Genomic DNA, 142,016 nt, shown 5'->3' with positions numbered 1-142,016 from the left:
ATGACATTAACACAAATATTATGATGTGAGAGAAGAGAGAACAACTGAACTTTATTCCAGGTTAAACCTTTTGTCCCAAGTGATGCATCATGGGTCTGCTTGTTAATTTAAAGGAACAGTGTCGTTTTTATATGCAGGTAAAGTTGCATTACAGTAATAAGGAACATCATAACATAATATTTTTACAATAAATGTAATATTTTCTTTTGCAAAATACCCTAAATGTTAACCATAAATATAGACATTTTTACACAACTTTGCATAATCTTATTCTTCAATTTTTAATGAAAATAAAACAAAAATAGAATAATGGATCCAGACACATTTCGATAATGAGAATTCACTGTGATTTTTCGTTAAAATGCTATGAAATTGTGTTAAAATGCTAATAAAAATGTCTGTTCTTATAGTGTTCTTTAATGTCTTTGTAGAAAATCTTTAGTTACTATTAATAAAATATTGTTTTAAAAAAATAGGACCCGGACATGTTCACTACAGCTTCATGAGAATCACAGCTGATGAATACTTCACTACTGATGAGTAAGGAATGTTCCGAAGGTGGAAAAAGGCATTGTGATAAAATGGTTGATCTGTGCATTGATGGAGAGTGTAAGCCGTCTATTACTGTCTAATATTACACTAAGGCTCTTGACCTGAGTAGCGCAATTATGATGCAGATATGAAGAGGGTGAAAGTGTCCATCTTTGCCAGGGCTGATTTTGAACCAACCAGTAGTTCTGGCTATTTAAGTAAGCTAACATTTGTCATTATGCTTATGCATGATTGCATCATGAGGAGAGACTGTGGGCTTAAAACTATCATCAGTGTAGTCAGTGAAACTGACCATGTTGTCAGAGAATAGGCAAACCAAGTGGGAGGATGTAATAACTTCATACAAACAAACTGTCTCACTGTAGACTGTTAAGTATTTTTAATCTTTAACGGTTACACAGGTGACCACATCGGACTCTGCTATGCTTCTAACTCATGTAGAATCGCACTTCTTCTACTTTAGCTTAACGGTACCCAAACACTATAACTAATGTTGGAGCGCCATCTCCTGGGCAACTCCTAAATAATTCTGACACTAAAACCTAGGATATCACAGAGGAGATAGATGATGAATAGCAGAGGTCCAAGCACGGAGCCCTGAGGAACCCATTTTCTAACAAGAGCTCTAACTGCAACTTGCAGCTCACTACAAACGTAATGTAGGCTACTAGCCTACTGATGACTGCCATGGACTCCAGACTAAGCCGATGAGAGATGGTGTCTGCGCTATAGGTCCAGGAGCAGTCTTAACCAAGGTTATCGTAACCAAGGCAGTTTTGTGCTGTGCTTAGGGCAAAATCCAGACTGAAATGGCTCAAAGAGATCGATCCTTCAGGTGCTCCTGGATTCAGATGAAACTTTAGACACAGTAATACATAGCCTACTGGATTGGAGATGGGTCAAAGTCATCAGGATTCAGGCCAGGTGTCCTGGTGGCACAGAGAAGTATGGAAGTGCACTGTATAGTTGAATTAATAATCATCCGTTACTGCATCTTTGTTTCAGTGTTGGAATGAATGAATAGCTCCACCTCACGCTGACGTCCTGGTGTCTGCCTGGTGGAAATGCTGTAGTTGAATTAATAATCATCCGTTTTAATCAACTGGAGTCCCTCTTTGTTTCAGTGTTGGAATTAATAGCTCCACACCTCATCTACAATGACATAAGTGGGAGTTATGTTTGGAAAATGTTGCCCACAAATAATATAATTTCCCTCGGAACTTTACTCGCTAATCATACATTGTCAACAGGCCTACTTTCTGACAACATAGTTCACTTCATCCACAGAACGACCAAAATCCCGGGCTCATGATGGCTACCCCATCCCTGCTTTCCAGTTGTCCCTGCGCTTGTGCAACTCAACAAGGAGGGGCAATACTTCTGTTTCAACTTCACGGAAGTTAGCACGCTAGCTGTATGAACAACGTTGTGTCAAGGTAAGTGTTCATTATGTCGTGTACTTAATGTAATTATTTTTAATGAATGAAAATGGAGATGCCTATCATACATGAAAGCAGTCCTTTATTGATAAACAAATATACCGTACGTCAAACAAATGCCTCGCTGAATGTCGGATCCACAGTATCATTAGCGGCTATTAGAGGCTATCTGCTAGTCAAGTGAAAATAGTAACATTACGCTGAAGGTTTTCCATCTTCGATGCGATACATGTAGAACACTATTTTAGTCCGTTTCTGCCGCGTTATGTCGTTAAACAACATAGTTAAAGCCCATGTTATGTCACTCCAAATTATAACTAAACATTTGAGCTACCTAGCATTAACGTTAGCCAATTGATCCATTCCAATAGTCATTGTAGTGCTAGATGACTAACGTTAGAGAGGACTTAGCATGGTCATGGGCTAGAGGTCTGTCTATGTTGTTTGGTTTATTTTGCTATTGACAATTGCCAATTAATTAGCCGTTCAGAACATCACATGGAAAAAAACATTGCGACCTGTGTGTGTATATATATATATATATATATGATTGTGACCTTTAACTTAAACATCTCGTGATTAGTCAATCTCTTGATGGCAGCATCAATATCTTGCTGTGCTGCAGTAAATGATCGTCTAGCGTTAGAATTCTATAGACTTGAGCTGATCTAGCTTCTAATTGTAACATAAATTTTGAGAGCTAGAGATAGCTGGAACACTTGACAGATACACTTTATTTAGCATCGAAGTATGATCAGACAATATTGCCACTCTTTCGGGTTGTTTGCATCCTCCTCTATGCTGGCGGCGTTTACAACATAGACAAAGCCATCAGCTCTGACTTTGTTTTAGATTTTCTCATACTTTCTACGAGATTATTGTTGCTAAGGTACTTTCATTTGATGTAGCCTACTAATACACTTGATGTATTTGGCCTGTGTTCGTAATTACATCTACAGAAGTACACAATAAGTTATTATAGACATTCATCTAAGTGTTTAAATGTGTTTAGCAATAGGAATGGACTCACACAAAAACTATTGCATGTTTCCTGTTTTTCATATCAGCAAGTGCAGACTAACTGACAGAAAAACCACAGATACTTCTCCCTCCACCTCCACAATATGAGCGTCATTGTTCAGTACAGTTTTAAACAGTTACTCTGGTCTAAGTACGAAAATGTAATTAGGAAATTAGACCTAATCCAGAGAAAATTGATCTTTTTTGTTTTATCAAAGAATAGCCAATGTAACTTAACTTGCATGTCGAGACTCTTTCAAAAGCCAGACAGCGGTTACGAAATAGTCTCTTAAACCACCACACCGTTGCTTCTTAAATGACTGCGTAGAGTAATTTGCTGCTATTATATTGTTTTTCAGTATTCGTGCATAGCCATGAAGTATCTTAGAAGATATTCAACCCCATTGTTTGTTTTGTTTTTTTACATTATTGTTTCATGAGACATTTGATATAAATGTTTATATCAAAGTGTAGTGTTGCCTTCATAATTTTCTCCCCCCCCCCCCTTTTTGCTCAGGTCTGTGCATCAACTGGTTGTAGGCATCAACTGTTTCTCACTGAGGGAGGCACATTTTCTATGGCCCTTGTCTGTAATCAGCTTCCGGCATAAGCTTGCGGCAGCAGTGGTGCAGCTCGAACAGGAAGACGGGCAAAGACTGTAGACACTGAGGAAGTTACTGCTCCGTCACCTCCTCCGGTTCATCATGACTGAATTCTGGGTCTGCTTCAGCTGCTGTATTGCTGAACAACCTCAACCTGTGAGTTCGCATAGAAAAAATTGAATCTACTTTCTGCACATGATGACAAGGGGGGGGGGGGGGGGGATTAAGATCGTCTTGGTAGTGTATAGGTCTAATTGAGTGCCTGTCACTTTAAGACGTTTGAGGGAACCCTTGCAATTGTAACACAGTTGAAAGGCTGCTGATGTGTGGATGCAATTCATAACGTTTTCTACATAGTTAAAATAAAGGTTCGTACTTCTCCTTGGGACAAGCACTGTTGAATTTTGGAAAACACTTTTCCATTTACATCCGGATTTTGCAAACATTCAGTGTCAGAGTCAATAAAATGAGCCCTTTAACGAAATTGACAAGCAGCTGTAAGTAGGCTAAGCATGCTAAATTCGACATCCAAACAGTATTCTAACGTTAGCTTTGAGATACTGCTTGATTTCATAACTTAATTTAGTTTAGTATCTTCAATGTGGCCTACTATGTTGTGATAAGACCTTAGCAGAGTTCACTTCAATGCAGCAGTTTTGAACAAATTTGCGCAGCATGGTCACGATGCTAAGCAGATTTAATAGCAATTTAGCCAGACGTCTTCTATGCAATGCTTCTATGTGGCAACAACAATCGTGAATATTTTGTTAAATGCACATGCAGAGAAGTGACAGCGGGCTACGAGAGAGAGCGGGGTGGGGCAAGGAAAGGCTGCGTGCGTAAAAAGCGCAGCTCAATGGCAATGCAAGGATTTGACCTTATATTTAATTTAAATTCAATTAAATTAAACATAGAAAATTCATCTGTGGCGGCCGATTTTTATTTCGTGGCGCCCCGCCACAGATTAGTCAATGTAAGGGAAACACTGGTATGTGTGCTCACTGCATAGATACTCAAGATCGACAAAAGCAGTTCCTATGGGTGTTATGGCAGGCTTCCCAATACGTTTGTTTATATAGTGTAGGTCCATAGGTGAATTTCACTGCTCACGGGTTCCTAGTGGGTATGACAAATAAAGTAACTTATGATAACTTTACAGTCAGTCACACAGCCACTTTGAAGATAAACACAGTTTCATTATGAGTACAGTGGTTGATATCCAATAAAGATGTTGCTGTCAGTATGTCACTTAACTTTAACACAGGGGGTCTCAAACTGAAGTCTACTGGCCTGGTGATGCCTGTTTATTACACGTGACTGGCCTCTTCCAATAGTTAGCCTATAAGAAAACATACAACCTGTCATGACAAATCCTGGCTGGTTTTAAGACCATATTGTTATTTAGCCTGATGTTCCCTTGTTTAATAAAACTATAATAACATATTTGTTTTATGTGATTCCAGAAGAGAAGACGACGAATTGATCGATCAATGATTGGGGAGCCCACAAACTTTGTTCATACCACACATGTGGGATCTGGAGATATGAACATTGCGCCATCTGTGAGTAAGCCTTGTGTCTGAGCTAGCTGAATCATATTGTGTCTCTGAATCTTCTATGAGATTTCAGTATTATTGGCACCATGATATTTACATCAGTTTGATTTAAATTGATTATAGTGGTGGTGATATTAGTTTAGATGAAATTCACATAAGTAGGTAAAGTAAGCCTGCAAAGATGTCTGAAATCAAAATACACATTTACATTTGACATTGTAGTAGGCATTTGCTTGAGATGTGCCTTTCAGTGATTGTACTTTGGTTGCTAGGTTCAAACTAAAATAAAAAAAATTAAAAAAGCAGTCCTTCGTGTGGTCTGCGTGAGCGGTAGTCTGCAACAGTTGAATGATTTGTGGCAAATTATGCCAATGTGTCTGGTAATGATTCACATTCTGATTGGTCATATGATCATTATCTTACATGCCCACTAACAGTATTAGTGAAGCAAACTTTGAAAAGGATAGTCTATTCATCTGCTCCTTTTTTCTTCTACCAAATTAATTAATTGTTGGCCTAAATCTAGTCACTGTTTTATTTTAGCCAATTTAATTTAAGTAATAATATGTGTGTTCATCATGAGAGAACCCTTATTGATTACATGCCAGAGAAAATGAAAATGTTATAGCAGCAAAGATGGTAAAAGGTCATGTTCCGTGTTAACCAAACAGAGTTTTGGTATGATTTTCTTGTGGAAGGAATTCCGCTTTGCAGTATGAAATATAATTAAAATATAATTAACTTTTTGTTAATCTGTGTAATGAAATATCCATAAAATATTTTATTTGAATTTACATTTTTGTCATTATAATTTATCTGTCTTAGGTTGACTCTGTTCAAGCACAGATGAGGTCCAAAGGTGGATACGGAAACGGTGTATCGGATGGTGTCCAAATATAATCAAGTAAGTATGATTGACTATGTATGAATCGTACATGTGATTTGAATCTCCTTTTGGCACCTTTCTTCAAAATGGGGTTTGTTTGAACCTAAACTAGCTATTAAATGTAATAATGCTTAGCCATTCGACCAATTAGACAAACAGAATGCTTAAAATTCAGGAATTCAAAAATGCAGGAATTCGAGTCTAGTCTAGCAAGGCCACTACATAAAAAGTGTACTGGCAACAGTACAGTTGGCAGGCCTACTGACAGCTGACTGAGTGTAGTGATTGTAATATAATTATAATGTTTAATCATTACTTCATTTATTTTTGCTTTGAAGCTTAAATATCTCCTGTGTTATCTGTTTTCCCTAGGTTGAAATAAGGCGACAGAAACTACTGATCAACGAGGGGCCATTTTAAAAGCTGAAATGTACTCCGATCATATTGTAAAGCAGAAAATCCTCTGGTATTGATGAAGTTGTATATATTTTCATACTGAAAGCACTGCAATACATTCATAGCTATGCTGGTTGCACTGTAAAATAGATCCATTAGCTTGATGCTTGTTGAATTTATGTATGAGGTTTTTTATTTGTTTTTTCTTGCTGTCTTTTTTTTTCACTTTTTAGATTTATGTGTGGGTGCGTATTTATTTTTGGAGTCATCAAGCAATTGGTTTTCATATTGGTATTGATATTGGTATTGATATTGTGGCTGGGCCACTAAGCATATTGAGGCACATTTTCATGATGTTCTTTTTTAAAGTCATGTCATTAAAGAACAGTTTTATGATCATAGCCACTTGAATTTTATACAATTAAAAGAAAATTCAGGGTCTCAGATTTTACATCGAATTTTGCAAACGGTAGAACACACTGTTAAATATGATTCAGAAAAGTATTTTTGTACAAATCCTGTATTTTTCTCTTAATGTTTAAATAAAGTACTTTAAACAAAGGGTAATTTTGTTCATATTAAGTGGAGAAAAAAATAGACCAAAATCTTGTCTGGATAAACTTTTTGACGGACATGTTACTTGGCTTGTCATCTCGCTGATTATGAAACGGAAGAGGAAGTGAAATTGGTTTGTTTTCAACTTCGGGACAGCAGTATGCTGATAATCAGGAGATCCCTTCAATGTTAGCTAGGTCTATTAACTTCTTTTGACTGGACACATAAACCGCGTACTAACAGTACTTATACGAATCACGACTGTCAACAGCATGTCAAAAATATGTATAATACTATCTGTCATTTTCCTGTCAACTCAGGTGAGTTAGCAAACTTGCTAACGTTATGAGTTAAGCTAGCGTTAGCTAGCAAATCACGCAGTTTCTTTGTATGTTAATAGCTCTTTTAATGTCTCTGATGTCAGACGCTTTTGAACTTCCCATACCTGTGTGTGTATGTGTATTTATTTTTCACAAAGTTAATAACCGCTAAACGATCGCTTCGTACACCAAAATTAGCTTAACGTTAGCCAGCTAGCTATTCATTGGATAATGTCGGGGATTTCCGAAGAAAACTCAAAAGGTTACTGGTTCACGCTAACGTCACCTATGTGATAGTCTTTGTCAAAGTTATCACCTTCTACAGATAATGACTGAAGACCAAAGTATGAATGTGAAATTGTATTCTTGTTTTAGTGTTGTCATTTTCATACTGTTTTATGCTAGACGTACTCTCAAGAGGCTATTTTGCACATCTCGAATGAATCCATCGATAAAGAGTATTGTCTTGTTTACAATGCCGCCTGGACAAATCTCTCCAACTCTCTCAGAGATTCGGTAAGTCCACCGAATGTGGTTGCACACTAATATTTTTACGTTTCAAGCAGACTCCGTTAGTTTGTGTAATTGCATTCATGCCATAGAAAGGTTGGGGATATCATTTCTGAGCTTGGTCTTTTCTCCCTGTAGGTGAAGTACCAGGTGGTGAATCTGGTGTCCAGTTATCTTTGTAACTCCTCTGCTATAGTCACCGATGTGACGGGAAAGGCACTTGTGGTATTGAGGGGGCAATGTGATTTCAGTCAAAAGGCACTGGTAGCCCAAGAAAAGGGAGCTGCTGCTCTCATCATTGCCAGTAACAATACTATGGTACGTACTGAACAAAGTAGTGTAAAAAGACACATTGACATCACAATTACTTTTGATATTTGAACTATCATGCAATTACATTAGATGGGAATACAATATACATGTTTTTACACTTTTAGACTCCCCCATCAGCAAATGAATCAGAATATGGCAAGGTTCATATTCCACTGGTCCTCATGCGCTATCGAGACTTTGTTGATGCTCAGCAGGTAATACTGAATGTTCCTTCATGAAATATATCAATATAGGTGTTTTGGAAATCAACGTCAAAATGGAAATGGTCTACATGTCTGTGTTCCCTCAGGTGTTTGGCAAAGATATGACTGCAAGACTGTATGCCCCCCCTGTGCCAGTGTTTGATGTAAGCATTGTTGTGATGCTGATCATCGCAGTGTCTACAGTTGCGCTGGGAGGCTTCTGGAGTGGTGCAGCAGAAAAGTGAGTGATTTTATGCGTTTTGTTGTTAATTAACATGACTTGGATCCTGCATCGGACCGCAGTTTCCACAAAAAACGGGGGCAGCCGTGGCCTATTGGTTAGGGCTTCGGGCTTAGAACCGAAGGGTTGCTGGTTTGATCCCCGACCAGTAGGAAAAATGTGGGCGGGGGAAGTGGCTCTCCCATGCCCACATCCATTGCTGAAGTGCCGTGTGCTTCACTTCACTGTGTTTTCACCAATTCACGGATGGGATAAATGCAGAGACCAAATTCCTTGTATACACAAGTATACTTGGCCTATAAACCTGATTAACATTTACGGGGGCAGCTGTGGCCTACTGCTGGTTAGGGATTCGGGCTTGAAACCGAAGGGTTGCCGGTTCAATCCCCGACCAGTAGGCGGGGTATGTGAATGTGGTTGAGCACTGCTCTCCCATGCCCACATCCACGGCTGAAGTGCCCTTGAGCAAGGCACCTAACCCCTCACTGCTCCCCGAGCGCCGCTGTAGCAAGGTAGCTCACTGCCCTGGGTGAGTGTGTGCTTCACCTCACTGTGTGTTCACTGTGTTCACTAATTCATGGATGGGATAAATGCAGAGACCAATTTCCTTTTATATGCAAGTATACTTGGCCTAGAAACCTGATTTACATTACAAAATGTTACTTAATGTAAAAATCATTTGGAAAGACCATTTAAAGATGTGGCATCTAAAACATCCATGTTTGGCTACCGTAATTGAGTCTATGCGTGTAAAATGGTGTGCAATGTAAATGGTGAGTCAGAACATTGAATGGAACATTTTGCTTGTTCCTTATCAGGGACAAACAGAGTGAAGGGGCTTTTCCTGGGAGGACTGAAGAAACATCAAGTGGTGAACTGTCTTTGTACTCTCCGCTGAAAGTAGTCATCTTCGTTGCCCTCATGTGCACTATGCTGGTGCTCATGTACTTTTTCTACAGGTGGCTTGGTAAGTGCCCATCCAGCCAACTTTGGACAGTTACTGAAGCATTGCAATTGCTCAGCACATTCACAGTGTTGACCTGGTTCCTCTTTCAGTTTATGTTATCATCGCCATCTTCTGCCTGGCCTCAGCAACAGCTTTGTATAGCTGTCTGGATGCCCTGCTGAATAAGGTTGGGTGTGGAACATGCAGGTAAGATTAATTACAGTCTCAGTTTGCATGGGAAACTCTATGATGGCCTGAGAACCTTTTAGCTGGGAGAGCCATAAAGACTTCTACTATTTAAAGTTAGTCTATTATTCTACATTTGGCTAAAAGACTCAATTCCTTAATTATTTTTATGATCCTATTTTCCTTACGTAATGTGTCACCTGCAGCATACCTCTCCTGCATACCTGTAAATGATCTGAAAAAAAAGGGTTAAAGTCTAGCCAGGCTGCGCCCACCTATAATCTAATGAAGTAGTTAGTCTGGTATTACCAGGCTAGTTAACATCATCTAACACCAGGCAAACATAAGGGAAACGTGAACCTAGCGTTCAATCACAACAATGCTCAACATTAACAGACCCAGCTCTATCTATAAAGGCAAACTTGTGTGTCCGCTTGGCCTGATGGTAGTTCTGATCTTTCTGATCTCCCTCAGGAGCTCTAATGGTAGCCAACAAGTAAGTTAGGAAAGTAAGGAGATTGAACTTGTAGAGTTTGAACTTGACATGACAACTGCCACATTGTCCAATGAAAATGAAAACACAGTTGTAGTCATTGGCGTTTTATGTAGGATTGACAAAATAGTTTAATATTTGCCTATTTTAGCTGCTTATTTACCATGATGCAAAATCTCAGCTCAGATTTCTCTGTGGGACATGCAATCAACAAAAGAGCCATATTTGGCTTGCAAGCCATAGGTCCCTGGCTCTGTGGAAACCTAAAATTACCCAAGAATCAAAGTTAATGCCCTCACCTGTAAAGTGAAATTATGATTTGAGAGAGGATAGAGAGGATAGAGAGGATTTGACTAGAAGCAGTAAATGAAATACATTTTTCTACAACTGCAAAAATGTTCTGATGATTAATAGGACTTGCAGTTGTATTTCAGACAACATTCTTTTTGCCCTGTTGAATTGCTTGGAGTTCATTGTTAGTTCCATCTAATGTGTTAACAGCTGGCCTGACTCATTTGACATTGAAGGGAGCGCTCAAAAGGGTGTGTTCCAAAAACAGCCCTGTTGCAGTGCTGTGGCGTACAGTCACATGTCCCTGTGTTGCGTATGTCTAGTGATTCATTCTGAGGTTTGCTGGGCCTGACACACATTTTCTGACCTACTGTTGCCGTCTTTATTTTCCCTCAGCTTCTCCTGCCACAGTAAAGAGGTCTCTGTGAGATCCTTAGTGCTGGCGGCCCTGTGTGTCAGCGTGGCTGTGGTCTGGGGAGTGTACAGGAATGAGGACAGGTACTGTCTGGAGGCCCACTCTCATCAATGCATGCTGCTGTTCCAGCCACTCCACAGCAAGTGGGAGGCTAGGCTGTGTGGTCACAAAGTGGTCGGGAGTGTTTTTAGAGCGGGGAAAGTTAAGCTGTTGTTTTCTGCAAGAGATTCTTATACTGATATACATCTTGTCTGGGCTTATAAAACACTTACGTTAGGTCTGGGTCTGTCTGTCGTTGGCATGAAAATAGTGTAGTCATGCATCTACTTTCCAGGCTGGTATTGAATGAATCATTGTGGATTATAAAATGTAAATATGTTTTAGTGTCAGACCATTATCCAAACAGTAAATTAAGCTTTTTTTAAATGTACATTTAATAAATGTTTGCAAGTGATCTTATTAATCTTAAGAATTGTTAGTCAGTAATCTGGTGATGGACATGCTGTTTATTTTTGGACTCGGCAAAACAAGGTATTTCATCTTTTTAGATGGATTTGGATACTCCAAGATTTGTTGGGCATTGCCTTTTGTCTGAATTTCATGAAAACAATCACTCTCTCAAACTTCAAGGTAAAAACAGACTGATTATTTAATGTTTACTTCATTTCACAGTATGTTACTTCATTATGGATCTTTTAGATGGATCAGATATGGATGACTTGGAACATTTTACATAACAGTCTTTTCTAGAGAAATTGTTTTGCTTCCATAGGACGGTCTGCATCTCAGTTTCCTTCTCAAGTGATGTGCTTGAATTCGCCAACATTTGGTGAAGCCATATTGCAGTGGCTCTGCATTCTCCATAAAGCTGTGCTGTATTTAACATACCTATCGCATTCCAGCACAGTAATTTGGTGACTTTGGGGCTTTGTGTCTCAGCTCACATCACACATGCATGCTATCTTACCACAACACTAAGAGGACAAGCTGGCCAGATCACAAGACGAGTGTAAGACCGTGTTCAATCCCTACTACAGTGTTCTCTGCCTGTCTGTCTTCTCTACAGATATGCGTGATCTTGCTGAGCCTGCTGCTCCTCTATGATGTGTTCTTTGTCTTCATTACTCCCTTCCTCACAGCGGTGGGTCACTTCACACATCTGTTTGATTAGTCCCTGTTCATAAAATAGGGAGTGTTTTACCCATTTTACCATAAATCATAATACAGCACAAGCAGTTTCTCCCTTAGGCTTTAGACTATTTTGTGTTTTCTGTATTGTTATTTTATTATTCAGCACATATAATTAAGATTGTTGCATTATGTATTGCTGTCTACAGAATGGGGAAAGCATCATGGTCCAAGTTGCCCTGGGGCCAGAGTCTGCTGGGGAGAAGGTGAGAATGACCAGGACAGGAGGTCATTTTTATTGAAGGGAGTTTGCTGTAAGAGGGTTAGCATAGCAGGGAAACGCGTCATTAACATTGCCCACTTGATTTTCGTTGCTGCGCCTCTGTGGTTGTTTGTGTCAGGGACAGATTACTGACTGTGTATTTGGGCTTGGCTCTGGTTCTAGACTGATGGTAACATTGTGGAAGTACCAGCCGACCCCACACCCACCTATGAGAAAGTAAGACCCATCTTTCACCTCTTCATGGGGAAACGGGTACAAAGAACATGTTGTCCAGCTCTCGGAGAGAGTGGCCAGCTGTTTCATAGTTCTGCTATGAAGGGATTTATGTTTCACACAACACTCCTAGACAGTCCTAGAGAATAGCTGTCTGAAATATAAATCCCCTTGCTCATGTGACTGGAGCTTTTACCCATGTTTGGAGCATAGCTTTGAGTTAAAACCTAGGTTTATTTGAAGTAGAATTTCTGATTGAGTCAGTCAACTGATTCAGCATCAGTTGCATCCTAACACTGAAAAAAAATAGTATTTAATATCAATTTAGTTGTGCTTCTTTTAAAAAATACCTCCCTCACTTTGAAAGTGTTAGTTTGATGGAGTTTATATTACTATTATATTAATATTATTATCTATATACCTTTCATTACTAACAGATTAATGTTGGGTGGGAATCTGTATCTGTTTGTGTTTGTGTGTCTGTTGTGTCCTTGTTGTGACCTTGTAACTGTTGTTAGTTTCCATGTTGAGTGTTTCAGATTTCTTTTTGGTTCTGTTTTTATGGGATAACATCTCAATGCTTGCAATTATTTTATACAAAAGTATTTGCAAGTACACCTATAGCATGTAGTGTTTGGAAGCTAGCGGTTACTCTCACAATGAATTACTTTTGCAACTTAATATGTTACAGTATGTGTAGAAGAACATATTGTATCTCCTTTTTGAAGGAGGTTTGAAAAGCTGTTTAGATGTTGCCATTCTTTTTTCAAGATGTCTTCTCTGTTAGTCTGTAGATTGTAGTCCTCCAGTGCTTAGCTCCTTGTTGCCTTTCAGCTTCCGGTGGTCATGAGGGTCCCCAGGTTCTCTGCCTGGGCTCAGAACCTATGTGGCATGCAGTTCTCAATCCTGGGCTATGGAGACATCATTGTGCCAGGTGAAATCATTTCATCCAAAATGTTCTCTCTGGTTGATAAGTCATGGTAACAACAGTCTTACACATTAGCAATGTCAATGGTCTTGGTCTGTTTTTAATGAACAAGGAAATGTTTTTGTTGTTTAGGCTTGCTGATCGCCTACTGCCATAGGTTTGATGTCTGGACTGGCAGCTCCAGGAGAGTGTACTTCATTTGTTGCACAATAGGTACGTTTTGTTTCCAAATATGCTTTTTGTTGGAAAGATTTTGCAATAGTAGTATTTCTAGTGGAAAAATCTTTTCAGTTTCCAATTGTGGACACCAATGAGTACAGCCTCTGATTCTTGTCTTTAATTCAACAGCCTACTTCTTGGGCATGATCGTGACTTTCGCGGTTATGCTCCTGTCCAAGATGGGACAGCCAGCCTTGCTATACCTGGTGCCTTTCACCCTCATCACCAGTGCTGTGGTGGCGTGGAGCCGGAAAGAGATGCAGCAGTTTTGGGCAGGAACCACTTACCAGGTGGGTGTGCACATAGGCAACTCCAAGCCTAGCTCAGTATGCCTGACAGCAGAGCTATGCTTATTTGTCGACTAATCCTCACCCAGGCTTCGCACAGAGCAGGAGGAGCGGGTCAGATGTTGTCACATGTTGTTGGTCAGCGGTTCAGATTTCATTTCTGTTTAAAAAGAAAGAGAGGAAGGGAGCATGAGGAACTGTACAACAATGCACAAAAAGTGTATTCAGTAGATGGACAAACCCTCAGCTAATGGCTTTCTTTATGTTCTCGGGTGTCTACCGAAACAAAATTAGGTTAATTCTTAGGCGATCCTGATCTTACCTGTTGTTACGGTTGTAAGGTGGCACTCGGAGTGTAAATGGAAAACATAAAAGTTCATGTAATCATCTAATCATGTAATTCATGAAAACCTGTGGAAAGGGAATTACATGATTGTTTAAAATGTAAAATAAAGAGGAGTGTGAATCCATCCAATCAGCAGTTAGGAAGCAAGGAATATTTTCACAGTGAGACAGTTCTATGCTTATGCTTCGTGTCCTTGGGAATTAGGGGGTAAATATTACATTTGCTGAACAAAGTGAGAGACTTTTGAAAGAAACCTTACACGTTTAAGTTTAGTTTAAATGTACAACATTTATATTTCTTCTTCACCAAAAAAAGTGATAATAAATGACTACTTGATGTTCCATTAGGTGTTGGACTCTACCAGGGAGCCTTTATCGCAAGGTCTGTCTGACTGTATGAGACGTTTTCCTCTGCTTGCTTCCTGCCGTTTGTTGTGAAGTTGTGGTGTGTTTTTTCCCCTCCTCTGCTACCCTCTCAAGCCTCCATGTCCATTCACTGCCACTAAAAGGCCACTGGATGTCGCCAGAACTCTGGGGAATGTGCTGAGCTCTGTACTCAACAGTGCCGATGCTCAGCATCTTCCATGTCCAAACAGTTGCTTGGATTAAATATTTGGCCATTGCAGACCCATCCTGCTTCCCTCTCTACTGAGCATTCTACATCATATGCTCTGCATTCGCTGGGGTTGTTGGGGTTGTCCAGTTTTCACCGTCCTTTCCTAACCATCCAGTGTCCACAGACTAACAAATCATGTCGTTGTCATGGTCACTTTTCATTTCCAGTGATTGGAAACACAGTATTGTGTTTGCATGCTGTTTATTTCTCTATAGCAACCATTTTCTTGATAATTTCACTGCAGTTTATTTCATGTACAAAGTTTCATCATTGAAATGTGCTGTTAACCCATCCATCTCTTGATATGAGAGTCAGTAGTTTGTACATATTATACGCATGTCTGTGTACTCAATATTGATGTATTTTATATCTTATGAAGTATCTTCTCTAGAGGTACTATACACTATCTATTATAGATTTCTGAACATTTCAAATAATACTGGGTTACTCATATGAAAAAATAATTAAATCAGGGAGTTAAAGTTATGAGAGTAAGTACCGTATTTTCCGGACTATAAGTCGCTCCTGAGTATAAGTCGCATTAGTCAAAAAATGTGTCATGAACAGGAAAAAAACATATATAAGTCGCACCGGACTATAAGTCGCATTTATTTAGAAATGTATTTCACAAAATCCAAAACCAAAAACAGAGACTATGTAACTGGATTATTGAGGCCAAAAAGATTAATGTTAATGAAGACGAAGGAGTGAAGGCAGCCAAGAGGAGGGCAGGAAGGTCATTGCAAAGCAAAAGATTCACTGAAAGAAAATACCATGTGGTACCAAAATGTATCTAAAATGTGGAGAATACAATGCAATCAAGCATTTTGGGCGATGTGGAGTCACAGGCTGGCAGCAGATTAAATGCTCACAAGAGAGAAAAAGATGCAGTTTTAGACGTGACTGAAGCAAGCCAGGCGATAGGCCTATAGGCCCGACGGTAATTGTAAAGCAATTTACAAAAGATTCACTGAACAAAAATGCTGATATGATACATGAAAATTTTGCTAAAAATGTGGACAATGCAATCAAGCATTTTGGGCGATGTGGAGTCACAAGCTGGCAACAGATTAAATGCTCACGATAGAGAAAAAGACGGTTTTAAAAGGACGCGACCGAAGCTGAGGCAAGCCAGGCAATAGGCATATAGGCCCGGCGGTAATTGTAAAGCAATTTACAAAAGATTCACTGAACAAAAATGCTTATATGGTACATGAAAATTTTGCTAAAAATGTGGAGAATGCAATGCAATCAAGCATTTTGGACGATGTGGAGAGACAAGCTGGCAGCAGATTAAATGCTCGAGAGAGAAAAATGCGGTTTTAAAAGGACGTGCAGACCGAAGCTGCAGCAAGCAGGTGATATTTAGAAATTTATTTCACAAAATCCAAGACTAAGAACAGACAGACTATGTAACTGAACACATTGAGGCCAAAAATATTGAGAAATCTACAGGGAATCTTGAAGACGAAGGAGTGAATAGTGGCAAGAGGCAAGCCGAAGGCTGGTGACAAGTGCCCGACGCTATTGTAAAGCAATTTACAAAAGATTCACTGAACAAAAATGCTGATGTGGTACATGAAATTTTAGCTAAAAATGTGGAGAATGCAATCAAGCATTTTGGACGATATAGCGTATTGACACAAGCTGGCAGCAGAACAAATGCTCGCCGAGAGAGCGAGAGAAAAAAAGATGCGCATTTAAAACCAGGGCCTAAATTTCAGCGCGGGATTGCACATCAATTATTACTAAGTATTGAGCATACTAATAAAAGTCCCGCAACGCTAGCCATCATAATGCGAGAAATTCCCACACATTTTACAGCGCTGTCTGACGTTAATCTAATAGGCTAATGGAGCGGCCTGAAAGCGGACCAACTCTGACTTCAATTGAACCCCATGCAGAGACACACACACGCGCGCGCAGGACCACTTTGGGGGTGCCTCTCTCTCTTTGCTCTCTCTCTCTCTCAGCAGGATTTGTCACCGCTAAAGTCAAATTATTATAGCCTATTACGTGCTTCTACATCAACCGCTATCGACAGGAAAGGAAAACAAACGTTTAGCGATCAGGAACCGCAAACACAGAAGCATGACAGCCTATAATATAACGCGAGAGAACATGGATGTGTTCTCCATTTGAGGAACGTTATAATCGATTGCGGACGTGAACAGACAGCTACAGACACAGAGCGCATAGTAAGCCTACTTTCACTTTCTGTGCGTATTCACGTGAAAGATAATTAGTAGCAAAACAGCGATCAAATATTACATGGCAGTGAGTTTTGTTTTCAAATGTTTTCATGCATGTCCAGATAACGGGTGAGTAATGTTTAGGGGACAGACTATCGTGAATCCTGAATTTATGGCTGGGCAAAGCACAGCACCTTTATTTGGACCATGGCTTGTAGCCTATTCGAGTCAGCTATAGGCCTTCATTTCTTGCGTTTTACTGTGAGACATGGGCCTATACTTTTCGTTTGGAGCAGCATACCGGTAGGCTATCAATGGCATTGGGTCACTATTAAGTTTCATATGAAAGAGTGTCGGGATGTCCATCTGCTTATTGCGAGATAAGGCATCCGCTTTCATTCATTCATGGAACGTGTGCTGTGTTGCAAGGGAAACCTTATTCCGTATAGCCAAAGAGGTCTAAGATAGCCTAAATTTAGTTATTTTTTAAATTATGCATGATTTACTTTTTTATAAAATTCGTAGGCTGATGCCTGGCAGCAACAATTGTGTTTAAATGTAGGTTAACCTGGGGCTGCGTGCTGGTAGCTTGAGAGCAATGTGTTGGAGACTCATGGTGTAGGACAATGACTTTGTTGGCAACAATATTAAACCAACCAACAATATAAATTATTAAGAAGAGCTATTTTATGAGTTAAATTGAAACAAAATTATACTGGCTTTTATTTGTCCGAATCTGAGGCCCAGCTATAAATAGAATCCCGGCAGTAATTTGAGGATTTAAGTAGCCTATGCACGTGTTTCACGACTTGTGCATTTGAGAGTGCCCTCTTAAGGCTGTAGACGATAATGTTTCATGTAGGGTTCATGTCAGTTAATATAAATTAACATTTAAAAACATGTTCAATTATATAATTTTTTTCATATATAAGTCGCACCTGACTATAAGTCGCAGGACCAGCCAAACTATGAAAAAAAGTGCGACTTATAGTCCGGAAAATACGGTAATGTGAAATTGTCTGTCATGTCAGATCTAAAATTAAGCTTTCTAACCTAGAGTGTATTCCTGGTGTCTTCCTCACAGATGGAGAACCTGGATATGCCAGTGGGGAAAGAAAATGCTGATTGTAACCCATAAGCCACTATGTTTGGATTAGTAGATTTCCATTTTTGTATACATGACGCCACCTTTAACACAAAGGGACTTTGGTAATGGCACACATTTCATAATGATCAATCATGGTTTTATTAGATTTTAAATTGACATTTATAGATTGGTGATTACTTCTTGATGTGCTTAATTGTTCTTGTGATGCTGTAAAATCTTTTTTGAATATCAAAGGCTACTGCTGACATTTTTGCCTCAGTGACAGACAAAAGTGACTGGACAAAGCACTTTAATTGTTTGAGATGTTTATTATCAAGTAACAGACAACTTGTATAAAAAGGTTTTGTATCATACATTTTTCAGAGCTTTGGTGTACATTTTGGTGATTGGAATTTGTTGAGGGAGGGGCCTTATTGCTGCCTTAAATTGACCTTTAAAGTGTAATTCCAGCGAAAATTGACCCAGGGGTGTTTTTCTGCATTAAAACGCATCAAATAAGCCGTGGAGACAGTATTTTTCATTGATCAACCACTACAGAGCCTGCTCCGGTATATGCTATAGCCCCAAATTGCAAACAGTGGATTAGCTAAGGGCCAGAGGTGGGACAAAGTCACTGTTTGGCAAGTCACAAGTAAGTCTCAAGTCTTAACGCTGAAGTCCAAGTCAAGTCCCAAGTCAAGACAAAGATGTCCCAAGCAAGTCCAAGTCAAGTATTACCAAGGCCAAGTCGAGTCCAAGTCCAAGTCCTTATTTTTTCGAGTCCTAAACAAGTCACTATCTTATTACTGCATATTAATGTCATCAATCATGCTTTCTATATATCATTCTTATCAATATATCATAGTTGACATATTGAAGTGTTTTAAAACACTTATAAGTATGAGCATGAAACTTTCATGTGCGCAAATGAAAGTTTCGCGTTAGCACATGAAACTAAACTTTTAGATTTTTTTTTGCTCACATCCTTAGGGGCTCCGTATATAAGCACAAGCCCAAAGACAAACAAAGTAAGCTATCCTTTGTTCTCTTACTGAGGAAAAGTAAGAGTGAATACAGGATTTTTCACTATGTAATAGCCTGCTATGTCCCGACTTTCATGCTAATGAAGCAACTTTAAAGGAACACACCGACTTTTTGGGACTTTAGCTCATTCACCGTGTTTCCCAGAGTTCGATAAGTCGAACGTGCGATATGTATGTGGTATGGAATATGTATATGATATGTATGTGGTGTGGAATTGGGTTAGCCTATTCACCGTCTCCCCTAGAGTTAGATAAGTGAGCAAAAGCATTTTTGTCTCCTTACATGCATTGTCTTATAGCTTAGTGAATGGAATCTCTCGTTGCATTGTTAGTAAAAGTGAGCCAATAAAAAATCCCTAATTACTTGTGGCCTGGTATTCACAACGAGTAGGCTACAACTGCCAATGCAGATTAAGAAGACAAGACGATTTAGGCAGATATATTGACTTGAGACTACAGTATATTGGGGCGAAGCACTGCTACTTGGGTGCAGAGATATCACGCAACACATAGCCTACCTTGTCTCACTCGCCACAGCACAGACAATCTCTAGGCTACTCTTTAAAAACAGCCCCTACAAGGTGCTTGGCGATTATGACCTTGACGATCGAAACTATCTCAGCAACAGAGACATGAAACATGCCCCAACTTGTCCCTAACAAGTCAAGAACTAGGCCTACAGTGCATTCTCCTCCAAGATGCCTGGAGCATTGTACTCAATGTCCCCAAATATGTTGCTGACTGCACTGCATTCTTAGCCATTCTATGTTACACACCCCATAGCTGTTTTGTCATTCAAAATGTTAGAATGGCTTAGAATGCAGTGCAGCCAGCAACACATGTTATGTAGGCTATGTAGAGTATTGGTCTTCACAACTGAACGTAAATGCCCCCGCCCCTTTTTTACAATATAAAAATGTCTAGTCATTTGTTATACCAATAGGCCTACTATAATAACAGTGCCACATGGGGATTTGAAGAAAGAGGACCGATGCAGGCTATTTTTTTAGACCATTAATTAAAAAGTATATCATCATGGTCATGCGATCATTGAGGGCGAAGAGTGTCCAGCGCTCCACGCTCAACTTGTTTACCATTATGAGTGCACCATCCGTGTAGCCTACTTGCGGCGCACTTTGTTGTCAAAATTATCAGTGTGAATGCACTCATGTGAATGAATACACAGTGCTAGTGACGACCTAGTGACCATCCAAAGGATTTACATCTTATTATTGTGTATACAAAATATTACATTAAAAAGGAAAAATGGTTGTGCTTTTGATTTTTGAATATTTTTAAAAACAGTATAGTTCTCTACTTCAACTCAATTAGGATTTTGACTTTCACTTGTATTGGAGTAGCCTAATATTTGACAAGGTGTATCTGTACCAGAGCCATATAAAGGTAGAGTTGCGACAACTCCATTGACGCTGTTCCTTTTTTTTCCAACAATGGCAGCTATAGGAAGCCTCAAATAGTTCCCAGAAGTTAACAATTAATAATAGCAGCAGTGCAGTTACAGCAGTATAGACTGTTTGTAGCCAACATTTCAGACTCAGATTTACATTCCTTTGCCTCATCCGAATAATAATAATAATAACAGTAATAGTAGTAAAGTAATAGTAGGCTATCAATAGCCTAATTATAATAATAAACGATTTATGTATCGACTATGACTTTTCTGCTGCTCAGTCTTTATCAGTTCCTCATCAAATAAATTAAAAGAGGCTAAAAGGCCAATAAATGTGCCACACGTAATAGCCGAATATAATATATAGTCTAGTCGTGATTTCATGAACCCAGAAATGTTGAGTACCCTAAAGTTTTATTGCAGAAATGTCATCTAGTGGGTGCAATTCAACTTGGTTATATAATAACTATATCCAGCATGCACACGTACACAAATGCACAATAACTATATACAAGAACTATATACAACATGCAACGCGCAGACTGTGGCTGAGAGGAGACACACTGTATGGCACAGCCCTGATGTCTTGCTGCTGGAGACATCACTGGGACGCTCTCACTCACGCTCACAACCCCCCTCTGAAATCCATAGAACCAGGCAGCCCTGGGGTAACGTTAAGAGTATTTAGTCTGCACCTTCAGCTGGTACTGTATATGGAGCCAAATTAACACCAGCATGTAATTCAACACCAAGAACTTTGTATTGCAATTCAGCAAGGTAAATTAAATAGAACTCATGATTTCATTTTGTTATGTCTTTGCCTTTTTCCTGTTATTCTTGATTAAGATAAACTGCTTCCCCAAAACAATTCCTCCATAACTGTGTATTTAATCGTTTGATATGTGGATAACTTTCAGTGGACTAAACAAAAGGTAAAGATTTTGTTATCACAAGGCTAGCTGGTTCGTTATATGGCGAAGCATATAGCCAACTTTGTTTGCAGCAGTGAAGCTGAGTTTGTTGTTAACATTGTTTGTAACTGTCAGGGAATTTAATCCCAACATACAAGAACCACAACACGTAGTATGGCTTTGCCCACAAACTCTGGTACCAAGAGGAGCCTGCTAATGTAAGGAAGAATTCCTCACACCATCAGTCTCTGACTCTGCAGCCCAAAAGCTGTGTCTTTTATTGTACAGATGCACACAGAAATTAGGAAGCAAGACATAGCGACTTCATTGTGACATACTCTTCTCACCCACACACACACCCAGACAGGGTGCAGTTCCTGTCTGTCTGGGTGCACACTTAAGTTGTATACTCTGTTCTTAGAAATCAGCACAACAACATATAACTTGAACTCTCTATTCTTAGAGCTCAGCACAACAATATTTCTGCTTACACAAATGGTTATACAATGATACTAATAATCACACGCCACACGCACACCTGAAGTTTATTATAGAAGACTAAAAGAACACTTACCAACTGTCCCCCTACCAGCTCCTCTCAAAGTCCGTATAAGGCATTACCTTCCGGCAATAGACGTCATGCTCTGTGTGAGATCTTAGTCTTCTGTGAGATTAACAGTCTTCTGTAATAAACTCCGGGTTCGTTATCTACGTTGTTAGTGATTCATTTTATGTGTAGGGACCTTGAGCAAGCTACTGACGAGGTTTGATGCTGTTTTGAACAATATTACTGGTTAAAAAAATGCTATTTGGGAAGCGTTTTGCTCATGGCCCTTAGCTAATCCACTGTTTCTCCCCTATTTGGGGCTATAGTGAATACCGGAGCAGGCTCTGTAGTGGTTGATCAACGAAAAATACTGTCTCCACGGTTTATTTGATGTGTTTTAATGCAGAAAAACACCCTTGGGTCATTTTTTTTGCTGGAATTACACTTTAAGTCTGTTTTGATGTTATTTTTTGTAAGCAACTTACACACATTAAAAAGTGTTGCTGATGTTTTCATGATGCAGTTTACTATTGACTATCAACACTCTTGTCAACTGGAATGCAAGAAGATGCACATGACATGACATATTATTCACAATGCAACCCCAATGGGACTAGATGGATATGGTGTCACAATACAGTCTACTTCTCAGAACATATGTGGACCTTTTCCAGTTGGTTGGTGATGAAAAAACAGAGCTAGGGTTTGCCTTCAAGCTTGAGGGGTAAGAACCCCCCTCAAAACAGAGCTAGGGTTTGCCCCCCCCCCCCCCCCTTTTCATATTTTTATTCAGAATCAGATTTATGAGAATCGAATGCGCTCGTTTCATGGATTTTGGATATTTGCATTTTGCAATTTTTTAAGCATGGACTGAAACCTATGAAAATAAGGACTGATAATATGTAATGGCTTGAACTTAACTGAGATATGTGGACTATACAAACACAGGGGATTTCCACTCATTGGAATCTTATTTAGCATGTTTGCTCAAACAGCAACACACTGCTTAGTTAGTCCCATTGTTATTAAAGAACTGTGACTATCCAAATCCAACACTAAAACGATCAGCTAAATATTTTAAATGGGGGTTTAAAATGCTCTGCTCTGCAATGCTCTGCATGGACATGTCATTTTATTTTACATGACCAGATGCATTCTTATTTTGCAAAGAGTGCCTTCTTATGATGTTCCCATCTGACCTTACTATTGCCATAACCAAAATAGACCTACAGTATAGAGAACAGAGGTGGGAAGTAACAAAGTACAAATGTACTGTCCTTAAGTAGCATTTTCAGGTATCTGTACTTGAGTATTTATTTTAAATAACTTTTTACTTTACTCTACATTTTCACAGAAATATCTGTACTTTCTACTCCTAAGATTTTTTACAACTGGCTCGCTGCTTGTGTTACTGCATTTGAGGCGAGTTATCAGTTATGTGTATTTAAGGTCATTGTGTGCTTTCCCAACATCAAGGCTAATTTCAAACTTAATGGAAGGGACATCAATAGTGATTCAAAAAGGGGGTTGACTGCAACTGTAGGGGTGCCACCTAAGGGACAGCACCAAAACAATGGTTACATGATAATGGAAAACTTCTTTGTTGGATTCAGTACTTTATCAGAATGTACAGACAAACAGAATGTTTGTTTCTCTGCAAATTCATCCTTGGATTGGTAGTAGGCAACAAGTTTGCTTGAATTTTTGTTATGAAATTTCATAGGGACAGTGAAATAGTTTTAAGGAATTACATATATTAAATTAAAATATCACCGTAGGCTAGTCTGCTTCTTTTTACAGAAACAACTGGTAAAATAGTCCTTCAGAAAGACTAGTATACTTTTTTCTTTTATACTTCAAGTAGCCTACATTTCAGAGGATGCACTAGTTACTTTCTTTTACTTGAGTAAAGAAGTTGAATCACTACTTGTACTTTTACTAGAGTCTTTTTTACAGAAGTATCTACTTCTATTTGAGTGGACAGTGTGTACCTTTACCATCTCTGATAGAGAACATCTCTCACTGCTCAAACTTTAAGGGATATGAAAGTGCAGAATGTGAACTAGATTTCCACCTCTTTCACAGCCCTTTTCCTCAGTAAAAACATCAAAGTAACTCCATTAAAAGTGGTCCTGCATGAAAAAGTCACACTTCAAGCAGCCGAGTGTTGGTGTAACAACACAGGTATTAATCACACGGCATACCATCAACATGAATTTGCCAAAACTAGTTACCTGATAAAAGCCTGAATTGTTGCTTTAAACATTACCAGCAGGTGAAGTTATAAAATGAAAACATGACTTGTCTTATGACTACATGAATGTCTTATATGACATTATTAGATTATTAAAACGGAAGCATCAGTGTAGCAGCATGTTACTGTTAGTTGCAGGAGGTGGAGCTAGTTTACTTTGTAAAAGGTTGTATATAGGATACAGGGAAGTCTGAAGGGTCGTTAGACAATTGATGAGGAGAGGAAAGAAGAAAAAATAATGTGTTGATACACAAATCTGTTTTCATATTCTGGAGACCAGAAAAATCAGAGGAGAGTGCAACTGAGAATTTGTTTGAGGTCAGTTTTTAGTTTTTGTACTTTTTCTCTAATCTTTGTGATTTTAGAGGTGAGATATTGTGTTATTTGAATATTAAGGCAGGAGTAAAAACTACTGATGTTGGTGACATGTGGCAATCGCCTACTGTCTCGTGCCACTTGCCTACAGTACCATGACACTGTCCCGTGTCACTTGCCAACTATTCCCATAACCCATGGCAAGTGGTGCTGGACAGTATGCAACAACAGTAGATAGGCTATAGCACAAGTTTTGCTTCCACTGCTACTTAATAATGAAACATAACTGGTGGAGCTATAAACCAAAAAGGTTATAACCTGTTGGTATAATCTTTATCAATGAACATCTCAAATAAATGCAGTGCAATACACAGAATATTATCCTCTGAAAATGTGGTATAGTGGAAGGGCCAGTGAGGATAGGAGCAGGCTTCACTCAATTTGTCTATTTCTAAACTTTAAGAGTGCTGGCCTGGATAGTTATACATACAAGAAAAATAGGAGAGAGGCCGCACTATGCATACATACTCTTTTATTTGCACATACGCGTTTCGGCGTGTGCCTTCTTCAGTGCCTGAAGAAGGCACACGCCGAAACGCGTATGTGCAAATAAAAGAGTATGTATGCATAGTATAGTGGAAGGGCCCATAGCCTACAAACCATTAAGTTGCTGGTGTTGGCACATGTAGAAATGTGCATGGGCTGCTTAATCATCATGTCTGTCAGTGTCACCACCCACATTTAGACCTGCATTTTCACTGCAATGTCCAGTGAGTTTAGTTGTCATAAGTAGGCCACTAAAGCTATTTAATAGTCATATAGGTATAGGACGAGCCGAAGTAGCCTATCTAAAACAGACCAATAGCCTAGAACTGTCTGATGGCATGTTGCTCTATTGCGAGAAATATACCAACACACCACCATGGTGGACCCTTGTCAGCATTGTAGAAGCCTATTGGTGTAGGCCTACCTCAACTACTTGCAGACATTTGATTGAATGACCCCTGAAATATATCCTCCTGCTAAATTACAATTAAAGACATCAGCAAATTGTGGATAAGGCTGTTTACATTTGCACACATATAGGCAACCACTCCACCAACTAACTTCCATATCTGCATCAAAGAGTAGAAGCTTTTATGTTATAAGGTCAACCTCAGAGGGTACTGATAAACTTTGTACAGAAGAATACTTCAGAGCTACTGCTTCTCAATGTCTTGGATTGTAGCCTCGTACAAGTCACATGCAAGACTATGCCCAATCATAAAATGGCCCTGCGTGATACTGTCTCATGTCTGTGGCGGTGATGTGTCTGAGTTTTTTCGTTGTTGCTCCTCCTGCCTCACGTGACTAACCTGCGGGCTGACTCAGCTGACTCGTCACGCAGCGTCAGTTCGGAGTCGCACAATTATGAAAAAGCAACCTTCCGCTGGAGCTGGAGCGGAGGCAGATTTCTCCAACGTCAACTGGGCTTTCCTTTCAAGGCTAACTGATAACACCGTCAATAGATGGCTAAAAACCACGAAACAGCTCTTCCTGAGTCTGAACGGTGAAGAGAATGGTACGACTTGATATTTCATACTTTTCTACCCGTCCTTGTAATGCTGGGGGATTCACACAGATTTGGAGCAGCAGGCTAGCTCTTTCAGTCAGACGAGTTAGTGGAATGTCTCTTGAGCAAGTCGTTGCATGCCGACTGTCAAGCCTGGGACCGATGACAATAGCTAGTAGTGCGTCCGATAAAATTAAGTTCTCTAACCGGCAAGTTACACTCTGTCGGGCTGCTAACTAGGGTTTAGCCCCATTATCCCTACCAGTTTATCAGTGAGATGTGCAAATAATATTTAAGGGATGGGTATGTGCAATTTGCGTTACTTGCCCACTCGTGCATGCATGCTCTCACTGACCAACGTTCTCTGGTGAGCTAGCTACTTAGCTAATGTTGTTAGCTAAAGGAAAGTAAGGCTAGCCACCCAGCTCATCTGAGTTCGAAAGTAATGTTGAGTTATCATATTTGCTGTTTAACAACCCAGTGTTTGATATGGTTTCTTGGCTATTTTGTTCATATGCTAGATGGTAAATGGTCTAGGCTCTCAAGCTTTTTGCTAACAAACAACTAATTTGTAAACAGCAGTTAGAATTGTCAGACTGGCTATTCATCTTGACATAAACCAGATGTCTTGCTTAACTTTATATCTTTAATCGGTTTGTCCTTGGGATCAAAATGTAATTATAGACATGAGGATATCAGAAGGTTTAGCATTTGTATGATGACCCACGTGAAAAGGGGTAATTTGTTATTCGTATTATGACTGGTTAACGTTAATGTTTAACGTTAACATTACCGAGCTGTCCTAGCTAGAATAGATTAAATTTGCTAGTTGCATGACTCTTAGTTATGTTGGTTGTCTGTCAGAAGACGCTGAGTAATTACCATAAGTTTCATCACATGCTCTTACATGATCTGTCAGTGAGCGCGCAACCCATGGAAGGACAGGTGTGCTGTCAGCGTGGCTTGCTCAGGACAGTCACTTTGCACCACTCTGGCTCGCGCCAGTAGCTCAACACAATTTGGCGTCACCAACTTTCTCAGCAGCATGACTCCTGGGTGATTGATCTGACAGATTACGCGTTTGTTTCAGGGTTCAGGTTAGAAATGGTTTATCTTACTCCGGTTTATCTTACTGTATTTTGTGTCATATCACAAATGTTTGGTTTGTAACTCTGGAAATACTCTAGCTATGGAAATGTGGCATAATGTTAATGGAAATCCCTAGTAGTTGAAATCCTTACCAGAAATCCATACAAGGATATCCAACCTCATTGTTGAATTCTGGTGAAATGGCATGTCCCTTGCAGATAACAGAGTGTAGGAAAACCCAGCTTTTCTGAACATGTCATTATGACTTTGTCCCCTTTTGCAGGACAAAGATATGGTTAGTGCAGTCTATGTTAATGAAGCAACAGTATGCTTTTATCCAAAATGACTTGCAAAAATGAGGAATAACATTCAAATTACAGCAGTGGAAAGCGTGAAGATGCTACGGTTCTATTATTAACAATTATCTATTATGATTAACATGATTCTTACAGATAGATCATACACATGTAAGGTAATCAAGACCAGGTTTATTGCTTTATTTCTAAAAACAGAAAAGTCTTATGTCTGACAGACTCGTCTTCGGAGGGTTGGGGGGCGGTGTTGTGTCTTGAATCAGTTGACATGATGATACACTCTGAATGACTTCATCTACATCCCATCTTTGCATTTACAATACACGTACAATAGCAGCAGTGCATATAAAATTGGCATTGAAATCTGCCAAACAACTTCTTTGTTTGCCTGATGCCTGTGGACCTTCTCTGTGGCGTGACTGCTGGCAGGCATGTGGAGAGGTCTTTTCCCTCACACTGTAGCCTCTAAGACCATCACATGTTTCAGCTTACTCCTGCTGCTTTCCTTCTCAGCAGTGGTTCTGGAAGGGCGGGGACCTCCGCCCCAACCATGGGTTTAGCAGTCACAGGATGGACATAAAGTGGTAAAAGGTTAAGCATAAATCAAGATTAATAGTATATAAAAATCTTGTAACCCTCCATGTTTGCTACATGCAGCTTTTGAGCACTGCAAAGCAATTACCATACCACACATAGGCCTTGTAACACATTAAGCCTTACCACTGAAGGATTATTTCTATGATCAGGTCTTGTTAGCTCTGCCCTCTTCCTGAGGTTTTGATTGTGAGACAATATTAAGGCAGTTGCCTTGATGCCATGCAGGCCATTTTCTCATGGCTGACTGCCAGTTGTGTAGAGCGACGCCCAGAAACTCTTTCTTTTAATCTGGCCTGGGGATGGGGGTGGGGGGCATAACAGTAGATGCTCGATAATGCAATGTAGAAGGTCAGGGGGTGAATATCAAATAGCTCAGAATAGATCAGCTGGGAGTCCAGCGCAACATCAATATCTTCTGTAAGAAAAGGGAGACCAGAGTGGATCTCACACCTGGGATGAGTTGGGCTTAACATAATCTGGACCTGTGCTGTGAATTGCTGTGTGTGTGCGTGCGTGCGTGTGTGTGTATGTGTGTGTTTTTATGAATGACATGCGGCATCCTCTCAGTTCTCATGCTTGTGGTGGTGCGTTTCCATAAAAAGCCTTGGTGTAGGGATGCGGCACTAACAGCAGCATCCTCCTCATCAGAGCAGCGCCTGAAGGACTCGCGGATCCCGTGTGGATGTAGGGCACAGTGCACAGCTGATGTAACACTAGTTGGGCAGTTTGTACTCCTATAGCTCAGTGTGAGCAGGCAGCTCAAGCCTCCCTTTCCACCTTATGTGGTCTCTCTGTTTGTGTGTGCGCACGCGTGCCTGTGCATGTGTGTGTGTGTGTTTAGCCTTTGTGTTCATTTTCATGACAAAGCTACAATTACCCATGGAAGCAAGGCCCTCTGTTTGAAAAGGGGAAAAAAACATAAACGTTGCAAGTATTTGTTAGAGAGAAAGAGTTTTTTTTTTTTTTTGCAGTGGAGAGTTTTAGACGTCATATGGCGTCTAGTCCTAAAGAAGCAGCGTGGAAGTTTTGTGTTTGCACTCTGCTTTATTTATAGATAAAGGGCAAGTTTAAGACCTGTAGTCACATGCTGTTGAAAACTGGTTTGTCAAGTGTGATTTCTCTAGCCTTCTTTCACAGAAAGTTGTGTGCTCTCCAGTTCACAGAATCCATTTTTATGAGCCCTTCTGGGAAAGCAGTAATTGTTGGGTTAACATGTGTTGTCAAGTTGGCATTCTTGAATAGAATGATATTTAAAAAGGGAACAAAGTTCAAAAGATTTTAAATGTTTTTTCCCTTAGATAGTGTAAGATATTGTCCCCCTACTGGTGCATTTCATCTGTAAAGGGCAGTCTAGTGTTAATATACCCCTGCTGGCTTCTGTGTTAGTTTTAGATAATTATACACCTTTGTGCTCAGATAATGCAAGTCTGGTTAACAGACTGCACAGTTAGGTGTATGTGTGCCTGTGTGTCTGAGCGTGTGTGTGTCTGTGAATGTGAGTGAAGTGACGGGATAGATCGATCTTATCTTGAGACAATTGCTCAAGTAAGGGCACTAGAAAGTGAGGAAGGTTAACTGTTACTGCAGGCCATTCCTCCTCCACTACAGTGTGGGAAAAAGGCTTGAGGCGGTGCCACAGTCCACCGGTGTGGGAATGAGGAGGAGCAAAGGCCCACTCAGGGGAGCCGTGTGGTCGCTGCTCCAGCGCGGCCTGCAGGCTGCAGCTCAGGGACCTTAGCCTAGCATTAGCAGCCCAATTAAGTAGTTACCGTCCTATTTAGGGACAGCTATGACATGCTACACACTAGGGGTGTAACAGTACACAAAAATCACAATTTGGTACATACCTCTTGTGTTGAAGTCACGGTTCGGTTAATTTTTGGTACAGTAAGCCTGTAAGTACTGCTAGCCAGTTGTGTAGTCTAGTTAGCTGTAGTGGGTATACTGTGATGTAGTCTAGTTAGTTGTAGTGGGTATACTGTGATGTAGTCTAGTTAGCTGTAGTGGGTATACTTTGATGTAGTCTAGTTAGCTGTAGTGGGTATACTGTGATGTAGTCTAGTTAGCTGTAGTGGGTGTACTGTGATCAACTCCAAATGTTAATACGTATCCTTGCCTATTTTAGTTACCCTGGGAATCCAGAGTTCTCGCGGGAGCACAATTTCAATGTGCTTAGCGAGTCACTCTGGCAATGAGTAATGATGCACGTTACTTTTGTCCCTTGTATCGCGGGGAACCAATCACATCGGTGTATCTGATATAGGCGGGCCAGAGGCGAGCTAAACAGATGACAGTCGTAGTGTTATCCAATTGCGTCGAAGTCCGGAATCAGTCAGTAAACATTGGTCGTATACAGTCAATTGCGTGTAGTGAGATTGTCAAATGCATGCTTGGTGCCGCCCCTCGAGTTGTGCCATTACATTATTCATGGCCAGACCCTTAATCTTTCGGATTTGGCTCTGGAATCTCCAGGCTAATTTGAAGTGGGTATACTGAGCTTATGATGCTTTTAAGTGGGTATACTGCGTAGTTCTAGCCTGGCGCCAAAACCTCATCTCATTGAGATGCGCTCTGGGAACTACATGTACATTTTCTCGTATTTGAAATGTGGTTTACGAATGCCCAGAGCCGTATATTGGGCGCTACGGATGTCTATCAAATGCGTCTGTACGTAGCTCATAACCACTTCGGTGTGTCGTCATGGTCTTGCTGTCCCCCCTCCGCTCTGTGATTGGTTCCTTCGTTGAGGTGAAAACAAAGTCCATGGAATCCAGGCTGCGTAGCAGCGTTAATAAAATCGTGTATAATCAGTCAGCATGGGAAAACCCAGGCTAGCGTAGTTCTGCGTATCACTTAGACTACACCACTGCTGCTAGCCTATCATTCACTGACAATATTGGTGATACTGAACACATATTAGCAGGAATAGTGTTTTGAAAAGGTGTCAAATGTTTTTTTGCCATTCATGAACTAAACTGACATATGGTCCGCCACTTAATATGTTTGGAAACTCCAATTTGAAACCTATTGAACCTAACATCCTGTAACTAAGCGGTTCGGTGCAAATACGTACCTTTAAACCCCTAACACAGACAAATCGGTCTGGTTTTGAGCAGAGGCCTTTCCTTCGATACACACTGTAATCTCAAGATGGTTCTCGTAAAATCTGGCATGAATGGTGCCACTCATTAGCTGAAACCAGTGGAAGTGTTGAAGTGAATATGCCTATTGGTAAGGTATGCTTTCATCATTCAACTCATTGCTATGGATTCCTTAAAAGTGCCTCTTAAGCTAATCAGGATGGTGTTTAAAATGTGCAAAAACTTTATGGCAAATGTTACTGTGGTTCTTGTTGGCATGGCCCCTCCAAGTAAGCCTCTTTTGCATATTGTTAAGCCTTGTATGTGGGGAAGCCACTTATGAAATAATTTCCAGCGAGGGACTGCATCCTGCTGTTGTTGGGCTACTGTTTCACTGATGATCAGTCTGAGATTAACTTAAGCTTTTGTTATGTTTTTGGACTGTGTCTGTAGATTTTTTCCCCTGTACACCGTTAGAACACTATATGCACTTGTCCTCATACTTACTTAAATAACGTCTAATATGAGTGAGGAACGCTTCCAAATAGTAGCGCCAAGGTAGTCTTACAGAAACATGTGGCTAGGTCAGATTTGCTCTCGAGAGCACTCCCACTTCAGTGTCAGCCATGCAAACGGGCAATCAGGGAGGCCACCTCCTTGGATGTGGGAGCCAGCCTAATGTGTCTGCATGCTTCTCCAGGTGCTGTGGTGTCCATGGCATAGATCACCAGGCCCTCAGTTCCAGCCCCTCGCTCCTCTCCAATAATCTGCCTTGGCGCAGAGACATTCATCAAGCCCCAAACCTCCACTTCTCCTCACCCTTACAAATTAACCAGGGCGGAGATGTAGCCGGACGGAACCCTCTGTCTTATTGTTCAGCCTTTAACCTGGAAAAGCTCTTTTTTTTGTGTGGAAGATTCCGATACATGGTTTTAGACTTTGACACCTGGAGCAAACCGGTCGCATGAAAACAAAAGAGTGATTAAGGGATTTGGACAGCTTGGGTGGTGTGGGCGATGCTGGAAGAACTGTGGTTATGTTCCTGTACCGAGCTTTGAAGCAGCGAGACGAAGAAGATGACTTTGAGGTACATCTGTCAGAGCTCCTGGCTCAATTTTCAATAGGCCGACGCAAATGCAATTGGCTAATTAGTATAGATATTCCTCACATGGTGTCAGCGTTTCTTCACCAGGCGGTGTGTTGAGACTTTGACATTGTTGCTGTGTGCTTGAGTGTATGTTGTGGCTCAGATGTCTTTGGGGCCCCTGAATTATTTTTGTCAAAAAAACAGAAGGTAGTGGAGCTCGAAATTTTAATTAAAAATTCTTAGGAGTTTAAATCCCTCCGGCTGTATGCAACTTCTTGCCGGAAGCAGTGCGTGGAGTGATTGAGTTTGTGCCTATGAATGGCCTCCGCTGGACTAGGGGTACAAAGGATTTTCCCTGATTACATTTATTTGTTTATTAAGTAGTGTACTGATCCTGTAGGATTTTCAATAAAGCCTGGATTAGCGGGGCACTTATAACCTCTTTGCCATTTTGGTTGATTTGAGATGCGCTTCAACAGTGCTGCTGCAGGAGAACTTCAGAGGGCTTTGGAATGGCTGCTGCATGCCTCTGGTTTTTATGAAATGGAAATGCTGTTCATGAACAACTGGAAGAAAAAAATGATGTTTGATTCATCTATTTAATAATATCAATTATTTTACCCACATTCGCTCTCCTGTCATTTTCCTTACTGTCCTTTGCATCTTTGTGTTTACATTAACTTGTAATCTTCCTGTTTTGCCTTTGTCTAAGCTGTGATCTTTTGGTTCTGTGCAGTCCCAGAAATCCTGGATAGAAAGAACTTTCACCAAGAGGGAATGTGTATATATACTACCAGTGTCGAAAGACCCCCACAGGTATAGTATGGTTGCTTGCTCCTTATGTTCAAAGACAATGCCACTGAAATGTAAATTGTGTGTCTAATGCCCAATATAAAGCACAGAAAAAATGGTATCAAGAATCTTAGTCTGTCCAAAACTCTTGTGTAACAGTCACATTGCTGACTTTCAACCTCTGCAGTTTTGCCAAACCTTGGAATGTCACACTTTCATGTGGAAAGTCTATAGAAGGATTCTATTTGGAGCTTGAGCTTAGAATCATCATTCTTTATCATTCGTTGTCTGAACAGATCAAATTCTTTGCTGTCTATCCAAACCAATAAGTTGACTATTCCTCTCTAGTCCATTGAATTCTTCAAGTACTCAAGGCAATAAGTCAGTCAGAACATTCCAGGACCTGGAGCCTGACATTTTGTTACTGAGTGATTTGATGAACTGCTAAACTAACAGAAGTGGGGTCAAAAGAGTATTATACATAACACACTCCAGTGTGTGCGATGTATACTACTCTTTTGACTTTTCAATAGTTATACTGCACACCATCAGCACCTGGAGCAAGAAGAGCTGTGCACAGGGATTTTGACCTTTAACAGAAGTGGGACTTTGTATAAACCCTTGTTGTTAACATGAAGCAGAAATCAGTAACACGTTACCAGTAGTGTAGATTTGTTTTACACACAAGCACTATATGTGTATTGCAAATATTGATATGTGTTGTTTTTCTTTATTTGTCTAGATGTCTTCCAGGATGTCAGGTCTGCCAGCAGCTAGTGCGGTAAGTGTCTGGCGTTTCCTTCATTCAGTGTGATTTTCATTATCTCTAACTACAAACCACTACAAAAAGCGCTGTTCAGTAGTTTGCCAAAGATGACTTTTATCCATCATTTTAGACAACACCATCTGTAAATGTTTTTTTAATGCATTTTTAAATGTGTAGAATGTCTTGCTAGCACATGACCAGATTGGCTGTAACTGTAGCAGCGTTATCAGCTGAGTTTGGCCTCAGATCTCCAGTTTTAGGCAGGGCTGGTATACAAAACTGTGCACCACCCCTCTGCAGGAAGCAATTAGTTCCTGGGCTTCGAAGGCCAGGATGTAATTGTGTTCCCTACTGTTATTCAAAGCATGAAATTTGGATGGGGTTCAGCCTTTACTGGCATATACTGTATGTAGGAGGGTGTGAGGTGGAAAATCTCATGTGGCCGAAGGGTTTACGGGAACAAAGGATTCACCCTCCCCCGCCACTGATCTAGTATCAGGCCTCTGGGTTACTGGGGTCCATGACACCCAACACCACTCTAAAACAGCAGAGAAATATAAGCAAAAGTTAGACATGAAATATGCTATGTAGACTTGTATGGTTACTCAACCTTTTGTGAATGTGTTATGACTTGTTTTAATGGCAATTACATGTTGTTATCACAACAGTGCCATTAGTTCCAGTCATTATGGAAATAAAATGTCATGTAGGACTCCTGCCATTACTGCACATGTTAAGCAGAGTTTTGTGGGGCCTCGTGTCCACAGGTGCTGCTGTGGGCGGCTGGTCAGGCAGCATGCGGGCTTCACCGCCAGCCTGGCCATGAAATACTCGGATGTGAAATTGGGTGAGAATGAGATGCCCGAGCTGGAGGAGTGGTCTATGGAGAAGCACACCGAGGAGAACCCCACCGATGCCTACGGCATCATCAACTTCCAGGGAGGATCCCACTCCTACAGAGCCAAGGTGGGCCATCCCGAGCTCAGTCGGACTGGCTCTGGGTCATCTTTAAATCACAGAGTGTTGCTTAAGCACTTTAACCCTTAGAACCTTAAGCTGTTTTTAGGGCATTTTCACTACCTTTATTCATAAGGATTTATTCTGGTCATTGTAAGTGCCACACACATATATTATATATAATTTTTTTCAGGAGAGTTTAGGCTATCATTTCATGTATTAATACTAGCATTGATTTTATTTTGATTTTTAAAGAATTAAAATATAAAAAGTGTATTATAAAAATTCTTATATTTCGACATGTATCTCACCACAGCAAGCTCACAGCTCTACATGCATTTCATGTGTGTGTAGGGCAGACTGTCCTGAATCGGGCAATATAATTGCCATGTTGGAGGGATACTCTGGGGCTGAGCAATTTACAGAAATATTTGCTGTGTGATTTACGGAAATAAATGCCATTTTTTATTTAGTGATGAAAAATTACCTTTCTGCGCTCCATATCTGTGACACGAACTGATCTGACCTGACTTGACCCGAGGTTGCGTGTTAGCCTGCGTGCCTGTGTGTATGCAGTCATAATAATTCTCAACTCTTTACTGCATTGCCATGAACAAAGTAAAGGCAAAAAAGGTGTTTATTTGTTGAACAAATTGGGATGCAATGTGAGCCTTGAATTGGATGCCATGCAGGAATTTGCTAGGATCTCAAAACCGGAATATGAACATGCTTTGCCATAGAGAAACACATGATAGCATTGGATTATAAACATGCTTTGCCACAAGAACAGACAAAAACGTGGGGTAAGTCCAGCTATATGAAGTTATTATTTTGCTGTCACTTCGTCTGTTTTATAACCCAGAAGGATGTACTTGGTATCAAATGATAGCTCTGAGTCTCCTCTTTCATCTGACATGCGTGGCATATCTATGCGATCACGGGTCCGCGAGTAATTCAAACGAGAGTAATGAGTGTGCAGCGTTGGTTTGTGTACATGACGTTATTATTTTGCAGTCACTTCGTCTGGTTTTATAAGCCAGAAGGGTCGATAAACATGGTACCAATGGATAGCCCTGTGCTCCCTCTTTCATCTGATATGCTTGCCATATCGATGCGATCACGGGTTCGCGAGTAATTCAAACTAGAGTAATGTGTGTGCAGGTGAATGCAGAGAAGTATAGACTGTAAATATGATGCAATTTGATTTAATTTCATGATTTTTTTAAATTTTCATACTTGATCGTACAAACAAGTGTGTAGTCTCGTTGGAAAGCCCCACTTCTGCTCTGTCGTGCAATAAAGGTTTCATCTCGCTGCGATGAACCGTTCCGGAGCAATGTAACAGAGAAGAAAGGGTGTGTTTTTTGACGCACTTTGCGTCAATCGGGTTCTAAGGGTTAAGTAACTTGAGGACGTGACTCACTTGTGTCCTCTCTCCGCAGTACTGTCGACTATCCTACGATTCGACGCCGGAGAGTGTCCTTCGCCTAATGCTAAAAGAATGGCAGATGGAGCTTCCCAAAATCCTCATATCTGTCCATGGAGGCGTCCAAAACTTCGACCTGCATCCACGCATCAAGCAGGTGGTGGGGAAGGGCCTGATCAAAGCTGCTGTCACCACCGGAGCATGGATCCTCACTGGTGGAGTCAACACAGGCAAGACCCTCATAGCACCGCCCCGTTACCCCTCCACTCCAACAATAAACACCAGAGACCAACAACACAAGCATGATTACACACAACATTTGTCAGGAAGTTGATTAGAAAAACATTGAAAACTCAGGATGAAACTTTGGATGCCAGCTTATCTAGGGTGGTGTTTGCCAAAGAGCCACTAATGGAAGACTAAGAAACAAGGAGTTAATGATACACTTTTGGAGATGTCTCTGTGGGCCAATTATCTAACGTGATATTTACTGGGATTGGTAATGATGGGGTCAAGGGCCAGACAGGCCTAATGCTGTAGAGCAGCACTATTTTAAGAGGCTGCTAGTTTAAAAAGGCATCTGTCTTCCTGTTTAGCTGACAGTGACTGAACACACCTCTGTTTTGACTTTCTGTGGGATTTGGGAGTAAGTAACACGTCAGGTGGAACTCTTGGCAGACTCAACTTTGCTGACCTGAGCTGCTGTTTTGTTTTTTATGTTGTAATTTGCAGGTGTGGCCAAACATGTTGGGGACGCCCTGAAAGAGCACTCTTCGAGATCCTCACGGAAAATTTGCACTATTGGGATTGCCCCCTGGGGGGTTATAGAGAATAGGAACGACCTCATTGGAAGAGATGTGAGTCCAGTCTCTCTCTAATGCCCTCTGGGATGTCATCCTTACTCAACACAACACAACACAACACCACACAACACAAATGTCTCCTTTGATTTAACAATATACATAATAACATCTTGTGTAGATTATGAAGGTTTTTTGCCTTAGGATATATGTGTCTCTTTCAGTGTTAAATATTGATTGTTGGCAAACATGTCTGATTGATGGTGGGCCAAGTTGTTTGGAGAACAGGTCGTCCAAGTATTCAGGCCTCTGGATTGTTTAGCCTCCTTAAAGCTATAGAGGAAACTGTTTCTATGTAAATAGTGGCATGTGAAAAGGGATAGAAAGTCACTTAGGGGAAAACATGGGAGAAAGATAGAAAAGATAACAAATAAACAAGAGCGTGATAACCAAATGACAGCGCATGCCCTCTCACTGTGCAGGTGGTCGCCCCATACCAAACCCTGCTGAACCCCCTGAGCAAGCTGAATGTGCTCAACAGCCTCCACTCGCATTTCATCCTAGTGGATGATGGGACAGTGGGGAAATACGGGGCGGAGGTCAACCTGCGGCGAGAGCTGGAGAAGCACATTAACCTGCAGAGGATCCATGCCAGTAAGGGCTCCCTTCAGCCTCATGCCCATCCACTGCTGGGGCTACTGGAGTACAGTAGTCCAAACTCTTTAGAGAAATGGCACATGAAATGTGTAAAAGCATGTTTGTGTGGGTCCTCCCTGTATCTGACTTGTCCACTTGATGCCCAGTTAAAAACACATTTTAAATCAAGACTTTTAACTTTCAAGATAAGGCATGTGCTGTGACTACATAGTCTTAATATAGCTTACTCTTAGGACTACTGCTGCTGTGAAATTGCCTCTATGGCCACGGCTGATCACTGTTATCACTCCAAGTTAAGTGCAGCTTAAATTGTTATTTTGCTGTTTAAGGACTTGTGACCTTAAAACAGTAATTTGCCAGAGCATGCAAATGACACAAACATTGCTTGTTCTCTATCTATGATGTTTAACCTAGAATTATGAGTCATTTTGCAGAACTAAATATATTTGTGAGAATTGCTTGGAAATACATTTCTTAGTGCAGTGAAAAGGTAATGGTTTAACGAATACAGGACCACATAATCAGAATGAATCATTTGGAATTGATGAATGTGATGGGCCTCTTCAGTAACATCACTGACATCAACTATCAGATGTGTTTTACTGTGTATTTTGTTTATGTTAAATCCGTCAATGTAAACAAACGTGTGTGTGTATGTGTGTGTGGACAGGGATCGGTCAGGGTGTCCCATTGGTGGCTCTGATCTTTGAGGGGGGCCCCAATGTGATCCTGACGGTGCTGGAGTACCTGCAGGAGAGCCCCCCAGTGCCCGTGGTGGTGTGTGAGGGTACCGGCCGGGCCGCTGACATCCTGGCCTACGTGCACAAACAGACCGAAGAAGGAGGGTGAGTGAAGGAAACCGGCACACTACAGTGTAGCCAGCCGTCTCACTCTCAATGGAGGATTAGTAATATAGTGCTCAACAGGGCGTTTTTTTGGTTAAGGTTTTTAAGAGTATGAACAGCTTGTGATGAGGAGTATTGATGATTGCCTTTCAGGGGACTCCCAGACGGTGTTGAGGCCGACATCATTGCTACAATCAAGAAGACATTCAACTTCAGCCACAGTGATGCCATCCACCTTTTCCAGACGTTAATGGAATGCATGAAGAACAAAGAATTGGTAAATAACACCAATCTACACCAAGCGCCATATTTAAGCCATTTTGTAACACATCATTTGTTTTGACCATAGTTTTGCTGTCCTAATAAGTATTTTTTCCCCCCCATCTTCCCTTTTGGCAATATAAAAGATAACAGTCTTTCATGTAGGAGCAGAGGAGCACCAAGATATAGATGTTGCCATACTCAAAGCCTTCTTAAAAGGTAGGTGAAAACAATCTGCCGCTGAAATCTTTCTTTCCTATTGCACAAATAAAGCCTTAATGATGCTTTGTACCCTGTTATCTAATGGTGCACATGAATCTAAAGGTTTTTCATGGTCCCATGTCATGCCTGTTGATAAATGAAACCCGTGATCCGTGAGTCTGTGTCCTCGTGCGTCTAATCGCACACAGATGTCAGCACGGCGGGATTGGGGTTCACTGCCCCTGTTTACATTCTGGACGGTTTCGCTCCCTAAATTAATATAGATGTGTTTTGGGAACGGTCTCCCCCCGTTGCCAAGTGGATGTGCAGGCAGGGTGATGATGGGTGGGGGGAGCGTCCGGTCCCGCTCTGTCACACGCTCTTCCTGTGGGCCCTCAACTCTGTGGCAGCAGGGCATGTGGCCAAGCCCGCATTGGGTTTCGCTGCGCAGGGACCTCGGCCGCTGGAGCAGGCCGACTATCATCCACACAGACGAACAGCGGGAGAGCCCTTCCCTGTGGGCAACGTTTTCCCCCCTGCATTCCACACAAGGGGACCCACTGGCAGGGAAACTCCTTAAGTTTCTGTTGTTGGACTCTTATCTTACAAAGCGTTTTTTTTTTTCCTCACTTTTTTACTTTAGTTCTTTTTCTTTTTTCTTTTTTCTTTCCCCTGTCGTTATTACTGCAGTGCCTGGGCCTTTGTACCTTTTGAGAGAAAACATTGCTAGGTTATTCACCTGTGTTGAGTAAACATTTCTTTGTGCCGGTCTGGTCCCTCGTATGTGCTTTTGATGTAGTCATAGTCAGGATATAGGATAGACAATACTGTTGGTATGCCTTACTGTCCCACCTATAACCTACTTAACATGTTTGCCAATAAGCAAATTATGCCAAAACAAAAAACAAGTTTGGTTAGTCTGTCAATTTAAAGCTCTCTAGAGGGTGTGCTTGAGAGTTTAAATATTTCTGTCAGTGCTCTATTATTGTTGGTGAACCAGTAAGGCATCCCTTTCTTGGCCCCTTAAGACAACACAGCAGGCTGAGAGCTTTTGCCCACTTTTGTTAACCCCACAGGGCTAGTTTTTAATTTTTAACTTTCCCAACTTTTCCACATCATTATGCTGTCATCCTATACACCTTTATAGATTTGCTTGTATGTGTTGTGAAAAATAGTGCTGCCCTATTTTTGTCCTGGTGCTTAATTGTAAACTGGCAGCAGAAAAAAAGTCTAGGGGAATAGCACTTTTGTTCTGGTGTCTGAAGGAATGAAGGAATTCTACAATGAAAGCGTTCAATTAAGTATACATGTTTTAAGTAATCACTCTTCTGCCAGTTAATGCAGATACAGCAAACATGTACAATGCTTATACATTTAATTGGGGAAAAAAACACATATCCTTATATAATGGATAATCCTTAATTGTAGTCCATTAAATATGAGCAGATTGCTAGAGAAGGGAGGGAACGTAGCCCTGGACTAAAAGGTGCATGTATAAAATCAACTTTAAGGCTGTAGTACCAGATTAATCTTACTATCTATCTAATTGTAGTTCATCACTTGTTCATTAATGATACAGTTTAATCAAGTCGGCTTCCTTTGTTTCTGCAGGCACAAGTGCTTCTGCCTTTGACCAACTCGTCCTAACCCTGGCCTGGGACCGAGTGGACATAGCTAAGGATCATGTGTTGCTGTATGGACAGCAGTTACTGGTATGTGTTTTTCAGGCACCTTACCTATTTTTGGCAGCAAAAAAAGTTTGCTCAAGGAATATTTTTTCTTTTATGAATGCGCCATCTTATCCTTATTTATGACTGTTCATAACTGAAAGGCTATCTTGAAAGTAGTTCTATTAGTTGTGATATCTTACTGAATATAGCAGTAACATAAAGTCAAAGTAGTTGTGCTAAATGAGAAGTTCATTGGATTAGATAAAAATCTAATGTTCATGTTTTAGGTTGGGTCTTTGGAACAAGCCATGTTAGATGCCCTTGTAATGGATCGTGTGGACTTTGTCAAGCTGCTTATTGAGAATGGGGTCAGCATGCATCGATTCCTAACTATCAATCGTCTGGAGGAACTTTACAACACGGTAAATCAGTGTGATTTATATGTTTTTGATTAAATGGACAGAGGCCACCAGATTAAGGCAACATTTTTGTACTTTATTCAGAGTAAGAATTTTCTTGGCTTCAACCCCATTGATTAATGTTCTGTCTTTTCTCCATTTAGAAACAATCACCAACAAATCCAACTCTCTTTCATCTTGTCAGAGATGTCAAACAGGTGTGACATACCCTATTTGTAATTCATTAAACCATGAGTGTTAAATCTTTGTGCGTTCCTCCTAACCTTTTTATCCCTCTGTAAAGGGTAACTTGCCACCAAACTACAAAATAACACTAATTGATGTGGGCCTCGTCATTGAGTACCTCATGGGTGGAACTTACAGATGCAACTATACAAGAAAACGCTTTAGAATAATCTACAACAACCTTCATGGAAACAATCGGGTAAATATCTGTGGTTTTTCCACAACTAACCAAAATTATCCACATAACGTTCCACATTGTTTTATGATTGTTATTAATAGTGCTAAGAACGGAAAATGAATAAAAAGCAGTACGGATGTGGAAACAGATTTTGTTTTTAGCGCTAAATCAGGTCATCTTTAGTTTAGCGCCATCACCAAAGTATGTGGAAAATATCCAGTGGAGGGTTGAAATGGGAAGTACTGGAACAAGCTTAGAAATGCCCAAAGCAACAGATATTTGTCAGACATAAGACATTATTTGGTATCTCTATAGTGTTTCCATTTTACTGGAATGTCAGATGTTTATACTTTTCTAAAGCTTACTTTGAAACAAGAGCACTGACATCTTCTGACTTTATTTGTTGTCAGCGGTCTGGTCGCCATACACCCAGTGGCTCCAACCTCCGCAAGAGCCACGAGTCCTTCAGCATTCAGGCAGACAAGAAAGAGAAGACCAGGCACAATCACTTCATCAAGACTGCTCAGCCTTACAAGCCCAAGGTGAGTTCCATGTGTCTGCCTCCATCATGGATTCCTAATCTTCCTCTAACACCTATCTTCTCTGGTCTTTGTGGACTTGCCAGACTTGTTCTCTTGCTTCTGCTACCAGTTCTGCATTTTTCAACTTCTTGGAGTTTTGATGATTTAATTATCTTGTATCGCTGTATTTTCTAGCTGGAATCCACGACTGAGCAGGCCAAGAAGAAGAGCAAAGAGGACATCGTGGACATTGACGATCCCGAGACTCGGCGTTTCCCCTACCCCTTCAACGAGCTGCTAGTGTGGGCCGTGCTGATGAAGCGGCAGAAGATGGCCCTCTTCTTCTGGCAGCATGGCGAGGAGTCCATGGCCAAGGCCCTGGTGGCATGCAAGCTGTGCCGCTCCATGGGCTACGAAGCCAAGCGCAGTGATGTGGTGGACGACACTTCAGACGAACTGAAGGATTACTCCAAGTGAGTGGTCTTCCCAGTGAGAGAGAAAGTTAATTATCTGATTGGATCTTTTATGGAATTTAAGAGACAGGGATTTGGAGTTGTCTTTCCTGGTTATGATTCTCAAAGTGAAATAAGTGGGAGAGTAATTATTTTTTTTCAATGTGGGGTGTTTTTGCGTTTGAGCCATGTTTTTGAATTGATTGCTTTTGTCCTTGCAGTGAATTTGCCCAACTGGCTGTGGACCTGCTGGAGGAGTCCTTCCGTCAGGATGAGACCATGGCCATGAAGCTGCTGACCTACGAGCTGAAGAACTGGAGCAACTCCACCTGCCTGAAGCTGGCCGTGTCCTCGCACCTGCGGCCCTTTGTTGCCCACACCTGCACCCAGATGCTGCTATCCGACATGTGGATGGGTCGTCTCAACATGCGCAAAAACTCCTGGTATAAGGTGCCTATTCCAGCCATATTGGTCTTCTCCTTAACCAATAGCTTGATGTGGATAGTGTGTCTTTCCGTAAGTATGTCAAATGTAACTACATTGCATGTTTTAGGTCATTTTGAGCATTTTGGTCCCCCCTGCCATCCTTCTGTTGGAGTACAAGACAAAAGCAGAGATGTCGCACATCCCACAGTCTCAGGATGCCCATCAGATGGAGGACAGTGACCACAACCTACAGAATCCAGTGGAAGACATCCAAATGGTATAGATCACCCACCCAATAGGAACAAGTTTGGGCTTTTGTAATGACAAACAGTTGTAGTATAACTACATATAATACTACATTGCGTAGGCATTAAAGTAAATGTTTGTTTCCAGGATGTTTTCAAAGAAGTTCGAATGAGCGACAATGTTGAGGTCAATAATGAGCCCGAGGTCCATGTGCGTTCCAGGAGGTTACCCATCACCAGGAAATTCTATGCATTCTACCACGCTCCCATTGTGAAATTCTGGTTCAACACGGTACGTATGCCCGAACGCCCTGCCCCACGACAGCCTGAGAATAGCGAGCATCATGGAAAAGCAGCAGGCTCTCTGTGATTGCAGCAGGGCCATTGTGTGCCCCAGGCCGATTTCCAGCACTGTCTCAGGCTGCTTGTTTACCTTGTCTCGCTTGATGGAGTGTTGTTCACCTCCCCCTTAGAGCTGTAGAGAGCTGATCGTATCAGTGAAACACTCTGCCACATAATACTGCTGCTCCATGGCACTGGGGGACTTCAACTAAAGGTCCCTTGGTCAGTTTTAAAGCCAAAGAGTCCCACGTCTGGCTGCACACTTTAGTGATAAATGACCACCACGGACAATTAATTAACTCAGATTTCCGCCACTTAGCAGTTAACCTCAAATAATCCTGAAGTATTTCAGTGTAAAGGCTTGGCTTTACACGGCTGGCTTTGTGTGCTCTGGCTGCAGGAGGTGTGTGTGTGTTTGTGTGTGTGTGTGTGCGCATGCTTATTAGTTTATTCTATTGCTTTCTTTTGAAGTAGGTCAGTCTTGCCGATTATCTCCATTTACCAGGGAAAGCCAATTCATTAATAACTAATGTAAATTGATTTCTGCATGATGTGTTATTTGATATTTACATTTGAATCTTCAATTTGTTAACCAAAGGCGAGTCATTAATGAGGATGTTTGTTTGATGGGCCTAAGGATATTCATTTGAATAAAATGTCTTGATTGTGGTCTCCCATAGGAGTGAGCCAAGAAAAGTAATTTGCTCAGCCTGTAGGTGCTTCTATTGCTCTAGACCTCCTGCTGTGAAATGATTAAACAGGAGAATTCTGAAGACATCACAGTTGGATAAGATGTACAAGAAGTTCCACTGATGCATCTGTCTTATCTACTGTGTTCTCTTTTTCTGTATCAGTTAGCTTACTTGGGCTTTCTGATGCTCTACTCGTACGTTGTACTGGTCAGAATGCCAGCGTTCCCTTCACCACAGGAGTGGGTGGTCATCCTCTACATATTCACGTATGCCATTGAGAAACTACGTGAGGTACTTGACCCTTGTACAACTTGCATGACCATGAATGAAGCAGTGCAGTTTGTTATAGTGTGATGTGTTGCTCTTCTGAGGCCCTCACTCAGTGTTTGTTTTCTTTCTGTTTTGTCTCCACGCAGATGTTTATGTCTGAGGCTGGGAAGATAGGTCAAAAGATCAAAGTCTGGTTCAGTGACTATTTTAACATATCAGACTTTGCTGCAATCGTGTCTTTTTTTGTGGGATTCGGTTTGAGATTTGGAGAAGATGATGTCTTTATTGCTGGAAGAACTATGTATTGCTTGAATATTATATTTTGGTACGTGCGTCTCCTTGATATCCTGGCCGTGAACCAGCAAGCTGGACCATATGTTATGATGATTGGCAAAATGGTACGTCGCTTTTATAATGTTTTATTTTTCTGGCTTTGTATATAACATGTGTATAAGCTGTTGCATTTACATTTAACAACATAGAACACATGTATAACAGTTTTACATGCTATAACCACAATTAATACTAGAGGCTAAAGCAGAATTGCTAAACTGGCACTAACCATTGGCTTTTGCTGCACTGGCAGGTGGCCAACATGTTTTACATTGTGGTGATCATGGCGATAGTGCTTTTGAGCTTCGGCGTCCCCAGAAAAGCCATCCTGTACCCGAACGAGACTGCCTCATGGACACTGGCCAAAGATGTGGTCTTTCAGCCATACTGGATGATGTATGGTGAAGTGTATGCATATGAAATCAACGGTAAGGAGGACTATGATGGTAAGGTAATTTTTTATTACAGACCTTTCAGGCACAGCATTGGACGCTGATTCGCACCAACACATGGGAATCATACCTCCACAATGGCCTAATCAAAGAGCCTCTTCACCCCCCACTGTCCCACCGCACTGGTCATAGCCCAGTGGGGACACCAGGTTGTCTGCCACCTACTGTAGATGCACATTTCCCCACCCAGCTGAGGCATTCTCTGGAGTAAAATGTACCTCTAAGTCACGTAAGCAGTATGCATGAAAATTCCTCTCTTGGATAAAGGGCTGGAGAACATTAAAAATCAATGGATTTCACCTGAAGATAAGTCTGTGTGAGGTTTTCATGATGGTTGCCTGTAGCTCTGAGATTTAGTGACCCCCTTCCCTCCATTCATTTATATGTTTTGCAGCTAGCTGGTTCAAATTCATACATTCAACCAATGTACAGTATGAGCACAGCACAAATGAGCAATGAAGGCACACTGGCGCCATTTTATGTTGTGATTTCCCCTTAGCATAGATCAATTTGACTTGTGAAGTGTATCACACATGTGTCCTTTTGAAAATGGAGTATCCAATTTCAACCATCTGTCCTTGTCGCATAATAACATAGAGGACTGTTGTCCTGGCTACTGGTGTGCAGTTGAAAACTGGACATGTACAGGGATGAAGGCTCTCATTTCATTGTCTGTATTGATTGTAAATAAACCTCTTACAAAAACTAGACTACAATGGCAGAATAGCCTTTAAATTAATGGAGAGGATGGAGCAAATCTCAGAGCTGTCACCAGGACCTAGGGCCAACAACAGACCAAGGTACACAGACTTATTTCATGGGTCTAAACACAAAGCTGCACATTCTACAAACTTCTCTGAGCCTTTAAGGTATTTTGACAGATTTTCTGCACCAAACCATGTCAGCAGTCGTGCACACCAAATCTATTATTCTCACCAAAGTAAAATATAATTGAACATTGTTTTGATGCACAAATGTGGTCATGTCGAAAAGTCACATTTTCAGTGAGATCAGTTTTCAGTGAGTGGATAGTTAGCATTTTATTGATGTAATGCTAAATGCAACATGAGTTTGAATGGGTCTGTCCCAAATGATACTTGTGAGGGCAATTTATCTTTTCAAAAAGCATCGGATGCACTGCATACGTTTGTACATTTAGCTTTACAAATAGCATGCACCATTCGGCACCTAGCGGCCACATTTCTGCCTCATCTGACGTTCTTCATGTTCCTTTGCAGTGTGTGCGGAGAATGCGGATTCCTATTATGCCAGTCTCTGTAGAAGTGGAGTCTGGCTGACACCATTCCTGCAAGCGGTCTACCTCTTTGTTCAGTACATTCTCATGGTCAATCTCCTCATAGCCTTCTTCAAGTAAGCCAATCATTACAGTGCATGAAAATGCACTGTTCTGTTATCCGAAGTCTTCTTCTTCTTCTTCTTCTTCTTCTTCTTCTTCCCACCAAATTTCTGCATCTAATTCAGCTTTAACCATTTAACGTAGAAACTTCATTCAAACTTTGTAACGTAGGTCTTGAAAAGGACACGTGGGGAATGTATTTTTCACTTTTGTAAACTTTATACTTTTTGAGATATTAATAAAAAACTAGAAATGCAATTCCAAGGAATTACCAGTGCATGAAAATGCTAAAGTTGTGATGTAAAATATCATGTATAGTTAAAACAGATAATACAGAGATGGTTACTACGGTGATGCTAGGATAGACATGGTGGTTGCATAGCTTAATAAAAGTTGATAGTTTAAAAGTAGACTGTTTAAAAGCTGAATGTAGATAGTTTAAAAGTTGTTGATAGACAGTAGATAGTTTAAAAGTTGTTGATAGACAGCTAGTTTAATAGATAGTGTAATGATAGTTTAAAAGTAGACCGTTTAAAAGTTGAAGGTAAATAGTTTAAAAGTTGTTGACAGACTGGAAGTTGAATGAATGTTGATATTCAAATAGTTTAATGGCTGTGTATAGGTAGATATTTGACGATAACTGAAAGTTGGAATGGCTTTAATGTTTACTAGCAGTTATGCTAAGATTTTTAATTCTGCTAACCATGCTACTTAACTAATGTTTTATAGCAGTGCTAGCAATGCTAACATGCTAACCATGCTACTTAGCTAACTTAACTAACATTTTCTAGCAGTTTTGCTAAACATGCTAACTATGTTAGCAATGCTAACATGTTAACTATGTTAACCATGTGACTTAGCTAACCAAGCTTATCATTTTAGTAGTTATGCTAACTATGTTAATTAGCATGATAACAATGTTAGCATGCTAACTATGTTAACCATGTTACTTAACTAACTTAGCTAATCATTTTTAGCAGTTATGCTAACTATGTTAACTAGCATGTTAACTATGCTAACCATGTTACTTAGCTAACCTAGCTAATCATTTTTAGCAGTTTTGCTAAAAATGCTAACTAGCATGTTAGCATGCTAACTATGCTAACCATGTTATTTAGTTAACTTAGCTAATCGTTTTTAGCAGTTTTGCTAAAAATGCTAACTAGCATGTTAACATGCTAGCATGCTAACTATGCTAACCATATTACTTAGCTAACTTAGCTAATTATTTTTAGCAGTTATGCTAACTATGCTAACTAGCATGCTAACTATGCTAACCATGTTACTTAGCTAACTTAGCTAATCATTTTTAGCAGTTTTGCTAAAAATGCTAACTAGCATGCTAACATGTTAGCATGCTAACTATGTTAACCATGCTAACTAGCTACAGTGGGTAGGAGTCATAGTTGATGACAAGGAACAGTTACAATGGCTGAACAGTTAATCATTTTTATTAGTTATGTTAATTAACATGCTAACATGCTAATTATGCTAACCATATGAATTAGGTAAGTTCGCTAATAATTTTTAGCAGTTATGCTAACTAGCATGTTAACATTTTAGCATGCTAACTATGCTAACCATGTTACTTAGCTAACTTAGCTAATCATTTTTAGCAGTTTTGCTAAAAATGCTAACTAGCATGTTAACATGCTAGCATGCTAACTATGCTAACCAGGTTACTTAGCTAACTTAGCTAATCGTTTTTAGCAGTTTTGCTTAAAATGCTAACTAGCTAGCAGTTTTGCTTAAAATGCTAACTAGCATGTTAGCATGCTAACTATGCTAACCATGTTACTTAGCTAACTAGCTACAGTGGGTAGGAGTCATAGTTGATGACGAGTAACAGTTACAATGGCTGAACAGTTAAAAAGTTCAGTAGTTTAAAGGGTTAAAATGTTTAACAGTGAAATATTGTAGTGAAGACTTTTATTTTGAAACAGTTTTTGGCAGAAGAAGCAGTTGAACAGGATGTGTAGTCTTAATAGGGCCAGTTTGTATGCTTAAAGCCTGAGACTGGCAGTTGAAACCGGTGGCCGAACACCTGCCACAGGATTCTATTTGCTGTGATGTCATAAAGGGCAATGTTAAGTCAATGGGGAAATTTTGATAGTTTTTAATTAATAGTTACAAAGTTGAAAAATACAAAGCCCACATGTCCTAATTAAGACCTACGCGTCAATGTTTGAATGAAGTTTCTATGTTAAACGGTTGAAGCTGCATTAACTGCGTTAGAAGAAGAGGAATAATAAGGACTAGAAAAGCATTTCCTGAAGGAAATACAGTGCATGAAAATGCAAAAATATGATTCGTTCATATGGTTAAATTATTTGCTTGGTAGATAAGGTTTAATATAGTTGGAATGTCTGAACAGTTAAATAGGTTGATAATTGAAATGGTTAAATTATTTAGGCAGATAGTTGACGATAACTAACAGTTAGAATGGCTCCAATGTTTGCTAGCAGTTATGTGAACTATGTTAACAAAGATAATAATGTAAACCAAGTTACTATGCTAACTAGCATGCTAACAATGTTAAAATGTTAACTATGCTAACCATATGACTTAGCTAACCTACTTAATCATTTTATTAGTTATGCTAACTATGCTAACTAGCATGCTAACATGTTAATTATGTTAACCATGTTACTTAGCTAACTTCGCTAATCATTTTTAACAGTTATGTTAACTAGCATGCTAACTTGCTAGCATGCTAACTATGGTCACCATGTGACTTAGCTAACTTCGCTAATCATTTTTAGCAGTTATGCTAACTATGCTAATTAACATGTTAACTATGCTAACCATGTGACAGCTAACTGCACTAATCATTTTTAACAGTTATGCTAACTATGTTAACTAACATGTTAGCATGCTAATTATGCTAACCATGTGACTTAGCTAACGTTGCTAATCATTTTTAGCAGTTATGCTAACTATGCTAACTAGCATGCTAACTATGCTAACCATGCTACTTAGCTAACTAAGCTAATCATTTTTAACAGTTTTGCTAAAAATGCTAACTAGCATGCTAACATGCTAGCATGCTAACTATGTTAACCATGTTACTTAGCTAACTTCGCTAACTAGCTACAGTGGGTAGGAGTCATAGTTGATGACAAGTAACAGTTACAATGGCTGAACAGTTAAAAAGTTCAGTAGTTTAAAGGCTTAAATTGTTTAGCAGTGAAATATTGTAGTGAGGACTTTTATTTTGAAACAGTTTTTGGCAGAGGAAGCAGTTGAACAGGATGTGTAGTCTTAATAGGGCCAGTTTGTATGCTTAAAGCCTGAGAATGGCAGTTGAGATCCAGGTGGCCCGAACACCTGCCATAGGATTCTAATTGCTTAGCGGCTCTATTGTGATGTCATCAGCCCATGTTAAGTCTATGGGGAAATTTTGAACAGTTTTTAATTAATAGTTTAAAAAGTTACAAAGTTACAAAGTTGAAAAATACAAAGCCCACATGTCATAAGTAAGACCTACGCAACGCAGTTTGAATGAAGTTTCTACGTTAAACGGTTGAAGCTGCATTAACTGCGTTAGAAGAATAATAATAAGAAGAAGCCTAGGAAGAACAGTACAGTGCATTTTCATGCACTGTAATAAGAAGAAATCGGATAACAGTAGATTGCATTTTCATGCACTCTAATAAGTTGCCTAGGAAGAACAGTACAGTGCATTTTCATGCACTGTAACAAGCTTATTTTCCCCCATAGACTTTGTATTAGCACTATGACATCACAATGGACTAATTAACTTGATTTGCACCTGTATCAACTTCCAGCTGCTCACTACTAGTATCAACTGCTTTCTGCTTATCTAGGCCAACTCTCTCTGTGTCTCTCTATTCTACAAGGATATAAGGCACATTCCATCAAACTTTCTATCCATTCATCCTCTTCAAACCATTCACTCATCCACCCATTAAACTATACATCAACATCCATTAAACAATATGCCTATCAACATCCATTCAACTTTCTGTCTATCAACATCCATTACACTATCTACATTCAACTTTTAAACTATATACTCTGTCTCAGGCTTTAAGCATACAATCTGGCTCTCTTAAGACTACTATTTCCTCTGCCCACAACTGTTTCAAAATACATGTCCTCACTACAATAATTCACTATTAAATAATTTAACTATTTAAACTACTCAACTATTTAACTGTTCAGCCATTTCAACTGTCAGTTGTTATCAACTATGACTCCTGCCAACTGTTTCCTAATAAAAGTTTGTTCTGCATTTTATGTTAATATACAGTATGTTTATATTTTCATGCACTGGTAATTTCCTCGAAATTACATTTTCTAGTTAACTCTCATCTCCCACACACTATCTGACAGTTCTCAATTATTGCCGTTGTGGTGTTCTATGCATTGTGTCCCTTGTCTTTCTAAAAGGCTGTGAATTTGATAATATATTTTTGTAATGGGCAGGAAGTCAATGACAGGCTCTAGTTTAGATGATGAAACACTGTAAATCCTTGTAATCCTGGTGGAACAGGTGATCCTGTGCAGAACTCAGGCCTGTTTAATCAATCCCCTCTCTCTTCACAGCAATGTGTACATGCAAGTCAAATCCATGTCCAACCTGGTGTGGAAGTATCAGCGGTATCACTTCATCATGGTGTACCACGAGAGGCCGGTCCTGCCCCCTCCCCTCATCTCCCTCAGTCACCTGGCCTCTCTCCTCGCCTACATCTGCAGGAAGAGGAAGAAGGACAGTTCCTCATATGGCCCGAGTACGACAAGGCTCTTTGATTGTGTGTGTGTGTGCGTGAGAGAGATGTGTGATGTCTTTTTTTAAAATATATATATTTAAATAAATAAACTTGTTGGTATGGATACTAAGAATGATCTACAGCACAGTAAACATAGAACTGAATGAGTGAGCAAGGCCACTCATGTACTCAAGGGGGAGGCATGCTAAGACATAATTAATTAATAATTAATACATGTTCAGGAATGGGTGTTTGAGACAAATGGACAGAATTCCAGCAGGATGTGAAACAGTCTGACAGATGAGACGTGGCTTATCATAAGTCATACCAGAGGCTGAGTTGACATGATGATGTGGTCAGCCGTGGGTCAGTGAGCATCGTTGTCTCTGTCCCTTTCTCCTATAGAGCTGTTTCTCACCGAGGAAGACCAAAAGAAACTGCACGACTTTGAGGAGCAGTGTGTTGAAACGTACTTCCATGAGAAGGATGACCAGTTTCACACGGGCAGTGATGAGAGGATCAGAGTGACCTCAGACAGGTGAGTCATTTTACAGTATGATTAACACAAATGTGTTTTTATTATAACAAATATTTTATTTTGGCATTTGTAAGTGTATTTTCTAAATGATGATTTTTACTCGTTAGTTTTCTGTAGTATTTTTACATGACTTCTCTGCATGTTCACACAGCATATTCAGAGTGACAAGCTGTTGTACATAGTGGTATTCATTGAGTTTTATTTGAATGAAATCTCCACAGGGTTGAAAGCATGTTTATTCAGATGAAGGAAGTTGGCAACAAGGTGAACTTCATCAAGCGCTCACTGCACACACTGGATTCCCAGATTGGGCACCTGCAGGATCTCTCGGCCCTGACAGTGGACACGCTGAAGGCTCTGACTGCACAGCACGCCTCTGAGGCCAGCAAGGTGCACAACCAGATCACGCGTGAGCTGAGCATCACCAAGAACCTGGCGTCCAGTGTGGGCGACGGCGGGACTGGACTGCCGCACAAGTCGTCGGCACTGGCCCGCCGGAGCGCCGCCTACTTCCCGCCCGCCTCGGCGTGTGGCAACATTGCGGAGTCGCTGTTTGGCAGCAGCACTTACGAGGTGGGCCCCCGGCGGCCGGGGCCAGAGTTGGCTCAGGCCCTCAGCCCGGAGCGGCGGTCGGGCACAGCACTCATCCTCCCGGAGGCTGGACCCTCGGGCAGTGCCTTATCCCACAGTGCTGCCGCCACCGCCATGACCCCGCCGGAACTGCGTCTGCGGGGTCACCCTTTCCTGGAGCGGAGGCCTGGCCGCCCTCCGCTGGACGACACCCCGAGCAGCCTTCCGGGGGCCCCGCCTCCGGCCGCCCAGTTCTTCGTGAGCACCCCCTCCCAGCCCACGGCCACCTCCACATTCCGCAGGCTCTCCCAGGTCACCCCGCCAGAGCAGGATCCCCTGCCCGAGAGCTCCACTGTGGAGTTTGGGGCCTTCGTCGGTAAGTCTGATCCTCATAGTAGTAGTGATGAGGAGCTGGAGGAGGAGGAAGACGCCTGCTCTGCTTATCCCACTGTTCTCATAGTCTCAAAGACGTCTGACATCGCTCGCCCCGTTTCCTTGCCCGCTTGTGCTAAGAGGGACCGCCCCGTTTCCATGCCCGCTTGCGCTAAGAGTGATGGCTATGTCAATCAGGCCTTCAGTGATGATGAGGATGCCATAGAGGTTAGTATTGACCCAGGTAGTCAGGGTAGCACCAGTGAAGCGGCCCAGTCACAATCGCCCTCGGATCCCCCAAGCCCGGCAAACGACTCATCCCAGGGAGAGAGCAGCCATGCTGATTGTGAGCCGGCCCCTGCTGCTGGGAGGTCAGCCGAGGAGAAGGCCCCTGCCAAGCCCCCAAAGCATAGGCACAATGGTAAAGGAGTGCTGCACAGACTGAGACTCGCAGCCAGAGGCCGAGGTTTGAATTCCAGCTTCAGTTATTGGAAGAGGGTGCTTGGTTGCTGGCCTGCTTGGGCGTTTGTGTCGGGGTTTGCTCGTTTCTTCAGCTCTTGAAGTCCCTAACTCTAAGGACTCATCATCTTCTCGTCCTTGCATGGGCTGTTTTCTTTTGGGCTCCTTTTGGAATGATAGGTCTGCTCTTTTTATGACTTTATACTGTGATGGGTTATTTACTAAAACAAATAGATTTTTTTCCCAACCATATTTCTGTGTTATGCCACATCTGTTGTGTTAATTGATGTAGATTCATCTTCCTTAATCTAGAAAACCATCTATGCCTACATATAAAGGAAAATTGGCAAGTGGGTCAGAACAAATTCAGTAAACTAAAGAAATGTGGAGACCTTAACAAAATTAAGTGGTATTTTTTACCACTGAACTCCAGAATTACAAGACAGCCTTGTCAGCAGATAGGCATTGGTCAAACATTACAGATATATAAAAAATACAAAAACATTACAGATGTGGCAGACAGAATTGATATTAAAAGCCTCAAGGCCCACAAGTGTATTTAAAAGTCCTTCAAGACAAGTGGCCAAGGAAGTGTTGAGTACTGTGCCTAACAGCAACTAACTGGTTGCTCTGTTGTTGGATGTACCTGGTGGATGGAAGTGGGTGAATATTCATTTGGTCTACTTGCTTATGAGTTTCTATTTGACCACCTGCTGGTCAGATATGGGAATATATCTGAACATCTGCAATTATGTGGTGTACTTAAGACTTATGCGGTGGTGCTTGGACTTATGTGGAGTGCTTATTCATATTTATTTAATAATAACTTTAACCTAAACCTTTACCATTTCCTTTTCAAACCTTAATCTTAACTGCAGTATGAAGTCTTTTTTTTTTTATTGCCTACGGTTGGTCAAATAGTCACTCATATTAGTCACTCATGATGACATCTTTGGAAATCACACAAACATGACAATATTCTGATGATAACATTCTTAGAGTATTGAGATATATTTACAGTTTTAATAGTTTAGGATTTCTGATTGCATTTTGCTTTACAGATGCACCTAGAATGGACCTTGTTAGTCAACAAACATACTGTTAACCTACATATACGTAGTGACCTTTTAAAATAAATAATAATTCAGTTGTGCCTGACATATACTATATAATGATCTCAGAAGTGAAATACACCCAGAAATGATACATAAACACAGACAGTTGGATTTATGTAATCCAGATTTGCCAATCAGAACTCCTGTTCAGATAAGCAGTTTTATGCTGAACTGAGTGGTGTATTGCTGTTTGTGTGGTAATGTTCCCTAGAGTGTGAACAGACTGAATTCACTGTAAAGCTCAACAGTGCTAGCTGCTCGCCGCTCTTGACCAGCTTGGTGACTGTTCTTCTCTCTCTGATCTGGTGAAGGCCATAAGGACGACGTGGATCTGCAGCACTCTTTCCCCAGAGACGACGCTGCTGGCAGCCGACAGCCCAGTCCATCCAAGAAGTCCAAGGGAATGGTCAGTCTCCTCTGCCTCTGTCCTGCTGCACGATGGTGCAAACACACAGAACGGCCCATTGTGGTCCAAGTCATTCTGCAGTTCAGTCAGGTTGCCAAGCAACTTGGTGCTTTCTAAACATAAACCAGCAAAATGTGTATTTTAATATCCAGACCATTTCCCACAAGGAGAAATTATTTACCAAAAATTGTAAATGGATGACCGGGTGTTTTAATGTATGATTTTGTGTACGTCACTTGTTCCTTTTTTTAATCCATGTTTTGTATCTGACCTATTTGTATGCACAATGCCGTGGCATAACCACAACTCACCGGTTTGCTTTGCTAGACTCCATTGTGCTTGTTTTGTGCATTTGATCCTAGGGTCATGCTGAAGGTCAGATGAGGACCGTGAACTCGTACGCTGGCTTCACAGAGTTTGACAGGAACCCTTCGTTTCTGCATCCGGAGTCAAGTAAGCGCTTTGAAACGATGCTATGATGCTGGCACAGGCAGATCCACTGGCACCCTCTTAGACACATAGACCATCAGGTAGTTCATGTTCATTGCACCCACCTAACAAAGCTGTGTGTGTGTGTGTGTGTGTGTGTGTGTGTGTGTGTGTGTGTGTGTGTGTGTGTGTGTGTGTGTGTGTGTGTGTGTGTGTGTGTGTGTGTGTGTGTGTGTGTGTGTGTGTGTGTGTGTGTGTGTGTGTGTGTGTGTGTGTGTGTGTGTGTGTGTGTGTGTGTGTGTGTGTGTGTGTGTGTGTGTGTGTGTGTGTGTGTGTCCCCAGCTCTCAGCAAACGGGAACACAGTCGAGTGTCTGCAGAGGACATCCTTGTTCATAAGGACCCACGCGCTGCTCTGCTGCTGGTCAGTCTGTTCACACAACACACCAGCACTCTGAATCCTGCCTTGAGCTCATTTGCATACCGTTCTCCAGCGTAACTTGCAGTGGAATTTGACTCCTCCACCGTGTGGGTCTGATTGGCAGGTCTTGCTAATTGAGTGGGTGGTAAATAGGTGTTGAAATTCACAGCGATTATTGCCCCTCGGCTTTGTGATGTTTTTGGAGCGCTGCCATCGGCATGGTTATTTAACCTCACTGTTTGATCACAATCACTTCTGTCATTACAGGAGCGCGTACAAGGCAAATCGGCCCAGGCCAGCAGTCTGTAAGTAATCGATTCCTCTGCTTCATCAAAGACCACGGCAGTGTGTTAATAATTGCCAGGCCAGGGTCAGCGAGTTGGGTCTTTATTGCTAGTGGGCTCCTTGTGGGTATACGGCCGTCAGCCTTGCCCTGCCACGGTCTCCTCGCTGCAGGTTTACACCTGGCACGACATCAGGGGTCACATTCTCTACCCCATGGCCTCCTTCCCGCCACTCGCTCCAATCAGAGCGGTCCCACAGAGTGTGGCCCAGGCCCTCGGCCAATCCCGGATTAGAGTTGCCATGGAGAAGGAAAACAATCGCCCATTCAGCTGAAAGCTATTAAGGCTTTTAGTTGGAAGTGGTCCTTTCAGCATGGGGATCTTATGAGTCTCCTGTTCTATGCCGGGCTAAAAACTTTTTCTAGAGTCAGCAGTGACTACAAAGGGATTATTGAGACTTTTGCGATTATCTGAGAAGTAGTTCTCCGTGAAAAAAGCATGATTGTTCAAGAATGTTTCTAAGAGGCCACTCTGTCTACTCCATCTAGTCTGTTACAGAGAGTACAGATCTCGTCTGATTGGATAGAAGTCAGACGTAACGTTTGCATAGACTTGCATGTGATTGATAATGAAGTATGGTGAAAAAATGTTGCACATTCTTCAGAAAAAAATACCATCATATTTTGTTTCCTTTACAGAAGCCCACCAGATGAAGCCCTCAATGGTATGAACCATCTCATCTCGCTAAATTCCATCTCCCCTGTCATGACCCTTGGCACGCACCACATGTACATTTACATTTAGTCATTTAGCAGATGCTTTTAACCAAAGCGACTTACAAAATGAGGAATAACATTCAAGATACATTACAAAGGAGACCTGGGGTAACCATGAATGCTACTACTGCCAGAGAATGAGTGTGCAGAAGTTGTGTGTATGAGTTAAACGGTAGTTAAAGGTGGTAGTGGTAGAAGGAGAGGAAGGTAAAGGAAGCAGAAGGAGGGAAGAAGGGAAGTGCATGCTATATGCATGTTAGCTGTGTTGAGTTGTTAGACGTGTTAGAAGAAGAGGTCCTCTTGGAAGAGTTGGGCTTTCAAGAGCTTGACGATAAAGAGGGACACCCATGCTCTGTTGGTAAGTCATTCCACCAATGGGAAAGGAAAATAGTCAGGATTGCCGAGTGTGTGGTGGTGATAGTGCCAAACAACATTCCTTGGTGGAACGCAGCGCCCAAGGGGTAACATCAGATTTGATGAAAGCATGACTCACACCAGACACACACACACACACACACACACACACACACACACACACACACACACACACACACACACACACACACACATGAACATCATGCACACCCAGGGCCTAGGGCTGCCCTCAGCGTTTCCATTCAGCAACAGTTCTGGGATTATCTTTGGTAAACCATGCCTAAGAAGTCTTGCTATCTTTCCCTAAGTAGATGGTGCTGTTTTTGTTTGTTTTATTTTGTTTTGTCCTGAATCTGCAATTCCCTTCTTGAGATGATTGTGGGAGACCACTGAAATGTAGATTCCTGCCTGCAGCACTGCTGGGCCTTGAGCATCCAAACAAACACTTCCCCCGATTTAGTTTTGTTAGCACACATCCAGATAGCCATCTCCAGATTGTGTGTCCCGGGGGCTGATTCTCTCACGGTGCTGCAGGCAGGACAGGAATGTCCACCTGTCCATCTGACCTGATCCCTGACACGAGGGACCCATGGGGATCTGTGGGGATGACCGTAGGGTCCGCCATTCAGCCAACGTAACCTCCATTTTCACCTGTTCATTTCAGCTGCAGCATGCTTGTACACAACCAGACACACACACCTGGGACCCAGGAAAGACTGTGAGTCTGTCTCTCTATGGTCCCTCTTTACTCCTCCTGCTCTGCCACCTGCTGGCTGAAGAATGCGCAGTGGTTGAAAGAAAAATGTTGTTCTTCTTTGGGCTAGTTCAAAAAATGTTCTACAAAAGATGGCCTGTTTAAAGTAGTGTGAGACTTTTGGATGTAGAGGCTGGCTACTAAAACTAATGCTTCAGCTGATCAGTTGAATGTGCTATGAAAGCTGTTAAAAGGCATCATAGCCTGTGAGCTATAACATGCCATAATAATGGCCATAGAGTGACTAACCATAGTAGCAACTGAATGACTACTTTATTCATTCTTTATTATTTCATTTTTTTCTTTTTCATTTTATTGTTTTAAATTCTTCTCTTTTCTATCTAACTTTGTTCATAAAGCAAATGTGTGTCTCCAGGTGAATTATATGGATGAAATGGCAATAATAACTTGACCTTGTTTGTACCTTTAGCTATCGGGTCTCCGTTCAAGCCCATGGAAAGTTACCAGTACTCAGGTGAGAGTGCAGCAGTGGTCTTTATGTGCTGTAATTTTGTAATGCTTTACATGAAGTTCTCTACAACTAGTTCTTACTGCATTCCACTAAATGCCAGCAATATGAGCACGCTGTAGGTCTTCTGCACGCTATTGGATGTTACACACCCAAGCTTTAGGAGTTGACTGCGTCGTTAGGCATTCATACTAGTAGTTCTCATTTAATTCTTAAAGGAGATGCATATGGCTTTGTTCTCATGTTAACTAACTCAATAGATGTCCATGTAAGGAGACTTAATGTAAAGCATTACTGTTTCATGGTAACCACGCATTGGAATGGTAGCTGAGTGTTGGCTCCCTCTTCTCCTCTCTGTGCTGAGTGTAATAAACCCGTTGGTTGGTCTGTCCCCCCCTGTATTAGCTGTGGAGCGTAATAACCTGATGCGGTTGTCCCAGAGCATCCCGTTCACCCCTGTGCCCCCTAGAGGTAAGGCTGTGCCACTCCACCCCCCTCTCCAGCCAGCCCCCCTCCCTTCTCTCAAGCTTCACTCCTTCACTCTAGAGCTGAGCTACTTTAGCTGTGTTACCTCAGAGGCAGAAGTGCTGTAGGTTCTAGGTGTGTCAGGAGTCACTGTTAGATTCAGTCATCAGTGTCCTGTCCTTTAACTGACCAACATGAAAATTATGTGGAAAATAATAATATACTATCCTAGGTGCTTATTTTGGGATTTCAACTTGAATATGTCATGCTGTTTAGGGGATGATTGTAGTTATGTGTAACTTACTGACAATTTAGAGCCGTGAGTCATTTAATTTACTGTCAAAACAGCCATTCGATTTGAAGTACTTTTTTGGGGAAAAGTCTAATGGCATTTCATTTCATGACTAAACTGACTAAATACCCTGTAGTGTATTATCATCCATTAAGCATGCCATACCATTAAAGCTTTTAAAAAAGTGCTAGTGTTATCACTTGTTTTTTGACACCTCTCTCTCTGTCCCCCTCAGGGGAGCCCGTGACTGTGTACCGGCTGGAAGAGAGCTCCCCCCACACCATCAACAACAGCATGTCCTCCTGGGCCCAGCGCGGCCTCTGTGCCAAAATCGAGTTCCTCAGCAAGGAGGAGATGGGTGGCGGCCTGCGCCGTGCCCTCAAGGTCCTCTGCACCTGGTCCGAGTACGACATCCTCAAGCCGGGCCACCTCTACATCGTCAAGTCCTTCCTGCCCGAAGTGGTCAACACCTGGCAGAGCATCTACAAGGAGGAGACCGTGCTTCACCTTTGTCTCAGGGTGAGGAGCTGGCGCTGAAGTCGGGTCTGCCATGTCCAATCAGCCGCTGGCTGCACTGGGTGTGATTTTGTGTGTGTGTGCAGGCCAGGTCTTGGCTGCTGAGATGTTTTCAAATACACAGGCCATCCAGTGGAGCCAAGTGGCTTGGTCCAAAGCACCATCAAATGACTGCAGCATTGTTTGGGTTACCAAAGTTACCAAATTGTAACATTGGTGAAAATAGTTTGGCAGTTTCCTTTCGTGGTAGCTGTGATTTTGTGGGGGTGTTCACTTTCCTCACAAGTGACTGGCTTTTAATAGGCTGCCACTCTCTGCCCTCAATCTCTCAGCGTTTTGGCTGTGAAATGTCTGGTGGCCCTATTGCTTCCCCCTCAGGCCAGCCACTGCATTCCTCTCTAGATTTAGCCTGAGCGTGATGACGGAAAGGAACCTTTTCTTTTCCACACAAACATCCGCGTAGTTTTTGAGTGACTAAGTGTGTGTGTATGTGTGTGTGTGTTTGTGTGTGTGGAGGTTGGAGATGGCAGGAAGTGGTTTGGGTCCTTCCTGAGAGCAGAGTCCCTGCCGTGGGTGTGGGTGGGAGGTGCTGCTGCAGACAGGCCCATCCTGTGCCACCACACGCGGGCAGGCTCCTCTTATCGGGCTGGGTCTGGAGCCGAGCCGTGACCGCTGCCCTTAACCTCAAACTGAGCCCACACAGCTGGGGATCTCTGTGGTCAGCAGTGGTCTGTGTGGCTATTCAAAAGACTTGCGTTTTTCTGTAGTGTGGTGTTTAGCATGTGGAATTAACGTCCACAGCATCTGTAGTTGAAGGTACAGTCATACAGCACAGTTCAGAATAACCAGTATAGATCTGAGGGCACTGAATGAAACCAGCTTTGTTAGCACCAAGAACATGTAGAAGCCTCGTCTCTGTAGCTGTCCACTAAGCTGTCCCTACAAACCAAGATGGACTACAGTATCACACAGAAAGAGAGAGTGAGAAGAGATTTGCTGCAAAGCTAAACTGGAATGATGAAATGAAGCCTTACAAAAACAAAGATTCATGTTTCTCTTTCTCTTCATTTCCAGGAAATTCAGCAGCAGAGGGCTGCACAGAAACTAACCTTTGCCTTTAACCAGTTGAGGCCGAAGTCGATCCCTTACTCTCCCAGGTAAAAAGCCTCTGAAACCAATCTAATGTCTGGTGGTTTGCCGACTAGGCCGTTGACTTGCTGCATATATGAACACATTTTACTGCCTCTCACATTACGTCATGTGGTGACTGACTTGGTTTCTGGCTGAGCAGCACTTCATGGAAACTATATGTTTGGTAGCAGCAGCTGGAAATGGCATTTGGTACCAGTAAAATCCAAAAGCATTTTTAGTGACTAGCCTATGTATCCTCATAACTACATGCCCAATACCACTGTAAATGTCACGGTGGAGCCTTGTGTGTCATATCTTTACATGTGGTTACATTCGGCTGATTACCATCATTATCCAAATGATACATGAAATAGCTGGTCAGTTCCACTGTGTCCATTTAGGGCTGATTCACCTCTGTCCATCTACCCATCCAGATTTCTGGAGGTGTTCCTTCTCTACTGTCACTCTGCTGGTCAGTGGTTTGCCATTGAGGAGTGCATCACCGGAGAGTTCCGCAAGTTCAACAACAACAATGGCGACGAGATCGTCCCCACCAACCTGCTGGAGGAGACCATGCTGGCCTTCAGCCACTGGTCGTACGAGTACACCAGAGGAGAGCTCTTAGTTCTGGACCTGCAAGGTGTGTGGGTGTGGGTGTGGGTGTGGGTGTGTGTTTTGAAGATCTTTTATTATTCTAGGTCTATTTATTTTTCTGCATAGACCAGAAAGGAATAAGAATAACCAAGTACGTTGCTGGTCTTAATGGTCATCTCATTTCCTACCTCTTGTGCCTCTGTAGGGGTTGGGGAGATTCTGACTGATCCCTCTGTGATAAAGAGTGGGGAAAAGGGGTGAGTTACTATTCAGCTGTCCTCAACTACAGTTAAGCCCAGTTGGTTTTTAATACCCACCCATGCCAAAGGTTGATTTATAGTGAATCTTGATTAAACCAAAGATTTTCCTCTCGATGGAAATGACCGCAGCGTGTGACAGGCATTACTGTCTTTTATCATGATTGTCTAAAGCGCAGTCTAAAGCCTATAATCATCATGACGCAAAGTTTATTCCTATCATAGACTCGAGTTTTTCGCCATGCCCGTCCCTTTTTATGAGCAACGCGGGATGTGGCAACTAACGACCCAAGGAGGGGTCTGGCGCATTGTCTAAAAATTGCTATTGTACACTACCTAAAACGCATTACGCCACTGACTAAGAGAACCTTGGTCAGAAATCCATGGCGAGTTGTTTATATGTTCTTTTAAAAGCACATTATCAATAGTGATATGGGCAGGTGCACAACACACCAAGCTTCTCTCATCCACGAATGCACACAGTGCACATTCATGCAAAACATTTCAAATTACAGGATTACAATGGGAAACATAATTAGAGTAAAGATATTACAGAATACATCTCACGATGAGTAGTTATTCACCATCATTTGCAAATTGGTAATGACGGATAAAAGTGATTAGGCGAAAGGCGAGAGGCAAATATGATGCACAGCTGAAGATGTGTCACAAGATGTGAGCAGCAACTCCTCTGCAGGATAAATGTCCTTAGGTTTTTTATTCAGTCATTCGTCCGTCGGTACAATCATTCATGTCCACCGGTAATTATCAGAAAATAAGTCCCTTCAGGTCGAAGCAAAACCCCTCCGCTGCGCGTCGGGGTTCTGTTCTCCCTGTCGGGACTTATTTTCTGATAATTACTGGCGGACAATACACGATCAGTTACGTAAAGCATGGTTTAGTTTAGTGAAATAACTGTTCCATACGGTCTCACGTGCAAGCAGATTCTTTCAAATGCGCCACTGACTATCAAAATACCGATGCGCTGTTTGAAGTTGCGCTGCTTGCTGTTTAAGGGAATGACAGATGTCATTCTCATTGGTTTAAATGATGTTACGCCCAAACCACACCCATGACTGATTAAGAACCATAGGAACACCTTGTTGCGCCATCCGTCCGACATTTGATAACAATATCACTCAAATCGATAATGTCATGCAAACACATGACAGTGCAATTCCCTTTCAGAAGAAAAACTTTTGTTGAAATCCAGATAAAGTATAAAATTTGGCATGGGTATAATACTTAATGTATATAATACTATAATGTATTCTTGCAAAGTGCAGTGTTATTAATTATTTTTAGATAAATATACAGAGATAAATAATAATTGTCACTCTACCTGTGTTTTCAGATCGCATAACATGATCTTTGGACCCGCAAACCTGGGGGATGACGCAATAAGGAACTTCCGTGCTAAACATCACTGTAACTCCTGCTGTCGCAAACTCAAGCTTCCTGGTATGAGATAAGCACCTTTTGTTATGTGTGGGTGGGTGTGTTTGCAGATTAATATTAGATAGGGGTAGTTTCTTCTTCTCCCTTTTTCACGTACGTTATCACAACGCCTTTATTATCATGGATAATAAAGTCTATTCCAGACATGGAAGTCTCAGGAAATTTGATCATTTTTGGGGCAGTCAGTATCATGGAATTTTGTTGTAGCAGTTTAAAATGTACTTGCCAAAATACATTAATATGAAAATCTCTGTGGTGGACTGTAAATTTAAAAGGAATCATTCATATCCTTGTTCCCCATACCAATGGCAGACCTGAAGCGAAATGAGTATACACCAGACAAGGTGACTCTGTCCCAAGACCCCCCGCCCGATGACTCCTCCCTACCCGGAAGCAGCACCAAAGAGCAGCAACATTCCATGCGCCTCATGCTTTGAGAAGGGAGCAGGAAGGAGGAATATTTGCCTTTGGCTCACGTCAGCCTGGTTAACTGGAAGCTTGTCTCTGTCCCTGCCAAGGTAGACGCATGCAGGCACGGCGTGCCCTCCCTCACCTCACTTCACCTCACCTCCTCATTTGCTTTTGTTATTGATTATTGTGGTCAATTATCATGCTCGAGAAGAAAGGCCAGAAGAACTATGGTGTAGAGGAAGTTACAGTGGCCCTCTTCTCTGGTGAAATGTCCCTCTATGATCAAATGAAATATTCCACCAGATTTTAATATGTTGGGGCATGGGAAGATGATTTTTATGAATTTATTTTTAAAAGGATATATGTTAAATATGAGTATGCAGAAGTGACAATTAAACTGGTACAATCTTATTGTTTTGAGGGGAATAGTATTTATTATGAATAATGCAAAGTTGCCTTGTACAAATTGAAAGCGATTTTAAGTGCATTGTATTTTTTGGGCTGTGTTTCAAGTAGGTTTTGAAGGGAAACCTGCTCTAATTTAAACTGCAAGATCTTTTGAGCAGAATGTCATAAACTCGTTTTTATAAATGTAAGATATGTGTAGAAATATGTATTATGGCATTTGTGGTTCACACTTACTGAAAATATATACAGATTTGAAAAATCTTGTAAAATATGGGCAGATTGCAATGCAACTTTTACAGTTCAATATATGTCATTTTAATGTGTCAAATGCTGATACTGCGTCAACAAAAATGATTATAGAGGAATTTTTAATGTTATAATGGTTATGGTTATGGTTATGGATTTAGCAGACGCCTTTGTCCAAAGCGAAATATAATTATAAAGGTACTATTGTCATCTTTTGTCATTCAAGTAATGTATGATCATTTTAACCTAGTGTATCTTATAGATACAGATATTTGGCACGAACTTCACAGAATAAAATGGGGAATATTTTATGCAGGGGTATTGTGAAAAGCAAGAGTATATTGCCGTAAAACATTTTGTACTGTATATCATTTCAACTAATAAAAAAGAAAACAAAACGGCATATCTCTGTGTCTGTGTTCTATTTTGAGTTCACGCTTAGTTAGGCTTCATGGAATATACTCAGCAAACAAGTTGCTTTCCTACCAGTGAGGTGATGAATCATGAAATATGAAATAAAAGTGGCTGAATTGTTTTCTAACAACGTGGATCACATAATCTCCGTTGGCTGATGTTGATGTAGGGAAAAACTTTTGGTGCAAACTGTAGGTTGGACAAACTGGTTTGACGTGTATCCTTGAGACTGATAACTAGGCAGTGACATTGCTAAATACCTACTGATACCAAACCACCAGAAGCTCTGAGCACAGTCTTCAGCATGACGGTGAAGGTGCACATTGAATATTGGTAAGCTCTCTTGGAATGATTATATGCTATACATTGATGTCTGTGTCTATTAATAGAATTATAAGGATTGTTGACTAAGCCTAATCCAGATATCACTTAAAGTCACTTATACCACTGCCTATGTACACATTTATCAGATGGCTTTAACATGAGCAAGAAAAAGATAGATAGATACTTTATTGATCCCCAAGGGGAAATTCAAGAATGACCTCAATCTACTGTAAATTGTTCATGTGTTTTAAAAAAAGTGTTTTAATTGTTTTCACAGCAATGGATGAGGGTACGCCTCCCGCTATCGGGACTTGGCCTTTGAGATAAAGCAGGCTGTGCCCGATGCGGTTGTGACTGGGAGGACTGGACGCCCGTGTAAGCTCAACTTAAACCTCAGATGGTTTGCTCTGTCATCTAGACCTTAGTCTTTCCTTCATGGAAAAAGACATGCTGAACTCATTCACCTCAAATAGTCATCTTTATACTTATAAGCTTATAAGGTTTTCCTCTGCTTAAATAGAAAGAATAGGCAGCCAACATCAGACGTAGATAATTTTCGGCCTTTGTGCTGTCAGGAATTTATATGACATGTTTATGTGCCACACAAGTAGCTTAATTGTTCCTTCAACTCCTTTATTTGCACAGCCAGCTTTGAAGTCACTTTAAATGGCAAACTCATCTACTCTAAACTGCAGACTCATGGATTTCCAGATACAAAAGAGGCAAGTACTGGGCAAGTGGAAGGTAAACGGTCATAAGTATTACTGTACATTGTGAATTGTTGATAAAACTCATTTTGACACTTGACATAGGTTGTAATGGCCATCCAGAAGGGTAGCAGTGGTAAGGAAGTCGCCATGGTACAAAAGAAGGATAAAAGCTGTGTGGTTCAGTAGCATCAGGACAGCTGGATCAGGATTTGCATCAGGAAATGATTTCTGTTTATGATTGGGCTCCTGAAAACGCAAGGGGAGTCTATGATGTTTGCTCAGAGTCATTTCCAAGGATGTGAACCGGTCTTTTTTTAAATATCAGGTTTAATTGCATTTAATTTGATCAAATTTAAGATAGAAATGTTTATATTCACATAATCTTGTTAATTGAAGAGGGCATATTTTGTACTATCTGTTTACACTTGGCCACCAAGGCATTTGTCATCATTACAATGTAAGCATTTATTTCAATGCTCATCACAACCAGCAAAATATGCCTGTAATACATATTCTCCACTGCTAAAGCATGCATTTCATGTTTTTATAGAAATAAAGTTTATTTCTCTATCTCCAATGTCTTGTTCCTCTGATTCTGTCTGACACTTAACATTTGTCAGGAGCGACATCTAGAGGTTACAACAGTTATTAAGTTATTCTTAAGTGCCCCTCTTGAACGATAAGCTTACAGCTTGAATTGAACGATTGTAACATGGTTAAATGATCAGATTGATAAAAATGACTGAATTTTTCTTCTTCTTTCAAATAATAAATAAATACATAAATAAAATGATGTCAAGACAATTTATTTATATAGCACATTTTACGCAACAGGGTTGACCCAAAGTGCTTTAGAAATGATTACAATGTTATTTACAAATTATCAAATGATTACATAAAAATGCCAAAATACCAAATAATAATACAATAGGCTACAGAATACAAAATGCCTACATAATAAATAAAATAAAATGTACGTAAAATAATAATGACGCAGTGGTAATAATAATTTTAAAAAATTATGTAATTAGGAGGTGCTATAATATGTAATATCATAATTATCCATATATTTGTTAATTATGAGGCATTACTTGTAGGGCATTATTACCAACCGTAAGCTTTTAAAATGGCCTTTCCTTTTTTGTGCTTTGGTAGACTGAAAACAGGTAGAACTTTTTAGAATCTCTGAAAATAAACATGATGTCATAAATGTATTGTCAGTGATGAATGCATGAACAATGAATCAATATTCAGAGTAATAGTCATTAAATGGAAATGCGTGGGAAAAGGTTAGTAGTTTTGATTAACTAGTTCTAATGATTTTGCCTTATAGTACTATTCACATTTTTTTTTTTTTTTTGTAATGTGTAAGATGTGTTTGATACAGTTTATGTGTTTATGTATTATTGGCCTATGTTAAGACATAAAGATCCTAAAGATCACAAGTAGAATCACTGGTAAGAAGAGGTTGCTAGGACACAGTTGTCAGGGAGCCTTCTATCTCTTTTGTACACTCTCAAACACAAGCAATTTCCCTAAACAGCACAACTCTAAGGGATTGGAGAATGTGTTGCTCTTGAGAGCAGGTTTCGCTGCAAACGTCAGTTTGGTAGAGGTTTGAAGCAGAGTGGAGCTCAGGCTGAATCATCTCTTACAACAGACAGAAACAAATCTTTAGGCCATGGTCATTGTTGGTCAACTGTTGTGGTTGCTGCATTTCTTTCCATACCGATTATTGTCAAATGTAGAAGGTTTTTTTTTTTCTGGAGGACTGTTTGACCCTTATCCATCATGAGTTTGAAAGCAAGAGTGATGCGTGTCCGTGAGATTGCATGGGCTCAGGAGGAGTGTCCATTCTTTGAGCCAGTGGATATCGCATCTGAGGGAAATGGCTTGTGTGCTCCTGGCCTCTTCAAATCAAGAAAGGTGAGGCCTGTTGCCAGAATCAAGAAAAGTTCCATGTCTCTGACTCAGAGCTCACCTAAGGAGTTCTTTTTGACACTGCTGGAAAGAACTGCGATAGAGGAGCTATGTTATAAGGTGAATAGAACCCTTAATGAGGACCTTACAATCTACTGTCAGAATACAGAGAGGTTGGCAGAAGTTCATTACTTTGACTTTGTCATGTGGATTGCCATTGGCCTCAGAATTGGGCTTCACACTGAAGCTTGCCTGGGTCGCCCTGTTCGGATCACGCCGTCCATAGAGAACTGGTTGGAGAAGTTGAGCGGTTCTTTCCAGAACACCCTACTGTGTTTATGCAGACGCGGTGAGGAGGAGCACTGGGAGATTCTCCACACGCTCAGAGAGCACGTCTCACGTCGCTTCCAAGAAACATACACACCTGGCCAACAGCTGCTGGTGAAGAAGTTCAGCCTTTTGGTGGACGGTCAGGTTTGCCCCCTGAATGTGGCCGTGCTCTTTGAGCTCTCCACTGGCTATATGTGCAACTTCTACCTGTACTCCATGCCGCTGCTCCAGAGAGGCTCTCGGGCATCAGTATTGGAGCAAGTGCTTCACCATCTCCTCAAACCATACGTCAACAAGGGCTACCATGTGCAACTGGACAGTTCAGCCTTCATGAAGGGCAAGCTAACCCAGATATTCTCTGGCCTGGGAATAAATCTCAAGTTTGTGAACTTTGGCCTGAATGAGCCTGTGTCTGAGAACGAGTGCCCTCCATTGGTGGAGCAGTACTCAAATCTGCTGCAGTCTCATCTCCAGGGCTGGGTTGGCCCTGCGGTGCTAAGCAACTCGGGTGTCACAGACATGCTCTTCCAGGGCTTCTGGCTGACCGTGCATCTCACTGCCATCAACTCCTTTGTTATGCACTCAATGCCAGTGATGAAAACTGAGGGATGCATGAATTTGAGTGAGTTTGTTAAAGTCGTTGCCTCACAACTGCCCATGGAATACTTTCTAGCAACTCCAGGGACATCAGAAGCACGCAACTCAACAGACTGGTGTTGTAACTCAAATGCAAGGTTTGTGATAACCATCACAAATGTGGTGTAATGTAGACCTTGGTGCCAACTGAGAGTGTGTGTTCAGTGCCTGGTTATCACCTTCCACAGACCATATGAAAGCATGCCATAAGAGAAAGGTTACTCATTGAGCTGTACTTAGAGGCTGGAATTCTTATTGCAAAACTAGATGGAATTTCTCCATAATTTCATATTATCATCAAGAAATACATATTTGATCATTCCCACTTTGCCACAAATCCACCATTATCCCTTGACTGCAAGTATTTCATTTGCTCTCTGTACAATCCGTCAATATTCCATTTGTGTTCACTGAGTTCAATGCTCTAAATCCCGTGTCTGTGTCAGAACTTGGTCTTCTGACAGCGGCCGCTGCCTGATCTCTCCAGAGGAGCTCAGCTCCACCAGCAGCGGTGTCTCTGGGGCCCGACGGCAGCCGGGCCTGTGCGGCCTGGTCAACTCGGGCAACTCCTGCTACATGAACGCTGTGCTGCAGTGCCTCTGCAGCACCGTGCCTCTGGTGGAACACCTCCTCAGCGAGCAGACCAAGGAGGACATATCCAGGTGAGGAACATCTGCCAATCTGCAGTAGTACATTTGAGAACATACATACACTTAAGTGCACAAGTGAACGATATCAACACAACACTGATGGAAATAGTATGAATTGCCCTTACATGCTTAATTTCTGAAATGTGTGTTGTTATCTGACTGTACTCAGGAGGTCCTGTGAGGTGGCAGGGGCCTTTGTTACTTGTCTGGAGACAATGTGGTCAGGACAAAAGGACACTTGGTGCCCTTCCAAAGTGAGAGGGAAAATGTGTGGCCAGCACTCTCTATTTAGCAACAACTCTCAGCAAGATGCCCAGGAGTTTCTTCTCTTCCTCTTCAACGCCCTCCATGACGACCTCGTCAAGGTGAGCAGCCTCAGTCCTGTACTCAATAACGTTGTCTTTGAAATCCAAGAAAGTCACATTAAGTCACAGCCATGAGTTCTCTCTAACTTGTAGAATGGAGGCAAACTAAAGAGAGTGTCCAGCACTAAACAGGGCAAGAAGACCCCTAACCTTGCCACTGACTCGTCCATCATCACAAACCTCTTTGAAGGCCAGCTCACCTACAACACACTCTGTATGCACTGTGACCATCAGACGCACAGCAACCAGATCTTCACCATCCTGTCCCTGCCCATCCCACCCGACAACTACAAGTGTCCACTGCAGGTCAGGCTTGCTGCTGTATATTGCTTACTGACAATGACCACTTGGTGAGAGCCAACCACTGGACTGTTACTGGACCATGACAATATTCTTTTGAGTCTTGGATACACACACACTCATACACACACACACACACACACACATGTCTGTGTTATATGTATATTCTAATATTTTGAGATACTCAAATATATATGTGCTATTTGATATTTGAGATTACAACAAAAAATGGCTTGAAATGTTTCACTTTATATCTAATGAATCTAGAATATATGAAAGATCCACTTTTTGAACTAAATTAGGGGGTAAAAATGAACTTGAACTGTTGGATATCTGAAATATTTCCCTTCTCATTTTGTCTTCCCCCTAACTCATTGGTATGGTACTAACAATGACCTAGTGTGCCCATAGAACTGGATGAGTGTGATGAGTGAGCAAGGCCTCTCATGTGCCCACACATGGCATGGGTGATTTTTATAGTTTGGGGAAAAGTGTTTTGAACTCCCATGGGAAATGTTCGTATGTATTTTGGGGCATATTGGTCCACTGGTGACTCACAGCTTGGTCTCCTCAGGACTGCCTGGCTCTGTTCTTCCAGCAGAGCACTCTGACCAAAGGAGACCAGATGTGGTGCTCCCAGTGTGGGATGAGGCGCGACGCGGCTGTCCTCACCACGCTGTCTCAACCTCCAGAGGTTCTCATACTTCATCTGAAACGGTACACATTACTTTAGGATAACATTATAAAGCATTAGGATTTCTAAACTGTAGATATAATGAACTTATTCAAGCCTGTCAACTATCCAGGAAGTTATCTTAAGTATACTCCAAGCACTTCAAAAGCAACACTTCAGACCTCTTTTTTTAGGCTACTTTGTATGAAAGAGTAAGCTTACTTGTATATATTCACAACCATTAATTTGTGTATTTCAGGTTTGATTGTCAGGGACAAACCAAGAGGAAGCTTAGAACAAATGTAATTTTCCCTTTGACAAATTTGGATCTTTCTCCTTATCTAAGCAATTCATCATCTCAACACAATAATTATTCACTATATGGTGTGGTGGTGAGTATTGTGAAGCATTTTTATTTGCATACACGACTATACAGTTGACAGCTGGTAGTTCTACACAAACAGCCCTTTAACAGACAGCCAGTGATTTCAAGTTTCAGACTCTTGCATTACTCAGACTTTGTTTTTAACCAGGTAGCCAAACCAGTCTTGTAGTCTATAACAGACCCCTATTTGTTTACGTCTTTCTCACCCTGCCATTCCACAGAACCACACCGGCGACTTGGACATGGGCCACTACACCGCATGCTGCCGCAGCAGCGTGACCAGGAGATGGCACGTGTTTGATGATGCCAATGTGGAGAGCCTCCCAGATGTTGTTGTTCAGTCCCCAGACGCGTACATCCTTCTCTACTCACGAGAACAATATAGTAGACCCCGTATTCCAGCGGCGCGCCTTCACACACGTTAGCAACTAACAATGGCAATATCAAATGGAAATGTAATAGGTTTACAGTTAGAGAACTCAAACTTTATAAAAATGTAAGTCCTGCTATGTCAAGATGGATTGTTATATTTGGTCATGTAAAGAGCATATTTGAAATAAACGAAATACATTTGAACATAAAATGTGTTAGATGCATCATAACGGTTCATGGCCTGACTTGTGTTTTAATGAGTGGGAGAACATTTCCTGCCTTCTAAGTGAAATGGTGACAGTGTTCAGTGGGATACGTCTGAACGCCTCCTCTCTCCTTCCTGAATGCTGAGGTCATGGGCAAAATTATGGAGGGTAGCAACACCCACCAACACCAAAGGAGACAGGAAAGTCACTCCGCTTCCTCTTCAGATACAAATTTCCCTCACGGGATCAAAAGAGTATATATACTTATACATTAATTAAGTCTGATAGCTGTAAGGGTCATTTCCTCATCAGAAACAGTGTACACTGCATCCAAATTCTGATTGTCACTAAATTTCAGTAGCATATGTTATATCCATGTTGCATGTTGTATAGCCATGGCTATATCCATGTTGTTGTTAGCCTGATAATCCTACAAAAATACATTTTCAAAGGTGCTTTAGAGTTCAGCTCAGAGGGTTTCTACTTTGGCTGAGGGTTTAGTCTAAAAATCTATCAGACCTATGTCAAGCACTCCCCCTACTGGCAAAAAACAGTAACGCAATCATTTGTGTTTCACCTCCTTTATTTAAACAATTTGATTAGTAGATACATAATATTTAAATGTTTGAGGTTAATATATGTCAATGGTTATGGTAAAAAGTCAACCAGATTATTCAAGAAACAAAATGAAATCCATACATAAAACATAAATTTGATTCATGCCAGACTTCATGCTAAAAGTTATGTGGGATTCATATCATTTTACTTCAACTTTTATCAATCACCAAACAGATTCTATTTAGAGAATTTGTGCTTCCTGCTCACAGAACTGGCCACTGAGGGAGACTTGAGGCTCCACAGAACGCTAATCTTCATCTCAGGACGTGTCCACTACCGCTGGGTTAACCCACTGAAACTACTGAGCTGAGAGTGTTTAAGGCTGAATGACCGGGAGGCCTGGAGTCCATCTGAATTTCCTGTCCCAAAGGATCATTTGTGTGGGAAGACTGGGCCTGCTGGAGTCCAGCTGGATTAGGGGACCCAGCACACCGAATGAACACACGCAGTACACAAGCTTCTGCAAACCAGGCTCATTCTAGAGTGTTGCTTCTTCAATTGGCAGTTGGTTTGATGCCTGCCTCTGACTGGAACTGTGCAGTTTATGCAGGAGAAACTGAGGTTAGAGCTCCTGTGAAATACAGCCGCTCCCACACACAAGGAGCATGGTCTGTGCCATTTGAAAAAAGCATTGTAGTACTTCCACAATATGAAAACTCTCCTCTCTAATTAGTGAAACCAATATTTGTTTCAATGTTTTTACTGTGACGTTAGAACAAGATAAATTGCTTCCTATGCTTACTGTTTTATATGCAAAAGATTTATACAAGTTGACCACTGTGGCAGTTAGTACTTCACTGCATTTACTAAAGCACAAAAAAGCAACCGTTCCTTTGCCCAAATGCTATGACGCAAACCATCAGATTTTTTAAGTGAACGCTCCAGATTTAGATCCTCAGGAAAGGGTGTGAGCACTGGGGGCGTACTCATGACTGTGGAACACACACTTCCAAACTCTGGCTGAGTTCCCCTGGGTGTTACACTGGTCTGAAATGGACATAGGGCACACAGGTGGCTCTGGGGTCATGACCTTATCAGTGTGCTCTGAGTTAACCCTGGTGTCATGTGTCCTCATGGTAGAAGTGTGGCACAGCGTCAGCTGGAAGGACATGAGAAACCCCTCTATGACTGAGCAGCAGCTGTTTATATGTTTAAATCTTCCTCTGGGTGAGCGAAATCATTTTGCTACAAGATTATTCTTATATAATTGTGTTTCACATTACAGGTTCTAGAAAGAAAGAAAAGTGCATCTAAACAACCTTGTATGATGGCAGTGTTTAAAAAAGGATGCGTCATGGAATGGTACAACAGATCAAAAAAAACAAAAAAAACAATTGTACCTAAATTTGTGATTGATTCTAATGCCTCTGTGAGGCTGCCCTTATGACACAAAGCGTGATGGGACAGAGTTCTGACTTGGCTTTAAAAGCAAACAGCTAGGCTTTGAGAGGCTGCATCTTCTCTAACAGATTTGGTCACTTTATAAATAAATAAACACTTCTTGGTTATATGTACATGTTAAATGTGCAAGGTTTGCAACCAGTATGTACATAGGTAATTCTACTGTTTTTAAATGGTGGTATATTCACAGAATAGGGAAGCTTAAAGAAAGCAAATGCAAAAAAAGGTCATCACATACTCAAACAGAATCAAGTTAGAGCGCTGTATGTTTCAGGAGCAGTCAAAGACCCGTGCCACACTGTTAGCTTTAGCTTGCGCAGGCAGACTAAGCGCTATGAAGACTGGTCTTAAGACCCGCCGGGGTCCTCTCCATCTCGCTCCTCCACCACCTCCCAGTCCCACTACCGTTACTGTGTTTTAAAGAGATAAATGCTCAATATCTACGTAGGTGATCCTCTATGAACTGCGACGCAGGGGAGAGGTTGAGGCACCTCCATCTGGCCGACGTCCCTCCAGTCTCTTCCAGGCCGGCCACACACCCCCAAGCAGGGCGACTCCTCTGGCTAAGACGCCCGCCACTCCTCAACAGGAGCAGTGCTCCCAACATGCATTAAAATCAGCCGTCCTTCCCTTCTATGCCCACGTGCCGAAACTCTCCTTCAGCCCAGCACAGCTCACAGGGAGGAGTAGAAGAGGATGTAGGCGGCCGAGGACCTGATGGAGGAGGTGGACATCTCCGACACCTCGTGGTCGTCGAACTTGCACCAGCGCTGTTTGGGGTTGTTCCTGCAGTAGGCCGTGTAGTGGCCGCCGTCCAGCCCACCATAGTGGTTCTGGGTGAGGAGAGGGACAGGGGGGGGGGGGGGGCATGGAAAAACAGAGGTCAGTTAGGGGGAGGAGCCAGTGTCAGGAGACAGTCATGAGGAACAGGAGAAACTGTGAAAGAGAAAGTGTACTTCTTGTTGTTGCGGTTCCTGTCTATTTAGATGCATTTACATAGATTCTAGATTCAACAGGTTCTAGAAAGTGTCATCAATCAATAAAAATGTTGCAGAATTATTTACATTTAACTACATAATTGTTCTAAATTTGCTAAACAAGTTAACTAATGGACAAATGTTTAAAGGATCTCAAAGGTTTAGGTTAGGTTCTGTAAACTGAATTGTGAATTTGTGAACTGAATTGGATGACTTGTTGAAAGACTCACAGACACGCCAAACAGGTTGTATCCCTTCTGGCTGGGCTTGGGGCCGATGACGTACTGCGCAAGGTCCAGGCTCTCGAGGGGAAAGTCCACCGTGGTCTGCAGCTTCTGCTTCCATCTGCCCTCATATGAGAACCTGACGCACACACAAAACACTCATCAATGGGACTCAACAAACTGATTGCTGCCTTAGTCCACAGAAAGACAGAACCCTGGTACCTCTGATGCCTAAACGTTACATTAAGATGCTAAGTTTCATGTGGCAGGTTTCTACTATTGGCTCTCCTGTCAGTCTCCTGCTTTTTTAAACGGTGAAATATGTGGTACTTATTGGTATCCATGTAAGTTAAATCTGAAGTAGATTGATATTACTCAGCAATATAGAAGTGGTGCATAACCGATGTGGACATTCACTGTTTTGCAAAAATGTGATGTTGGTCCCAAATTACCACCATATACAAACATCTAAGATAAGCTTTGGCACAGTGTGGATGACTCAGCCACTTACAGTTAAAAGTACCAATACTAGTACGCTGTCTGTCATCAATATCACAATTTGTTGATAGCCATTATCTACTGTCAACTATCAACTAGTTCAGTTCAAATGAACTGCAGTCAGTGCATTTCTCATAAGTACATTGTTTCACAGAAAACTGCTGTATGATGGTTTCTGCTCCATGTGGACACATTTTGGAATGTCTCAGTGTGCTTCCTGGCAGACTCCTTGCACTTTTCCCATCTGCTAGTCAATTTCACAATCCTGCTGTTAAAACTGTATCTCCTGAATAATAACTTGACGTTGGCAGGGTGAACTGCAGTCAAAAACAAATCCAATGCTCAATGCTTTACAGTGGCTGGATGAGTGCTCATCCCACTACCACCCTCTACGTTTGATCACACCAAATTAGCAAGTTGATTCCTCATCTGGAAACTTTTCTTTTCTTTTCTATTGGTCCGCGGTTCGATGATACAATTCAGTTGTGCCACAAATGATCAGGCGAGTGACAGAAGCACCAAGCATATTTTGACCTTTGCGGTTACGGCTCTGTGGAGCAGCAGTTTCCTCTTTGCAGAATGGCGCCAGTCCATGGCCCGTAGTTTGGGAAACGCTGCTATAGACTGCACTGGCATTCAATGTTTGACTAATACTCGGTTTGGAATATAGAGATTATATGACTGGACATTTCTGGACCATCAGATCTTACCTTTTCAAGTGCACCAGGAGGATGGGTGGAACCTTCCAGATCTCCAACTTCTTAGTAGAATCTCTATGGGCTTTACAGTGTCTGCAGAACACTTTGTTTGCGTCAGTCAGCCTCTCCTCCTTGGAGAACAGCTTCAGGCAATCCTTTAACATGTGAAGAAACCAAACTGAGGAAGCAGCATGCTATACACACCCCAGAGACATTGAGTGCATTCCTACATGCATGGACTGGATGTCCACAGGTGAACTGTGTGCTGTGTGCGGCTCCTTGGCTTACCTGCAGAGAGCACTTGTTGGAGGAGGCCAGGGGCAGGGAGAGGTACATGAAGGCCTCAAAGGTGCGGGACTTGCGGTGGCAGGTCAGGCACTGGACGGTGGACTTGAACTGGCCCTGGAAGAGCGACACGATGATGGAGGAGTTGAGAAGCTTGTGCTTGCTCCAGGCCAGCTCGGCTGCCTTGATATCGTCCAGGTGGTCGTTGGCCTCCTCCTTGTAGCGCTTGCGGTTGTCTGCCTGAGTGAGTGGGACACAAAACCTCTGTGAGTGTTTGAAAAGAAACAGTGGCAACCTAACTGTTAACTGTGTGGCCATTTGTTTTACTCTGCAATGGAACACCATTTCTATTTTGATCACACACAAGCTGACCAATGATTAATTCTTGCAAGTGATTATCATCTCCCAACTGCTCCATCAACAGTCCATTCCGTTTACATTTTAACCATCTCAGTCTCATTCCGTGTTCATGCAGCGTTCCAAAAGTCCAAACCCAGGGTCACTACAAGGGCCAACATCTTGACCACTTCAGTGCACGTTTCTATTCTACGCAGAGGAAAGGTTCATGGACAGGTGATGGAAATGCATACATTTCACATGACCAGGAAGTAGGCTGCCATGAGATGAAGCACAGACCACAGGACGTTCAGACACCAGACACCACTGTCCACCTGACATAGGGAGGCACACTGTACAGTGCAGTGGATGGACAGAGAGAGAGAAAGAGAACAAGAAAAAGAAAGAAAGAGAGGGAGAGATAGATCGAGGAGGGCACATCAAGCGCACACAAGGTGGGATGCATCAGGCATCACCAGAGCATTGTGAATGCCTATGCCAAGCCCATGTTCACTGTGCTCCACGTGATTCACGATGCTTTAGCAATGGCCCACACGTTCATGTACAGCAGGCTAACACCAGTATCAGAGGCAGTCTCTGAATGCTTCACAGCTCTGTGCTAAATACATGGAATGGTGAGAGAGGATAAAAGAAAAACAGTCTCCCAAATCATGACTTAAGACAAGGCTGCTTCTTCACTCTTTTCTTTTTCTGTCTTTCTGACTGTCTCTAAAGCCAATACAGTACATCTCAAGCATGGGGGTTTGGGATGAGACAGGTTTAGGATTCACGAGTGGCAGGCCTCAGGCGTGGACAGCGACTCGGACGGATGTGATATGGTCTGGACACAGCAAACGCAACACACTTGAGAGGGGGGACAGGAGCAATGGACAGGAGCAATGGACAGGGCTACTTACTCTCTACGTTTGCCATCAAAACAAAAGAAAATACAATAAGAAAATACAATAAGAAAAGAGACACCGATGACACAAACAGTCAGTTCATGACCATTCAAAAGCAGCAAAACATGAACTACAGGTTCAGGGCTGTAGATAAGTACATTAGATGTGGTTATGAAGGAGCATGTTTTGGCTGTGTTGAATTCTAAAAGACTCACTTTGAAAGCAGCACACTGGCAGTAGTGTAAAAGGCCATGATGGTAAGACTGGGGGTGCTCTCCATGGTTAGAGAAGTACACGTTTACACATTTACAGGTTCAGCCATGATTATTTGTACAGTGTACATGTACATTTATAATATGTGTAGTAGTATCTCCTCAAGGCTACTGGCACAATCCACACTCCACAAACATAGAGAAATATTCTCATTCTACCATGATCTTGAAATGTGCACAATGAAGATCTGTGAAGCTAGAATAAAGCTAGTGCAAAGTGCAGTGGGTGTGTCTGAGTGTGGTGTGTGTGTAGATGAAGGGTCTGTCCCTACTCTGTTGAGGTCCTCGTGGAGGCCGTCCATGAGGAAGAGCAGCAGCTCCTGGGAGTCCTGCTGCTCGTAGCCAGAGAACTGCTCGTTGATCTTGCCAATGGTGACCTTGAAGTCGCGTGGAGTGATGCACTTGTACTGGCCAGACCAGAGAGCCTTCATGATCACGCCAAACTCCTCCGCTACCTCGCCCTTGTGACCCAGGATGTTGGCTCTGTGGCAAGCAGGAACAAAGAAGTAAGAGAATCAAATCTTTGATATTAAAGAAACAGTGCAAGCTTTAGCTAGACTGTTAACTTATGCTTAGCTATATTTGTCACTAAACCCCAGTTCCCATCCTAAATGGTTAACAACGGAACATTAGAAACATTTAATTAACTATGCAACCCTATGAACCATCTCAATATGCCCTCAGAAATGTGTCAAACATTTTCACCAAAGAAGAGACGAAAGCTTTTACCGGTTAATGTCATCCTGATAGCGGTTCTTGTTGAAGTAGTCAGCCATGATGGGTGTGTTACACAGACACTGTAGGATTGAGTTCATGTAGCAGGTGTTCCCCAGGTTCCTCAGACCGGTCAGGGCTGGTCCCAGACCTCCAAATGTGGGGTTCAGACTACGGATCTTGGCTGCTGACGGTCTGGAATTTTCAACCTTCGCATATGTGCTAGCAGTTATAGGCCTAGATGTCAAAACCAAAAATTTAACTTTACATTCTGAGAGTAACTGTAGTTTGCACACAGTTGCATATATATGAAATGGATGCACATCTTTCTAAACGAACCACATACAGTACATTTAGGGATTTACTATTTTTCTACCAGTCAACAAGAGTCATTAAAAATGTGTAGGGAATGTAACTTGCGCGCGCCGCACGCACACACACACATGCACACACACACACACGGCACATACTTGGTCTCTCTGTTGATGGTGGGCGTTGGGGTGGGCTTCTTCTGGCCTTCCTCCTGCAGGTCCTGGGTGATGTCGGGGGACGAGTAGGAGCGCTTGAGTTTGGACTGCTCGCGGTCCCGCTCCACCTCGGGGGGCTTGGCCGGCTTCTGCTTCGGCGTGGTCGGGGGCGTCTGGGGCACGCTCACCTCCGGGGGGTACAAGTGCACCCGGTTGGTCGGGGAGTGGTAATACCGGTACGTACCCGTCACTGTGTCCAGAAACTAGACCAGCCAGGAAAGGAAAACCAATGAGGCAAATAGTGTGTTTAACAAACCCAAACAAAAGCATACACAAACCGAAGACATACTGTAGACAAAAACAACACAGTAAGTAATGGTGTTGTGTGGCCCTCTTACCTTCATCCACCCAACTGGCAGGCCTGGAACAGTGCGTCCCATCTCCTCACTGCGTGCTCTGGTTAAGGGCTCCCGCTGTGGCATGGAAAGAAATAGATTTCACAGCAGCCACAATAACAACATACAACACCAACAACATCCTTCACAATTTCACAAATCCAAAGTTAAATCTTTTAACTGGGACTGCAAGGTCGACAGACCCGATGTGCTCTACTAGAGCATTCACAAGAGTTGTCCATTTCTGTTCATCATAAAACCATCATCCCATCAAAGACGGGTTCAATCACACTTTACATTTTGTAATGGACGTTCAACCACATCAGAGACCCTGACATTTCCATGCACATCCCTGAGAGGGCCATCTGCAGGCTCCCTTGAACAGTGGAGGCTGCCATTACAAAAGAAGCATGCCATGCTGAACAACCTGGTAAGGAGCTGATATACCTTTGGCTTGTCAAAGCCCTCGGCTGTGCTACCGTTTAAAATCCTTGCCTTACGGCTGCCGTTCGCAAGTGCACTACTATGCTGCAGTGGTGCCTGAGTTGAGACAGGAAAGAACTGATATCATTTGTCGTCTTTTTGGCCGTTACTTGTAGGATGGGGTTATGCATGGATAATGTGAGGTCAGTGAAGATGGTCGTATGCAATTTGACACTGTGGACTTGCTGGGGAAGTGGGTAGTTGATGTGAGTAGTTTGTGCTATAGGAATGACTCATGAATTTAATGAGTGTGGATCATTTTAGAGTCTTGAGATAATTCTGACTTGAATGAACATACTGTTTCCAGTTGAAGGTCCTAATATGTGCATTTCATCATATGATTTCAAAGTAAATTTCAATGCCATTTTTCAAGTTAAATTTAAAAATGCTTATCTGCTTTATCTTTAATACTACGGTATGCCATAATCTAGCAATTGACCTTTACTAAACCACACAAAATAAGGTGTGGCTTAAAATAAACCCTTTCTAGACTTCATTAGTCAGCTAACTACAAAGGTTTTTCTTTATGTACAGTATAACAACATTTGTAAGGCATTACTTAATTACCTGTGACATCAGCACTAATCTACTGTATGTACATGGCGGTGAGAGCTGTGAGTGTGTTGTGTGAGGAGACCAACCTTGATCTCACTGACCACGTTGTTGGGCATGGGCGAGTCCAGCGAGACACTTTTCGGCTGCCCTTCTCCCTTCTGTGTTCTCTGCCCTCGTCTGAACCTCTCCTGTCCCACCTGATCGTCCTCCTCGGCTCTCTGCCGCTCCAGCCGGCCGCGCTCCTGTCGGCCCTTCTCCTCCTCCTCCTCTTCCTCGGGTGTCTTCCTCTCCCCTTCCTCCTGCTCCTGCCTCCTCCGCCGCTCCTCCTCCTCCTCGCGTGCCGCCTCCTCCTCCTCCTGGGCTCTCCTGCGCTGCTCAAGCTCCCAGCGGGCCTTGTCCTTCACACCCGCCGCCTCGGCGTGGATCTGGATGCGCTCCTCCTCCGACAGCTGGCCGCCGGACTCGAAGGCCGGCTTCACTGAGCGGTCCGGCACAAACGGGCCATTCTGAGGCAGCTGAGAGTCCTTAGTCGGGGGTTCGTTGTTGGGTTTTGAGCCATCCGAGATTCTGACAGAGGGCTTTTTACTGCGATCAACCTGTGGCAATGGTCAAGATGAAAGATAAATAAATAAAAACACAGAGTTGTGCACAGGGTGATGGTGGGTTACAGACTGAGCACAGACCCTGTCTTTTTTTCAGGAGCATACATTTCTTAGTACACATATCTGGTAAGTGGTAAAGGTGTAGTAGTACAGCTCTGTAAGATTAAGTGGCCTTATAATTATATATAATATAATTAAAGTGGCCATAATATAATAAAAAAAACAGCATTCTAAACACACTTTTAACAGTGGAGAAGTCAGTAAGCCTTTTGTTCATTTGTCACTCAATGAAACACAGCTCAGACCTGGTAGAACAGGTAACCATACACCTTACAGTAAGTTGCTACCTGAGGGGTCGGTTTAACCGTTACGCCAGTCTGAGGCAGGGGAACTTTCTTGGTCGTCTCGGTCACTGTAGGAACAGGTCCGTCGGGGACAGCGGGAGCCACGGTTGAGGGCTCTGGCGCTGCTGGCTCCAGTGGGAGGGCCTCGTCCGCCGCTCTCCCGTTCACCTGCACCGGCTGCTGGGGCTCGGGGACCGCCGGGGGCTTGGGCTCCTCCAGCGAGGGGTAGCTGAAGTTCACTGTGGACACAGGCATGACTCATGTGAGGCAGACTGGTGAAGGCCAGATTAGATATCATCAGATTCTACAACGCGCAGGGCTCGTCTGCCTCGCTCAAACAATCACGCCAAAACACAACGAGAGGGTTCTCAGTTTGGCAGGATGTCCAGGGTTGCAAGCCAACTGTGGACATGGGGAAGGGGGTGAAATCAGTGGGGATATAATGCATGAACACAGTGTAAAAACATTTGTGTGTTTCAGAGAGCTTTCATGTTGCCATTACGACCATAGTTTCTCATCCAAGACTGCTTAATTTCTTTAGGGATGAATAACGTAGTATCTATTTCCAGGTTGATCGGTCTGTTTCTATTCAATAACATTCACGTATACTGATCTGGAAATATTCTAAACTCATTATAGCTTGGGAAGTCTGCCCATGTCTCTTTCAGCTATAGCCTGCACTCTTACAATGCCTCTGATGACTTTAATGATCTAATGGCAGAAATCAGCCGCAACAAAACCAATCAATAGATTTAATCTCTATTAGCTTTATGGAACAGCAAGCTAACTGGCTAACAGCAAAATACACTGACTCACACTAACCAAAACAGCACAGAAAAACTGAGCACTACTGTGCTTCTGTAATATTTTTGACAACGGGCGGTTTCAATGGGGATGCTTCTTACCTGGGTCCAAGAAACTACAGTGGATAGCCTGAACAGCTAGTGAGAACGACTAAGTGTTTATCAGTCCTTCACATGACCTTATGTACCAACAAAATCAATCTGAGGAAGCAATAAAAACCAGCACTTAGTTGCACTTACGTTGTGGGATGGCACTGGAGGCCTGCTGTCTTGGGGGCTTGACTTTAGCATTGGTGGTGTACATGGGGTAGAAGAACAGCCAGTTCTCATAGCCTCCCTCCAACACCATGGGCTCACTGCGGAGGATGGTGGTGCTGTCCCACTGTGGAGCACAGACATGACCGTTGGACTATGACCACATACACTTTTCCTGTGTTCCCAAGACCCTCAAACACTATAGCCTCTACAAGGGCACTGGGCTGCGGTGCTTAATTATATAGTGTGTATAAATATTGTTGTTAGAGAACAAGAACATATGCTCTGTACACAGAGTGGTGCTATAGGTATAGGATACAGAAGAGTTTCACCTTGTAAAGGGCATCTTTCAAACTCTGCAGTGTGGTCCCCAGCTTGAGGTCTGCTGCAGAGCTGAACCAGTCTAGCAGAACCACATAATCCACAAAACCTCTACGCTTCCACAACTCTTTTGAGGCCTCTGGAAGCTTCACCTCGATCTGGTTTACAGTTATCCTACAAACAGTAAGCATTTCATGATGGTGAGAAAAGCAAATGTAACCACATCCATCTACATGTACGTGGACATTTTGACAGGTCTTGTTTAGCAACTTTCCAAATGGCAAGCACTATGCAAATTATCACATGCAAATGCATCCAAATAAGGGCATTCTTGGGAACAGAACTGTTGATCCAGGTAATTTGCATTGGTGCAAACATTTGCATATTTGCATATTGGTGGTGCCAAATAATTACGACATTGGTGCTGCCAAATAACTCAGCTGAGCAGTAGGCTGGGCCGGCCTTGGCCATCATGGCACGGCTGTACTGATGCAAGCATGAGGAGCTCTTACCCTGGGGAGATGGCCTCCTCTGGGACACTGATGCACTTCTGTGCCGGCACTTGAATTTGCGACTCTTCAAAGTCCCTGAGGCTTCTCGCATCCATAACGATGACACTGAGGCTGTGGTCCATCATCATGTGGAAGAGTTTCTCCGCTGTGATCCCTCCCACTGGCACAGCAGCTGAAGAGAAGAGCGGTCCCAAGAAACATTTCACTGAACATATATCATGTCAACATGATGAGACACATTTATATGGCACAAGTGCACATTTAGTCACTTTGTTGATGTTTGGGTTATAGCCATTTTCTCTAATTAAACCTGGCTTTTACAAAATCTGACCAACTAATACTATATATATATACACAGCTTTTGAAAACATCATTGTTTCCTTCAGTCACACAAAGTTTATGCTATGTCATCCACCCTGGTCAATCACTCTACATGTATTTAAGCACTCTGTATTCACATTCAACACCAACACAGACACATGCATACATCTCTTGACACTAACCTTTTGATGGTACAATTTTTGAGTCATTCTGTTCTCCTTTCACCTGCATTGGAAAATTAAGGCATTTGTATTACCTCAGTTTTATTAGTCAGCCATCCATTCCTGAGCTAGCCATAGTCAATTGGAAGACAACAGCTGAATGCTGAAGCAGACAACAACATACATAGTAAGTTCCAGTTACTTCAGTATTGGCTCAATAATCACTGCATGTGCAAATAGGTAAATGAAATATAAGATGTATTACCTCTGAACTTCTCCTATCAAACTACAAAGGACCACTGGGTCCATGCTATAGCCATATTTTCCCACAGAATAGCAAATAGAAAGAAGTCTGCACTGTTGTAATTACATGTATCTGATAATAAATGTGATTGACTTGGAAGTACCTTCTTATTGTCTTTGCGGGAGTCAGTTGTCCCTTTTGATAAAGATCGTCCCTCGTCCTTTTCTTGCTTTTCCTCTTTGCGTCGTTTCTCTTCTTGTTTCTCCCTCTCCTCAAGTTTTTTACGTACTTCAACTTCTTCATACCTGATAACAGGTTGACAAAGCAAAGTATTTCAATAAACATTACATGAATTAGGGTTGCGCCAATGCCATTGATGACTGACAGTCATCACGATAATAAGACCAGCATCGTGACCCCCTTGTCCATTCCGACCATAGGGTGCACCCTGCAACATACACACTATAATTCCTGTGTCTTTGCTTTAATGTATTACTTATTTGTAGGGATTTCCCTGAGGATCAAGTTAAGCCGTAGCACAGATATATATGCATTTTAAGTAGCTCCCGCCTCAATGTAATCATCCATGACGATATTTCACTTTATACCGAATCATATGCCATTCTGTAGACATTGCCAAACCCTAGCATGAGTCTTTGGAGAATGTAAAAACTTTCAATATCAAAGAAGTAACTGACCGGAGTTTTAGACTCTCTGATAACTTCTCTGCTTCCTCTATGGCTTTTTTGAAGCTGGATGGCCCAAGCATTGACAAGTAATAATCCTTAAGAGAAAGGCAAATAGAAAAAAAGTTGAAGCTTGGATATTGATGTTATATATAAATATTTCACCACTGCATTACATAATAAAAAAAAGTACTGATGACCTCAGCCTTAAAGTATGCTGTACCTGCTGCTGTTTGAAGTCGGGTCTCTTCTTAATGACATCATAAACTGTCAGGTATCTCATGTACAGAACATAGGCCTTTTCTTCATCTCTGTCAAGGCGACACTCCTCGGCAGCTTTGAACATCTTACAGGCACTCTGAACATAGCTAAAACAAAATGCATATTTTAACTCCCACTACTTTGCTTAATGTCATTTGGTATCACAGACTTGTCATATGCAAAAATGATTGAAACAATGCTATTCTACACATGGACATAATACTGCAGGCCTACACATCATGATATTTTTACAGTGGGGTAGCCTACATGTGTAAAACGTTAGAAAGCTCTGAGTCCACATAAGTTGACTAGGTCTTACTGTCTTGTGCTGGCTTTCTCCGGCTTAAATTCTGCTTTCTTGTTCAATTCACCCAGAGACGTTGACAGGTAGAGCTCTTTCGCCCCTGTTGAAACAGCTGGCATCTTGGCGGATAAATTGAGATTAACATTCACCTAGAAGTCGATGTGCTCACATGCTCGTCATCAATGTCATGCCTACAAAAGAGGATATCAAAATATAGTTGGTTGGTACATCCATTCTCTCAATTTCAAAGATAAGAAGAACCTGACATCTAAGTTTGACACATTGTTGTTTCAGCCAACAGGTCAGCCCATAACATGCTAAAGGAATAACAAACATGTTGACAAATCAACATAGCAAAAAACAAACACATAACGTTACAATCTACATCTCTAATGCTAAGTTCTTAACATGAAACATGAGATAAGGGTTACATATCTCTATTGGTTAGTTAGCTCTTAACAAATTACTATCAATAACTAGCTCATGTACGACTGATAGCCAGCTAGCTATGATAGCTTGTTAGCCAGCTAGCAAACAAACTGTGGACCTCCTGAACCTCATGCATTTAATAACTTCACTTTGATACCAGCCAGTATATTCATAGAAGGGAGCCGTCAGCGTGGCAGCTACGGTGTCTGTCTGACAGGATTTTGTTTAAAGCTTTAGAGCTGTGTGAAACGTTTATTGTGTAGTACCATATCGATCCAGGAAGTACAGATAACGTTAGCTACCTTGCAGCTAATTGGCTAGCCTTACATGCTAGCTACAAGGTTCCTGTTTTGAAAATATTTAGAATTGTTAGACAGGATAATTACCAAAACACGATACTGAATCTGAAACAATCACACGAGCGAGCAGAGAGATACATAAAACAACCGCACCACGGCAAAGTAGCTGTCCTACCTCTTCAGATTTATTTTACAACTCCAACAGATGAGTCCCGGAACAATTCCCGTAACGTTACCCTTCACTTTAAAGGGTCGTCAGATGTTCAGTTGTGTATGTACGCTTTCTTGACAGTACGCTGTACACACGAGAGTGCCAGAAATATTAAATGAGGAACATATTATAGGAGACACTGAAGAAAGCAACTGTCACCAAATACTAAATGCGACGTTGACGTAAAGTCGTAGAAGCAACGCTGAGATTTAAACTTCCACAGGTTTGGATGAATGCAGGCAGGTTGGATCTAGCTAACGAAGCGTTTGTCCAAGTGATAAATAGTGAATTTGAAGTGTGGAATTACATCTCTGCAATCGCATTAAAAAAACGAGAAAGCAACGTTACGGTCATGGCAGATATTACTGTTACTACTTATTACTATAAGTCCTGGGCATGTACTTCAGCTACTATCATTAACTCTGGTGTTCTGTATCACTCCGCACACACATTATCCAACACATTAAATAAATGTATTATTTAAGGTCAACGTGGTATTTACTGGCACACAGATGAGTCATCATAACAACCAGTTATGGTTATTATGGTTACTAACATAATGCATCATATAAACTCTCTGTAAATCTGAAAAGGTCTCAATGCCAAATGTAATTTGAAACATGGTGATGGTATACATCCGCATGATATACGGGCACTTTTCCCGCAGTTAAAAATTGAGCGCCGAGACGCCGTCTTAAAAGAACTACATTAGCTGAGTTACGGGGGACTTCATTTCTATCTACAATTACTTTAAGAAAATAACTCAAGGTAAGACTTGTAAATGATCAACATGTTAGGCAATAAGAATCTTTTCCAGGTCAGAGTCGGGGTGTTTTATATTGCCCCACCGGATGTGGAAGTTGGTGTGTCTTTGCTGGTAAAAAATATTTCCACTTCCCCCGGAACCTCGATCATTCTAACGATTTCCTGTTTATTACATTAACTTGGCAGATACCATTCATTCGTGCATTAGTAGTTGCTAGAAGTGAATATCGTCGTTTGCTGTTTTTATGGCGGATGAATGCTATTTTCCAAAGCAAAAGAAAATGGTGGACAGGCACGCTCTAGCTTCTAGCTGTAAAACTCGAATCAACAAAGGGCTGCGCAGTGTTGTGAACGCTATGCTAATTTAGTTAGCTTCAGGTAACGTTGTTCAAACAAAAACTGAGACATAAGACAGGCTTTGAAAACGTCTGGAACTTTAAAAAAACAAAGTAATGACATGCTGGTTTACGTAATATCCTCAGCATCGAATATAAAAAATAGAGATCAGGCTTTCGGGGGCCTCACAGACAAGGCTGTAGCAAATGCCACCAATGTTGTGTTCACTTCTGCAGTTTGGTTGCAAGCAAAACCCTTTGAGATCAGACATAGGTCTAACATCTTAGGCTCTGTGTCCACCAAACCCGTTTTTACGCTTAACCATGTCTTGAACTGCAGTGGTCATCTCCCACCCTGGATATGTTAATGCATGGACGTTTTAGTAATCAAAGTAATGCCTTCCACAGTTTTAGTAAGGCATCAGAGTTACTGCAACAGGACCTCGAGTCATTAGGCCGTACTTAAGTGTTAATAGTGAACAATAAAGATCATCAACTTGACACCACTATTTGGATAAGCCTATTCTCTTCATTGAATGTACTGAATTGCAATTATACAGTAACCTATCCCATAATCCAGTGATTTGCTGAGTAAGTGTAAGTGACAAACATGTCAGATGATTGGATCTAAACCACATGCTATATGCTTGATAAAGTATATATATATATATATATATATATATATATACTGTATGTGTTGGATTAGGGTAAACAATTATTTTCTGATTGAACATGGCTTTTGATTAATTATTGGTTGAAAATAAAATGTGCTCACATGGCCTTATCTCTGAAAAGATAGTCACTGTACAAAACCTGGCGAGATCACATGACCATGTAATCTGTTTCAGAAATGCACTGGAAATTGAGAGTAGTAATCATATACTGAAAATCACACAATGATTTATTTAGGTTAAATCCTGTAGTTGTAATGTATGTAATGATGTAATAATAAAATAACTTATGTAACAATATACAACGATTTGTAATGGGTATGAATGAGTTCTATTAGTAGTGAAATTCAACCACAAAAATAAGTAACAGTGAATTAAATATACACACACACACACACACACATATACAGTAGTAGCATACACCGTGTACTATATGAGCATGTAGCCTCGGTGACAAAGTCGTGTCAGCATTCTATACAGTATCTGGACCATCTTGTGACTCTGTACGGTATCTGACCACAACATCTTGTGCAGGCCATGATTCTTTCTAAACGGGACTACTGTAATTCAATGTTAGCTGGCCTACCTGCTTGTGTAATGAGGTCATCACAGATGATGCAGAATGCAGCAGCACATAGGTCTTTAATCAGCCAAAGAAGACACATGTAAAATCTTTATAAGTTACTCTTCATTGGCTTTCTATATAAGATATATAATCCCTAAAATATAAGATATTTAATCCCACTTGAATTTACACCTTGCTATTTGAATTCCATGATCCAGCTCCAAATCCCCTCTCGTCCACTGCAGTCCGCTGATGAGCATCTGCTGTGTCGACCATCCATTCATTCTAAGAGGTTTCCTCAGTGATTCCTCGTTGGTGGAATGAGTTACCCAATTTTCCATGTTCTTGAGATATTTTTGGGACTTTCAAGACATGTTTAAAGACTCATCTGTTCATCTTGTACTTAATTCATTAATTCTCTCACAGAGTAATGGTTTGTATGTTTATGGTTTTTGTATTATGAAATACTCATTATTTTCATTGTTGATATTTGATATTGTTATTATTAGTAGTATGCTTAATGTAAACTTTTCAACTTTATTTGAAACTTATTGGTAACTAATGCAGTGTTCATATACTGTAATTCGCTTTGGACAAAAGTGTCTGCCAAATACCATAAACATAAACATATGAATATTGACTCGGTACAGTTTATAAGTTAAAAGTGTCTGCCAAATATTATAACCATAACCATACAAGCTCTTTTTGTATAACTCGAGATGTCTTTAGTGGACTTGGGGAAAAAGCTTCTGGAAGCTGCACGATCAGGTCAAGATGATGAAGTTCGGATACTAATGGCTAATGGAGCACCTTTCACAACAGACTGGGTGAGCATCATTTGCATCATACTTCCTCCTTGGTAGGTTCTATAGAGTATTTTTTCATATTTGTTCTGTTTCAAAGCTCAGGGTTTCATTAAGGTTAAATTAAATAGATCTAAAGTCAAAGTCCTAGCTTCTTGAGTGAATTCCTTTTTTCTTGGTATTGATGTTGACTGTCGTAAACCGGAATTATTTTAAAATTGTGAATTATAAATGCTATCACCAAACAGCTTGGGACGTCTCCCCTGCACCTGTCAGCCCAGTATGGACATTACTCAACCACAGAGGTGTTACTGAGAGCAGGTGTGAGTCGAGATGCTCGAACCAAAGTAGACAGGACCCCCCTTCATATGGCTGCTTCAGAAGGGCATGCTAGCATTGTCGAGGTGCTACTGAAGGTAACGCTGGATGAATCATTTGATTTGAAGATGTACTTTACATAACTTGGCCACTCACTGTTACACAGAATGGCAGGGTGATTTAATTCTTTGATTGTCTTTAATTATTAGCCTACTCTGGTATTCAGGAATCTCAGCCAGCTCACCATTCCACCGCTGAGACCTTCAGGATCCTGTTTGCGCCATTTATTTAATTGTTTTATGTATTGTAACTAGTGCCTGTGCACACACCTGTTAAGAAGGGGTTACATTTTGGTTTAGTTGACATTCAGATTTAGTTTTTACGGAATGGTACAATGGTACAGATAATTTTCAAAGGGATACTTGTGATTGGTCAGATATTTAAAATTTTGAGGGAATTTGACATTTCTGTTTCAAAAAAGACTGTAAAAAATGTATAAATTACTTAAAGTGATTATACAGAGTCAAAACCCTTACCATAAGAATGGAGAACACAATTTCCTATTTGAATTGCCCATCACAGTGTTGCTTGTTAATAATATTCCATTAAAATGAAATGCACTGATATTGTCAATATTAGACACACAGGGCTTTGATATCTCCCAAGCATGTGTGTCCCTTTAAACTAAATTGAGCAATCATTATTGAAATCCTGTACTTTTATCATCTGTGTTCTTAGAAGTGATAACAATGACTTTATTCACTGGGGTCTGACTAGCACGGGGCTGACGTCAATGCCAAAGATATGCTGAAAATGACCGCTCTCCACTGGGCTACTGAACACAACCACCGAGAGGTTGTGGAGCTCCTCATCAAATATGGTACTGATGTCCACGCTCAGAGCAAATTCTGCAAAAATGCCCTGGACATTGCCTTGGATAATGGAAATGAAGAACTCGCTGAAATTCTTCAGGTAGACATTTATGGGTCTGAAAGACATGTTTTTGTGCATCACAGAGTTCAGTGGTCCATTATCAACATTATGACATTCATTTTCATCACACAGGTGGCCATGCAAAACCAGATCAACACAAACCCAGAGAGTCCAGACACCATGACGATACACACAGCAGCTCCACAGTTTATCATTGGGCCTGGAGGCGTTGTGAACCTGGCTGGATTAGTCTCTTCAGGGAATTCTGGTAAATCAGCAGGTATGCCTTTAGGAAGGCACAAATGATAGTGTATTGTAAGTGAGGTTTGGCACATTACCTGTTGGATAATTCTAGGAATTTTTATTGCCGCTCACTCTTCTAATCTGACATGCTTGCTGTAGTTGAATTTCCTTATTCACGTCGCTTTTATGGTGTAAAGGATTTACATCCCTTGATGTGTGTGGAGGATGTGAATATGATACCCAGGTCACAGGTCAGTGATAGTGTGTGTGGTGATTTGTGCAACAAGGGCAAGCCACAAGAGAAGCCAGCTCAGCAGTGGTCCCCTGTCTGTCCCAGCACAAACACTGATCCCCTGTGAGTGAACTGGTTGCTTTTTATTTTGCCCCAAAAGTAGTTCAGGTTCAAAAGTAATTCAGTTCAGTTGAGTCCCAGTAGACAATGATCCAAAACAAAACAACTCTTTGATGAAGCTCTCCAGACCAACATGTAGTTACAGTAGTTAGTTACCCACCGGGCCTCTGAATAGGGATCTCCTGCTAAAGACATGGAGGCCAAGGTAGCCTTCTGCAGCCTGCCAATAGTATGTGACTTTCCTTAGTTGTGTTACTCCTACAGTGCATTTCTCACTCTTAAACTGAAGTTTCCCAAAGCTCATGTTTTAACACAAATCTGCTAATGGTCCTTTAACAGTGCTTACAGTCTGGTTAGCATGCACATCTCCTCTATGGCAATCAGCTGCCAGACTGTAGTCTCATCCTGAAATGAGCCTCTTCATCAATGATGAGCTCATGATGCCAGTTGTTAACAGTGGAATCTCATAGTGTTTTACAGACTTAAAGGTTATGGTTTTGGTTTATGGAGAATGTTGTTATTCAATTCAATCAAAATGATCAAAATGGATAGCTCTGGTCATCGATTATGATTGGCTGAATCACGCTCAATGCCGTTGTAAAACCCAACACAATCCTTCACGTTGACCGTATTTTGTTCTATATTACTGCACTACCACAAATTGATACAAAAGTTAGGATTGCTGTCATTGACTATAGAACTCAGCTGCGGATCGTGTCTAACAACGGCCCTTAGCTGTTGTAAAATCACTGGAACTTACGGCTTCTTGGGGCTTATTGCCTAAGTAACCTGCAAGTTTTTATACTGCTCATAATCCGTTTATTATGTAATCAGTGAGACAACAGCATTTGTTGGCCTCTAGAGGCAAGCCAGCTAGAACTTTCTAAAGCTGTGATTACAGTTTTTCTTTGTCACTTTGGTGCTATTCTCACATCACTATTAACATTTGCACAGCAGTTAGTGCATTTCTCAAAACAATTAGTGCAAACTGCAAAACCTAGTGGATGACCTGCAAAAGCACGTCACTTGCTCAAAATGGATAGTCTAATCCTCAAAAGCACGTATTCATGTCAATGAAACTGTCAGTGTCATCAAAATGAGAAGTCTTGACACCATCGTTTATGAACAAGATAGTCAAATGGCTTTGTCATGTTTTCATTATGACAGTTCTCTCAGTGTTTTCCAATGCAAAAAAAAGGTCAGAACTACCTGAACATGCTCAAGACAGCACTATACAGTACTTGTACAGCCATTTGAAAACTACAGTAAAGTTACACATTGCTGTAGTTAGGGGAGTAAGTGAGTACAAGACACTGAATACGTACATTTTTACTGTATGCTCTTTGCAATTCTACAGCATTGTGACAGAATTGGATAACTAGTTCAACAATTTTGTATGTAATGACTCAAGCAATGAATTGAAGACTATTAGTTTGATAGGGAACGACTATTCAGTATCCATAAGTATAGTTCATTTTGACTGACATGACATAAGCAAATGATAATGTTAAAAAACAGCAGAGAATTGTATGAAAGCAACTGATACATGTCCAAAAGCATTTGCAATTTGTTCAGAGGAAGGAGAATTTGCTACTATGATGTGCACAAATGACTAAATGTTGTGGAGGTTGAACTAATAGTTATGAAAATTTAATTCTGATCTGCAAAAAGCACCAAAGCGACTGAGAAAAACTGTAATAACATATTCTCAGTCATTTGAGTGGCTTGTAGGCTTATATAGAACCAACACATTGTCCCACTTTTTTTTAATGAATTATTGGTCATGGTATACATATATCTTTATAGTGTCTGAATGTACAGGCAAGTAAGTAATATACGCAATCCAAATAATTAGGCTTATTTTGTTTCCCTTTTTTATGTCACTAAGCATTGACTGGACTGCAGTTTCTTTGTTGATAATCAGTTACAGTATATGACTGATCCAATGAAACACAAGCTAGGATGTGGTTTCATTAGATTGATATTCTTTTGTCCTCTGTTTTTCAGTGTCACACAAATAGAAAAGGACTCCGTTAGCTTGTTTGCCATAAAATGCTTCATGATTACATGGCAGTGAATTGTTTGCTTAAACTAACAGCCATGACGTGTGCCAGGTTTTGTCTCTGCATTTTAAAATGTCAGTCTTTGGGAACTGCACAGGTGCGACCTCTTTTGTACCTGTTCAGGGACCAGAGCAACTACCCCCCCCCCCCCCCCCATAGATTAATGCCTTGTGATAATATTTTGCATATGCTGTTATTACATGTGAGGTGAGTCATCAAACACAGTTAATTACACGGAAGTGTCACTTCTATATCTGACATGTTTTGATTGATATGTGTTGGTCCATTATGTTCTAGTATATCTTCATTATGTTGTGACTTGTGCTGTTTCTGTTATGAAAGCATAATTGAGGAAAGAGCAAATATTGACCATGTGAATCTCAATAATTATCCACTAGATGAAAGCCACTGTTCTGCCTCAGAAAGCTTTTTATCTGATTTCTTCCCTACAAGACATATTGCTACATCAAAGAACCACGTCAGAAGGTCGTACCAGTCTTTGACTATGCCTAATGTTTTATTTGCCCACAATGATTATGAATGATCCCTTTTCAAGTCATAACAATTTCAGGGGAAATCATCTCTTGATGGTTTATGGTGTATGCAACCGAAGATATGAGATTTGCCTTTGGGAACTGCTGAGCTTAAAGTGATATTCCATTCATTCACCTTTTGTAGGATAATTTTATAGCTCTACATTCTGGTGCTAGTTGTGCAATGATGTATTTTTCTTTGTCACTTGCCAACTTGTAATTTAGCATGTGGGTGGTGAACACATTGGTGTAGCAATAGGACTAACTGGTGCTATGAAGTGAGAAATACATATGGTTAGGTGTCAAACTAATGGTTAAAATTCTGTAGCTATACCAAGCTCTCTGGAAAAAAGATGTACCCTCCAGAATGTCTTGAGCAGGTCTTGGCACCTGAGAACGTCTTAATGGCACTTGAGCAATAATTGTCTTAATGGAACATGAGCAATAATTCATTGCTTTTCTCAACTGCCAAATGCAATCAATTTGCATTATTTTTTATTGGTAAAATTGAACATTAGCCTTGAATTTAGCCTGGTAGACAGGGAAACCCAGGCAAAAACGGTACAGTTTCTATTCATCATCATGTGGACATACCCACACATTTTCTTCAAAAGTGTTTTTTATCAACTGGCTGCCAACATGCTTCGAATTGTAAATGGATCACTATAGTCTGGCACTTGTCCTTAAAAAGTCCTTTTAAGCTACCTTGGGTACCATGAAAGGCGCTATATAAGTCCAAGTTATTATTATTATTATTATTAAAAACAGCTGTTGAAAGCCTGGATACCTCCATATTAAATAACAGTAGGCCCCCTAACTTCATGTTCATTGGCAAAATCATTGAAAAATAGTTTTTGATCAAGTAAAGTAGATCACTACCAGTCTGGTTTCCATGCTAATAATAGCACAGAAACAGCTCTTATCAATGTCTTAAACAACATACATTTAAACACTGGTGCAGGGAAAACATCAGTACTGGTACTATTGGATCTTAGTGAAGCTTTCAATACTGTTGTCCACAAAATGTATTACACAGGTTAGAACATTGGGTTGGGTTCTCCAGTGCAGTCATCAACTGGCTGAAGTCATATTTAGAGGAAAGGAGCTTCTTTGTTGCCATTAGCGACTGTACCTCCACCCAGACACCCCTAACCTGCGGTGTCCCCCAGGGATCGATTATGGGGCCGCTTTTATTCAATCTTTATATGCTCCCACTCGGACGCATTATTAAGAACAAACAGATCGCTTATCATGGCTATGCAGACAACACCCAGCTTAGTTTAAACATGCATAATTCAGTTTTTTTCTGTGTGTGTTTTTCTTGAAGTTGTGGCGACAGAGGAAGTTGTGACCGCAGATACCGTGGACGGTGCCATTCAACAGGTTATGAGTTCAGGTGGTCAGCAAGTGATTACCATAGTAACAGATGGCATTCAGCTGGGCAACCTCCAGGCGGGTGGGGGCATCGGCCAACCAATCATCGTGACCATGCCAGATGGTCAGCAAGGTCAGTGATTTGTTAAATCATTGAAAGTCCATGTTATGTTAAGCAAATTCTCATACGGGAAATATGCATTGCAAGTCATAAAAAAGGACACTAATATTAAATGTCCCTGCAGCGCAGTCAGCCATTCTAACTAAGTAATTTTCATTGCTGACCTGTAAATTAATGTTGCTAGGCAACTTTGGCATTCATTGCCAATTCACACCCTGATGTTTTATAATACACAGGCCAGATTGTTGGGTATGAGTACTTGCAGTTAACAGTGACAAGTTTGGCCATTGTGGGAGATGTCCAGTAATAGCACAAGGACCTTTGGAGGCTAGAATTGTGCCTCAGTATACAAGCACATGAATCTGTATGCATGAGCTGGATGAATGTATTGATCATATTGATAAGCATATTAGCCACTTTATCACTGAAAAATACACCGTATTGTTAAATAAAAAGCCACTAGCTCTTCAGTCAGGTGAAACTTTCCAATCAACACATTGAGGTGTCTTAGCCTGTAAATTTGCATCTTCATTAATGAGACACTGAGAGTACATAACTCTGTCTGACTATTCAGTGTTGACCGTGCCTGCCACTGACATCGCAGAGGAGACGGTCATCAGTGAGGAGCCCACAGTAAAACGCCAACGCATAGAAGTGGTGGAGTGTAACACCGTGAGCCAGGAAATAGAGGTAACCTTGTCCCATCCCATCCCATCTCCTCCCAGAGCATGACTTTGATTTTATGATTAATGATCTTGTAATTTTAGGTTCAGTACTTCCAACCATGTTGTGGAACTCAAGATTAGGGGGGAAAAGCAGCAAATGTCTGTGGACACCTGCTCAATAGACTCCCCGGTCACTTTAAATTATGATAAAACACTTCTTTACCCACTGATCAGTGTGTGTTATTGTCAGCAAAATAATTATTACTTGAAGTGTTTTTTTCATGTTTAATCCATCTGAACATTCCTCCATCAATTCAGCAACATCAAATACACAGTTGTGTGTTGGCAGGCATTTTACACGTCGGTTCATTTTCTGCATGGATGTAATATAATGCTACCCAGCAGCACAGTGGCAGCACAGCTCAGTGCTGAAATGAGGCTGCATGAGGTGTAACAGCTGTAGTACTCTTAATGAACAAGCGTGAAGGACATGCTGGAATTCACAGAGACCTTCTGTTCCAACAGGAGAAGGAAACCCTTCAGAAGCAGTTAGAGGAGGCCAATCGCGAGGCGCAAAAATACAGACAGCAGCTCTTTAAGAAAGAGCAGGAGGCCGAGGCCTACAGACAAAAGCTGGAGGCCATCACACGGCAGGGCGGCAAGAAAGCGGCGTGAGGCTTCCATGTGGGATGAAGTCACAGACTCTCTGAGACTGAACTCATGAAGGAGGATGCCCTCTCAGCATGGACATTGCAACACACACATAAACACACAGGGAACCTGTGTGGGGTCGGCCTGTGTGTGAAACATTGTACTAATTTGAGACGGAAGAAACGGTGTGAGGGAAGCCACTGTGGAATTTGGGTGACTGGGGTTGGACGCAAAGCAGATGTCCCAAGTAGGTGTCATCACAGACGCCTCCCCTCTATAAGCTCAGTGTCTCCATATGGCCACTGATGATAAAATTTTAATTTGAATGGAAATTAAATGTTATTTGAACTTGATTTCAAATTGAAACAGGTATGTTATGTCGATAGATGAAACTGACATAATCCATTGCGTTTACCTAGGTCAAATTATTATCCAGTTGTCTAATTATGTTGTAATGAACAGTCAGACATTTTGTTACATCAGAAAATATGATGGCTTAAAGTCTCCTGGTTCTGACAACATATATGATGTATTTTGTCAACCCTGTCATTTTCCAAAATAATATTTTTTATGTATTTTTGCAGTTCAGTGGTCTTTCTCACTGTCCAAAGCTTTATATAGGCCTACCTTTAATTATAATGACAGAACACCACAGATACCGATGACACAGAGTATCCCCATCTTTCACTGTCTCCTCTCCACAAGGCCATAGTTAATACTATGTTAAATTATACAGTATTAACTATGTCCTTGTGTGTTTTACTGACATTTGGAAATGTTTCAGCACATTTTGCCAAATTTTGCATTTAGCGTCATATTTTTAAAATATGTTTTTATGCATGTATTGTTATTCTGACAAGAATTATGTGAGGTTATGATTTGTTCATGGTGTGAATTCATCTGTGAAAAGTGGCCTTATGTGTATCCTATTATGAGAGATAACTACAACAAAAAGGACACAGAAAAAGGACTTGGTATTTTAAAAATCAATAGGTCAATATTAACATTTAAACACACACGGTGTTAAAGCTTTCAACAAATATGACTTATTCATTTTGTTATGCTGTTTATGTATGTTTGTATGTGTATTATATTGTGTCATATTTATGTACATCCCTAAAAACACGATACTAAACTGTAAATAATCCTCCATAAAGCACTGTGGAAACCTTTTTATACCTAAATGTGGAAAAGTGGTCTTTTTCTCTGTGACTGAAAGACACTGGGGGGTTCAGTTTAGTAAAAAGCTCATGATCTGGGGAAGGGGTTAGTATGTATTGACTGTGCCCACCTTGTGTCCTCCCTCTACGCAGGATAATGAAAATGAAGTGTGCAGTGACTGAGTCATTAGGGTCCTCTATTAGTCCTGTTCCCTGGGCTATCTCTGAATTACATTTACCCTCTATAGTTTCCAGTTCAGAACAAACACACGGCACTGTGCTGTTTGGTTTGTCTATATTTACCGTCTATATTTCCACCTCCTCAAACATGTTTTGAGTCAGATTGAAAAATGTAGTAACAAAGGAAACATTCAGAATGTTTTCACCTGTGCTTTTTTGATATTTGTGATATTAATATATTTTTACATTGACATAACCCTGAGAACGTAAATCCCTGATACCTTTTGCAACCATTAAAGATGAGGGTGAAATGAGAGTTTATCTTGTGCCACACCACTAACCATCACTCATGCCCATCAATAATATTTTTAATGTATTTTTGCAGTTCAGTGGTCTTTCTCACTGTCCTCAGCTTTATATAGGCCTACCTTTAATTATAATGACATCAATGTAAATGTAAAATGTAAATCAGGTTTCTAGGCCAAGTATACATGCGTATACAAGGAATTTGGTCTCTGCATTTATCCCATCTGTGAATTAGTCAACACACAGAACACACAGTGAGGTAAAGCACACACTAACCCGGAGCAGTGAGCTGCCTTGATACTATGGCGCTGAGGGGTTAGGTGCCTTGCTCAAGGGCACTTCAGCCGTTCCTACTGGTCGGGGATCGAACCTGCAACCCAAACTGCAACCCTTTGGTTCCAAGCCCGAAGCCCTAACCAGTAGGCCACAAAACCAGTCAGTCATTATGCTATTTATGGTTACTGGTTTGCTGTAAAGCTGTAAAAAAAGGAATTTTAATTCTCAACAAACCATTGTGACCCGAAACTCCTTGCTTTTTGTCCTGATAAGTAGGAAAGAAAACATATAAGCCATTTGGAGTTGCAACAATATTAGGGGAAAACATGACAAAATTCAACAGGGACATTTTTTATTTACATTTGGCTCTCAGCGTCACACAATTGTCCGGTTTGTTGAATACGTCATGAAAGGGGTGTGCTCTCTGCACAAGGTTATATATATTCTGCTCTGCGTTTCCCCTCAACAACGGGAGCAACATCAGGACCATCAGGAACCACTCATCATTACTGTAAAAGTTGAGAAAGGGCTTTTGACCATGCAAGCAGAGGAGTACAACCGCAGAGGTGAGGCTGCAAACAACATGATGCCAAGATGCTTTACCAATCTGGACAAATTGAGACATGTTACAGGTGTACAAGTGGAATAGAATCACTAAAACTGTTTCAAATGCTCTGCTAGGTAAACATCTTCTCAATAATTGTGCTCTGTCATGTGTAGGGAAGGAGATGGTAGATTACATCACAGAATACCTGACGAAGATCAGAGAAAGACAAGTCATTCCAGACGTCCAGCCGGGGTACATGAGAGAGCTACTTCCAGAAAATGCTCCCTTGGATGGAGAAAACTGGGATTCTATTTTCCAAGACGTGGAGAAAATAATAATGCCTGGGGTAAGACCTTCCATTTTGTTTTCATGAACAATTGTGGACAAATGTGATGTGACATTCAAGTTATGAGAGAGAAATAGAGTAGCACTTTTATGTCTATTATATCTATAATGTAGAATCTTTAAAGCAACTTAGACTCTTGCCCGAGAAGTGCTATGAAAACATTATCTATGTTTGATTATATAGAAGCACTGAAACCTGACATAATATGCCTAATACAATACGAACTGGTGTAAGACAGTTGTGTGGGCTTCCATCAGGTGGTGCACTGGCAGAGCCCACACATGCATGCTTACTTTCCTGCCTTGACCTCCTGGCCCTCTCTACTGGGAGACATGCTCGCTGATGCCATCAACTGTATAGGATTCACCTGGGTAACTCATCCACAGTCATCCTCATTTCACATGATATCTGAATCCACGCAAAGGCACAGAATACCTTGAAAGTTTTTTGCATCTAAAATCAGGAAGCATGTATAAGTTCTTATTTCTGAATGTGTAATGTTCACAGGCATCCAGTCCTGCATGCACAGAGCTGGAGATGAACGTGATAGACTGGCTGTGTAAGGCTCTGGGTCTGCCAGTACACTTCCTACACCACCACCCTGACAGCAGAGGAGGGGGCGTATTGCAGGTAAAGGCATGATATGTGGCAGCGGTATTTTTTAATTTCTCAAAAAATGATGTGATTATAATTTCTCCTAACTTAATTTTGTGAGAGCTCTCCTGATTTTCCTTGCACATGTTTTCAGAGTACTGTCAGTGAATGCACCCTGATTTCTTTACTCGCGGCCCGAAAAGACAAGATATTACAGTTGAAGAAGTTGGAGGCAGACACAGATGACTCAGTGATCAACTCCAGGCTTATTGCTTATGCATCTGACCAGGTTAGGATAGCTACACAGAAAACAACTTCACCATCACAAAGTCATTGGCATGTACTGAAACTGAGACTCTCCTATGTGTCTGATTATGACTTTGAAGGCTCACTCCTCGGTGGAGAAAGCTGGCCTGATCTCCCTGGTGAAAGTCAGGTTCCTTCCAACTGATGAGAACTTCGGTCTGCGTGGGAGCACTCTCCAAGCTGCTATAGAGAAGGACCGAAAGAATGGCCTCATCCCAGTGATGGTAAGACATCGTAGGTCCTCACATAGTAAATAACTACATGTTTAGAGTGGAAATTAGAGAACGTGTTTTCTTTTTGTTTCTGCAACAAATGCAACTTGTGCCCTTATGCTAAAAATATATAGATAGATAGATAGATAGATAGATAGATAGATAGATAGATAGATAGACAGACTTACTTTATTCATCCCTAGGGATTTTTTTTTTTAGAAAAGCTAAATAGATATCCAAGCACATGGGAGCCCTTGTGTTTTCAAATGCACCTAAGTAATTGAACACCCTCCTGGAGAGGGCGCTAGTGTGCTAAATGCAGCAGATGGCTGCAGTGCACTACTGATGTGATCTGACAGAGAACTTTGCTATCACTGTATGGATGTAATACAAAACCAGAATTTTAATTGACTATATAGTTAAAATACAGGGCATGTACAGTAAGTCTTAAAACAGGACACATTGTTGAGTTGTTTCTGATAACTGTGTTGCTCTTGTTTTGCTGTGTACAGGTCATATGGCTGAGTTAATTCTGCATTAATTGGCCTGGAATAATGAGAACTATTTTGTTCCCTGTCAGCTCTGCGCCACCCTGGGCAGCACAGGAGTGTGTTCCTTTGATTACCTGTCAGAGCTGGGGCCAGTGTGTGAGTGCTCGACTTCTTCACCTCTTTTATAAGAAATGAAAGAGACTATCACGTTGGTAGAACAATACTGAATGTCAAAACTAAAACTAAGTGTAAACAAAGCAAAATGTTTGGTAATAGATTTTCCAAAAATATTTTATTTTTCCTCAATCAACTTCTGGTATGGTTTTCCAACAATCTCTTGAAGGACTACCCATACATGTGAGCACTTGTTGGCGGCTTTTCTTTCACTCGTGTTAACTGAGAAGTGTACAAAACTAAAATGGTGGCTATTTTGATATACATGTAACATACTTTATTTTTTAAACACTTGTGTTATGTCATAGATTTGATGTGTTCAGTATTGTTCTACAATGTATATAACATAGTATCAAAATGAAGAAAAACCCATGAATGACTGTGTCCACATTTGACTGGCTCTGTATGTGAATCACTAGTGTTCAACTGCTGATCAGTATGAGGCTTTGTTGACCTTGACCACGAGGCTGGTGTTCTGTGTGCTGACCTGTAACAGGTGCCAGAGAAGGACTGTGGCTGCATGTGGACGCCGCGTACGCCGGCTCGGCTTTCTTGTGCCCCGAGTTGCGAGGGTCTCTTGAAGGCATTGAGTTTGCAGACTCGTTTGCATTCAACCCTTCCAAATGGATGATGGTTCACTTCGACTGCACCGCCTTCTGGTGAGTGACTGCTCAGTGACCGGTCTAGATCACCTGCTACATAGACATTTAGAGATCCAGAGTGGATTTCTAGAGATCAGGAGTGGATTCGGAGTCTCGTTTCAGAGACTGATTCAGCATGGGAACTTGCCTGTGTGGGATTGTGAAATTGTGTTTTGTCATCACTTTTCTTGGCAGGGTGAAGGATAAGTGCAAACTCCAGCAGACCTTCAGTGTTGACCCCATTTATCTCAGGCATGATAACTCAGGAGCCACCGACTTTATGGTACAGAAACACCCTATAGTAGCATTTCTAACAGAATATTAATAATCAAGAGCTTTTTGTTTTGCCCATAAGATTGACTGTAGTTAGTGAGTTAGTGAGTGACCTTTCACTAAATTTGCCCTAGTTGTTTCATTGTAACAAAATGTGGTTCTCTGATTGTTCATAGTAATTCATAGTTCATAGTAAAACTAAATCTGCTTATTTGCACAGCATTGGCAGATTCCACTGAGTCGCCGTTTCCGTTCACTGAAGCTTTGGTTTGTCATGCGCACCTTTGGAATGAAGAACTTGCAGGCACATATTCGACATGTAAGGTCTCTCCCAAGGATTTAGCTAACAAACACAGCTGCAATGAAAAAAAGGCATATGACTTGTTCATGTGTACTTTTTAAAAGAGCTAAAAAGTTGTTATGTGTTATATGTTATATGTTAATGTTTTTTATTTTAGGGTGTGGATATGGCTAAGCTTTTTGAATCTCTTGTAAGAAGTGACCCTAACTTTGAGATTCCTGCCAAACGGCACCTGGGCCTGGTGGTTTTCTGCTTGAAGGTATGTTAAACCGGTTCATTGTCCTTGCAGTTATAGGCTTTGTCCCTGCCTTTAAATGCATGCTAGAAGTAGGCCATGTACATAGGTAAGGCAATGAACTAGAAAAGAGGACAATTGCACCTTGTACCTCAGAAAATAAAATCAACTTTCCAGGGTAGTGATTGCTGTTGTAAAACTTCTGATTACCGAGAGAGAACAACCACATGAGTTCAAAAATAAATTACTTGTCATTTCTCCCCAAAACAGGGAGGTAATGCCCAGACACAGGAGCTGCTGCAAAGGCTTACAAAATCGGGTGCCATGTTCGTCATTCCTGCGGCCATTCACAATAAGCTGATCATTCGTTTCACCGTGACCTCACAGTTCACCACCCCAGAGGACATCCTCAGGGACTGGGCCATCATACGCCAGACGGCCACTGCCATTCTGGACAAGGAGCCACGCAGGCTATCCAGCAGCACATCAGAGGTAGGGCCATTTTCACAGCGGTCTGTCACACCCAAGGAAATTGAGATGCAAAGTAGAAAAGAGCCAAAATGGCTTCCCCAGACAGGGCATGAAGCTCAGGAACACATCCTAGCAGACAAATGGCTTTATGAATGGCTGTCACCGGTCTAGATGTGGATTAAGGTAGAAATACAAGGAATGTTTCCACTCTTTGGTCATCTAAGGCCTTTTCATAAATTGCATCACGTCAGAGTAGCCTGGAGATTCCAGAGCCAAATCCGAAAGATTAAGGGTCTGGCCATGAATAATGTAATGGCCCAACTCGAGGGGCGGCACCAAGCATGCATTTGAAAATCTCACTGCACGCAATTAGATAACACTATACGTATAAGTATAAGTATATATACTCTTTTGATCCCGTGAGGGAAATTGGTCTCTGCATTTATCCCAATCCGTGAATTAGTGAAACACACTCAGCACACAGTGAACACACAGTGAGGTGAAGCACACACTAATCCCGGCACAGTGAGCTGCCTGCAACAACAGCAGCACTCGGGGAGCAGTGAGGGGTTAGGTGCCTTGCTCAAGGGCACTTCAGCCGTGCCTACTGGTCGGGGTTTGATCCGGCAACCCTCCGGTTACAAGTCCGAAGCACTAACCAGTAGGCCACGACTGCCCATTTGACCAATGTTTACTGACTGATTCCGGACTTTGACACAATTGGATAACACTATGACTGCCATCTGTTAGCTCACCTCTGGCCCGCAACGTGCATCATTATTCATTGTAAGAATCGCCTCTGGTCCGTAACGTGCATCATTATTGCCAGAGTGACTCGCTGAGTAAATTGATATTGTGCTCCCATGAGAACTCTGGATTCCCAGGGTAACGTCAGAGTTCATGTGTGTGGTGATCATTCTTAAATCACCTTACATGCTTGCTGTAGTATGTACAGCCAGTTAGTGTGCACCTCATTCTTCAAGGTGTGTGTTTACGTTTTGTATCAGCTGAAGGATGAAGCTGGAAGACCAGAGCCACTGAAGACCGCACGCCCAGTGACCCCAAGTGTAAAGAAGACCGCACGCTCTCTAAGCTGCAGCAGTGCACTGCTGTCCAGCCCCAGAGATCCCGTGGCCGTCCCAAAGGATGGCTCGACAACCAATGCCGGCGCGACGCTCTCTGATATTCCGGAACAAGCCGACCGCATCCTGGGCAGAAAGGTATTGAAGAAGCTGACCAAGTTCTATAGCGTGCCCAGCTTTGCCCAGACATGGATGCAGTGTGGCATGCAGCAGGTCTACTGCCCCACCAAGAGCTTTCAGGCGTGCCCCAAGCCTTGGATCATCAGCAGCAGAGTCAACTGCTTCAATTGCTTTAGCATGTCCCAAATGGACTCCTATGCACTGCAGACTAAATAGCAAATGCTATCATTTATTTAGTCACTCTCTCACTAATGTTATCAACATAGCCCTTTATTTCAACTTATAGTTTGTCACAGGTTTTGATCCACAATAACATTCATACATCAGGAGGCCTTTTCTTGAAAATGTTGAAAATGTTGAAAAATTAGGTAAAAAAATAAAATAAAATTCTGAATTATAAAACCACAGTTTTAGTTATCATTAACAAACTGAGTGTTGTAATGTCTCTGCATTAACAAAGTATGTTTATAGTGTAGCCAAGATGATTGGTCAGTAAAGAAATGGAAAAATATTTGCATCCAGATCCTGAAGAGGAGGATCAAGTTATAGAAAATGTGTATCAGTGCAGGACACACATGGACAGACAGACATGATTACAATACCCTTTGGAGTTGAAGGGATAAGAACAGTGCATATTCAATGTGAAGATCACTACAGTGCAAAAACACATCAGTCATCATAATCTCCTCAGCAAATTACCTATCTCACAGCCTCATACTTCCATCATTGATGGCACTATAAATGTCCTTAGTCATGGGGATGTAGCCCTGGCTCTCCTCCAGGAAATACATTGCTTCGTCTATAGCAGATGGGTCAAATCCCTCTTCGGCAAGCTTCACTTTCATCTGTTTGTAGGTGCCGGTCAGTTCAAAAGAATTCTGGGATTGTATTACATAAAGAGATCTCTTAGTTTAAGCATCCGCTAAGTGATCAAGCAAAAATTAGCAGAATTCAAGTAGATTTATGGGATTAAAAGTATATATGTAAGTAAAAACTGTTCAACTGAACAGTCTGAGAATTAACAGGAACATTTGCAGGTTTTGATCATTAGCTCTAACATGGTTGTTTAAGAATGTATTAAAGGAGAATTCCGGTGTGATATTAACCTAAAGTGTATTGAAACATGATTTATACAGACTGTATCTTCACGAAGTTTAGCGTTTGCAGCCATCTTGAATTTAGTCACGATAAGTCGAGCAACGAGTAAGAATGAACAGGTATGATAAGGGATCAGATTCCAAAAATAATTCAGTGGAAATGCATGGATTCCAGTTTCTTCCAGTAGCAGCAACTGGAATCCATGCATTTCCACGGAATTATTTTAGTATCTTAGTAATTATTTTAGTACAGTATCTTCACGAACGCTAAACTTCATGAAGATACTGTCTGTATAAATCGTCTTGTAAGTAAACTACCAGTGCTTTTTCAAAGTTCTCAATGTCTCGTTTTAAATGTCAGGGCCCTCGGAAGTCTACCAATGAAGTGTGGAGATACATTGAGCCTCGTAAATGGTGTAAAACAGTGATTTATTTGCATGGCTAGCCCGATGCCGAAGCACCACAATTGAAAAAGCTGTTGGTAGCATCGGCTAACTAGTGCCAGATTTTGGAGTGCAGGGGACAAGCCGAGATGGGCTATGAGACATACGTTCACACTCGGTATCATGTTTCAATACACTTTAGGTCAATATCACACCGGAATTCTCCTTTAAGTGCTAAAAGAGATCATGACATGGTGAGTTCAGATTAAAAAAGTTTACCTGGATCCTAATAAATCGGGGTCTTGCATAACTAGGAAGGTAGGCCTTCACATGGTCATAGGTGGCAGTGCTGTTGAACTCCATTCCCTCAGTTATTTTTAATGATGCCATTCCAATCCTTCCTTCATTGCCTGATTGGAAATGAATACATAATACTTACTTACATGGTATTGTTAAACTGAAATTCAGGGTTACTGAATTTAGTGTGGTAAAAGCAATCATTCAACATTTATACAAACTATCCAACCTCAACAAATTTCACACACAAGCACTCAGTCAGATCCTGACCTCCACACATCTGAATTAGTCCACCTTGGTTCAGGTCAGCGTTTATGAATTAGCCATGAATTACCTGGGACCTTGACACCATAAACATTGGCTTCCTCTATAAAATCCAGAGTGACAAGAACATCAGTGACTTCAGTGGTTGCCACATTCTCTCCTTTCCACCTGGTAAAATTGAAAGACCATCACTCATTGAAGTCATTCAGAGAAATGTATAGACCACAGCAAGTTTCCATGTACAGTAACTATACTGTGTTTTGTATGTGTCTATGACTGAGAGCAATGGTTTGCAAAAATTGTAGGAAACTCAGACATATTAAATGAGCAACAATGTTTATTCCACATCTAATTTGCAGTCCATACTACTTCTGTGCCCAAGTATAAACTGGTGACAGATAAGATTATGTTACGTCCCCATCCATAGGCGGGCTTAACATAATGATGGCAGAGTTGCGACGGTTCGGCGTGAATTCCCTGCTACTTGAAAACAAAGAAGATGGATGCTGCTGCTGGCGAACAGCGTGACATGAGTTAAAGGAACCGTATGTAAGAAATTTATTTCAATTAATCATAAAATGGCCCTGATATATAGAAATTAAGAAATCATGTTCATTTCAAATACTTATATCACTGACAACAGTAGTCCGGCCAGGATATTGTCATTTAAAGAGTGAAGTTGCAGCCCTCAACTGATGTTGATGTTGTCATATTGTGTTTTGGCCTGATGCGCCACCCTCCAACTATCTACTAATCACAAAGTCAGTAGTGTTTCGGCATCCGGGTTGCCAGCTCTGCCTGTCAGGGGGGAGGGGGAGGGGATACACCGCTCTACAGTAATTTGAAAGTGATTGCAGTACCAGTTTTGGCCACAATCTTACATACGGATCCGTTAAGCTTTGTTTAAGTTGGCAAAAGTTTAAACAACTAGCCAACTAGCTCCGCTGGTGGGAAAACGCATGGGACTCATGATTTGAAGTGCTATCCTATTGCGTGCAGAGGGGATTTGAAAGACAACCGTTTATCCCGCCCCTCGGACTGAGCATTGCGCATGGTGAGTCCCCAGATCCTACATCTTGATGTGGGTATGGCTCGTCAGGCTAGTGCTCTTCGGGAATTACCAATAATAATGTGGCATCTTGTAATATCAAATCATGTATGCCTACATGTTTTGAGAATTATATAATACTATGTGAGATACTGTTTTTGTGTATATCCACAATGTTTGACACTTTTACCACTTTTGTAACATCTTGTAATATGTGGATTGTTTTGGATCTCTAGGCCTTAATGTATCCAGAGCACTGTTTGATGTATTTATCCTCCTATCTTTGCTTGGTAATCAAAAGTTTTTATTCATTATCCATTAATATTGTATCTTGTATGTGATCACATGACTCTGAGTCGAAACGCGTAGGCGCTAGCCCAATCCAATGGAATAAAGGATTTTTAATATTTTCACTAAATCAGTGTGCCTCAGACCTCTGACTGCCTTTTACATTTTTTTCACCAAGAAACCTCACACAGACAGGACAGTCGCAGCTTGTTTCAGTATCAATCTTGTGATGAACCTAAGAATCTCCTTCTTCACATTTAACATTCTTTGTTTATGCATGCAGGGCCTTAGCCTGGGTGTTCCCATGCTGCCTTGCGCGCGATTTGATTCACGCTGCTAAAGCAGCCTGGAGACCATGGAGCAAATTTTCGCCTAAGATAGGGGACCAATCACAGAACAAGGGGGAAAGCAAGACCATGATGAGCTATGCACAGACGCATTTGATAGACATCCGTGGCACCCAATAAACGGATCTGGGCATTTTTTTCAAATACGAGAAAATTAAAGCTTGGTTACCAGACCACGTCTCATTGAGAAGTGGTGGCGCTAGCCAGGCTAGCAGGTCCTGGCAATGAATTTGAAAGAATGCTCTTAATTCACACTTCATATACATGTTAAGTAAATATCAAATTTCACTTGCATAGGAGTCCTGAAACATGAGAGAAATGGTTTGCAAGTATTGTAGAAAAATTGGAATACACAAATATTTAAGAGCAACAATATTCATTCCACATGTAAATGTCTACCACATGTATGAAAGTATAAAATAGTTACTCTCTGCAAAGTGACAGATGACTATAGAGATAAAGGCATTGATAGCATGTTACCTCCTCATTCACATGACTACCTAGATGAAGAGAATGTATGCATTATCTCCACATTAATGGTATGTGAGCTGACCTAAAACATTCCCTAGATGCATTCGGGGCCTTGCAATAGATTTGAAGGAATGCTCTTAATTCAAACTTCATATAATGTCGAGTAAATATCACATTTCACACCTAATGGGCTTTGTGAGTTTCAGTTATGCAAAGCTTAGAAGCAACCTGAGAGCTGAAAAGAGGCCTTTCTATTCGGTTCTCAACGGAACATTTCAACCACCTGCAAAAACTACAATTCAACTACACGACTGGAACCCCAACCTGTATTCAACTCACCTGAAGGTATCTCCAATCCGATCCTGAAAGTAGATGAAGCCTTCCTCATCCATTTTGAGAAGGTCTCCACTGTCAAAATACAGGTCCCCTTTCTCAAACACGTCCCTCAGCCTTTTCTTCTCTGTCTGCTGGGTGTTATTGGCATAGCCAGTGAAAGGAGCTCTTTTGGTGATTTTTGCCACAAGAAGGCCAGCCTCACCTGTGAAAGAAAGCAAAGTGTCTCTTTCAAACGAACCTTCTCCCACTTTTAGTACCTTCAATTACATTATTTTGTGTAGCAATGTCTTTGACTTGCAAGGTAAGGATAGGAGTTTCATCCCATGGTAATATACAAAATAAACACTGTTGTTTGTGATCTTTAGTGAAATTACCTGTTGCCACTTCCACACAAAAGCCTCTGGAGTCTCTCACTGGCTCTCCTCTCTCTGTGTCATATTTGATCAGGGCGAATGGCTGAGCTTTCTTGTTGACAAAGCAAAGAAAACCTCAGAGATGAGAGTTATACAGGAGAAAAGTCCTGAAATATCACCTACATCTTCTCCATTGGTCAATGCTCCTCACCTTCTGAAGTGTGAGCACCCGGCCAGTTGCCCCAACTTTGCCAACGTAGTTCACAAAGCCTGTGTTTCCCTCTGTGGCGCCATAGCACTCAACGATGCGGATGTCTCCAAAGCGCTGCAAAAACTCTGCCCAAGTGTCAGCTCTGATTCCATTGCCAAGGGCTACTCTGACCATGTGATTCTGGTCATTGTCTTTCTACAGGGTGGTAAAGCAGACAATCTCTCTCAACGGTCATACACAGTGACTGTTAAATGACTCACATTATGTTGTGCTGTATGATAAGGTTATCTGAAACACACAGCATGGATTATGGGATTGTGGGAAGTATAAATTTGCAAATGTTTACCTTTGGTGCGTTGCAGAGGTAACGCATTATTTCACCAATATACTGAATAACAGTCACATTATGCTTCCTGCAGTCATTCCAGAACTGTGATGCTGAAAACTTGCGTTTCAGGACCACTGTTATACCTGTACTCAAACAAAACATGAAATATTTATATATGATGTACAGGTGGGTCTCAAAAAATTAGAACATTGTGGAAAAGTTCATTTTTACCCCCTAATTTAGTTCAAAAAGTGGATATTTCATATATTCTAGATTTATTAGATTTAAAGTGAAATATGTCAAGCCATTTTTATTGTAATCTGGCTTACAACCAAAAACCAAAAATTAGTATCTCAAAATATTAGAATAAGGAGGTTATAATAGCCTACAGAAATGTCGACCTTTTGAAAAGAAATTAACCAATCTGACTAATCTAAAATAGTTAATTTCTACACTCAATACTTGTTCTGGCGTGTACGTGGTATGGAGGCAATCAGATGTGGCACTGCTGAGGTGTTATGGAAGCCCAGGTAGCTTTGATAGCGACCTTAAGGTCATCTGTATTGTTGGGTCTGGTGTCTCTCATTTTTTTCTTGACAATAAACCATAGATTCTCTATGGGGTTCAGGTCAGACGAGTTGTCTGTCCTAGAAAAGGAAATCAGGATCTCCATAAAGCTTATGAGCAGATGGAAGCATGAAGTGCACTAAGATCTCCTGGTTGAAGACTGCATTAACATGGCACCCCAAATCATCACTGACTGTGGAAACATCAAACTGGACTTCAAGCAACTTGGATTCTGTGCCTCTCCAACCTTCCTCCAGACTCTTTGGACATTGATTGAACCCTGATATCCAAATGAAATGCAAATTCTGTTTTTATGTGAAAAGAGGAGTTTGGACCACTGTGCAACGGTCCAGTTCTGTCTCTTCTTAGCCCAGGTAAGACACTCTAACCTGGTCTCTGATTCAGGAGTGGCATGATACTAGAAATATGCCACTTGTAGCCCATCTCCTGGACACGTCTCTATGGTGGCTCTTGATGCAGACTCCAGCCTCAGTCCATTCCTTGTGATGTTCCCCCAAGTTTTTGAATCGACTTTGCTTGACAATTCCCTCAAGGCTGCTGCCATCCTTGTTGCTTGCACACCTTTTCCTACCACACTTTTCCATTCCAGTCAACTTTCCATGAATATGCTTTCATACAGCACTCCGTGAACACCCTGCCCACCATCTGTAGCTTACCCTCCTTGTGGGGGGTGTCCATGACTGCCTTCTGGACAACTATCAAGTCTGCAGTCTTTGCCATGATTGTGGTTGTGTTTACTGAACCAGCCTGAGTTTAAAGGCTCAGGAAACCGACATTTCTGTATTAGAATAACCTCTTTATTCTAATATTTTGAGATACTCTTCTTTGGTTTTCATGACCTGTAAGCTGTAATTATCAAGATTACAACAAAACATGGCTTGACATATTTTTCTTTATATCTAATGAATCTAGAATATATGAAAGATAAGGGGTGAAAATGAACCTTTCCACAATATTTACATTTTTTGAGACCCACCTGTATGTGTAGACTTGCAGATACAGTATGAGAGAGAGAGAGAGAGAGAGAGAGAGAGAGAGAGAGAGAGAGAGAGAGAGAGAGAGAGAGAGCGAGAGAGAGGTGGTAACCAACATGCCCTGGAGCTTGAATTTCAAGTCACATGACAATTACCTTGGTCTATAGCTCCTGTTAGTCCCATCAAGAATCCAGCACTGTGATACAGAGGGAGGTAAACATATATGATGTCATCTCCCCGTACACCAGCTACAGTCTGCATGGAACTGGCCAGCCACACTCGTTCATGGTTGATCACAGCTGCCTTGGGTAGACCTTTGCCATGAAATACACAATTCAGCATAAATAATAAATTGAATAAGAGTTGATCCCATACACAGAATGGTCACTTCTGTATCCATCATGTAGAGGCATACCTGTTGTTCCAGAGGTGTAAATGTACAGAGCTGGACTCTTAATTGTCAGGTTTGAATTCAGTGCTAATGGTACGGGCTCATCGGAAACAGCATCTATCTTATCCGATAAGGTTTCTATTCCCTCTGTGTCACACTCTTTACTGAGGATGAACACTGACACATTCTGTTCCTGAAGTGCCGGGAGAACTTCCACAACAGCGTCTTTTAGTTCTAAAAAGACAGCAGATGCAATTCCAAAAGGTCAACTAGAAAACATACTGTGATTAAACAATTTCATTTTCAGATGTTTTACTATGGCTTAACAACCATCATTCTTCCTAATCAGATAGCCCGTTTTATGCTTTCTAGAACTCTGAAGTTGACTGCACATTGTAGCCTTTAAGTATGCATGCCCATACCCACCTGCAGCTGCAATGAGTACCTTTGCACCACAACAAGAGAAACAATGCAACAACGATTTCGTCCTTATGTTGTAATTTATAAGTGCAGGTACACATCCAAGTTTGGTTAACCCCAGCCAGAGCCATACGTAAGTCGGCTCGTTTCCAAGGAACAGGGCAACTGCGTCTCCTTCTTGAAGTTTGGAATGCTGCGACAAAGCCCTGGCAACTTTGTTGCTTCGTCTATCGGCGTCTTGGTAAGAATACGTTTCATTCTCGAAAATGATGAAACTTTTCAGCGGGTGTGCCTTCACTTTGTCAAGAAAACGGTCCAGCAATGTATAACAGGGATTTTTAGAAGCATATCTTTTAACGCGATTCCCAATACTAATACCATTAAATATGTACCTCACATCATCTAGGAAATATGGAAATCGAGCGTAAATAAAAAATGGCAAAAAAGCCAAACCAACTAAGAAAGTAAATATGGCATACATGTTTATGTAGGCTATGTAAAGAGAAGCTCCGATATGGGATATGTGGTTTCAGAATACATTCCACCTCTGGGGTAAGCAGCAATGGGATTACTGCTATGAACAAAACAGCAACCAATCATGTCAGGAGGTGGATACATACACAGGAAATTGGTCAACATAGGCCCGTTTACAAGGCTTTAAGGCCAATGACGCGTTATGACGACAACAGATTGTAAAATTAGAACAACTCGTGTGAAATAGTCTAGTAAAGCTGTACTCTGTTTTGTTGTAGGTCAGTTGTTGGCAGGCTTGGAATTTCACCATTTTAGGGGCAAGGCCACTTGGCCTTCAGTTTGGCATATTTGGTGGGGGGCACAAAGGCCACATGTCAGGGCACCAAGGCCAAAGTTAACTATACAGTAGTATGCTTTAAAAATGATCAAAGTTGTATTCACTGCAGTAGACCTGCATCACTGTATGAAACATTACAAAAACATAAAACATGACATATTATATATAACTGTAAATCATCTGATCATCTAATATTTTCAGATATCTAGGCTATATTTAACATTTATTTTATATTTGGCCTGTTATGAAATCATGTATTGAACAATTTAAGCACAGCTCAGCTTTGAGAAACTCAAATAGCCTAGATGCATGGTTAGCATTTTGTGATCGATCATTAAGGCTACTTTCACAAACTCTTATAGTCAGCCTCTGATTTACCGATATCTAGGCGACATTTGTAATATTTATTTTGTATTTGGCCCGTTATGAAATAATGTGGAACAATTTAAACACAGTGTAAAACTTAAATCCCACATTTGGAGACATCCATGTATGTTGAAATTTACTGCAAATTCAAAACGGGATTAGTCTGGAACGGCTAACTGTACAGTGGACTGCTTTACACCTTTCTGTTCGGTAAGGTCTGCTGTTTATTCTGATATATGGTTTGTCATATGTTAAACGAAGGGTTCGTGAAGTATTCCACCGAGATGAATGGGTAGGGAGATGGACGCAAAACCTTCAGTAGAATGTATGATTAAATTGATATTATTTACTTTTCTCGCGAACTGTTCGCCACAGCAATTACCGCCTAACATCGTTTAAAAGCTGAGAAAAAGCTCTTTCATGTGATACTTGTGATGTCTGTGTGATGAGTAGGCTACTTCGCGAGTAGTTCAACTGAGAAGAATGGGTTAATTTGGACGCACTTTCTTTCTTGCACTGTCACTTTCTCCACTGCGTAATTTGCGCTGTGAATGCTAAGATTATTTTGACAGGCCATAGGCTAAATATATATCGCTATTAGTAGGACGCAAAGCAGAATATTTAAAGAAGGGGGCACCAAGGCCACCGTGGCCTGTAAACCTTTGATTTTCAAAGGGGCGTCACGGCCAACGCAAGGGGCTACGACGTTGTGGCCGCTGTGAAATTCCTACCCTGGTTGTTGGAATTGTTTCTTCACAGAAACTCACAAGCAAATCCAAAAAACAAATCATTTTAGATGTGTAGGCCTATGCCAATTTATTATGCAAGGCATTTACTGAAGTGTAAAAACAAACAAACAAAAACGTTACATCATTTCATGTGATAAATTTAGATTAGGTTAGATTTGATTCAACTTTTGTCATTGTGCAGAGTACAAAGTACAAAGACAACGAAATGAGGCTATAATGGCAACATTGCATCAGTCATAGCATACAGAGCGGTTACCAGGATGTCAACGCAAAAGGTATCAGCCAACGCAAAAGGGCGCAAAAGGTATCAGCACAATCTTGCACAACCTTGGCAGACACATGGGGCCCATAGCCTAGGCCCTAGACTACATAGGCTATATAAACATGTGGTAGTTGTTAAACCAGGTGAATAAAATATGACAGTATGTAGGGTTTCCCAGTGCCATTTGTAGTGGTGTTGTAGACCGATACAACTCAAATCCAATACAATAATAGTTATTTACAGATTCATAGATGTTCTGTAGTCTATCTATCTACAGGGCTTAAAGTGTTCAGGCACTGTGCCTGAATTCAGGCGTGAGCTGGTATGCTTAAGATTTGAAAATAGGCAATGAGACTACAGTATAGGCTATATGACGCCCTTATAAATGTCTGATAACTTCAGGCACAGACATTTTCATTGCTTTAAGCCCTGTATCTATCTCATGCATAGTCTGGAGCCAATGAAAAATACATGATAATAATTGAAAGTGTGTCAAAATTATTGTTTTGATATCGATAATAAGTCAATAATTTTGATACTTTCTTGATTTGATTTGGGAGCCCCCCACCACACCAGTGGAGATTTTAGACTTTACACGATATAGACTCCCCCCAACACACTCACTGAAAAGGTGGCTTCATGTCATATGTTTGTATTTCATACATGATGAAATTCATATTCATATTAAGTTTATATTATTTATGATCTGCGTAATTACCAGCTAAAATACATAGTATAGTTGAATATTTCATATTGATTTTTATTTTGACTTACATTTTACACGAATGTCATATTGACTTACATTTATCTTTAATGTCATTACACTGAAGGCTATAGTGTGTAGGTCAAATTGAGTGCCTGTCACTTTAAGAACGTGAGAGTAATTAGGCTTCAGTCATGGTTTTAGGCTATAGCCGAAAATAGACATGCATACGAATATGTATGCAGTTCATTATGTTTTCTATGTAATTAGTTTAAATAAATGTTCAAAAAGAACACAATATTCAAGCAGCAGTTCATTATTTTGGGGTGCTATAACATTAGAATTACAGCCCGAAGTTGGAGACCAAGTAGAAATGTGCTGCAATTTAAAAACTGGGTGTTAATTTTGGCTTTTTCTCCCATTGCAGATCATTTGCAGATTAAATGTTAACTAAATGTTAACTAAAAATTAATTACAAATGGACTTCCCCTGAATTAATCGATTTGTAATAATTCATAGTCATCTGATCATAGCAATGTTCTCTTTCATTAAGAACATACAGTGGATCTTGGATAGCTGATGGGTTGAAACCATCTGCAACTAAATTGACCTTCATGTGCTTGAATGTCCCTGTGACCTCCAAGGAACTCTGAAACACAGAAGAAAAGGATAGTAAAGAGAAATTAAAACATTGTTTATGGTGAATGTTTCATATTGAGACAAGTACGAATCTGGAAAAAGTATACCAACTAGTCAATAAAATTCCCATATAATTATGTACACACAAGCATTTCAATACACTATAGGGCATACCTTAATCCGGATGAATCTTGGTTGAGCGTAAGATGGTAAGTTATTGGCCACATGTGTGAAAGTCTCAGAGCAGTGAAACTCTCTACCTGCTTTTATTGTTACAGCAGCCATGCCTATCCTCCCTTCGTGACCTGGACAGATTTGCTACATCTTAGATGATAAGATACAGATCTTAGATCTAAGTCCACAAACTCTTCCTTGACAATGAAATCATTACATGTATCTCACATTTTACCATAGCACATTGTACCTGGCATTCTGACACCATAGACAGTGGCATTCTCAATGAAATGCAACTCTGTCAGGACATCCTCAACCTCAGTTGTGGCAACATTCTCTCCTTTCCATCTGAATGATTCAATAAATAAAACACAATATCTTGTTGAACATTTAACAACAATATCAGAAGGCCCACTCATTCATTAACTTTATAATGGATCCTATCATGACAGTCTAAAACGCATGGTCACTGGCTGAAAGCTTATTTGAATTTAGTGGGATGTCCAGTCCACATTGGGAGTGTCAAACGTTGGGCGGATGGCGCAACCAGGCGTTCCTAGGTTTCTTAATCAGTCATGGGTGTGTTTTGGGCGTAACATCATTTAAACCAATGAGAATGACATCTGTCATTCCCTTTAACAGCGAGCAGCGCAACTTTAAATGGTGCATCGGTATTTTCATAGTCAGTGACGCATTTGAAGGAATCTGCTTGCACGCGAGACCGTGTGGAACAGTTACTCCACTAAACCAGGGGTGTCCAAACTTTTTGACTCAAGGGTCATAATGGGTTTTGAAAATTGGCCGGCGGGCCACACACAAAAAATGATGTTATATATGTAAGGGATAATGCCCGACGAGGTGTCCATTATCAGAAATAAATGGACGACGTGGAGGCGTGAACCGTCCGACGCGAAGTGTGTGCGTGCCTGCCCTACCCCCACCTCCCAGCCTCCCAGTCTCTCCAGCTCTGCATCCCGGTGACACCCAACGACCTAAGCCACCATCACCTCACGCCCTGCCCTCGCCTGACGCCTCCTTGCCTGTGCCTGTTGAGGTATCCACGACTCTGGCAGCCTTGACAGGGACATCAAGGAGGTGGTCATCCCCCAGCCCCCACCCCCCCTCAATACCAGTACAACACTCACCTCCATCATCACAGGCTATCGTACCCCCACCATCATTGGATATTGCACCCCTCCCCCACATGGCGATCACGAACAATGAGGTGACAACGACCTCAGTCAACAGCCATCAGACACACAGATCCCAGATGCAGACAAGGGGAAAAGTGCTGTGAGAATCATGTTCTTTGATTTCTCAAGTGCTTTTAACACCATCCAACCCCTCAGACTAGGAGACAAGCTCTTGCAGATGGGTGTGGACGCTCACCCGGTAACCTGGATTACAGATTACCTGACAGAGCGACCACAGTTCGTCAGACTGAAGAACTGTCTCTCTGACACTGTGATCAGCAGCACCGGAGCGCCACAGGGAACTGTGCTCTCTCCAGTCCTGTTCCTGTTCAGACCTGTTCACCTTGTACACATCTGACTTCCGCTACAACACTGAGTCATGCTACATGCAGAAGTTTTCTGACGACACTGCAATTGTGGGGTGTATCAGGAACGGGCAGGAGGAGTATAGGAGCCTGGTGGAGGACTTTGTGCAATGGTGCAAACTCAATCATCTCCAACTCAACACTTCAAAGACCAAGGAGATGGTGGTGGATTTCCGCAGGTCTAAGCCCACTCTACTACGAGTCCCCATTGATGGGGTCAATGTGGAGGTGGTAAGCACCTACAAGTATCTGGGTCTCCACCTGGACAATAAACTGGACTGGTCAGCCAACACTGATGCACTCTACAAGAAAGGGCAGAGCAGGCTGTACTTCCTGAGGAGGCTGCGGTCCTTCAATGTGTGCAGCATCCTCAGGATGTTCTACCAGTCTGTTGTTGCCAGCGTCCTCTTCTATGCAGTGGTATGCTGGGGAGGAAGCACAAAGAAGAAGGATGCGGGGCGAATTGACAGGCTGGTAAGGAAAGCTGGCGCTGTAGTGGGAGCTGAACTGGAGTGCAATATCTGACAAAAGGACCCTGAACAAACTGATCAACATCTTGGACAATGAGTGTCACCCACTCCACAGCACTATTGTTAAGCAGAAGAGCCTGATCAGCTGGAGACTTTGCTCACTGCCTTGCACAACAGACATACTGAGGAAGTCATTTGTCCCCAGGGCCATTGAACTGTTCAATGCTTCACTTAAGGGAAGAGGAGAGATAGACTTCTCTGCATAGTCTGTCTGCCTCTTCACCCCCTCCATGTTTGGATACTGTCTGTCCACTAGCCACTTTTTACCACTGTCTTTCTGCCTCACTGTTTGCGTGCTACAATAGCACATGAGCATAACCCCTCCCTCCATGTCACAGCCGAACTGTGGCCACACTTATACCTTTTCTTAAAATAGTTATATATATAGATATATAGATAAATAGACTTTATTCTTGCACTGTTGGACTTACTCATTTGCACTATCACCATGACCACTATCACCATTGCACTATCACCATGACACTCACTTCACATCTTCTACTTAGTCGTGTTTTTATATTATATACTTTTTCTGCTGTTAGTGAATGTGTGTGTGTTGTCTATGCTACTGAGACCTTGAATTTCCCCTGGGGATCAATAAAGTATCTATCTATCTATCTATCTATCTATCTATCTATCATATTTGCCTCTCCGTCATTACCAATTTGCAAATGATGGTGAATAACTACTCATTGTGAGATGTATTTCATGATGTCTTTATTCTAATTATGTTTCCCATTGTAATCGTGTAATTTGTAATGTTGTGCATGGATGTGCGCTGATGCGCGTTCGTGGATGAGAGAAGCATGGTGTTCAATGTTGATAATGCGCTCTTAAAATAAGATATAAACAACTCGCCATGGACTCCTGACCAGGTTTGTCTTGGCGTAATGTGTTTTAGGTTGTGTACGATTTTTAGACAACACGCCAGACCCCTCCTTAGGTCGTTAATTGCCACACCCCTTGGCACGTTGCTCAAAAACAGAGACGTGCAAGATAAGAATAAACATTGCGCTGGGATAACCCGTTTTTCGCCATGCACCAGGTCGGAAAATAGGGCCCTTTATGACACAGACTAATGATGATGATGCCAATTGGGCAGGGATAGAAGGTTGCATGGGATGAGTAAAGGAGCAAAAACTGACTTATCTAGTTAAAAAGTGTAGTCTTGGGTGCAATTGTTTTGGTTTGAATGTTGTTTATACGGTCCTGTATACAATGTATTAGTTAACAATAGTTTGTAGTAGCTAGAGCACTGATCAAATGCTACAAGAGAGGAAGGCCGGAGAGTAATTTCTCAGAAATAATGACCAATCTGTTTTTTTCAACAACTTTCACATACAGTAAGTGATGGCTCAATAGAGGATTGTTGTGCAAGTGGGACTTCTCTGAAGTTTCTTCACTTAACTGAGATCATCTCACCTCTGCACTCCCTTTCTCTATCAGATATTTAAGCATTTAGCATACCATTTTCCAGTTTGTAACAAGTGATTATTTTGCATATTGAGTGATACTACTGTAGCCAAAGATTTTTATTTATTTATTTATTTTATTATTATTTTTTTTTTTTTGGGGGGGGGGGGGGGGGGGTCCCCTTCAAATTATATTATGATTACGACCTTGCTTCCTTGACTGTCTCTCTAATGAATCCTGTTCTGACAGCTTATATAACGTTTTCTTGTTTACAAACTGTTGATATCACAGCTTGCTTTTGTTAAGTATCCTTTTAAATCCCCACCACCTTATTATGATGGTGGTGTATTGCACAGTAATATTCAGATGTGTTACATTTAAAAGACTTCTTGATACACAAATAAACAATACCTGACCAGAAAATAAGCGGTACCTGAAAGTCTCCCCAATCCGATCCTGAAAGTAAATGAAGTTATCCTGATCGATCATCAGCAGATCTCCACTATTTAGATAGAGATCTCCTTTTTGAAAGACATCATGTAGCTTTTTATTCTCTGTTTGTTCAGGATTTCCTGCATATCCTAAGAAAGGAGCTATTCTGGTAATTTTTGATACCAAGAGACCAGCTTCACCTACAAAGCAACATTTGGAAACATTGTTTTTGACAATGAATTTATGACAAACAAAGCAGTGCAAAATACAACATTTGAAATTTGAGTATTGATATGATTTAGATAAAAAGAAGATTAAATAAAATATAGGATAGCAGGTCAGTGAAAACATTTACATGTAAATGTACTACAGTGCACTTCATTTTGGGATTGCATTTGTTCTGAATTTTTGAAAGTGTAAGCTGAACTTGTCCGTTCAGTTTACACTTAATTGATTAATTCTTAGAGTTATGGTTTGTATATTTATTTTGTTTGTTTACATTATTGATATTTGATATTGTTATTGATATCATTGTTATTATTACTATTTTGCTTAATGTAGGCTTACCAACTTTTTAAATTGTTTACTTGTTCATTTGAACTATTGTAATGCTCATATTCTGTATAACTAAAGTGTCTTAAAAGCGTCTGCTAAATACAATAACCATAACCATAACAACATTTTTGTCTCAGTGAGTGATTACAAACTGACCTTGAGGTGTGGCTATGCACAAGCCATTGGAGTCTCTCACTGGTTCCTCTCGCTCCGAATCAAACTTTATTAAACCATAAGGGAACAGTCTCTGCAAAGCAACAAAAACAATGTTCAGTGCTCAATTTTCTCAGTTACAAATGTAAAAAAAGAGGAATGACTTACCTTATGGAAGAAATTAACTCGGCCTATTGCACCAATCTTTCCAGGGTAATTCATGAAACTTATGTTGCCATCGGATGCTGCATAAAACTCCTTGATGTCCAATTCTCCAAAACGACTCCTGAAGTTGCTCCAGACATCAGCTCGGAGTCCATTTCCTATAGCGAGCCTGACTCTGTGTTCTCTGTCACTCAATTTCTATGAGTGCAGTTAGATGATAGATTTTCAATCAGAATCAGAACTAAACTAGCCAATCACATGTATGTAAAACCATTACATTCCTCATGAATAATTCAATTGCAAAAAAATCTGTATTTTTGAATTCTCATTCAAAGCCATACTTTTAGTATCTGAGGATGGTTATGATGATACCTTGGGTGAATTGCAGAGGTAGCGTAATGTTTCACCTATGTACTGAATGACAGTCACATTATACTTTCTGCAGTCATCCCAAAACTGTGAGGTAGAGAACTTTCGTCTCAGGACAACTGTTATACCTGGGCACAAGAAAGAAATTATGCTATGAATTTTACAAGTACTAAGAGGTTTACTATGCCGATGTCAAGCACATTTGACAGAGCCAGGAAGGTACTGGTGAGCTGTGGCTGAGTGAGAAACGTCACAAACTGGATTTGATTGGATAAAAAGGTGCTGAGGTACACAGAGATTGATTGGATTTGACTGAATGGAAAATTGATGAGGTTGGACATGATGACAGGAAAGACAGTTTTATCATCATCATCATCACAGATATCCCAAACAACTACTCCCTCTTGCCAATCCCACCCATCCCTGTCCATATGGAGCGCAATATCAACACAGAACAGTCACTGTCATTGTCCTACAAGCAATTAATTCGTTTTTTTTCCAGCAAAAAGTCCTGTACTGGCAGTTCTATTTTTCCATGCTCATATTGTCCGTGGGGTTACACCATTACCCTTGGCTGACACTGTAATTGACACCAGATGCCTGAAGTTACTTTATGCTCTATATGCAAAAGATTGAATAAGGCTTTATTCAATTAATCCATTACAGGTACAACTACACTCTTTGGATATATAGTGATGATTTTTTGCTGCATGTGATGACACAAATACTGCATATTGTATTTAATATGTTGAAAGAGATAATTGCAATTGTATAAATTATTTGGCTAAGTATCCAAATGTTAAAGCTGCAGTTGGCAAGTCTGACAGATTGAGGGGACTTAGCCAAAATGTTGAATGTTTACAACTCTCATGCCCCTCCCCCACTACCACCAAGAACCCTCTCATCAAGTTTGTGCTCGTCAGTGCGCACCAGACTGCACCAGACTGTGATTGACAGTCAGATCTCACACAGCCCTGCTCTGATTGGACCAGAAGAACCGGGAGCTGTGGATTTTTGCAAAACAAATAACAAGCTGTAGGTGGAGGTAGAAGTGTGTTTTTCCCCCCTAAAACCGGCTGATTTATGTTGTTCTGTCGGAGCATAGTGTCGGTTTCAGTGAATATGGTAAAAAAAATCTTGCCAACTGCATTACATTTTTGAAAAAAGATAGTCACTTAATACAGAATTCCGCAACTATCGTCTATGTTGTGAGTGAATGATTAACTGGAGTTAGTGTAAGTGTCCTGAACTTTGAATGTGGTCAGAGTACACCTTGGGCACAATGTGACTGAGCTGGACCTTGCTCTTGAGTAAATGAAATGACTCTTTTCAAGCGGTCTCTTATAGTTCATATTTAAAACTAAAAGACAGCATTCACTGAGCTGAGGATTTCCTTGAAATGTGTCATATCCATGGAACAACATGCTTTAAAAGCTCTGATCTGATGAGGTCTAGGAATGGTAGCCACAACACACATGCAGAGTGCTTGTGTTTTTTTGTTTTGTAACACAAGTTTTGATTGTATACCCCCCCCCCCCCACACACACACACACACACACACACAGTTGTCTTGTTACCACTTACCCCGCTCTATGGCTCCACACACCCCTATGAGGAGGCCTGCACCATGGTAGAGTGGGAGAGGCGTGTAGATAACATCATCTGAGGTGACCCCAGCCAGGAGTAGAAAGACAGAGGGGCTCCAGACCTTATCATGAGTTACTAGGCCAGCTTTGGGGAGACCTAGGGAGAGCCGTTGTGGATGAAATCTTTTATGAATGATTATTAACTTAATGTCCATCTATAGTACTATATACAAATATGAATACATTTTAATCAAATATATGCATTGAAATTAAAATACCAACATAAGAGAATGTGTATAACATTAACATTGATAGAGTCATTGTGCTTATCATGAGGTAGATATAATGCAAAGGCCAGAGCACCTGTGGTGCCGGATGTGTAAATGTACAATGCTGGGGATCCCATGGTGACATTTGACCTGAATGCTGGTGGTACAGGCTTATCTGAGGCATTCGCCATCTTATCTGAGAGGGCTTCCATCCCCTCTGCGTCACACTCCTTACTGAGGATGAACACTGAGACATTCTGCTCTCTTAGTGTTGGAAGCACTTCAACAACAGGGTCCTTCAAATCTGGAGAAAATCATTACAAAATGATAGCCAAAGAAGCTTAGACAATAGAGGCATGCACAGTGCTGAATTGCTTAACCCAGGAATGTTTTGTATAGGTCCTATATAGCTCAAGTATTTTCAAATTAGTTAGCAATTTCAAATCAATTAGACTTCAGTCCCTGGAAAATGAATCTGCTGATTAAGGTGACAAGTTACATGCTGATCACTTACCTCCTGAAGCAATGAGAACACTAGCATCACAACAGGAGAAGCAGTGTAGCAGAGATCGTGATCTGATCTTGCAATTCAACAGGGAGACTGCACAGCCAAGTTTGCACAAGCCGAGCCACAGCCACACAAAGCAAGGCTCGTTAGCCACGAACAGAGCTACAGTATCCCCCTCGCGCAGTCTGGCCTGGGTCCTCAATGTCCACGCCACTCGATTGCTCTGCCTGTCAATGTCCTCATATGAGTACACGAGACCCTCGAAAACAATGAATGGCTTGTCTGGTTGCCTTTTGACAGTGTCCAAAAAACAGTCCAGGATGGTGTAGAAAGGCTTTTTCTTTCGGAACTCTTTTCTCCTTGAACTCACTTTTAAAAGTTTCAAAATGTACACACAGTCATGTCTAAAGTAAGGAAATCGGATGTAAAGCCCAATAAAAAACAAAACTACCCCAAAACAAATACTGAACAAAGTTAACATATTGACAGTTCCGAACAAGTCTGCTCAAATTTCTTCCAGACAAACAAAAAGTTGGCAGTAGTGCCACCAAAACAAAACACAACAGAAGTTTGGAATCATTTACAAAGCTGAAGAGCCCTTTTTTCCATCAAAAATAGTACTAGGATTCATTATTGGGTATTGTGGCCACCTTGTGGCAAGAAGTAGTATAACAGCTAAAGAGAAGCAGAAGCAAAGTCTGGGAGGAAAAAAAGAAACAGGCCTGGAAGATGTCTCTGAATGTAGCCTAGAAATCTAGACGCGCCCCTAGCGGCAGCAAATTACATTTTAATGTGGGTCTGGCTCGCCAGGCTACTCTGAATGTGAGCTGAGAGGGCAAACATGGTCACCAAAGTGCATGTTCTGGTAGGGCTGGGACGGTATAGATCAGTGGTCCCCAAACTACGGCCCGCGGGACGAATACTGCGACCCACTACTGGGTCGGGGAGACATGCCAGGTGGGGCGCGAACACTGACGTGAAAAACAGGAGTTTTTTTAATTTATTTTTTATCTGTAGCCTGGGCCCAGGTAGCACCCGATGCGCAATGGACGCACTGTGATATTCACAGGGAAGCGCTCGTGTCAAGGCAGCTTAGTTAGTCCTGACCTATATGAGATTTTGAACATTGTTGTGAGAGTGGTGAATTTCATCAAAACCCGGCCCTTAAAAGCGCGTCTATTCTCCACACTTTGCGAAGAGATGGTAGCTGACCAAAAGGCTGTACTGTTTCACAGCGAGGCAAGGTGGCTTTCCCGAGGTAAAGTGCTGTCGCGCGTGTTTGAGCTCCGAGTCGCCTCTTCTTGGAGGAAGAGCGCATGTTTGAATCTGCAAGCACGTTCACTAATGAACATTTCTTGACGAAGCTGGCCTATCTTAGCGATATATTTGATATATCTTAGCGATACATTTGAGTTAAATGTCCAGTTACAAGGCAAAGACAAGCACCTACCTCACCTAGCAAATAAGATTACTGCATTCACCAAAAAAACTTGAGTATGGGACAGGCGCCTCGATCGCGACAGTATTATGCCTTTGAGATTGAGCGAAATCGCTGAAACGTCTGATTGGGAGGCACTCTTGTGATCCCATGTATTAAACAGTAGGCCTACATCACATCCCTGCAAAGTTTATTTCAAAAATATCTCCCAATCAGCAGTGCTCAGTATGACTGGATTATGGATCCATTTAATTCAGCATGTTGGCATTTCATTGCATATATTGTAGGCTACAATGCTGTAATGGCCTATGCTTCCTAATATGTTGCTGGAAAACAGAAATATGTGTGTTATGTATTTATTTATTATTATATCTGCAGCACCAGGTGATTTTAACTCTGTTGAAGAGGATATATTTAGAACTTGTCATTATTTCAATAAATTTGACAATTTTAAGCTTGACCTATCACTTTCTTAGAGCGATGAGGGACAGGTGGGGCTCGAGAATGCCCCCTCAAAGTGGGGAATGAAAGAAAAAGTTTGAGAACCACTGATCTAGTTTATTAACTACCACAGTCACGAGTTGGGTCGCGATAGTCTGTCATTTTTAAAAAGTGGGTCCCCAGAAAAAAAGTTTGAGAAACACTGTTCTATGGCGATTCTCAACAGTCCACATGTAATACTCTTTCTGTCCACTGGTGGTTGTTTTGGCGCTGTTTCGCGTTTGCCATCGAAAACGGAATGAAATGTAGGCCTACCTGCAAACAATGTAGAGGCCTATGCTGACTGCATCAGTGCTCAAAGTATTCTAAAAGTTTATCAATTAGGGATTATAGGGATTGTAGGGATTGTCAAAGTTTTTAAAAATGAAAATGCAATATTATTCTGCTTTAATCGCCCCTATCTTCAGTTAAGATGTTCAGAACTGCACCACATTTTATGTGTATGATTGACCTGACATTCTCTGGGGGTATGCCAAGTTTCATAGAATTTCATCCATGGGGGGGGGGGGGGGGGGGTCCTAAAAAAATTAGGTTATGTGTACATTTAGTGACTGTACACTCATTGGCCTGTAGATGGCGGTGCACACATACACATGCACGCACACACAGGCACCCACATACTATCGGTATTAGAACGGCCGATACATAATTACAAATTCAGTAGGATTAAAAGAAAGCCAAAATAAATATTCATCATGATCATCATGGCTGCATTTCCAGTATTGGCGATAAGTAGTCGTTTGTCCACTAGATGGCGCATCGTTGCAGTGAGACGTAATTTTGTTGGAAGTTAAAAGTGGGTTGGAAAAACAATGGACGCTTCCTACAAGGACTGTTTACCGCAGAGAACGTCTAATAAGGATAGGACAATGTTCACATAAAATGTAATTCCCATTTCTTCTTGAAGCCGAAATAAATCTGAGGATGTTTATCGGACATGCTTGGTTTTTACTGCAGGTACGTTAATCTTATAATATCGATAAGGACCTAGGTAATGTTACCATTAGCGTTGGTTGAGTGATGGAGGCCAATTTGATTGATTGCATTTGAAAACTATAAATGCGGTTATACCAAGCAAATTGATAGCAGCACTGTAATTGTATCTTTCGACTGTCATTTGTTGCACGTGCTACAAAAATCATTCTGTGTAATGGAAGATTTACCAACGTTACACCGGTCTGATACAGTTTTGCCTATACATGCGTGAGACTGAGACGCCTGTTTATTTTGTTTTAAGGGTGTGAGAGGGGAATCGATGTGCTTTGATTTCAGCTTGGTAGTTGTAGTCTGTGAAATTAAAAAGCACGTGTGTGTGAAGTATCCAAACAATGACACCTTCATTTCATTATGGCTGCTTTAGCAACACACCTTAAGCTACTGTGTAGTGGGTCCCATTTAGAAGTGGCTACTTCATTCGCGCTTTCCTTGACTCATGGAGCTGCATGGATTTTATTACAACTTTTCGCCACGATATGGCAGTTTAAGTCCGCTTGATACTGTAAGGCGTAAGCCATTGGTTTCCAAATGAGATTTTATTTGTGTCGCCAGCATAGCCTGACAATGTATGTTGTAAATAGGCCTACCTTATAAGCCTGTAGCTTAGGGAAGCTAACAGATTTCTATGTTAGTTACAGTTTTGTCATAGGCCTAACTCCCTGATGCATTTTTGCATTTAGAATAGCCAGAGCGTGGATATCTCAATCGGAAAATTAAACTATATCGGGTGCCTATGGACTAGGCTGGGTGAACCCAGCCTGATCTGCCGCTGTTTATTTTTTGATTTCTTAAAAGATTGAGCTTGGTCTGGTGAAAGCCAGACTAGCCATGGACCTCAGTTACACAATGCAAGGGAACATGAATCAGCCTATATTTGCACGAACAATAACGGACAACAGCTCTTCAACTTTGGCCCGTTAAAATGTGTATGAACACATCATCAAGGCCCATTTGGTCAGTTATTTGCACCACTGGTTAGATGTAAAACAGCATTTTGTTTCAGACTACTATTACTTAATTTGTGCATTAACAATAACGTTTCAAACTACTGTTACTTAATTTGTGCATTGACAATAAAGTATTACATGAACTAAAGATGACTAAAATCTTATGTAGAAGAAGAAACATTCACAAAAAATCCATCCATCCAAAAATGACCTTTGTTTTTGATAGCTGTTGAAAACGGCATGGAACTGACAGAGATTTTTTTGTTTATAAATAAATAAATAAATAAATAAATAAATAAATAAATAAATAAAATTATGCTGATACCTTTTGCTTTTCCCAAATACAATGTAGCATACAGGTGTAAGTGACCTTTCATCAATCCAGTTGCAATGGATGAACTGTGATGAACTGCCCTACTTGTGATCGTTTAGAGATTTTAAAGGTTTTATAACAATGCTACATCTTCTTTGGCTATTCTACAATCTATTCACTTTTTCAGCACCAGTAGGCGCTGTGCAGCCGTACACACACACTCAGGCATGCCAAACAAGCATACACAAAAGTTTCAAGAGTGGGGGGTTGGAGTAAAATATGGAGACAAATTGAAGTGTGATATATTTTCGCGGAACGGATGTACAGGACTGAGCGGCGGTCATATTTTGTAACGCTATGCGGTACATCTAGTTATTATAATTAGGCTATTGATAGCCTACTATTACTGTTATTATTATTATTATTCTTCGGATGAGGCAAAGGAATGTAAATCTGGGTCTGAAATGTTGGCTACAAACAGCTGTAACTGCACTGCTGCTATTATTAATTGTATAAGTAAGTATAAGTATAAGTATATACTTTTTTGATCCCGTGAGGGAAATTTGGTCTCTGCATTTAACCCAATCGGTGAATTAGTGAAACACAAACAGCACACACACAGTGAGGTGAAGCACACAGTTATCCCGGCGCAGTGAGCTGCCTGCTACAATGGCGGCGCTCGGGGAGCAGTTAGGTGCCTTGCTCAAGGGCACTTCAGCCGCGACCCACTGGATAGTAACTTCCGGGAACTATTTGAGGCTTCCATTAGCTGCCATTGTTGGACAAAAATGGAACATTAGCGTCAATGGAGTTGTCGCAACTCTACCTTATATGGCTCTGGTACAGATACACCTTGTCAAATATTACTCCAATACAAGTGAAAGTTGCAAAGTCAAAATGCTAATTGAGTTGAAGTAGAGAACTATACTGTTTTTAAAAATATTCAAAAATCAAAAGCACAACCATTTTTCCTTTTTAATGTAATATTTTTTATACACAATAATAAGATGTAAATCCTTTGGATGGTCACTAGGTCGTCACTAGCACTGTGTATTCATTCACATGAGTGCATTCACACTGATAATTTTGACAACAAAGTGCGCTGCAAGTAGGCTACATGGATGGTGCACTCATAATGGTAAACAAGTTGAGCGTAGAGCGCTGGACACTCTTCGCCCTCAATGATCGCATGACCATGATGATAGAACACTTTGTTTAATTAATGGTCTAAAAAAATAGCCTGCATCGGTCCTCTTTCTTCAAATCCCCATGCTGGCACTGTTATAGGCCTATTGGTATAACAAATGACTAGACATTTTTATATTGTAAAAAAGGGGCGGGGATATTTACGTTCAGTTGTGAAGACCAATACTCTACATAGCCTACATAACATGTGTTGCTGGCTGCACTGCATTTTAAGCCATTCTAACATTTTGAATGACAAAACAGCTATGGGGTGTGTAACATAGAATGGCTTAGAATGCAGTGCAGCCAGCAACATATTTGGGGACATTGAGTACAATGCTCCAGGCATCTTGGAGGAGAATGCACTGTAGGCCTAGTTCTTGACTTGTTAGGGACCAGTTGGGGCATGTTTCATGGCTCTGTTGCTGAGATAGTTTCGATCGTCAAAAGGTCATACTCGCCAAGCATCTTGTAGGGGCTGTTTTTAAAGAGTAGCCTAGAGATTGTCTGTGCTGTGGCGAGTGAGACAAGCTATGTGTTGCGTGATATCTCTGTACCCAAGTAGCAGTGCTTCGCCCCAATATACTGTAGTCTCAATATCTGCCTAAATCGCCTCGTCTTCTTAATCTGCATTGCCAGTTGTAGCCTACTCGTTGTGAATACCAGGCCACACGTAATTAGTTATTTTTTTTATTGGCTCACTTTTACTAACAATGCAACGAGAGATTCCATTCACTAAGCTAAGTATAAGTATAAGTATACTCTTTTGATCCCGTGAGGGAAATTTGGTCTCTGCATTTATCCCAATCCGTGAATTAGTGAAACACACACAGCACACAGTGTAAGGGTCAGGTGCCATGTGCTCCTTTGTTTGTTCCCCATGTGCTTTGTGTTTACCTGCCTGTCACCTGTCTTTGTCTCCGCCCCATCTCCTTATTTGGTCTGTGCTTCCTGTCTTGTTAGTTTTCCCTCCGTTTCTGTTTCCACACCTGTTCCCCGTTATTGTCTTGTTGGTCTCATCCAGTCCTCTGTCTTTCTGTTAATTAGTCTGTTAGTTTAGTTATGGTTTCCACCCGTCTTGTTTTACCTTGATCATTGTCCACCTGTGCCCTGTTACCCCTGTGTATGTAAACCCTCTGTCTCCTCTCAGTCTTTGTGGGTTATTAGTCTTATTGTTTCGTGGTTTGCTGTAGTGTGCCTTCGTTTAAAGATTCCTGTTTTCACTAAGTGTGCCTCGATCTCAACTTGCCCTGCGCCTCGGTCCAGCTCTCCACACTGCAACCGTGACACACAGTGAGGTGAAGCACACACTAATCCCGGCGCAGTGAGCTGCCTGCATCAACAGCGGCGCTCGGGGAGCAGTGAGGGGTTAGGTGCCTTGCTCAAGGGCACTTCAGCCATGCCTACTGGTCGGGGTTCGACCGGCAACCCTCCGGTTACAGGTCCGAAGTGCTAACCAGTAGCAGTACTTATTTTTTTTTTAAATAAGTATATTATAAGACCATACATGTAAGGAGACTAAAATGCTTTTGCTCACTTATCTAACTCTAGGGGAGACGGTGAATAAGCTAAACCAATTCCACACCCCATACATATCATATACATATTCCATACCACATACATATCGCACGTTCGACTTATCGAACTCTGGGAAACACGATGAATGAGCTAAAGTCCCAAAAAGTCGGTGTGTTCCTTTTAAAGTTGCTTCATTAGCATGAAAGTTGGGACATAGTAGGCTATTACATAGAGAACTCATTAGAATAAAAAATCCTGTATTCACTCTTACTTTTCCTCAGTAAGAGAACAAAGGATAGCTTACTTTGTTTGTCTTTGGGCTTGTGCTTATATACGGAGCCCCTAAGGACATGAGCAAAAAAAAATCTAAAAGTTTATCAAAATATCATAGTTGACAAATTGAAGTGTTTTAAAACACTTATAAGTACGGAGCCCCTAAGGGGACATGAGCAAAATAAAATCTAAAGTTTAGTTTCATGTGCTCACGTGAAACTTTCATTTGCTAATGCGAAACTTTCATTTCATGTTGGTTTCGCGTGAGCACATGAAACTAAACTTTAGATTTTATTTTGCTCATGTCCCCTTAGGGGCTGTTTTAAAAACACTTCAATTTGTCAACTATGATATTTTGATAAAAATGATAAATAGAAAGTGTGTAGTGTTGATGAATGTGTTGTGCTGGAGTGTTTGATGAATGTGACATTCATATGTGCAAACAGCACTTCTCTTTCACTGATGTAATGATGCAGAAACACAAAATGTGTATTGAATTGATTTAAAGGTAAGTTAGTTATTACATATATGTGTAAAGTCTGTCACCAAAACATTTTTGTAAGGCTTATATTTCTTACTATTTATTTTAGAAAACACACTGTGTTCAAATAACAACAAGTCATCTACAACCATTTTCAGGATTAATTAACAACCTCTTGCACCAACATGGCTCTATGCATGTGTGATGCCATGATTGCCGATATTATGCTGGTGTTTTGTGTAAGACCATGATGCCAAATGTTGCATTACACGTCATGCTAGCTGAATCACAACTCAGGCACGTACACACTCACTAATACAGCTGTGACACTTAACAGAAGTAGGTTCCTTTCAGCATATCAATGTTTAACCTCTTTATCTGTAAGTTCTAAGATACACTATCAGGGAATTGGAATTGTCCTTGAATTATGAAAGGTAATGGAATGGGGTCACTAACTTTGTACATGGATATCTGCAGATATTTGCCAGTACAATTTAGATATAAGCATATTTTTTTTTCAATTTAAAAGTAAGATTCAAAAAGATTCTTTGATGCTATTTCTGTTCATTTCTCTAGGCATTACTAACACATAATGTTGTCTTGGGGGAAATATAGACAAAGTCCCTGAGGTGAAATCATACAAAGAAATAAAAACAATGCACAGAAAATATCCGTTATAATTCTCACGTACAAATCTAGAGAGCAAGCTAATGCAAAGGAATGGTGCATGTCATATCTGATTACAACTTGATATTTCCGCACACAACTGCCTGAAAAATGTCCTCAGTCATAGGTACATAACTCTTGTCTTTGTCATCCAGGAAAAAAAGGGGATCCGTTACCAAGGTGGGGTTGAAGCCTTCTTCCACTAATGTCTTCTTCATTTGCTTGAACGTTCCAGTAACCTCAACACAATTCTGGAAGTCACACAGGTTAGCAGTTTCCAGGAATCGGTGGATTTTCTTACAACCTCAGTGCTGTGGCTTAGTGCACTATAGGAACAATTGATATACAATAGATAATGGCATGCATCCTATCACATTCAGAACAAAAGGTCAAAAAGGTTACCTGTATTCTGATGAAACGTGGTTGGGCATATGCAGGGAGATAACTAGCAACATGGCTGAACATGTTCTTACAGTCCAGCTCTTTTCCTTTTGTGATGGTTATCGCAGCCATCCCAATTCTCCCTTCATGGCCTTCAGAAAACAATGCAACAGTATTTCTTAGCAAGAATACACCACTACACTGATGCCATAGTAGTGAATGTGAAAGATTGATGAAAAGATTTCAGTTCCCCATACCTGGAACTTGAACTCCATACACATTGGCCTCCTCTACAAAGTCGATCATTGTTACAATATCTGAGACTTCAGTTGTTGCCACATTTTCTCCTTTCCACCTTTCAGAGAAAATACAGAATAAAATTATCCTGAACTTTTTGGGGAAGCTTGCACCTTTAACATTATATAATTCACATCATATAATTTACTTCTAAGGACAGAGTTCTGTTGTGACTTTCTTTTGACTTATTTATCTTGCCTCCATGCACCGTGGGCAGTGTGTGATGCACATTTCAGTCTGCCTTTTGACCTTTACAGCTAATACATGTTGTGCTAAAACAGGTTCATGAAATAATGTTGGTATTTACAAATCTTTACTTCACATCCACTTTTCCGGATGCCCTGAGTTAGGGATACTGATACCATGTTGCCTGGCATCTGACCACAGTTAAACTGTCTTACTGTTTCTTTGGACCTCACATATACTGTGTGTCTGCAGAAAAACACAGCCAGGATGTCTGTTAATAATAACAAATGCCGCTATAAGACCACCTTCCATATGCTGAACCCCTCCCTCTTGGTATGAATTAATACATAATTTGGTTTTAAGGTGCTGTTTTATCTACTGCACCTCTCCAGAGTTCGTATTGTGTTGTAAAATAAAGCCTTGTTTAGAGATCATTATTATTGAGGCATTAGAGATTAAATAGTTCATCACCCTCAAATCTGAAACACAAGACTCAGTAAATGGAAGATAACTGATCAAACATAACCTAGTTTAGCAAGGAATTGATCCACTCATATCAGTGAAGATTTCATATCAGGCTAAAAAAGACATAGTCAGCATAAAGAAAAGGGAGAAACTGTGTGAATGAATATCTGTGCACAGAGCAGAGGGAGTAAGGTTTTGAACCTAAATGTGTCTCCAACACGATCCTGGAAATAGATGAAGTTTTCCGAATCGATTCTCAAAAGATCTCCACTGTTGAAGTACAGGTCCCCATTTTTAAAAACATTTCGAAGCCTCTTCTTCTCGGTCTGTTGTTGGTTATTAGCGTATCCCACAAAAGGAGCGATGTCTGTTATCTTTGAAACCAGCAGTCCGGTCTCTCCTGGAACACACATGTGTATGGGAGCGGATCATAATCACATCAACAACACCACCGTGGAGAAATGTCCTGGGGCCGTATTCACAAAGAATTTTAAGGCTAAAAGTAGCTTCTAAGTGGCGAATTTAGGAGCAACTCCTAAAAATAATGGGCGTGTCACTCCTAACTTTAGGAATTCACTTTAAAAGTAATTCACGAAGCATTTTAGACCTAAAAGTAGCACCTAAGTCTGGGACAGCTTAAAAGAAGTCGAGAGGACTTCTAACTCACTAAGACCTATTCACAAACAGCTTTTTGTGGCATTTCACTTTGCGATGTTTTGAAATGGGTATGCGGCAACAGGAGCTTCCAATCGCGAGGGAACAATTTTGCATTGTAGGCATAAAAGAGATGCTATAACGCCACCAACAACAACCAAAACTAGGCTACTCATTGTCAACATGTAAATTTAATGTAACGTTTCCTTGTGAATCAAATTAAAATGTTCTCTTTGCAAACGCATAGGCCTATAGTGACAGATTAATTTAATAATGTTGCAAAGATAGCCTATAGCTGCATCAATCCGTAGGCCTATGTTTCATTAGGCTACTAGGCTATTTGTTTTACTCTTTAGGCTAGGCCCAGGGGCGGAGCTATGGTTAGGGGGTGCGACGATCTTTAGTGGGCCCCTATAGCCTACTGTCGGTGTTTAACCCAAATTCATGTTTTTATTTAGTACACTTCATATTGTGCTTATTAGAGGCTGAGGCATTTGGTTTATGTCCTGATGACCTAGCCTACCGTAGTCTGTGCATCGGGGCAGCTTAGGCCTGCGACGATGCGAACTGTAGCCTAGTGATCAGGCGCGCCTGTAGGTGTAGGCCTACGGCCGTACGCACTGTGCGTACCATCAGGCAACTCAACGAGAGAGATTTTCCCTGTGTGTGTTCACACAAAGTTAGCCCACCCTAACTTCCCAACTGCTTCACAACTGTGCAGTATCCCATTAACTGCTCGACAATAGGCTATTTACAATTTTCTTTCAAATTTGTAAACACGTTGTCAAAATCAACTTTAATGTAGGCTACACACCTTTTGTTTGAGCAGGAGAGGGAATAATAGCCTAACAAACGCACGCAGCAATTACAGACGTTGTGGGTTAGGTTGTTGCTTTCTTTTACTATGGTTTCCTGTTATCAACACACAATGTTAAGCTAATTCACTAACTCAAGACTTCAAGGCTATCATGGATATAAAACGTTTTTTGCAAACAATGAAAGGGTGGAGGTAGCAAAGGATGGAGGCAGCAAAACTAGAGGAGTTATTTCAGATGAACAAGGTAGGCAAAATGCTTGTCAAAACCTTAGCATTACATCTGGATTATACTGAATAATGTTTACTGATGTTAAAGCACGAACGCTGTTTAAAGCCATACACAACGGTAAACTAGAACAAAACTAAAGGTAACTTTACCCTTTATAGGGCCGTATAAAGTTGTCCAAATGAATAGGTCGTTATTAGGCGTTGTTGTTGTATATTGCATATGGATTTTGTACTACAGTAGGCTACTTTTTAGGTGACCAATGCACGAACGAAACCGGGAAACGGACAAATATTATTAAGCCTTTCAATGTTTTGTTGCGCGCGGAGGGATGGTGCGCTTACCATTCATTCCTGCTGGCGCGCCTGATAGTGACTGCTGTTGTCGCGGCAAGTGCACAGTGTAGGCACAGTGTAGACTAGACCTAGCCTACATGCTATGTCGCTGATTTTCTGTAGGCTAATAAATGCAGCCTGTAGCATAGGCTATTTCGGCAAACCCAGACCGGTTGTGGCATCAGTTTCGCTTTTAAAACGCAACAGTGTAGCGAGAAGGAGAGTGCGGGCTATTTAATTTGCAGCATGACAGACGAACTCCCATTGTGGGCGCACTCTACGGACCAGTGGCATCTTTAGTAGGCCTAACATTTTTCATTATTATTTTCCCCCAGCAATCAGTACAAATAAGCATCGGTAAATATAACAATTAATCAAGATAGATTTGGCCAAAAGTGGGCCCCCTTTGCGGTCGTGGGCCCGGAGCGACCGCCCCCCCTGCCCCCCCCCCCCCCCCCCCCGCTCCCTCCGCTTATGGCTAGGCCTTTTTATTCAGTTATTCATCATCTTCCGTCCTTCGCACTACTTGTAGCGCACGCATTCTCAGACCCGTCACCTGTCACTCATCATCGTAAGGGAGGTGTTTGGAATCATTCCCGCGTTACAATCATCAGCCAATCAAGGTGGTCACTTCAGTCAAGCTCGTGCATGAGTAATGACGTCATCCATAGCAACGAAGACTCACTCTTAGTTTAGGAGTTGTCATTTTTCCTTACTAAGAGTAGGTCTGAAAGGCTTTGTGAATAACTTTTAAGAGAAAACTCCTAGCTAAAATATTTTAGTGCGATTTAGGAGTACTCCTAGTGGTAAGATAAAAGGCTTTGTGTACGGCCCCAGATAGTTACAACAGTTCAATTCCATGACCATGATCTGTGAATCCAGAGTGGTGAGGAAAGGACGAGCTGTATGGTGCATCAATGTAGGCTACTCACCCTTGGGCGCTTTGATACAGAGACCTTTGGCGTTCCTCATTGGTTCATCTCTCTCAGTATCGTATTTTATCAAGGCATAAGGAAAAAGTGTCTGCAAGGAATAAAAGCAAAGAGAACTTTTTTGGTTAGAGATTACGTACCATACATGTTCTTTATTTACTACGTGTAGGGTCAGTGCTCCTCAGAGGTATAGGGTCTTTACCCATATTTGTACACAGACATAAACATGCTTATGAAACCTAGCATTATAATATTTGGCTGCATGCCCTCACTCACTTCAGCTTATTAGGTAGCTTGACATTTCAAAGATGGGCATGCGTTTAACCGCAAATTATGACACTGTCATAATCATTTTTAAGCAGATCTTACCTTATGGAAAAGGTTGACGCGGCCAATTGCACCAATTTTGCCGATGTAGTTGACAAATCCCACATTTCCCTCAGTGGATGCATAGAACTCTCGAATTTGAATGTTGCCAAAACGATTCAGAAACTCCCTCCATACGTCTGTGCGAAGGCCATTGCCAATGGCAAGTCTCACTTTATGGTCTTTATCATTTTGTTTCTAGAGGAAAAAACAGGTATTAAGAGATCAGACTCATGCCACCAAAAGCAGAGAAAAAAGTGTGAAAACAAACTCACATCGACACACCACGTGTGGCCCCAGTGAACAATGTTTTCTGAGTAGGCTACTAATTCTGTTGTGAATTATCTGATTGATTACGGGATTTGTGGTTGAGTGAACACCTACATGTTTGTTAAACTATTTCAATTTTGAACTGCCTGTCATCAGAAAATCCTATGGAGAAATCCATCATTATCCGTAATTATTGACACCCTTGGCAAAAAATAAGTAAAAGGGCTAGCAGGACATTCACCTTTGGTGAATGTGCATTACAAAAAAGAAGAAAATGTATCATCGAAGTATCATCAACTTAAGATTATTTTCTCACAATACAGTTAAGTATGGGAGAGTCTAGGACATTGTGACATCCAAATGCCCTGGGAACCTATAGGGTACATGCCATCATGAACTCAGTGAAATACCAGGACCTTTAATCCAGGAATAAATATCTGCCTGTGTATGTCATGACTAAAAGTGCATCATGATTGAGTCACCAAGCAGGACAATAACCCAAAACTATGGGGCGAGTTTCCCCACCAACTAAGTTGCTAACAGGTTAGCAACTATGGTTTTGGGAAACGCACCCCAGATCAACACAAAAAGTGTTTTACTGGACTCAAAATTAAGCTACCAACATGACCATCAGTCTCCTGTATGATCTGAATAAATTTTGTAAAGAGGAATGGTGTCAAATCCCCTGATTGTATCGTCCAACTTTGTGACACAAGAAAAACAAGTGCTGCCTTATTGGGAAATTGTAGAAAGTATTAAATGCAGGGGTATAAATAAATAAATAAATAAATAAAAGATAATTAAATAAATTAAATTCTGCAATGTATTTATCAGAATACATTTGCTTCACTCAAGAGGTGATTTATGTATAACCCTTTACACTCATCTTTACAAGGGGTGCCAATAATTGGGGAGGCCACATGGCAGTCATAAATGGGCAAACACTTTCTCTGCATAGTGTTCTTTTTTACACTGTTGGCATGAGGTATGGCTTTCAAACACATAACACGTGCATTTTAACAACTTTGTTATGTGTCAAATGAAGAAGCTCTCTCTTCGCAGTGATTGAAAGCTCAAACAACATGATAGCCCAGCGGTGTCGAGTGGGGGGCGGAAATAAGAGTGAAGTCTATTTTTGCCACTGCTGTGGAACAGCCAAGTGGAAATGCCCCCATGCGCCCATTTGTGAATTTGATATGGTAATTCAGCTCTAGGAAAGGCGCGCGACTCTCATAAATGTCATTTGTCCTGGATTTCAGTCACACTGTACCATACTGTAGCACAACTGTTGATGTTGCAGTGTTGACTTTGCAATGTCACTTGAATAATCCTTTGAGCATACAGTATGATACAACATATAGTATACTTAAGTTATCTTCTACTATAACAGTCAAAAATAATTCAATATTTGTTTTTGGCATGGGATCAATACATCAACAGATAAATCAATAATTTTACTATGCAGCGAACGTACAGTGGAGTGTTACATATATTATTGTTATTAGATTTTTTACTTGATCATCAGAAATATTCAACATGACCCTCTCAACTCTACTTAAACCACTCCATAATGCATTCATGATATTCCATTTCATAGATCCTCAACCTGGTATTCTAAAGTAAAGGCCAATAGCTATTCCTAGTGGAGGCCTGGGCCTTTAAACTCAACATTCTTAGGCTGAGGGAGTAAGCACATGATCATCTGTGACCTGAGCCTCCACACTGCTGCTGCTAGATACAGTTTCAATGGCCAAAGAAAGAATGTTTACTTTGCTCCCAACCACACCCAAGTGACATCCAAAATATACCCCCCTCCCACAAATGTAAGGGACTATAAAACATGATTTTGCACACAAAGACCTGACACGCTATTAAAAGAAAGATTTAACAGTTGGCTTAACTACAGTATGTTTTCACACAAATGATGAAGTGTAACACTGAAACTGGATTGGCACTGGACATTCTGCAATGTTCTATGAAAAAAAATCACATTCTCAAGGTTATTTCTATTTCTGTCCACCAGCTGTGCTCTATGTGAATTCGAATGAACAGATTAGGAGGACGCGCAGACTGTGGCGCGCAGAGGAGACACACTGTATGGCACAGCCCTGATGTCTTGCTGCTGGAGACATCACTGGGACGCTCTCACTCACGCTCACAACCCCCCTCTGAAATCCATAGAACCAGGCAGCCCTGGGGTAACGTTAAGAGTATTTAGTCTGCACCTTCAGCTGGTACTGTATATGGAGCCAAATTAACACCAGCATGTAATTCAACACCAAGAACTTTGTATTGCAATTCAGCAAGGTAAATTAAATAGGACTCATGATTTCATTTTGTTATGTCTTTGCCTTTTTCCTGTTATTCTTGATTAAGATAAACTGTGAAGCGAGTTCTCACCTTTGGTGTGTTGCAAAGATAGCGTATGACCTCTCCTATGTACTGGATAACTGTGACGTTGTACTTTCTGCATTCATCCCAGAACTGTGAAGCTGAAAACTTTCTTCGTAAAACGATACTGGAACCTAAAAAATGAGGAAAGTAAGGATGAGACATGTAAAAGATCCTCACTTTTTTGTTTATTTGTAAGACAAAAGCATTGCATGCTGTATAATGGCCTCAACAGCCACCCTTTAGATGAGAACTACAGTTAGAGGGTACTCTTGGCTTGAAATTATTAATATTCATTCATATTCATATTGGGGCCTAAGACAGCACTTTAATTTGACATCAAACGTGTCTGGAGCAGAGGATATACAGCAGCATGAATATCAAATGACAGTCACAGATGGTATCAACAGTAAGAATCACAACACCCATCAGAGACATCAGGTGCATTTGTAAATTGGGTAGATTCCCAACATATACTTTCACTGAATGACCTCTCTGCTTTCCAAGCATCTTTACTTGTTGATAACAGCATACAAACATCTTCTATGTTCTTCTGCCAACTATGGGAATACCACACAAAATACATCAAATAGCCTACCAATCATATTTTAGAAAATCATATTTTAGAAAATGTACAAACCTACATAACACACTAAAAAGCAACTCTAAAACAGACAACAGCATATCCTGTGTAAAGCAAGAATCAGGTCACTGTATTGTGAATGATAGAAGGCCTATAAATTACAGTAAAGTGTTCTGAACTTTAACCCACTTGGTCAAAACTGACCTGCAGTGAGACCTACTTAGGCTCTTTTCTTTTTTCTCCTAGGGACAGCTTTTATGTGATTACTTCTATGAAACAGCTGAGGTACACAAAGGGCTCTTTCATTGCCATTCTAGAGGGGAACTTGTGAATGCACTGATTTCAAAGACCAGGGCCAAAAGCCTGCACATGTAGCAGCCAGAAGTCTCAGGAGTCTATGCGTATAACTCCAATCAAACATAGGAAACACAGCCTAAAAAACAAACAGCCTGTGAGGGATTACCTGTTTCAATGGTTCCTATAAACCCAATGAGGAAACCTGCTGTATGGTACAAAGGCAGGTTGAGGTAGATGACATCCCCTGCAGTGACACCATTGGAAGCCAACACCGCGAGTGCAGCCAACAGACGGGTCTGGCTGACCATGGCTGCTTTGGGAAGGCCTAAGGGGCACACAAGACATGTAACACAGCTCACTGCTGCGAATTTGCAAATCCATCTCAAGCTAATTGTAATGTATGTATGTATTACGAATGGAATACGATTTAGCCTATTGTAATCACAGGTGCTAGAATTGTTCATAGTGGCCATGTAGTCCTAAAGTCATTTTGTTTAACCTACCTGTTGTACCAGATGTGTAAATATACACAGCAGGGCTTTTGAAGGTGATCTGTGAGCGGAGTGAACGACATATGGGCAAATCAGAGGCAGATTCAACTTTGTCTGTGAAGCTTATAAACTGAGGGGTGTTGCACTCTTTAGTCATAATGAACACACGAACTCCCTTCTCCTCCAACGCTGTCTTGATTTCTGTCAGAGCATCCTCAAGTTCTGCCAAAAGATACCACATATCAAACACAGTCTGTGCTCTGCTCATGGATATTTAGAGATTACCAAGGTAAAATATTAATCTAGCTCCTGGCTGAAGTAGGCCACATGATAGTAGGCTACATGATAACATAAAAAGAGAATGTTTCAGTATCACTATGATGTATGAGTGTGTGTACACTAGAAAACATCTAGAAAATACCTATTTTTAGTGAAAGGAACAGATAGACAACAGAACAGAAGATATATATATATATTTTTTTTTTTAAAGGTAGACATAATGACCTTTCTAGACACTTCAGGCCACCTAAGGTGATGACTACTTATTGGGCCTGAAGAGAAAACAAATACTTGCAAATACAGGCCTGCTCAACCACAACATGATTTGGTGGTGGTTGTTAGTAGGCCTATATTGAGGTTGAATGCCTTCCTTCAATTGTTATTATCGCCTTGTATTATCGCACCCTTACCTACAGCCGCAATGAGGACTTTTGCATCACAGCAGCTGAAACAATGAAGCAACGACTTCGACCTGATGTTGTGATTAAGAAAAGCCACTGGGCATCCGAGTTTTGCGAGTGCAAGCCACGTAAACATAAATGTAGGTTCGTTCCTCATGAAGAGCGCCACCGTTTCCCCCGACTGTGAACAAGCATGCGATCGTAAAGCATTCGCAATTTTGTTGCTTTCTTTGTCCGCATCCTGATATGAATAGGATTTGTTTTCAAACAAGATAAATGTCCTATTAGGGTGTAGGGCCGACTGCTCTATAAATCGATCTACAGCTAAAAATAAAGGTCTTCTTTTTCTGCGTGAAACAAACGTGAGTAAAATCCGAACCAAATCCTTTAAGTAGAAAACATCCTCCCAAAAGTAGGGGGCAAATATTTTCAGTAACACTGGAATGATGACCAAAGTGGCCAAAGTAACGGTTGAAATGTACATTCCTTGAAAGAGTTTTCAGTGTTTTCTTCTGCAAGAGAAAGACCTTGACGAATTATTCCTTCAATTGCACTGATTTCCCTTGGAAAGTGTTTGGAAAATCCAAGTTTTTCAAGTGAGGGCGGGGCAATTGGGATTTAATCGCCCTCGAATAGGCTGCACACAGGAGAAAATGGCTCAACCCTTAGTCCTACACCTATAAATTGCTAAATCGCATAGGCCTTCTGGTCAGTATGCCACGTGGAATCAACTATAAACCAAGCCATTAAAACCAAGGCATTATCATGGCTAAAGATTAATTACATTTTGCCAGTGTGGCAGTCATTATCGTTATGGCCTAATCTTTACCTTATCCAACATGGCCCTTTACTCTGAATCTGCAGAATTCCATATTCCAATTCAGAGCTAATGAATAATTATGAAGCATTAGGCTCATGTTTGTTCACCATAGTCTTTTATCATATTCTGTCAGGGTTGTTACATTGGTCATTGATATGCTAGAGTGCTGCTTGAAGGTCTGTAAACCCTACAGATATGCAACATTGCAATACACACACAGTGCAATATCATTCTGGGCATGCATTGACAATGTCAGAGACTTGTCTCCACTTTATACCACTTGACAAGTTCAGTTGTGACTTTTTTAGTGCACC

General features: G+C 41.2%; 9 protein-coding genes across 18 annotated transcripts; 5 read left to right on the top strand and 4 right to left on the bottom strand.

The window, feature by feature from the left end:
• Nucleotides 1–7,129: 7,129 nt before the first annotated feature.
• sppl2a (signal peptide peptidase like 2A) lies at nt 7,130–18,740 on the top strand. Of its 3 annotated transcripts, XM_076287773.1 has the most exons (17): nt 7,130–7,326; nt 7,732–7,842; nt 7,975–8,154; nt 8,274–8,363; nt 8,459–8,592; nt 9,411–9,559; nt 9,649–9,745; nt 10,905–11,006; nt 11,472–11,553; nt 11,990–12,064; nt 12,261–12,317; nt 12,497–12,550; nt 13,382–13,481; nt 13,608–13,688; nt 13,824–13,984; nt 14,675–14,708; nt 18,219–18,740. In XM_076287773.1, exons 1-17 carry the CDS (start codon nt 7,279–7,281, stop codon nt 18,257–18,259), a joined length of 1,596 nt encoding a protein of 531 aa, XP_076143888.1. In that variant the 5' UTR covers nt 7,130–7,278; the 3' UTR covers nt 18,260–18,740. The 3 variants fall into 3 exon arrangements, with proteins under 3 accessions (XP_076143888.1, XP_076143890.1, XP_076143889.1); XM_076287775.1 differs by lacking the exon at nt 12,497–12,550; XM_076287774.1 differs by lacking the exon at nt 14,675–14,708.
• Nucleotides 18,741–26,113: 7,373 nt separating this feature from the next.
• trpm7 (transient receptor potential cation channel, subfamily M, member 7) lies at nt 26,114–64,588 on the top strand. 3 transcript variants are annotated; one of them, XM_076287771.1, is made up of 40 exons: nt 26,114–26,263; nt 33,158–33,237; nt 33,956–33,994; nt 34,747–34,945; nt 36,379–36,592; nt 37,095–37,219; nt 37,645–37,816; nt 38,490–38,664; nt 38,818–38,941; nt 39,072–39,144; nt 40,738–40,838; nt 41,084–41,218; nt 41,359–41,412; nt 41,499–41,639; nt 42,029–42,160; nt 42,335–42,612; nt 42,813–43,041; nt 43,145–43,294; nt 43,411–43,554; nt 44,459–44,587; nt 44,713–44,964; nt 45,153–45,327; nt 46,590–46,722; nt 51,278–51,462; nt 51,847–51,979; nt 52,201–52,925; nt 54,807–54,901; nt 55,264–55,354; nt 55,673–55,752; nt 56,017–56,054; nt 56,732–56,757; nt 57,849–57,902; nt 58,369–58,413; nt 58,813–58,878; nt 59,400–59,683; nt 60,755–60,837; nt 61,246–61,451; nt 61,611–61,662; nt 63,017–63,123; nt 63,433–64,588. In XM_076287771.1, the coding sequence occupies exons 1-40, from the start codon at nt 26,261–26,263 to the stop codon at nt 63,555–63,557; spliced, it is 5,652 nt and encodes a 1,883-aa protein (XP_076143886.1). In that variant the 5' UTR covers nt 26,114–26,260; the 3' UTR covers nt 63,558–64,588. The 3 variants fall into 3 exon arrangements, with proteins under 3 accessions (XP_076143886.1, XP_076143885.1, XP_076143884.1); XM_076287770.1 differs by having other exon boundaries at nt 52,201–53,342; XM_076287769.1 differs by having other exon boundaries at nt 52,201–53,387.
• A 235-nt stretch (nt 64,589–64,823) lies between these two features.
• LOC143125294 (uncharacterized) lies at nt 64,824–71,475 on the top strand. Its single transcript, XM_076286632.1, has 10 exons — nt 64,824–64,932; nt 65,201–65,298; nt 65,569–65,645; nt 65,736–68,601; nt 68,935–69,181; nt 69,339–69,534; nt 69,628–69,840; nt 70,409–70,551; nt 70,767–70,899; nt 71,114–71,475. The coding sequence occupies exons 4-10, from the start codon at nt 67,425–67,427 to the stop codon at nt 71,315–71,317; spliced, it is 2,313 nt and encodes a 770-aa protein (XP_076142747.1). The 5' UTR covers nt 64,824–64,932; nt 65,201–65,298; nt 65,569–65,645; nt 65,736–67,424; the 3' UTR covers nt 71,318–71,475.
• Nucleotides 71,476–72,028: 553 nt separating this feature from the next.
• usp8 (ubiquitin specific peptidase 8) lies at nt 72,029–86,709 on the bottom strand. Of its 2 annotated transcripts, none has more exons than XM_076287761.1 (19): nt 86,013–86,709; nt 85,125–85,300; nt 84,768–84,912; nt 84,557–84,642; nt 84,022–84,163; nt 83,636–83,678; nt 83,133–83,304; nt 82,632–82,794; nt 82,285–82,426; nt 81,245–81,480; nt 80,382–80,891; nt 79,261–79,335; nt 78,866–79,125; nt 78,411–78,632; nt 77,954–78,164; nt 76,175–76,411; nt 75,899–76,041; nt 74,697–74,829; nt 72,029–74,322 (listed from the first exon to the last, which is right to left on the bottom strand). In XM_076287761.1, exons 2-19 carry the CDS (start codon nt 85,226–85,228, stop codon nt 74,164–74,166), a joined length of 3,183 nt encoding a protein of 1,060 aa, XP_076143876.1. In that variant the 5' UTR covers nt 85,229–85,300; nt 86,013–86,709; the 3' UTR covers nt 72,029–74,163. The 2 variants fall into 2 exon arrangements, with proteins under 2 accessions (XP_076143876.1, XP_076143877.1); XM_076287762.1 differs by lacking the exon at nt 86,013–86,709 and adding an exon at nt 85,925–85,994.
• An 8-nt stretch (nt 86,710–86,717) lies between these two features.
• gabpb1 (GA binding protein transcription factor subunit beta 1) lies at nt 86,718–97,618 on the top strand. Of its 5 annotated transcripts, XM_076287765.1 has the most exons (9): nt 86,733–86,816; nt 88,603–88,817; nt 89,104–89,211; nt 89,436–89,603; nt 90,283–90,477; nt 90,571–90,718; nt 94,957–95,136; nt 95,699–95,814; nt 96,315–97,618. In XM_076287765.1, the coding sequence occupies exons 2-9, from the start codon at nt 88,815–88,817 to the stop codon at nt 96,462–96,464; spliced, it is 1,068 nt and encodes a 355-aa protein (XP_076143880.1). In that variant the 5' UTR covers nt 86,733–86,816; nt 88,603–88,814; the 3' UTR covers nt 96,465–97,618. The 5 variants fall into 5 exon arrangements, with proteins under 5 accessions (XP_076143881.1, XP_076143880.1, XP_076143883.1 ...); XM_076287766.1 differs by lacking the exon at nt 88,603–88,817 and having other exon boundaries at nt 86,718–86,816; XM_076287768.1 differs by lacking the exon at nt 86,733–86,816 and having other exon boundaries at nt 87,908–88,817; nt 90,571–90,706.
• A 1,282-nt stretch (nt 97,619–98,900) lies between these two features.
• On the top strand, nt 98,901–102,565 carry hdc (histidine decarboxylase). Its single transcript, XM_076288223.1, has 11 exons — nt 98,901–98,928; nt 99,083–99,255; nt 99,513–99,626; nt 99,763–99,885; nt 100,004–100,138; nt 100,236–100,379; nt 100,948–101,014; nt 101,529–101,691; nt 101,869–101,956; nt 102,167–102,265; nt 102,405–102,565. Exons 1-11 carry the CDS (start codon nt 98,901–98,903, stop codon nt 102,513–102,515), a joined length of 1,245 nt encoding a protein of 414 aa, XP_076144338.1. The 3' UTR covers nt 102,516–102,565.
• Nucleotides 102,566–104,409: 1,844 nt separating this feature from the next.
• Nucleotides 104,410–112,559, bottom strand: LOC143125927 (long-chain fatty acid transport protein 2-like). Its single transcript, XM_076287760.1, has 10 exons — nt 111,958–112,559; nt 111,556–111,765; nt 111,296–111,454; nt 109,597–109,721; nt 109,251–109,445; nt 109,061–109,151; nt 108,690–108,888; nt 106,267–106,364; nt 105,915–106,045; nt 104,410–105,033 (listed from the first exon to the last, which is right to left on the bottom strand). The coding sequence occupies exons 1-10, from the start codon at nt 112,430–112,432 to the stop codon at nt 104,860–104,862; spliced, it is 1,857 nt and encodes a 618-aa protein (XP_076143875.1). The 5' UTR covers nt 112,433–112,559; the 3' UTR covers nt 104,410–104,859.
• A 3,102-nt stretch (nt 112,560–115,661) lies between these two features.
• LOC143126334 (long-chain fatty acid transport protein 2-like) lies at nt 115,662–123,691 on the bottom strand. The gene is made up of 9 exons (XM_076288222.1): nt 123,200–123,691; nt 122,780–122,989; nt 122,415–122,573; nt 120,834–120,958; nt 120,465–120,659; nt 120,300–120,390; nt 119,590–119,788; nt 115,906–116,003; nt 115,662–115,805 (listed from the first exon to the last, which is right to left on the bottom strand). The coding sequence occupies exons 1-9, from the start codon at nt 123,672–123,674 to the stop codon at nt 115,738–115,740; spliced, it is 1,620 nt and encodes a 539-aa protein (XP_076144337.1). The 5' UTR covers nt 123,675–123,691; the 3' UTR covers nt 115,662–115,737.
• Nucleotides 123,692–130,939: 7,248 nt separating this feature from the next.
• Nucleotides 130,940–141,449, bottom strand: LOC143125926 (long-chain fatty acid transport protein 2-like). The gene is made up of 10 exons (XM_076287759.1): nt 140,892–141,449; nt 140,215–140,424; nt 139,878–140,036; nt 138,841–138,965; nt 136,174–136,368; nt 135,805–135,895; nt 133,042–133,240; nt 132,150–132,247; nt 131,914–132,044; nt 130,940–131,762 (listed from the first exon to the last, which is right to left on the bottom strand). The coding sequence occupies exons 1-10, from the start codon at nt 141,364–141,366 to the stop codon at nt 131,586–131,588; spliced, it is 1,860 nt and encodes a 619-aa protein (XP_076143874.1). The 5' UTR covers nt 141,367–141,449; the 3' UTR covers nt 130,940–131,585.
• Between the last annotated feature and the right edge of the window lie 567 nt (nt 141,450–142,016).

Source organism: Alosa pseudoharengus, unplaced genomic scaffold (genome assembly GCF_046254945.1).
Source record: "Alosa pseudoharengus isolate Yale_2024_CS ecotype anadromous, Long Island Sound unplaced genomic scaffold, YU_APseudo_1.1 YU_APseudo_1.1_scf_16, whole genome shotgun sequence".
Classification (NCBI taxonomy): domain Eukaryota; kingdom Metazoa; phylum Chordata; class Actinopteri; order Clupeiformes; family Clupeidae; genus Alosa; species Alosa pseudoharengus.
Note: the sequence above shows the minus strand (reverse complement) of the source record. Positions and strands in the feature narration are given on the sequence as shown.

What these genes read in the sequence shown, in the direction of transcription:
- sppl2a (XM_076287773.1), top strand. Translation starts at nt 7,279, where the DNA reads ATGTCAAAAATATGTATAATACTATCTGTCATTTTCCTGTCAACTCAG. An exon ending in TCATTTTCCTGTCAACTCAG is followed by an intron (nt 7,327 to 7,731) that starts GTGAGTTAGCAA and finishes GTTTTATGCTAG; the next exon opens with ACGTACTCTCAAGAGGCTAT. An exon ending in TGGAGACATCATTGTGCCAG is followed by an intron (nt 13,482 to 13,607) that starts GTGAAATCATTT and finishes TTTGTTGTTTAG; the next exon opens with GCTTGCTGATCGCCTACTGC.
- trpm7 (XM_076287769.1), top strand. An exon ending in TGGAGGAACTTTACAACACG is followed by an intron (nt 41,219 to 41,358) that starts GTAAATCAGTGT and finishes TTCTCCATTTAG; the next exon opens with AAACAATCACCAACAAATCC. An exon ending in CTCCTCATAGCCTTCTTCAA is followed by an intron (nt 46,723 to 51,277) that starts GTAAGCCAATCA and finishes CTCTCTTCACAG; the next exon opens with CAATGTGTACATGCAAGTCA.
- LOC143125294 (XM_076286632.1), top strand. Translation starts at nt 67,425, where the DNA reads ATGAGTTTGAAAGCAAGAGTGATGCGTGTCCGTGAGATTGCATGGGCT. An exon ending in ACCAAGGAGGACATATCCAG is followed by an intron (nt 69,182 to 69,338) that starts GTGAGGAACATC and finishes GACTGTACTCAG; the next exon opens with GAGGTCCTGTGAGGTGGCAG. An exon ending in ACTACAAGTGTCCACTGCAG is followed by an intron (nt 69,841 to 70,408) that starts GTCAGGCTTGCT and finishes TGGTCTCCTCAG; the next exon opens with GACTGCCTGGCTCTGTTCTT.
- usp8 (XM_076287761.1), bottom strand. Translation starts at nt 85,228, where the DNA reads ATGCCAGCTGTTTCAACAGGGGCGAAAGAGCTCTACCTGTCAACGTCT. An exon ending in TGAAAGATGCCCTTTACAAG is followed by an intron (nt 82,427 to 82,631) that starts GTGAAACTCTTC and finishes TGTGCTCCACAG; the next exon opens with TGGGACAGCACCACCATCCT. An exon ending in TGCCAGTTGGGTGGATGAAG is followed by an intron (nt 79,126 to 79,260) that starts GTAAGAGGGCCA and finishes TGGCTGGTCTAG; the next exon opens with TTTCTGGACACAGTGACGGG.
- gabpb1 (XM_076287765.1), top strand. An exon ending in CACCTTTCACAACAGACTGG is followed by an intron (nt 89,212 to 89,435) that starts GTGAGCATCATT and finishes ATCACCAAACAG; the next exon opens with CTTGGGACGTCTCCCCTGCA. An exon ending in GAATTCTGGTAAATCAGCAG is followed by an intron (nt 90,719 to 94,956) that starts GTATGCCTTTAG and finishes TTTTTCTTGAAG; the next exon opens with TTGTGGCGACAGAGGAAGTT.
- hdc (XM_076288223.1), top strand. Translation starts at nt 98,901, where the DNA reads ATGCAAGCAGAGGAGTACAACCGCAGAG. An exon ending in TTGCTTATGCATCTGACCAG is followed by an intron (nt 100,139 to 100,235) that starts GTTAGGATAGCT and finishes ATGACTTTGAAG; the next exon opens with GCTCACTCCTCGGTGGAGAA. An exon ending in CAGGAGCCACCGACTTTATG is followed by an intron (nt 101,957 to 102,166) that starts GTACAGAAACAC and finishes TTATTTGCACAG; the next exon opens with CATTGGCAGATTCCACTGAG.
- LOC143125927 (XM_076287760.1), bottom strand. Translation starts at nt 112,432, where the DNA reads ATGTATGCCATATTTACTTTCTTAGTTGGTTTGGCTTTTTTGCCATTT. An exon ending in GGTACTCATTGCAGCTGCAG is followed by an intron (nt 111,766 to 111,957) that starts GTGGGTATGGGC and finishes CTGTCTTTTTAG; the next exon opens with AACTAAAAGACGCTGTTGTG. An exon ending in AACAGGAGCTATAGACCAAG is followed by an intron (nt 109,722 to 111,295) that starts GTAATTGTCATG and finishes GTTTGAGTACAG; the next exon opens with GTATAACAGTGGTCCTGAAA.
- LOC143126334 (XM_076288222.1), bottom strand. Translation starts at nt 123,674, where the DNA reads ATGTTAACTTTGTTCAGTATTTGTTTTGGGGTAGTTTTGTTTTTTATT. An exon ending in TTACACATCCGGCACCACAG is followed by an intron (nt 122,574 to 122,779) that starts GTGCTCTGGCCT and finishes GGCTCTCCCTAG; the next exon opens with GTCTCCCCAAAGCTGGCCTA. An exon ending in CGGATTGGGGAGACTTTCAG is followed by an intron (nt 116,004 to 119,589) that starts GTACCGCTTATT and finishes TGAATCATTCAG; the next exon opens with ATGGAAAGGAGAGAATGTTG.
- LOC143125926 (XM_076287759.1), bottom strand. Translation starts at nt 141,366, where the DNA reads ATGTACATTTCAACCGTTACTTTGGCCACTTTGGTCATCATTCCAGTG. An exon ending in ATCTTTGCAACACACCAAAG is followed by an intron (nt 136,369 to 138,840) that starts GTGAGAACTCGC and finishes TTTTTCCTCTAG; the next exon opens with AAACAAAATGATAAAGACCA. An exon ending in CGTGTTGGAGACACATTTAG is followed by an intron (nt 132,248 to 133,041) that starts GTTCAAAACCTT and finishes TTTCTCTGAAAG; the next exon opens with GTGGAAAGGAGAAAATGTGG.